Below are 114,225 nucleotides of genomic sequence, written 5' to 3'. Positions count from 1 at the left end.
TAATAAAAGGGTAATATAAAAAAATTCATATTGGTATTCAAAATTTACTTCTTCAACAATAGTAAATTCAAATCAAATGCGCATATATATATTAAAAAAAAATTCTCTCCATATACCATCAAGGTCCAATTTGAACTATAATTTTTTAATGTGTAAATATATAATTTTATCATTGTATATTTCAAAATTTTAAAAGGGTTAAATTAAAATTCTATTATTCAGGGGCTAAAGTGTAATTAAATCATAGTGTTAACTTGTACTCTCAATTTTTTTAGTGACTAAAATGAAAGTTTACTATTTTGGGGACTAAGACCCTTTTACCTGCCTCTTTGGCATTTCCCCTATAGAGCTTGATGAGACCTCCACATACGAGTGTGAAGCAGTCATCATTGTTTAACCATACTTTTGACATTTTAAAAGGATCTAAAATGAAATTTTACCATTTTGGCATGCAAGTTTGAATTAGTCACAAGTGACCATTGGCATGTTTAAGTTAAAATCCAAGGCATTTACATGCCAATGTGGATAGAAAAAAAAAGTTTAGTTCAAGGGCCAAAAACTAACGAAATAAAAGCATGATGATCTGAAAATATCATATTAGAACCTCAATTGCCTCCCAGTGACCTCAACTTCCTCAATACTACCAAAAATAATCTCCACCCATTGGACAAGAACCATTGACAAAATTTATGCCATGGCAATTCAGCAACAGCTTCTGATACAATTTGAACACATCACACCTACACTAAAGCAATGCCTAATATGCAGGGTTTCTATACCAAAATCCTTACAGCAGATGCTATAGCCTCGACCTCTGTTTCCCCAACTTCCTTCCAGATCCCATCCATCATAAGGTGCCTGCAGGTACCTGATGAAGAAACACCTTCACTACTCTGTTCATGTTTGTTCTCGACCGTTTCCTTTAGCTTCTTAGGGCTTGAGAAATTCATTAACTGGATATCATCGCTACCTTCTCTCTTGCCATTTCGTCGGTTAAGTTCCCGCTCGTTCTTCCCTTCCATTACTTCTGTATCCTTTTGGCAGTCACTACCGCAGTCAAGCAATGGAATACGACCAGAAGACCCAAGAGTACGAGGCAACATACCAAGTGGACATGGGTTCCATGATTTTGCCACAACCCATCTGTTCGAGTTTCTAACATCATCTGCTGTTTTCACAGCAGTGCTCTTCGTTCGACGAAGTTTTACAACTTCTAACTTCTTAGCTGCTTGATTAAGATATTCCTCTTCTTGACTAACAATTCCCCAAGTCTCATTTGAAGTATTTTCTTCAGTAACCTCTGTATTTGACAAACCTAAGGAACGAAATTTGTTGAGTTTCTCCATTAGAACACTGTTTCCAACCAACTGTGCAATATGAAGGGCAGAATCCATGAGATGGTTGTTACGTAAAGACGCCACCAACAGACATTTACGCAGTAGCTCCAGTAGAATTGCATTTGACACGCTTTTTCCTTTTAATTCTAAATGTCTAACTAGCCATGCAAACAAAGATGAGACATGTTCTACTTGGCAAGCCTCCGGTCTACCCTCTGAAGCTGTCGGATGGCCTTCTAAACAAGAATCGGAAAGTAAACCAAATTACGTAGAAAGTACGACATTCAAAAGGGACGTACAACCAAGTCAATATAAATTCGTGTTTACCTGTTTCGGATTTTGATGCCTCATTTGTCCCGATCATATAAAGAATCCTTTGAAGAAGGGCCAGAAGCAATTCTGGTTCCTTATTCGAAAATTTTCTTATCACAAGCTGCCAATCGTCCAATGCAGTATGTCTATCCAGGCCACTTTCAGAGTCTTCTGAAATGTCCATGGAGCTTGAAGAATCTAAAGCCTTTAGCAACAATTCCAATAACACAGACACTACTTCCGAGGATGAAGTAGAATATAAACTTACAAGACTTTTCAAGGTTTTACTAATCAGTTTCTTAGGACCTGAAAATACAGACACACCCATCAGGAAATGCATAATTTTATTATAGACATGAACATCGTCTTTTTGTACATTTTACACAATAATGGCTCAACCAGTTCCAATCAGAGCACACACAATATACCACTCAATTTCCTTAAGTCAATGGAACAATCATAAACAAATGCAACAGTAAATATCCCGATATTATTTCAGTTTAAATAATGAAGCAACAGGTTCTAAACAGGTCAACCGAAGAGTAGCATAATTAGTGTTGTCAAGGCATAAGCCTAGGCGCCTGCACCTTATCATTATACAGCAAAAATGCCTCAGACCCTTCCAGGTGAGGCCCATTTGAGCAGGCACGCACCTAGGCGCACTTTTCTGTAAGGCAATAGGCATAAAAGAAGCCCGCCTGATTGGTTTCTCTTTAATTTCTTTTATTTTTCTTTGTTTTCATTTGATATACCTTTACTATAAAGAAAGGGATACTATCAAACTCTATACTTCTCAGTATTTAAGCATTCAACAAAAAATATTGACTGTAAGGAAATCATGCATATTGAAATGTTTTCGAGATAAACTAGACCACACTTTAGAGTTCACCATATATCCTAAACTTTAATATTATATATATACACGCACAGACTTGCAAAAACTCACACATGTACATATTGCACTTTACTTCACTTGGGCTAACGCTTTTGTTGAGCCTTGCATCTGAGGCAAATATAAGGGTTCTAGCGCTTAGAATGCGCCTTGTGCACTTGACAACACTAAGCACAATTAAATTATTTGAATTCTGATGCTAAGCATCATAATTCTTCGTTCCAAGAAGCACATAACAGTAATCGATAAGGTAGGATATCCTACCACTAGATTGGGAAGAATTGACCTTCCCTGCCATAAGTGAGAAGAATTTACTACGGCCACAAAGGTGTTTGAATTGTCCGCCACCTGTAAGAAATAAATAATATAAACTACGGTGTATTTAGATGAACAATCCTAAAGGTTAGAAGGAAAATATTGGTAAAAGTGCCATGAAGGCCTCTATACTAGGAGTTAAATTGCATTTTGCCCCCTCCACTCAAAAAAAAGAGAAAATTAGTCCCTATACGTTAGATCAAAGAGCAAATTGGTCCTTCTATTAAAAATTTCATCCATTTCTCCTGTTAAAAACTGGTCACTATACATTAGCATAAGATACACGTGACACGCCACACGTCACTATGTGGTTATTAAGCCAGCCACGCCAGTTGTTAATGGTACAAATAGATCAAATTTTAATAGAAATGACCAATTTGCTTTTTGATGTACAATGACTAATTTGCCCAGTTTTGAGTGGAGGGAATGCAATCAGACTCCTAGTACAGGGACCTCCATGGTACTTCTACCAGAAAAAATTACAAAAAGGCACTAGATAATGCCATGCTATGTTTGATGCAGGACAGAAGAACAATCTGATAAAGAATCCATGGAAGAAATCACTTACACTTATATTAAGGAGGAAACAAAAATGTCAAAGTTTAGCATCAAAGTATTCAAATAATCGAAAGTAAAAGAAGAGACAAGCACCTTTTCCTCTGACGAGCAAAGATTTAAGTTCAGGATTCTTTTGGATTTTTATGCACAATGCCAATTCACGGAGTTTTGATTTGATCTCTCTTCTAAAATTAACAACTCCATCTCTTTGAAATGGAATTTGCTTCTTCTGAGGTTCCCAGTAATAGGATTTTAGCCAATTAAGTGCCTGAAATCAGCAAGGATCATAGAACATGTCACAATGAAAAAGCCTGTAAGATAAAGATGATAAAGAGAATACAAAAAAATGAAGCACCAACCACAACTGAGGAATCTCGAGCAATTGTGAGAGATGGAAGATCACGATGAGAACCCTCTGCCAACATCAAAAAACAAAGAAATCCAATCATTGTCTTTTTTCCTGTTGTAGCTAAATGTCACAAATAATTCGAACTATTAAAGCCAGTTACCATGGCGAACATCAATCAGTCTTCGTGGAATACCAATTGCATCAGCTGCATCAGCAATTGAAATCCCAGTTCTCTTACGAGTCTTCTCGATAACACAGTTAACAATCCTTCAACGTTTAATATAAAATAAATTACATATCAAAGCATAAAATTCGGAAAGTCACAAACTTTCCCTTGTAAACAAATTGCTTTACATTTGCTACTCTTCACTTTAAACCCCAAGTATTTCCCAGTTCTCTTAGGTGCCTTCTCCATTACACAGTTAACAAGCCTTCAATGATTAATATATATATATATGAGATTAATATGAAACACATATCAAAGCATAAAACTATAGAAGCCACAAACTTTCCTTTGTAAACTAATTGCTTTACATTAGCTACTCGGTGTCATAAGTGACTTCTTGACAACACAGTTAACAAGCCCACAAAGATTAGTATAAAATAACAAATCAAAGCATAAAACTAGAGAAGGCACAAACTTTCCCTTGTAAACTAATTGCTTTACATTTGCTACTCTTCACTTTAGACCCCAACGTATTTCCCAGCTCTCTTATGTGCCTTCTCTATTACACAATTAACAAGCCTTCAAAGATTAATATATTATAAACTAACATATCAAAGCATAAAACTAGGAAAGACACAAACTTTCCTTTGTAAACCAGTTGCTTTACATTAGCTACACTTCGCTTTAGACCATAAGTATTTCCCAATTACTAAGAAAAAGACACAAGGGAAAACAAATTACCTCAAGATTGCCATGCAATACAACATAGCTAGCAATTGTTCTGAATGTGAATCATCTTTTGATTTATCCCCTCTACAAATAGAATGAAAAATATATATATATATATTACTCTCTTCCAAAAAAAAAGGAAAAAATTGAAGATTAAATTTTGCTATCAGTCCCTGTACTTTGCAAAAGTTGTAGATTTAGTCCTGTACTTTAATTTGGTCATCTTTAGTCCTTGTACTGGAATTTTAAAATTTGAGAAGTAGAGGACTAATATGACCAAATTAAAGTACAGGGACTAATAATAGAATTTAACCAAAACTTAATGGATAAATGGCTACCGGAAAAAAGGATCGGTCTGCTGAATTTCAACGATTGAAGCAGTGACATCAATGACAACCGGTAAACAACCTCTGCTCCGCCAAGTCGATATCTAAAAAAAAATTGGAAACTTTATGAGAAATCAACAAAGAAATGGAAAAAAATGGAAATAGAAGAGAAAGTGTAGGTACTCTTGAGAGAGCGGAGGAAATCTTGCGTGGAGAAGAGGAGAAGAGGGATTTTCTCACTGAATCCCACTCGGCCCAGTTCAACCAGGGCACCAATTTGTAAGCATTAGAAGGTATTGTTGAGGATGAAAAGTCTTGGTTATAAGCTTCAACCGTTTCTTCTTTGAACCCTAGCAGTGGTTCCATTTGGGGATTGGGGACTGAACTGAGAGACTTTGAGAAGAAATATGATGAAAAGGAAATAGAGATTAATGGGAGACGTGCTAAGGTTTTTGTTAAACCCTTTGATCTTAAAGGTGTTTATGATCGGGCAGGGCCGGGTCAGATTTTTTAAAAAAATTCAACCTTGAACCGAAGTTCGCTCGAGTCGTTTAAGTGCTTCCAAATGGTTGGTTTTCTTAAAATAATAAAAAATATATGTATTTAATTTAGTTATAAAAACAATAATTAACATTAATTTATAATTTAAATACTAAAAAGGGTTTGAATACTAAAAGTATTTATGGTTGGAATTAAGTATAGACATGATATTAATATATTTTATATTTGCTTAAGTTTGACCAGACTTGAAATTTTGACTTAAAATTTTGCTTATCTCACCCATATTACAAACTTAAAATAACAGGTCGAGCTAAATTAGGCTTTAAATATTTAAATCCGAACTTAAACCAATTTTTATTTTTTACTCAAACTCTTTTCTCGAACCTTTTGAACCAAATCGACTCAAAAAACTCATAACTCAAATTGGATGAGATTGATGATAAACGCTAGAGATGTTTGTGTTAATGTTTGTGTTAATGGATTGGGTTCTTCCAATTATGAACATTTAAACCCATTAGGCTGGTTTTCATTGTTGGGACCAAGACGATTTTTAACATCACTGTTATAGGCTTTAATTTTTTACAACATCATTTTCTCGTTCTATTCTAAAGCCAAATAAAAATAATAAACATTAACTAAAATATTCAGAAATATTTTTTAATAAAGGAGATTACATTCGTGAAGTTTATTTCCAAATCTTACTAATTAATGTTATTTAATAAACATGTTACTTGTTAGAAGTGTACAACATTACTTGGGTATTAACCGCAACCCGGTGTTAAATCCGACATAGATAGTTTCCGGCAGAGTCTCGTAGGCATAAACAAGAGCAAGCCACCACGTAATTGGGAAAGACAAGCTACCACAGACAGACTCGAGAAAAATGTGCCACTATCAACCCGAGAAAAACCAAGTCAACACCGACTGGAGAAAGACTTAAAATTTTAAAACAATAACCATCCAACTTTAAACTCAAAATCAATCCCAACGCATAGATAATAGAATAGAAAGGATCTAAAAAAGAACTGAAATAAATTTGATATCAATATGGACCCAATTACAACCCAATCAATCTCTCCCTAACCTAGTGGAAATCTAAAAATTACAACCCAATCAAAGGACTTTGTTTCTTAACCTAAACTACAAAGCACAGAACAAGTTATGTTGGCATATACATTCAATGAATATATATGTATAAAATAAGCAAATAATATACCAACAAAGTCACTAACCCAAATTTTCTACACTAAGGTTCTCCTACCAAAGACAGGAAAAACACCCCCCGGCCTGAGAACCGCACATCAATTCCACTGCACGTGCAATTTGCACAAAGAATATATAAATTTTGTCCTAACCTTTGGTTAATAATCTTCGCCTGCTGCTACTCCCTGATGAAGAAAATCAATCAATTTTCGGGTTTCGGTATTGTTAGAACTCCATTAGATTAGAGGGAATGAAGTTAGCGAAGTCGGAACTCCAATCAGTTTTTCTGCACATCTATTGTAAGTATAAACTTTCAATCCAGACTGCTTTCTGAACCTACATAAGTTGGCCCCCTTACTTTAATCCGTTTCGGACCATTCTCTAAGGGAGGAGGTTCCCTCGTGTACTTTCCCACCTCGTGCTTCAACTTGTCGTTTCTATGGTGCTCTCGTTGCCTAATCATTGCTTCCTCATTTCCCAATTTCTTGTACTTGATGGAAATGGGAAGGTTGCTTCTTCCATATCTGTCCTTCAAAGTGTTCTCTGGGGATTCTTTATAATTAGAAGCACGATTGGTGTTACGATTTGGTTCATCGTTTCTAGAGCAATCAGATGGCATTGATTGCCCACTTCTTTTTTCATGTTGGAGTTTCTTTAATCGCTTGAGCCCCTTTTGAAAAGAATGAAAAGGAAAAAGAAACAATTAGACGCGGAAATGTAATCAACAAACGTATCCTCTAACAAACCCACTTAAGGGCAAAAGCAAACGACTGATGAGATGCATATTGTAAACTAAACACTAAAAGTATTGTAAACACTTCCCAGAAAGGAAAATAATAGCCCCCAAAAACAATTATGAACAATAAATATTACCCTTCAAAATTCACATCGCATTTCTAAGTAAAATGTTCAAGCTTAAAGAAGAATCACACTAAGGTAGCGATTGAAAGCTTGGATTTCAAAATATGGGTTTACATTTCAATAATAGTGTAAGTCGTGTGCTAAAAGCATGTAAGTGCAATATTTTTAAGCTTATTTCTCAAATTCATGGATTTGTTGGATGCCAATCTAAATATCGAATGAAGTTCCTATACATATCATTTCTCTCAATTTCAATAGCTTCACTTTTTTATGATGAAATAAAAAAGGCAGTTTGAAAGTTAAGTTGGCCATTTTAAGATAAATTTAAGAAATTAACTTCAGAAAATGCTAAAATTATACCTGGTGTTCAGAGCTCTTTGATGCCATGGTGTGGTTGCCACTTCTTTTCTCAACCTTCAAAAAAGAACGCCGTTTAACCCTAAATATCTCTGAATCAGAACTATCACTGTCATGGTCGACTATAGACCTACTCACTGGTTCATGACCATTATGCTGATGGGTACCTGGACGATCTTCACGTGACAAACACAATACAGACGATTCATATGTGTTTTCTGGGACTTCTTCACAGAACCTTTTATCATTAGTGTTTCCGAGGTTAGCTAGCCCCTGAACCTGCTTTGAAATATATAAATACCAAACTTTCACTTAGAACAGGATCAGCAGCTGAAGTAGAGACGTAAACATAACAATACAAAATGTGGCGGCCTAACACTAAGATACTCAGCAGGTAGAGAGATGGATCTTACATTTTTTGCTGAGGATCCAACTTGCTCCACAAAAGAACAGAGAGTTGATGCGGCAAAAGAAGATAAAGCATCTGTCAGTTCAGGTCGAAAATTTCCAGTGTTATGGCTCAATGAATTATGTCCATATTCAACAGTTTGACCCGTAGCTGAAGTCATTGTAGCAATCTCAGGTTTCAAATCAACATTTATCTCACAGTATGGAAAGTATCCATCCTCTACATCATTCTGGAACTTATTTGATAGTGGATATGAATACATGTCATCACCATTTTCAGCTTGTCGCTCAACTGCTTTTGATATGGCATTGTCTTGCTCAAACTTCTTGGCAGCAGCTTCCATCTCTCCAACATCATCCCTCAAGAAAAGGCAATGATGACTCCCACAGGGGAAGTCAAGTGACTTAATATCTGCAAAAAAGCAGATGAAGTTCATCATAAAATGAAATTTCATACCAAAGAGAAATTAACTAAAATAGAGCAGGATCAGAGAAATGTTACCATGTCGCAGGCAAACATGATGAGAGTAACAGCTGCAGTTAACAAAAGCAATGTAACAGTCACGTTTGCATAAAGTGCAGACGACAGTTCTATGATAATTTAGAGATACACTGGTGCATGCCCTTGATTTCATAATGGACCAACGGGCCCGATGCAAGAAACGTATCAGCTTTACAAATGAAGCCTTAATGGAATGATGAGAGGCCAAATCTGCTGGCGAATAATCCAAATCTTCCAGTTCTAAACTTGAATTGAGAAGCATAGCTTCTTTGCACAAAAGTTCCTCGTGAGGAAGGAGAGGCACCCTGTTGAGATGTGCATAACGCAAGCATGCCACAGCACCCAAAGGAAACCAATCACCGATAGCAAAATTCACAGCCTCACCGCAGTTGAACCCTAAAAGATCACAATTAGAAACATATTCATCAAATTCTGTAAGAGCAGAGTAAGAACAGCTGCTTAAGAAGGCCTTACCATGACTGAACCCAGCATGATATGCTCTTGGAAAGGTAATTACAAACTCCCCAGGGTTCTGAACAGCCTTGTAGACAGGGACATCATGTTCCAACAAGATATTTGGAGGAAATAATGTTGTTTTACCCAAAAGCACATCAAAAGCTCCATCTTCACCATCCACGGATAGGACATCATTAGTGTACACATGTTCCTTGACAACCTTCTCAAATCTTAAAGCAGAGTGACCAGGTACACCATACCAAGTTTTTGAAGCACCACAATGATGATAATTAATGCTGCCACAAAAAAGGAAAAGGATTAATTACAGAATACTAAGAAAGTAAATAACTTAAAAGGAATTAAATGTTTGATAACATTTACCTATACAAATAATGATCCTCCACATGCCAAGCAAATATGCTAAATAGCATTCCTATGTAAAGCATGGGGTCGGTTACTCCCTGAAACAAATATCAGTTCAATACAACAGGACCATAGATGCGTGCAGATCAATAATATGTAAATATGGAGAGTTAAAATTGAGATTTGGATCATTTCAATACCGGAATTGCTGTTTCAAGAAGACGCAAAGTGGACTTTGGCAGCCGTGAGAGTTTCTGAAATCAACCGAAACAAAGTATATGAATTCCAACTGAACCATAATCAAGAACAGAGATAGAACCAATCATAAGAGTAGTAGTATCAAATTGCTTGCTCAGTTCACAACCTTGAAGTTATTAAAATTCAATTGGCGATCAAATAAACTAGATATTTTACTATTCTAAAATTTGATATCGTGGTAAAATTAAGCAAACAGACCACTAGAAAGAAAAATGAAATATATAGAGATGATAGTACTGAAGTCAAACACCTTCAAATTCCATTTGCTAGTTCCAAGCAGGTCACTGGGAGAAGAAGAAAAGGCACTACCCTCAACATCACAAGCATATTCAACACTTTCCATCTTCCCACAAGCAATTTCATGCCAAAATTCTTTTTCCATGTATGTTGCAGGAAGACAACCAGCACTATAATATCTACGAGAAAACACCTTGTTCGCCATTTTCTCGAAATCACGAAATGTATAATTTCTGAAAAGGCCATGCTCAAACTCAAAAACCAGAAAAATACACGACGCACAAAACAAAATTTGTATCAAGTAAGAGAGCTCACCTTCCGCTCATGAAAAAGGTGACCCTGTCATCAGTATCCCACTCAGCAAGACGAAGGGGCTGGACTCTTGTTGTGAACTTGAATCCTGCTTTCTCCTTCATCAATACAGCTCCAGCAGGAACGGTAGCACTTAAAGGGGAAATGATTTTGCATATTCCTGCAAATTACACAGCAAATATTAAAACTGCTTCAGCATTTATTTAATTAGAAGGGGGGAAAAAAACTAAAGAGGCATTTTTTACAAAATTTTCCCTCAAAATCCAAAGAAGCATATCCCTTCTTTTTGGTTTTTTTGGTGTGCCAAAGAAGTAACGATTTCTGTTACAGATCTTTAATCTTACTTTCATAAAAAAAAAAGGCATATAAAAACATAAAACGTAGATATGGACCATCATATGTCTCTATTTTCTATGTTTTTTCTAGATTGTATTTTCTAGTCATTCAACCAAGGCCGGGGAGCTGATTGGCGTTGGTGTTGGGACTTGGAGATGGAGATGGAAACTGATGAAATTATTAAAGACAGAATCTAAAAGCACAGGTCTTACCATATTTTGAAGCTTCAGGAGCTATCTTCTGGAAATAAACCAAAGGATCTTCAAACTCTTCCTTTGTAGGGCAGTATACAGGACATTCTGGGATTTTCTCAGTCCATTCTAGATCACTAGTGTAAAACTTATCAACCTTGCGCTTTGAAAAGACATCCTTCTCACATGAAGCAACATTTGACCTAGAAAACGATTCAGCATTCCCCTGCAACCTCACTCCACATGATGCGGGAGCTCTCAAAGCATCTCCCCCACTTCTAGACATCATATTTGTGACACCAGATGGCCCACAGACAGTTTCTGATTTTATTCGGTGAAGCCTTTTACGCTTCAATAACTCTAACTCATTTCTTACCTCTTTGGACAAACACACCCTTCCTTCCACCTACCAAAAGTAGATAAACAAATTTAAAGAAGCATATATCAGTACATAGAAAGAAAGACAGAAGCAAACTTGAGAAACATGTAATGACAACACAAAATCAGCCTCAACATTTACGAGGTTAAATAGTTTAACTTTCAAACAAATCAGCACCTAACTGCTATCTAACTGACCTCCATACTTGCATGCAGCTACAACAATCATAACACACTAAATGCACACAGGCAACACCATTAGTTTAAAAGTTTTTCAGCAAGTTATAGTTAAATATTAGTTCAACCTCTGCTGCAATTAACTACTATCACCTAGACTGTTAAACAAACAAAAAAAAAAAAACCTACTATCACCTAGACTGATAGAAAGTAGAAGTTTTTCAACATAGCTCTTTAACAGAATAAATTTTCAACAATCCCAGTATTTTGCTTGCATCAGCCTCTGCCAAAATAAATGGAAAATAAAAACCATATTCTAGTGTAACAGTCAAAGATCATTTCAGATCAGAGTACTAAATCAGGTAGCAAAATTTTGAAGCATTTACGCCCATGTTTCAATCACCATCACTAGACTAGACAATATCCATCCAGAAATAATTAAGAGAAGAACAAGGTTCATTCTGAAATGATACAGTCAAAAGGATAAATTGGGGAACATGCATAACCATTTGTAGCCAAGATTAAATGTGAAACCAAAAAGCCGACACCATCAGAACCGGGATAATTTCTAAAGCATACAGAAGACAGATGGTTGACTGAGTCTAAATCAACTCAATGACCCAATTAAGTTAAAATTACACCCAAAACTTTCCATTAAAAACGTGAGTCAAAGGTTTACGACAAGTTGAATTCATCGTACATAACATATATATGTCATAAATATAAAGTAAAAAAAGGAGCAACAACAGAAACCCATGTTAAATCTTCAGTCAAAAACCAGACAATTTCAACAATAATACACGGTATTACGAGAACAAATTTTTAATTAAAATGAAATACATTAAATAACTTTAACCTTATCCACAAAATGTAAAACGTAGTCAAAATAAACTCTAGCTCAAGAATGAAATTCAACAAGCAGACACGTAATTTAATTTATTAATAGAAAATGAAGCATCCATCATCACAAACAAAACTATTTATTAATAGAAATAAAGGAAACTCTGTAAAATTTAAGTAGTAATTCTAAAATGAATGATTAAAAAAAGAAGGAAAACTGTTAAAGCAAAATCCGTCTGCTCCAAGAAAACGTGAAGCACTATGTTAAGTCCATAAAGTTCTCATTAACGAATATCTTTCTAGATTTAAAAAAATTTTCTAGTTTCCGAAAAGATGTAGAACAAATCTAGGAAACCAGAAAAATTATGGAAATTTTAATAAACCGTTTCGGAATTAAAAATGCTTTGGATCCGTACAACAACAGAGTAAATAAAAAATAAAACCGTATAAAATCCATTAAAAATCTCAAAAAATTCAAAATTAAAAAGAAATCAACAGAAGAATTGACGCACCATCTCATTCCTCAATGCTTCTTTGCACGCCACCGTTTTGTCACAATTCACCGAACGAAACAAACCGAAATAAAACGAAAGAAAAAGCGCGCAAAATCCGCAAATACCAAACCCTAAATCATGATCTTCACCATTTGCAAGCAACAAACGCCGACCACACGCGCCACATTCTCAAAACGCGCCGCGTACTCCACCGGAAAGAGTCGAACTTGGAGATCCGTATCCGAATCACTCAAAAGAAATGCTTAAAAACATTACAGGAAATTATCAATACCAGAGAGATTAGAACTTTCCGGCGAACCGGAAGATTTTCTTAACAAGAGAACAAGCACCTTCCCGGCGGAGGGAGGCAATTTTCCGACGAGAGAGAAACAAAAGAGAGAAGGAAATGAAGGAAAAGGGAAGGCTTGGAAAAGTGGAAAAGAACAAGGGGAGGATAATTTATACGTTTTATACCCAAATTTTAATGCTTTAGATGAGCTTTAATTAATATTACTAATTAATTCAATAAGTTTATTAAATTAAAGGGGAAAAAAAAGAAGGAAAATTATTAAAGAGGAGTTGTGAAGGAAAGTGGTGGTTGTTCGGTGGTTTAACATAAACACCTTGCCGGCCAAAAACGCTTTTTTATTTTTATTATTTTTCCTTCTAGTTGTAAGGAACCTTCCGTGCTTATCCCTTTTTACATCATTACCCTTTTAACAAAATCTTAATTATAAATAAAATAAAAATATATGACTTATAATTTTTTTAATTTCATAACCAAGATTATTATATTAATTAAATTATCATGCATTTCATTTATTTATTTATTATTTCTAAATATTAATTAAGAGTACACTATAATCATTTAATATTAAAAGAATCAAATAAGATCATATTGAAAACGAGCTATCATATACAGTCTAAAAATGTCATTTATTGTTTAATAAAATTAATATTTTTAAAGTTTTATAGTTCTATAAATAAAAAATTTATATGAAAATGAACTATGATCGAAACAAATAATTTTCAAGCCATGTTTTATACAATAAATGTTAACTCTATTGCAATTTAAACTTATTTGATTCATTTTAATTTATAGAAACTAAATTGATCTATTTAATAATAGAGGACTAATTTGATTTAAACTTATAATGTAGGACTTCCAACGTACTTTAACACTTTTTAATGCCACTTGTAAAATTAAAATATTCTATCAATATCAAATAAAATTCAAATTCGTTTTAAACTTAAAATATTATAATTAAATTTTAAAGTATCAATTTTATATTAATATCATTTCATCCATATCTCTTAGTATGGACAGTAAATGTCAGCTCAAATATGACAAAGCGTATATTTAAATTAAATAGATTTAGTTGTAAATATGTATACTTACTACATGAACAATTTAGATTTGACGTGTTAAAAGATAGTTATATGTCAATAATGTGTTTTTAATTTTATTTCCGTATTTTAAATGCATTTCAAATTAATACTTTGATGATTCAATTAGCAATTTAGAATGTTTTGAGTTTATGGACTAATTTAAAGATTAAGAGATAGTTTTGGAGCGATTTGTGGAATTAACCCTTGATATTTTATGTTCTGTAAAGGGGGGCTCTCTTGTCAATTCACGTGGACGGTGTCGTCGAAGACTTCCGGTCCCTGTTTGGGTCAGAGAAAAGAAAGAGTCCAGAAAGATCATCACGTTATCACGTGTATCTGTAAATGTGCTTATCAATTAAATCTGATCGTCCATTGAACTTAATCAGGGATTTCAACGGTCAAGAAGTAACGAAACCTGTGGATTCGGCAATTCCTGATTGACATTGTTGGTTCAGACAGCTGAGCTGTACTGTAACAGCTCCACCTACCTTGTAATTAGTTAAGCCACCCTCGGAAAAGACAACACAGTCCTTATGTGCTTCGCCATTTTATGCACAAAAGCAAGGTTATCTTAGACCGTCTGTAATTACAAAGTTAATTCAATTTGTAACAAGATCAAATTATTTCACAATACTAAATTTTATGTCTAATGTTTTTATTTGCATTTTTAATTTAATTTACAAAAATGGAAATATTAGTTTTATTTTATCAAAATTTATTCTTTATATTTTTCAAAAATTAAAAAAATTAGCCCAATTACTCGAAAATACATGTTGCTTATAATTTATTGAATTGTTTATATTACTAATTTTTACATAAATGGGTGAATTTTAATAATATTATCCAATTTGACTAATTTCTTAATTTTAGTGCGGTAAAGTACGATAGTCAAATTATGAAATTAAAAAAATCATTATTCTCGTTTTTTTATAAAGTATATGTATGAATTGAAACACAATAATATTAAACTCATTCTTGAAGATAAAGTTTCAACAGACTTTGAAATAGATCGCAATCTTCTAAGTAAGGGAATATATATCCTTGGACAAAGGAGGGGATTTGGCTCACGAAATGTAATGCAAGGGAACATTAAGCTGTGATGGGGTGTTTGGTTCACGAAATATAATATTACCCTGGTAATTGGGTTACTGGAATGTAAGATCACTTAGAATAGTATCGGGTATGTTTCATTAGCCTATTTGGTTTATTCATAGATTACCTAAAAATATATTTTACTAAATTGTGCATAGTATTTTATCTTACTAAATTTGGGTAGGTGTAACACCCTTACTTGGTCTAGAGGCTTGCTTAGGTAGGGAACGTTAAATTCGTCACTAGAGCGACTCATGGAGTTTCAATTGATTAGAACATCAAAGAAGATAAATATGGGTATCAATTCCTTATTCAAGACCATTGGATGTATTAATATGATTACCTAAAGTTCAAGGGTTGATTTGAACCTTCATCGAACATTTCCAAGCCAAACTATACTTACAGGAAAAGAGGTATCGATACCAAAGGGTTGAAGGGGTATCAATATCTTCACATGGGCACTGTTCACTTTTAGGTTTGGTGTTTTGCAGTATTGATAGCAAAAGGTTGACTAGTATCGATACTAGGGCCAAGGGTATCATTACTGAAAATTGAGGATGCTTAATTTGGCTATGATGTTTGCAAGTATCGATACTAAAAGATCGGATATAGATACTTGCTCTTGAGATATCAATACCCAATCCTAGAATTTGAATTCTAAAATAAAATTTAGCATCCTTATAAGCTTAAGACACAAGTTAGAGAAACTTATCACACAAGCAATCCGTATAAACATATTTCAATCATCACTTTCTCAACATTCAACCTAACAAACTCATCCAATGACTACATGATTTCAAAACATGTGCTTGAGAACATTGTGACTCTTGCATCTAATGCAACTTCTCGACCACTTCATAAAACCTCAAATCAACAACTTATGTGCAAAAAACATAAAAATCGAACACTGAACTTTCATTATAGTTAGTGGTTGACCACTTTGATAGCACGACACCAATTGTATTGACTTGAATCCTTCTTAGCTCCCTTTCAATGTTCAGTGATGGAAGCGTGATCCAAGTGTTGGATCTTTCTGGATTACCCTCTCATAGGGGCGAATGTAAGAGGGGCAGATAAGGGTGTTGACCCTAAAAACAAAAAAATAACAAAAAACAAAAATTAATCCTTTCACAGTGATGAAATTAAAATTTTATATATGGTAAAATTATATTTTGCCCCTCAAATGAAAAAATCTCTACCCAGTCCTTTAAAAATCAATAGAATTATAAATTAACATATGATAAAATTATACTTTAATTGTTATTTATAATTCAATTCCAAACCTTTAAAAGATTTTCTAAATTCACTCATGTGGACACAAGCCTACTATTAAAACCTTGTTTTATATTAGTCGGAACAACTTCTGAAATTCTTAAATTGATTCGCTAATTCGAAATCATAGTTTTTTTCTTCTTTAAATTAGAACCATGAAAAGTAAATTAACATAAAAAGAACAATGTACTAAAATAATATTAGAGTAGTTGTATTGTATTCACACCGTTAAGGAAAGTCAAAGCCTTTCTTATACATTTTTTTCTTTTTTTTATTTTACATTTTCAGTGGGAAAAAGCAGTTATATTAATTTGGTAGGAACTGACAAAACATGCCTTTTTTTTTTAATTATATAAAGTAACAGCCACAATAAAAGTAGTGTCTTTACGGAATCAAACCATAGTTAAGGCTCCTCCAACCACTCTGCTGCACCTGATTTTTTCTGATTAAATTATTTTTTGGTCTAAATTTCACAATTATTCTATTTGAATTTTTTTTTGTCAAAATTAGATTTTAAATTAGAGCCTTAATTTTTTTTATCCAAGTTAGCTTTTAATTTTTTTTGAAAACTCTAAAGTTCAGGCCATAATGTGAGAATAATTGTTAAGTTCAACCCTTAATATAAAAACAATTGTCAAGTTAGGTGATCAATTTGGTTAGAAAATTGTTCAAGCCCCAATATAAAAATAGTTGCATTGTTCAAGGCCTAATTAGGTTAAAAAAAAGGTTCAGGCCCTATTGTGTGAATAATTGTTAAGTTCAATCCCTAAGTAATGATTTAATCATTTTTTTTGTTAAAATATATCATAAATCTATGCACTCTTCGTAATTTTAGAACTTAGTCATTGTATTTTTATTTTTAGGAATTTAGTCTCTCTACTTTTCGGATTTCGAAATTATTGTCCGACTGTTAATACTGTTAAAATTGTTTTATTAATTTCAGGTTCATTACCACACCAATTTTTAGTGCATTGCTACTAAGTGATTTTTTAATTTCAAAATATCACATTGAAAAATTTAACAAAAGAATAGTGTTAACAATTGGATCTAGATTTTGAAATTTGTAAATTAAAAGACTAAATTCTCGGAGATAGAAGTAGAAAGACTAAAGTTCAAAATTACAAATAGCACAATAACTTATGACATGTTTTAACATTCTTTTTAATATTTGAAAATCATATTAAGTTTCAACTAAATTATGAATCGGATGAATCATGTGGTAAAATTCTTTAGGCTATAATTTTCATGGTTAAAATATGCTTTTATATTTTGTATTTTTTTGAATTTAGTTCTTTATTTTTATTTTGAAGAATTCAATTCCTCCAATTTTTAATTAAAAATGTAAGTTCAATTGTTAGCACAATAGAATTTTTATTATTAATGTCTTTTTCGGTTACATGAATGCCACGTGAGTGTTTTTATAATGAGTAAACTACAAAAAATAGATAGTCACTCAACTTTATTTTTCTTTTACCACTCAGCTATCACATGTTACATTTCAGTTACTAACGTTATCGGATTATGACATTTTGATAACTTATATGCTAATTGTCGATGCAACCTTAACAATAAAATATCTAATTATTTAACAAAAGTTTTAAAATTTTAAAATTTGAAAATACGAAAAATCTTTTAAAAAATAAAAATTATAAGTGGAGTTTTATACTTCACAAGTAGGGTTAAGGGATAACAATTGTCTTATAGGAGTATAGTAGAATATATATATATATATATATATATATATATAAAGACAGATGATGAGTTTTAAGACTACTTGTGGAATAAAATGTATACTATGAGTATATCAAATATCAATTCTATTTTTATAATATTAAAATATGATATCTATATAGTATTTATACAAAATAAACCGTATAAATTTTATAATATAGTTTTAGAATACAATATTTATACAATTTTAAAATATATATACCATATTTATAGGATGCAAATTTAGTATTGATTATTGTATTTATATTGTTTTAACTACGGATAATTATTTGATATACAAACTGTAGAGTGTTTTAACTTCACAAGCAGGGTTAAGAAGAGGTTGACGAATGTCCTTAATTGATATTTTAAATAATTAAAAACATATAAATGAGACACGTGATAGTCGCGTAACCCGCTTATGGAATTAATAAACTTTACCGCCTATGTATCAAATAACTACCTATGTATCAAATAACTATCCTTTAAATATTTAAAAAAAAAAGTCAGTATTTGGTACGCTGGCAATGTACCTTTTTTATTCCAGAAGCAGTCTTAAAAAATTGTAGCATATCTATTTTTTAATATTTTATTATACTCTTATAAGACACTTGTCAATCTTTTGACCCTTCTTATGGAGTTTAAAAACTCCACTAATAGTGAACAAAATATTTTCTCTTAAAAAGAGCGTAGAACTAGTTTAGCATTACATTTTATTAAAATATTACCTAAATTGTGTATAAAAATTAATTTTTCAAAATTATTATAATTTATTTAAATAAAATAAAGAACTTTTATAAGCATAAAATTTATAAAGAACAAATAAAACTGATTATAATTAATTTAAAATAAAAATATTTAAAAATTGAAAAATTTAATTTAAAATAAAATGTTATTTAAAAGAAGACATTTTTATGAAATAATGTATTTAAATTTATTTCTCGTCTCTTTAATTAAAATTATAATAATATATTTTTAATATTTTAATTGATGCATATATCAATAAAAATTAGTATATATATTCCTAAATTTTCTTTTATAAGGTAAAAAATGGACATAATCCAAATCTTTTTCGTACAAATTTGTACGAACTGACATTTTGGTACTTTTGGAGGAGTAGCTAAGTTAAGATATTGGAAAATTTATTGAATCCCTTTCTTTTTTGCCAAAAAAGGGAAAAAAAAACCTTTGATGATTGCTTCATTCAGTGAATAAATTCATAATAAATCCATGGCTTTGGAAAATTCGTACACCCAATGTATTAGAAAGGAAAAAAGGTTGATATCCACAGCCTACTACCATCAAGGAAGGGACCCATGCCAGTGCATTAGTTAAAGTTGGATGAGACCATACTATTCGAGATTCAATTTCTATATTTATACTTTATTTAGGTAAACGTATTAGTAGTTACTTAATTATTAGTTTTTTTTAATAAAATTATTAATAATTGAGCGAGTAACTGAAAATATTTTTTTAATTTCTCTAATATACCCATTAGAACGAGTCTAGTGACTAATCTTTCGTGCTTTATAGGCCCATTAAGGCGGTAGATGTTGACCACTAATTTTAAAGTTGCTCCATACCCAGAATGAGAATTGGACCATCAACCAATAGTTAAGTTAGGAAAGACTTTTGCCATCTCACCTAACCTCGTGGTTCAAATTTTAATTTTTTTAACTTATTAAATTTAAATATTAAAAGGATGATTTAACTAATTTGAATTTGAAAAAGTCATACTTGAATTTAATATAAAATAACAAATAAATTAAAATTATTATTTGAAGTTTGAATCCAACAACAATTTTTATGTTGGGGTTAAATTTTTTTAGTTCAAATTAGTCTCTAAACTTGATAATTATTTCATATTGGGGCCTGACCTATGCAACTATTCCCACGTTAGGGATTGATTTTTTTGTCCAATTTAATTCTATTATTTGGCAATTATTCTCACATTGGACTTAAACTTTAGGGTTTTCGAGAAAATATAATAGACTAACTTGGACAAAAAGAAATTCAACTTTAATGTGAGAATAATTGTCAAGTTTAATAATTAAATTAGACAAAAAAATCCAGGTCCAACATAAAAATAATTACTAAAGTTAAAACTTAACTTAATAATAAAAATTAAACCCTAATACGAGAATAATTATCGAATTTAGTTCAAAAATCAATTTAACCTAAAAGAAACGAATTTCCTCTTACAATCTGTAGTCCTAGATTAAAAAATGTGCATATTCCAAAAGGGTCCAAAATTGGAATTGACTTCAACAGGAAATTAAGTCCAAGTGTAAGTGGTCAATAATAAAATTGGTGAGAAGTCTTATCATGTATGACTAAAATAAATGCAAATTTGTACCTTTTATACTATATTTTGTCATTTTAAAAGAAAATTTCTCACATCACTAGCAAGAAAACTTTATTTTAAATGGGAAAAAGTGGAAAGTAAAAATAAGATTTTTTAAAAATTTTACTTTACTTCTTATATAAAATACGGAATATAGATTTGAATTAAGGTAAAAGATTTGATATTTAAAAATCATTTAAATTATACATAAAATTTAATCCGTGTAATATAATACACAATTATGATCTTGGTATAAATTTACATATGAAATTTCGATTTGATTCAATTTTCGAAAACGCTAACATACATAACACATTTTATTTTTACATATCATATATACAAATAATTATATTTATACAATATAAAAATAGATTACGACTGAATTAAAATAAAATTATCATACTACAGTCAAAATTTCACGTATATATAATTACGTCAAAATAAATTTATACATATCATATTATAAATTAAATTAAAATTTAACCCAATATAAAACTTGTCTTGAAATGCAATCAAAGGGTCTTGCTTAGAAAGATTTACTCCAAAGCCAACTGTGGTTTTCTTGCTTATAAAGATTTGCTCAATTGCTCCCTCTCTCACAGTTCTTATTTATTTAAAGAAATCTTATTTAAAGAGGCAATGCCATTAAGCCCACAACAATAATGTATTAATTAATTCAACCATGCAACCATGTACATCACCTTTTTTTTTCTATCCACAACATTTTAAAAATATTATATCTGAAATTGAAAACCGAAGGTCCAATCAGTTTAACCAATTTTGTATAATTAAAATTATTACCGATAAAAATATTTTTAAAATTTGTTAAATTTTTAACTAATTAAACCGAGAGCTAGAAGTCCAGTTAATTTATCTTTCGATTCAGTTCTTATAGCATTGACTCTGCGCTTAATTATAATTATAATTAATATTAATCGACGTCATTTTTATTTTTTCATAATTTTATATTATATTTCGTATAATTATAACTTAAAAAGGGATATATAATAAAATAGGGACAAAATAATTGAAAGGAATCCAAATGAGAGATTAGGTATCTTAAGGATAAAATTCAACCCTCTTTGGAAGGATTAACTAATCTTATACTACAAAAAGGTGAGCCCCAATATCCCTCCACCAATGATTAAAAGCATTAAAAATTTGAAATGAGAAAAAAAAAGGGGGGGGGGGGGAGGGGGGCTTAGCTAACATCCAAATCATTATCAATGTTACATCATTAAATTTGAATTAGTGGTGTCTTAATCAGCTAAAGATTTGCGCGTCGACGGTCGCGTCCTTTGGGCACGGACAAGGTCGTCTTACAACAATGGTTGATGACAGTTGTGGAAATGGTATGTGCTAGGTGAAATAAAATAAAATAAAACTTAGGCAAGAAGGAAAAATATTTGATTTCAATTAGGAGAAGTAATTCATAGACTTGTAAATTAAAAGTTTTAGGTTGGAATCTTATAAACGAAGAAAATAATTTTGAGAAAATTTTGCTTTGTTTATAGATTAATTTAACTTAATTTTGGATTTAGTCGAAATTTAATATAGCTATTAGATATTGAATATTGTTGATGGGGTTAACTTATCCGGAAAAATATTGTTGAAGATTGTTGATTAGTTCCCAATAATTAAAGGTATTATCTCACATGCTTTGCTAAGAGCTAGCGTGCTGTGAGAGGATGCTCGGTGGCGGAGGGCCTAGTTCACAAAGCCAAGAGTGCCTCGGTTGGTAGACTTACAAGACTTGAGGGAGATGCGTCAATATATGGCGTGTAATAATTATGAAGCCCAGTTGCATATAGAGGGACTCAAACCAATAACTTGAGGCTTATAGGAGATAATACTAGAGCGGAGCAAAAAATTTGAGAAAGTCGGAAAAACTATTCGAACCGGTATTTTGGTTTGGTTCAGTTCAATTCGTTTTAGGGTTGATGTTATCACCCAAATCGCACAATTCGGTTCGGGTTTGATTCTTCCACATGGAGCCCGTTTTATCCAAATCAAACCGAATGAAAAAAATCCATATTTAAAGGAGTAGTTCTAATAGAATAAAAAATTTTAATATCTATATAGACTAATTCATTTAATTGTATTATTATTGTTGTTATTATTATTATTACTATTAAAAATTAGATATGATCATACAAAAAGTTAAAGTTATAAAAATATTCCATAAAAAGATTACGAAAGTAATCGATTGCATTAGAATAAGTGAATAATTATAATTATAAATTTAGAAAAATAATTTATTAAACTTTATAATATTTTATTTATAAAAAAACTACACACAAGTTGTTAATTAAAACTAATTATAAAATATTATAAAATTATTTTTACTATTTTAAATATAAAAAATTATATTTATATTAAAAAATAAAACTAATCATAAATTCAATAAAATTCAAAATTCGATGAAAAAGAAACTTCCAAACATCACCGATTCAATCGATTTTCAATTTATGGATATTTTTCTCGCCTTCATTTATGCTATAGGGACTTGATTTAAACTCTGTTTACATTTTTGTCACCATGCTAGAAAATAACTTCAATTTTCTCCATCAAATTTTCCAATAAGCTACTTCGTGGCAAATCTCAAATCAATTGGGAATTTAATTTCAACGAAAATCAGTCACCGACGGGGTGTTATAATCCAAATCTTTTAAAATTACAAAAATTGACCGATTTAAATAGGGTTAAATTTACCGGATAATGATTCAAATTTTAAATTGTTTAGATTACATCCTCAAAATATCAGTGTATAATCAATTAGCTTTTTTCATCAGTTTAGCCATCAATTTGATTGTTAAATGTTATATTGAATCTGATATGGAGCATGTTTAAGATATTGTATTAAATTTCAAGCACGGTATACTTATATATGTGTTTTTTTCTTTTCTTTTCTTTTATTCAAAATTTAAATAGTGCTTTATATGTACATTTTAGCGGATCAAATTCAATTTATTCTTATAGTAGATACACTAGTGTTTAAATTTTGATTCACACATCTTAAATACATTCCACATCTGATCCAAGTTAGCATTTAATGTCCAGGTTGGTAGTTGCAACGGTAGAAGAACCCAATTGATACAATACTAATACTTTATAGAACTCAATTGGAATGTTCTGAAGTTATAAGATCAATTTGAAATTTTGATAAATTTTTAAAGATATTTAGTGCAATCGACCTTTTTTTATAGAGTTTACAAGTACTAATATTGTGAAATAATTCGAGCAACTACAAGTAGAATTAAATCAATACAAAGCACAAACACATGAAAACCTAGAATATAACTGAATAAAACCCATACATGACAACAGTAAATAGGGAGACTTAAGACCCGTACGTGACAATTATACATGGTAGGACTTGAATCTTGATACTAAAAAACCTAGAACCTCAATATTTGTCAACAAGGCTAATGCCTCGTTGACATCATTATCTTATTTAATTATAAAAAGAAAGTGCGATAAAAACCGGTAAATGTACTTAAATAGGGACTTGATCAAATTATTCCCTATACTCTTAAATGGATCAATTTAGTGCTTGTATTGTTAAAAGGAATCAAATTAATAAAAGCAAGTGGAATAGATTTAACATTTATTGTTTACCAAAGTTAAATGAAATCTTTTAATAGTATAAAGACTAAATTGATTTATTTAACAATAAAGGGACTAGTTTGATTTAATCCTTATAATACAGGGACTTCCTAGATATAAAAATTTAGGCCATCAAAAGAAGAGGAAGTAGAGATTTGAAAGGAAACATTAGAGTTAGAACCAATTATAGTGTCTCTATGTAGTTTGTGAAAACATAATGAGGAATTATATGTTAGCTCATCTTTTGATGAATAAATTATAATTTGGTCAAATGCATATGATTTCAAGGCAAAGTGAAAGATGCTACAAGCTGAGTACCATTTTTTTTTTCACATTAAATAAAGAGTTATGAAAGATGCAAGAATCCTTATCCATTATATTTCAAATAAGTCCCAAAATATATTATATTATATTATATGAAATTCATCATTAATGGGGGAATTGACAGATTCTTCCATGTGCCTACATTGATAACAATGTTTAAAATGGGAAAAACTTGGGATCCTCTTGCATCAAGTTTAGAATAATTACACCATGACCTTAAACAAAAGAAAGTGGACATATAATGTAGTGACACCATGTGCTTTTGTTGTATAAAACAAATTCTAATGGTTAAATTATCGTTTTGGTCCTTTTATTATGTTTATACTTTAGTCTGATTCATCGTTTATTTTATAATTTTATTAGGTAGTCCAAACCGTACTGGATAGGGTTAACTATTTGAGTTAAAATATTGATGTGTCATATAAAAATAAAAGTTTGCATGACGATCGAGTTGGAAGGATTTTTAAAAGAAATCCACATCAATATTTTAACAGAATAGCTACTGGTGTTATTTAGTTGGATTAATTAATGATATTATAAAATAGTTATCAATTATAACAAATTAAAGTACAATAATTAAATCATAAATTTGAATATAATAAAGGGACCAAAACCATAATTTGACATGTTATAACTTATTTACAATTGATAATGACAAAAGGAAAAAAGGGTCTGAGAAACCAAAATTGTACTAGGAAAAGCAATTTGGTAAACGATTTAATTATTGAAGTCTAATTTTAGGGTTTTCAAAAAGAATAAAAAAACCATGAAGAGAATGGGTTTCTTCTATTTTGTGCTTGACCAAGTCTATTTTAACTCAAATTATATAATTATTACACGTGGAAAAAGTAAAAAGAAAACATTGAATTTAACATGTCCGATTGATTCGTCTCATTTAATTCAACAAGTTATTAAAAATAGAAAAATTAAATTTGATTGTCGATTTAATTGGTTCATAAGTTTGACCCATTATTTTGAATCGATATCCCGATTGATTCTTAATCTGATCTCTTAAGGATGTGAATGATACCTTAGCTTAATAATAATAAAATGACTTGAAGAATTTTGAGATTTAACATCAATCTCGAGACAACTTCTACCTCTGCTATTACTAAAATGATTACATATTTTCATTATTGAACCGATTAATTTAACTGAATTCTAATATATACTAACATATTTATCATATATAATATATAGATTTTAAACTAAGATTCAAACATTTGACTTCTACGTAGGAGCGATAGTGGAGAGAGGGAGTTGATAGGAGCCTCGGTCTCTTTAAAATAAAATAAAAAAATCATTTTTGGTCGTTTAAAATTTTATAGTATATGAAAGAATTACTTTTTAATCCTAAAAATAATAAAATTTTGATTTAATCTTTTAAAAATATAAACTATTAAATTAATAAAATTATATTTTAATTCACGTCAAAATATATAATTTAATTTCTACGTCAAACTTCAATCCTACTATTATTCACGCTTTACTTTTTAAACTAAAAAAAACGATTGAGACAACTTAAGTGATTGATATTAAAATTGATTCAATTTTTTATTTTATTTTTTAAATGGAATGAAAGCAAGACTAAAAACGATGCCGCCATGCAATCATAGCCGACACGTCTTAACTAAATCCCACGTCGCGACCCTTAATTTGCTCAGTGTTTATGGAACAATGAAAAGGAGAAGCTTTTCTAGCTTTGAAAAGGTCAAAAGCTTAGCCCACCGTTTTGATTTCACACAATGCATCTACCAAATTCTAATACGAAACATCATAAATTTTACTCTCTATTTTATTATTTCAACTCAAACAATAGTAAAATTATTATAAAACTCCTTATATTAAAATTTAAATTATAGTAACAGGTCTTTTATATTAAAAATTCATCCATTTTTTACGGCTAAAAACTAGTGAAGTTGACTGAATTATCACACAGTTACATATGACGTGTCATGTGTATTTCATGTATACGTATAAAAATCAATTTACACGTTAATTTATAAATAAGATAAAATACAATCCGACTTTTAATATAAAAATTTTTACGACAAATGATTCAAAGCCTCTACTTTAACCAACATTGCCACTTTTGAATTTTAAATATATTTTTAATTAAAAAATAGACCCCTTAAATGTTATACTACATCTACTACTATTTTTGACCATATGACTTCTAACTTTCAAATTTTTTATTTTTATATCCTTTTCCCCCCCTCAATCTCAGCTCATGGGTCAATGTTTTCTCCTCCCTAATCAAAAGTTCAATTTGGGTAAGTGACTAAAATCAATGTAACACGCAAAAAAAGGAACAAAAATGTGTATGGCAAAGGAAAGTTCCACGTTGCTGTCCTCCCAATACCTAAAAGTAGAAAAAAGCAAAAGCCATGGTTTATTTTGGTTATAATCCTTTTACTATGTTAGAAATTCTAGATTTAATCTATTTATCTAAATTTAATGTAATTAGATCTTCTCTACTTTTATAATTTACGCATAATGATAAATTTGGTCCTCAAAATTTATAATTTTATCTATTTGGCCCTTAATTTTTTTAGCTAAATTTGACCCTTAACCATTAAAAAAAATCATTTTTCTTTTTTTAACGGAAATGTTGGCTAAAACATTAATTTTTAACATTGTTGTTGGTGTCACAACTCGCATAACAATCCATGTGCACATCATGTTAACATAATACCATTGTTTTATATGCTATGTAAACAAATAATGATCATGAAGTACACGTGGATTGCTATCCAGGTTGTCAAGTTTAATATTTTAGTTAGTACTTTTCATTAAAAAATTCATTTCGACTCATTTTCAAAAGGTTAATGGTTAAATTTGACTATTTTTAAAAAGTTGAGAGCCAAATTTAGCTAAAAAAATCAATTTGGCAAAAAATCAATCATTAAGGACCAATTTTAACATTATACCATAATTTTATTAGTAGATCCATATTGATACCACGATCTTCATAGACAAGTTTAAAAGTGTAGTGCAAGATAGACTCTCGAGGTTTTAAGTTCGTGAGATTAAGAGTTTGTCTCCCGTGCCGTATCACTTTAATGGTAGCAACTAATTATATAATCAAAGATTGAAAAAAAAAAAGAGAAAAAGAAACATCAATTTATCGTTAATCATGCCACGTATTATTTGCATTAAGAAACATGAGTTTATTTTTTAACCAATTTAACTCATTTCAAGATCAAAGCAGTGAAATTAATTTTAAGAGAAAAACAACTTATTCAATAATCAAATTAACAAATTTTAAGTCATTGACACAACTTCTTAGTTTCAGACATAGCTTGATCAAACGACTATAGTCTCATCATTTCTATCTTTTAAGCACAAACATTGATTTAAAAAGGGTCTCACGGCATTTTACTATAATAAGATTTCACTTTAGACGTTATCTAGCAGAACAACATTTTCAATTTCAATACAATAGAGGGACTAAATCCACAAGTATACCTTTTAATTTTTTAAAATTTATTTATAGTTTTCACATTTGGATGTGGGTGCCACCATGTTTTCACATCTGACAAAGTAAAGGGAGGGGCCTCTCACCAAATTCTATTTTGTTTATTTATCTATATTTTATGAGCTACCTGCTTTAGTGATAAGGCACAAAATGAGAGGCCAATTTTGGGTTTAGGGCACCATAGAATATGAAGATTCTCCATTTTTGTCACTTTGTCAGCTCTACCTTTTGGTTTTTATTTTAATTTTCCTGACAACTGTTTCTCAAGTATTCTTTTCTTATTGTACTTTTTAGCTAATTTCTTAGAATAATTAATTTAATTTCTTTATTTTATTTTATTTATTTATAAATATATTAAAATTGGATTATTAGAATCTTTTAAATTCCCCACCTCAGCAATGACAGCCTTTCCTTTCCCCAAAAACACCTTATCTATGGAATTTATGGACAAAACTTTAGGTGGAACCATGATGTCATGATTCACCCAAACATGAATAAATGTTAGGGAATACATGCCCATATACAAATTTCCTATATTGTTTCAAATAATTTTCAGGAAAATGAAAAGAAAAACCCCACTAGGATGTATTTTTCAACTTAATAGAAAGATACTAATCTATGCTGATAGTTTTTTTTAATAATTATTATTTTTATGATAAAATATATTATTAAACCAAAATTCCTCATGTGCTATCCTTTGATTGGTATAAAATTTTATATTATTAAACCAAAAATGGAAACTATTAAGGGATATAAATAATTTTTTAATTAATGACAATGACTTAATTAAGTACAACTTTAACCTATAAAACTTACGTATATTCTCGTTTAGAGTTAGGGTTTGCTGCAAATCTTAAAAGAGAAAAATAAGTTAATGGTGACATTTACAGTCACTAGAACAGTTAATGAACAAAGATTTAAGTAAATAATTTTATCAAAACTCTTATCTGATCACTTAAATCTGTTTTTAATGGTAGGACTTTTATTGTTTTTCATTTTGATAATTAATATTTCAAAAGAGTTTAAATATTTTTTAATAAAATGTTAATTAAAATATCAATTTTTAAAAGATGTTGACATGACAATCCGCATTGCAATCCACATGTATTTTATGCCAACATATAACTGTCACTTTTATATGTCATGTCAAAAATAATTTAAAATTTTAAAATATTCGAAATAAAAAGAATTAAAAACTCAAAAAAGTTCATAAAATTTTAAAAATTGAATGAAGTATTCGTGGATTGCCATGTAGGTTGTTGTGTTTAAAATTTAACATTTTAGTCAGTATTTTTCTAAAAAAACAAATTTACTATTTCTGAAATGTTAATAGTTAAATTCAATGCTTTTAAAGGATAAGGATCAAATTTAACTAAAAAAGAAGAAGAAATAAAGGTCAAATTGAAAAAAATAAAAACACTAAGGGCTAAATTTATTATTATGCATCTATAATACTCGGTAGATGAATATATTACACACCAAAATCTACTCCAACTTAGGTGATTCAAAACTTTCCTAACTAACATTGATATCAAATCAACTAAAATGGAGGATCTAATTGCTGTATTATTTGATGTTCTATCTTTCCTAATTTTCGTATCATTTGTTGGGTCCATTTTGCTGAAAGGACTAGACATAACTCAAATGATTTTTCAAACCCCCAACAAGAAAAATAATAACCCTATGGTCTAATGCCATGCATCTCTCAATTCCTTTGAAGGGTTTTTGATTGCATGAAACAGCAAAGATTTTGAGGAAAGTTGTCAATGTATAAACATACATCTCATTCTCAGCTTATTTATATCAACAAAATAAAAGAAATTAAAATTTTAAAAACTTTAAAATTAAGTTAATTGAAAATAATGGAATTTAAAAATTTCCTTTACCATTACCGATTGAGCAGCAGAAATGTGCTTGTCGTCGAAACAAATAAAAGAACTTGTCATTCATGAAAATTTAATTGAAATGAATAATCTATGAATTACAAATGCATTGGAAAATTTCGAACAAATCTTAAAAAATTGGGAGAATTGAGAGTTTAGAGAGAACAGAGAGAGTTGGATTTTAGTGAAAAAAAATGAAAAATGGATTGGTATTCATAGAAAATTAAGGTTACCGTTGGACTGTTTAAAAAATTTACTATTGAAGCGTTTGAATTTGTACTGTTGGAGAAAAGCATACGTGCTTTGACACACACTCTCTCTAAAATCGACTTATTTATTTAAATCTTCAAAAACAACAACATAAATGTCCAATTAAAAGAAAGATATTTGGCCTATTTAACCGTTCGCCTCACTTTATAATAATAATAATAATTCAGCAAAAGTTTGGTGGTTTGGATGAATAAAAAACACAAATATTTAAAGAATAAAATAAAAATAATTCATCTATACAAAAGCTTAACTTCAGCTATGGACCTTTATTATTTATCCATTAATATTTAAATAAAATAAGAAAAAAATTTAAAAAATCCTCACATAATAAAATGAATATGTAAGCTGACAGTGGTGTTTCCTAGATGATAAAAAGGGAAAAGAATGAAGATCTAAAATATTAGTAGAAAACTATTTAACTATCAACAATCATTAACAGCATGATCGTGTATTTGATCATCACCTTGATTGACTCGGACGAGTAGTGTCTCATTTTCTTCGCCAAAGATGACTTCCTTCGGAGGAACCCCCTCCGATGCTTGCATTCTCCACCAGCATCATCTTCCGAACGACGGGTTGGGGAGCTGGTGCCGATGATTCGGGTGCCTTGTTCCACAACCCTCGCCGGTTCCTCTTCATTCTCTTCGGCAAGTAAATGCGGAGGAGGGCAGTGCGAATCATCATCGTCTTCCCACTTTTCGATATCCAAACCCCATTCATTATAATCAACACCTGCCATTGCTAAAGCTTCAATTGACACCGTCATGATTAATTCATCAACTTCTGCTATGTCTATGAGTTTTTTTCCCTCTAATTTCACAACCGAAACTCCTATTTATATCCCAACAAAATTGAGTTCGACAAATAATTTTCTTGCTTTAATTTGGGTTCACGGATGCAGCATACAAATCAATGGAAGTTTTCTCTTCTGACGGACTTCGAAGGTTGAAAAATGAATGAGAACATATAAGAAATGACATTACATTAAATTGAGGTCTTAAGACTTTTGATTCTCAAACTAATCGAAACCTATTCAGAACTATAAGTTTTTAATCCAATTTATTTAATCAGTCGGTCCAATCCGATTTCAATTATAATATGTTTATGTAACTACACTTAACTCTAAAATTCATATTTCGATATCAACAATCCCTTTCGTTTATTTTAACCAAATTTCAAGTTTAACTGTCATCATTATGAAAAGAAAGATTAAAATATGTTTGTTACTCCTATATGATATTTTTAAATTTTAAAATTCAATTCTCGAATTTTTCAATTTAAAAATTTTAATTTAATTATTATCATCGTAAATATTTTCTATCAAAATTTATCAACTTTAAATATAACTTAATTAAAATTGTAAATCAATAAAATTTAACAAAAAAAAATACGTACAATTTTAATACGAATGGGGTGGGGGAATGTTTGGATCAGCACACAATGCTAACCAATTTCACTCACAAACACCCAACCTAACCAAATTTCGAGCTTGTCTGTCATTGTTATGAAAATAAAAAAAGATAAAAAAAATCTATTTAGTCCTTTTATAAATGATAACAATAATAAATTAATATATAATCAAATCTATTTGACATTTAAAGAAATTATAATTCAATTTTAACACCTTAAAAGAATTTTAGATTCACCTTTGTTCTAAAATGTAACTAAAAAAACTAAATTAACAAAAAATATAAACATTAAAAATTTCCTATATTGTTTCAAATAATTTTCTAAAAATTTAAAAATATAGGTAAAGAAAATGAAAAAGAAAAACCCTATGCTGATATTTTTTAATAATTTTTTATTTTATATTATTAAACCAAAATTCATCATGTGCTATCATTTGATTGGTATAAAATTTTATATTATTAAACCAAAAATGGAAACTATTAAGGGTATAATTAATTTTTTAATTAATGACAAGGACTTAATTAAGTACGAATTTTATATAATGACTCAATAAAAAACAACTTTAACTTATAAAACTTACGTATACTCTCGTTTAGAGTTAGGGTATGTTGCAAATCTTAAAAGAGAAAAAGAAGTTAATAGTGACATTTACAGGTCACTAGAACAGTTAATAAACAAAGATTAAGTAAATAATTTTATATTAGATAGAAGTCAAAATATAATTTTACCAAAAACTTTTATCTGATTTTAATGGTAGGATTTTAACTTTGATTCTTACTTAAATGTTAGTGAAAAATTATGGCCTAACCAATACCCATTGACTAAGTTTGCTAGCTATTTTTCCAAGTATTTGAGCAATTTTGCCATATTTGTTGTCTAGAAGGTTTGATCTGCTCAAAGATGTCAACAAGTGGGCTACTATTAATGTTGATTTCTTCTTTCTTAAAAAATTTGACTTAGTAAATACAAAATGATTGTCTTAAGCAAAGACGCATAGCTTTAACAAAGTACTGACTTGGGTAGTTGGGTTTTTCTTTTTTCTTTTTTCTTTTTTTGAGGATTTTTTAATATATTTATTAATTTACTCTTAATTTTTAAACTCTTAACTTATGATTAGTTTTTAATGTGCAAATCTTTTATTAAATTGACTTTTATTGTTTTTCAAAAGTTAAATTTTAATATTTCAAAAGAGTTTAAATAATTTTTTAATAACAGTGTTAATTAAAATATTAATTTTTAAATGATGTTGACATGACAATCCGCATTGCAATCCACGTGTATTTTATGCTAACGTATAACTGTTTGCCTTATATGTCACGTCAAAAATAATTTAAAATTTTAAAATATTCAGAAATAAAAGAATTTAAAACTCAAAAAAGTTCATAAAATTTTTAAAAATTGAATGAAGTATTCGGTCCTGTTAAAAATTTAACATTTTAGTCAATATTTTTACTAAAAAAGTAATTTTACTATTTCTGAAATGTTAATGGTTAAATTCAACGCTTTTTAAAAGGGCTAAAGATGAATATATTACACACCTAAATCTACGTGATTCAAAACTTTCCTAACTAACATTGATATCAAATCAACTAAAATGGAGGATCTAATTGCTTTATAATTTGATGTGCTATCTTTCCTAATTTTCGAATCATTTGTTGGGTCCATTTTGCTAAAAGGACTAGACATAACTCACATGATTTTTCAAACCTCCAACAAGAAAAATAATAACCCTATGGTCCAATGCCATGCATCTCTCAAATTCTTTTGAAGGGTTTATGATTGCATGAAACAGCAAGGATTTTGAGGAAAGGTGTCAATGTTTTTGTTGAAAGGGCCATGTTTGTGGGACATAATTACTATTTACTTCACAAACCCCAAATTCATGACATGATTAACTTCAATAGGTTTTCCTTTTTGTCTTAAAATTTAGAAAACAACTGTGTTTGAAATTAACATAAAAGTGAGGTAAATAACCGACACCTCTTTTAACCAAAGAATGGTTAATTGAAGTTTGGCTCGATTTGCATTATAGATTTTAAATTTTATTTAAATTTTTCTATAAATGTGAAGTTCGAACAAGATTCTGATTAAATTCGAGATTATGTTATATATTTTTATGGGAGTTAAAGAAAATTACCATTATATCAGCTTATACTTTTATAGTTTTAGGACTAAATTGAAAATTGAATATTTGCGTGAAAACTATAAATTTATAAAAGTTATGGGGTTTAAAACAAAAAATTTCAATTGATGCAGAGCCCTTGCCTGCCTCCTCCTTTCACCCCTTTTCATCCATTTTTTTTTATATAGCTAATCTAACTAAGTATTTGCTTTAAGTAATTAAAGAGGAAGAAAAAGTTAAATTCTAAGTTAAATGGGCTTTAAAACAAGCCTTGCTCTTCCATTTCAAATTCAACCTTAGACCCAACACTTATAATTACAGTTATTTTTCTCCTCATCATATAAAAAAAGGTCTTGCATTTTTTAATTGGTCAAAATTAATTACAGTATATTCTAATTATATATTTCATATACACCTTTTTCATAAAAAATACTAAATATAATAAGAAAAATAAAATATTATAGACAATTAGATTTATGGCACACCACAATAGATGAGAAAAAGTTTATACAACAATTATACTTAATTTTTATATGACAGTGTCTTTCGTTATTGATTTATGAAAAAATATGAAAAATACAAAAATGCTCACATATGGATTTTTTTGGTAATTTCATAACTGAGTTAAAATATGGTTAATAGTGATACCAACCTAGTAAAAAATAGTCCTTTTTAGGTTCGTTATTTTTGGTTATTCTTCTTAACAATGTTGTCTTTAAGGTTCGGATCTAAGTTGTCCTCTTGAGACTGCAAAATAATTTGCAAAACTTAATAATTAAAGAAATAGTGATTAAATGGCTTAAATGGTAAATAAGGAGGACTTAAAAAGTAAGTTAGTCTAAAGGAAATGGCTGAGGCGGCATAAGCATAAAAAAATTAATAAAATGATGTGATTCAAGGGCAAACTTGGAAATAAATGAAATTTAAACATCGAATTGAAAATCTAAAAGTTTCTAGACCATTTCTTCTCCAATTTTCTGTCCAAAAACACCATTTAAGATCTCTTAAGGTAGGTTTTCATATTTTGGCTTCATGTAAGTTTAATGCTTGCCATTTTCTTGAAATTTTGGTGTTTTTGAGACTTTTACAATTAGGTCCAACTATCTATTTCATTAGTTTTTGATTTTATTGGAGATTTTGAAAGTTACCATTGAGGAATACTGAATTTTTTTGATGAATTAATATGAATTTAGAGCTTTAATTTTGTTATATGATGATTTTATAAAGTGAGTTTGATAGATGTTGATTTTAGGACTAAATTGTGATATTAGGGTTTGGTATTAAATTATATTTATAAAGGGCTGTATGATGGCCTAGAATATTTAGATAAATTGTCAATTGAGAAAAATCAGCTCATTTGATAGACTACTTAGTGAGGGACTAAATTGTAAAAATTGTAAAAGTTGGGGTAATTGTGTCATTTAGAAAATTGAGGGTATTAATTGTGAAGTGAATTGAAACTGAAATATATGCTAATGAATGGATAATTTTATATTTTAGATCAAGAGCCTGTAGACATTCGTGAAAAAGGAAAATTAGTAGAATAGTCGTTAAACTATTACAAATTTTACAATTAAATCCAGGTAAGTTCGTATGGTTAAACTTCAATGTTTATATATTAAATTGATGAATGGTATTATGTATTTATTCATATCTATTGTTGAAAATAAAAATTATTGTTAAAATTATGAAATTGAATTGAATATTCAAAACGAGTGGAACGCGGGATTGAGTACAATCGTTCTGTGGCGAAAGACAGTAAAGGAAGAATTGATGGAAAATTACCCAAGTAAACCAAAGTTCAGCATTTGTTGCGAACTTTTGTGTTTACTTTCCGTTTAGCTCTTTTGAGCTTCTGTTTAACCCTTATGGGTTTTCGTTCAGCTCCTATGAGCTTCCGTTCAACCCTTATGGGTTTCTGTTAGCACTTATGTGCTTTTGTGCAGCCATTGGGCTTCTGAATACGATGTACTCATATCCGTAAATCGTTCTCTGATTTGGTAAGGATTGGTAAGTGAAATTATGAAATTACTATTGGAAGGCTTAGCGTTATTAGTGGAATTGTTATGAATTAAATACATTCATCAATTGAAGTTGTGATTGACAAGGAAAGTACATTGAATGAATTTATTTTAGATGATGTGTTATAGTAGGTTCGGTAAGTTTTATATTTAAGCCGTCAAACTTACTAAGCTTTTTTAAGCTTACTTGTATTGTTAAATATTCTTCTAGGTTAATGTGAGGCCGGGAGATCGGATCAACACATAAAGCCACACTATCCAACTTATTCCGGTAGTTTTTGCAACATATATTATGGTTTATATGTTGGATTGGTTTGTGCAAATGTTAAGAATTGCATTTTCTTATATTCCCAATCAACTTATTTATGTATGGTTTAATTATGTTTGATATATCTAACACCCCCAACCCGTATCCCTCGCCGGAATCGGGTTACGAAGCATTACCGGAGATTACAGATCAAATAGACAGAAATCTCAAACATTTTATATCATCAAAACAAGTCATCAAAGCATCATTTTAATCCAAATTATAAACTCTCCAAAATAGATTTTATAACTTCATTTACAATCAAACCACAAAATAACTAATATTTAGACACTCTAGGTACATGCCGACACAAAGAAATAAACATCACCATATTTGAGTTCGGGATTGTTGTTGGATGCTGAATCAGCGATCAAACTTAAGTACTTAACATGGGCATGGAAATAAAACCGTACGCTAAGTAAAAACTCAGTGGTATTTCTATAATTCGAATATTTAAAAAAAAACAATAAAATATGTATAATAAAATGTTAAGCACAATTGAACATTTAAAATCACACAATACTCGATTTTCATCACTTGCTATATATAATACATTTCCATAATTTATTCACGTATCATTTAAACAATGGCACAATCCATTCCACAATCAATTTATGAGTATATAACTCGCGTATTCCATGTATTTACAACATATTTCACATTCTATTTTCAGTTTACTATCTCATATTCTTATTCTTAGCCCAAAGTAGATTTTATAGAACACACCGGATATACGAAACAAATACAGAGGTGCATTATCATGCACTAATGAACAGAGAGCACTAAAGTGCTATACAGAGAGCACAAATGTGCTAAACAGAGAGCACTGACGTGCTAGTAATCAGAGAGCACTAACGTGCTAATAATCAGAGAGCACTGATGTGCTAATAATCACAGAGCGCGCTAAAGTTCCTTAATGGCATGCCATTAATATCCCAGTAGTTCTAAATTCCGTCTACTTGGGCATTAAAACTGAATTTTATACATATAAAAAATAATTCAATTATCATATTTGCATAATTTCACATTTACACACATATATATATTCATAATATATATATTTCAATTCAATTCAACCAATATAATTTCATCAAATATCAAGACAATCCATTTCAATTGTAAAATACAATAATTCTCACCTCAATCACTTACTATAACATTTAATCAAAATACAACAATTAATAATTAGATTCGGATTATAGAAATACAAACCGGGAATTCCGAGCTATTCGATGTCGACTATATTTTCCCCTTTTTAGTCGAGAGTTCTGGTACGACGCTAGCTACGTAATTAAAATAATTAAAAATCATCAATACAACACCATTCAATCTCACATTAAATATTCAATTTTTACTCAATATTTGCCTAAATTCTAATTTAGTCCCTAAACCGAGACTAACTTTTATTCTCAAAACTAATTTCATATTTTCATTCCATTCCCAATTTAAACTAATTTAATTCTCTAATTTCACCATAAATCTCTAATTTTGAAATTCTCTCAATTTAGTCCCTATTAATTCAAAACCTATAATTTATTTTACAATTTAATCCATTTTCTATTCTAACTTGAAATTTTATCAATTTAATCCCTAATTCTTCAATTAATTCAACATGAACAACATCTAAAATTTACTAACTTTCAAAATTTCAACTTAAATTAAGTAGTATTTTGTTCTAGGATTCCAAAACATCAAAATTATAAGAATAGGGACTAAATTAACTTACCAATCAAACCTTGAACCTTGAAATCCCAAATTTTCTTTCTTTCCTTCCCTTTTATTTTTCTTTCCTTTCTCCCCTGTTTTCGTTTTGCTATTCTGTTTCTATTCTCTTTTCTATCTTTTATTTCTTTTATTTAATTAATAATAATATAATAAATAAATATCTTTTACTTAATTAATAAGTATGTACATATATTAATTACAAATTTATACATATATTTATTACACATTTATTTATAATTACCACACACTTGTCACTTTTTATGGTTTAATTATTAGTTTAGTCCTTTCACCTATTTCTATTTTATAATTAACTTTCACACTTAATTTAATTTAGTCCTAATACTCAATTAAATTTAATTTAACTAAATTCACTTAACTAAAATCCAATTGGTGATATAACTAATTCTATAAATATTTTTAATAATTATTTTACGAGTCCGTTTTACCAAGACGGAGACCCGATAATTCACTAATTCAAAAATATTTTTAAAATCAAGCTTAACTTATAATTATTAATTAATAAAATTTTCTAACTTTTTCATCGGATTTAGTGATCTCAGATCACTGTTCTGACACTACTGAAAATTGGGCTGTTACAATATATGTGTTTAGAGTAGTTAAGTGATGGTTAACTTATAGATATATAAGTGAATTGACTAAGGTGATAAATTAGAATGTTAGGATATGTGGTAATATGACAATACTAGAACTAAAAATTTGGTTGTTTTGAAGGTATTGTTATAGCGTATGAGCATGAAATTTGAGATGTGTAGGTTAAAATCAAGAATGAGTGAGAAAAGTGACCTTATAATGGCTTATTTTCGTCCACACGGGCAAAGACACGGGCATGTGTTTCAGCCGTGTGTGACACATGGCCTAGCACATGGGTGTGTGGTATTGCCGTGTGTCCCCTGTATCTTTAAAATTGAGAAACAAAATACATAGGTTTTTGCACACGACTTAGCACATGGGCGTGTGGCTTGACCAGGTAACCCAAGTCAGAGAGTTACACGGCCTAAGACACGGGCATGTCTCTTGGCCGTGTGAATTACATGACCTGGTTACACGGGCGTATGTCCCCTACACCTAGGAGGAAATTTTTGAAATTTTGTGAAAATTTTTTGCGTTTTGGTTTAAACTCGATTTACTTCTAATGTGTATTTTGGGCGTCGAGAGCTCTTACAAGAAACAATATGAGTGATTTCTGATTAGTTTCTGATATGTATATTAAATGTTAAAAAAAATTCGTATATAATCTAAAAAGTCTGGTAATGCTTCGTAAGCTTATTCCGGTGACGGATAAGGGTTAGGGGTGTTACACAACCTACCTTGTTTTCCTATTTTTGCTTCGATGTTTGGATGCCTCAAGACATGGAGTTCCTGTCTTGAGACCTAGAGCAGAGAAATACCTATTTAGCTTTGATGTACTTTGTCTCAAGAGAAATGTCACTTGTCTCAAGACCATATGATATATCTCGAGACCTTAGGGTTTTGAATGCAAAAATCAAGTGGATTTTTGTTCTAATGGTCTCGAGACATGTTCTTGCTATCTTGAGACTTAGTGACTAATAGTCAAAATCTTACACTTTTAAGTGTCAAAGTCTTAATCAAATAAACCTAAACATCTCTAAAACATACCACAAATCATATTCATCCAATTAATCTATCTTAACATATAAAAACATTACCAAATCATAACCTTCAATACATCATTACTAAACCAACCAATTTGCACATTCAAACTCATGAAAATCAAGCATAATCAACTAGTAATCAAAAGATAAAATTCAACCCCAATAACATTATAGGTCACTTACCAAAAGTGCCACAACTAACTTAGGTAACAACTCAACCAACCTAATTACATGCTATATGAACTTAAAACATGTATGTATACATACAAAATAAGATCGTAATAAATTCTGAGCTGAGTTGGAATTGGATGCTTCACCACGAAACATCTAAAACTTGTATCTAAAACTTGCACATGGAAACAAACAAATATATACATTGAGTGAAGTATACTCAACAGTGCTAACATAATTTAAATTCAAATATAAACATAAGTAAATCATATAAACATCTATATATCAAACACAACATATTAATCAATAACTAAAATTGATACCAATTTCATTAGCACGCATATACCATGAAATCAAATAATTCTTTATTTGATTTTATTCATTTCATTTAGATGCTCGTTCATATAATGAGATTCTCCATGCACCCTTAGGATATTTGCATTTGAATAATCATATTACAATAATATTTCATACTAGCATTAATATCTCAATTCAAATACATATGTGTTGAAATACGATATTGTACATGGTCACGACATACCAAAGTCGCAATCTCAAGCCTAGACACCAAAGTGAGGAAGCTAAGTCACATGAGTGCCAAGTAGCGACACCAGAAGATCATGGCCATGGCATTGAAGCTCCCAAACAACCCTCGAAGCCAACTGACAAGGGGGTCGAGAAACCGGAGCTTGACGGGTGAAAAACTGCAAAGACAATTTTTTGTCCAAACTAACTTAAGTTACTTTTAATTTAAGGGCATAATTGTCAATGTTAGGTTAAAACAGTAGGTGCGGTTATTAACCGAGTTAGATATAAGAACGGATGCTCGGATCAATCCACCATTACACCAAATACACATCGAAGTGCTAGTCAGGCATAAAGCATCGATCCCACCAACCACACTAGTATAATATGCATATGGTAATTGAATGTAACACGCGTAAGGCGCTAAATATGCGACGCGTAAAGCGCTGAAACTCCCACCTATCAAATGGACCCTACGGCATGCCAATTACACCAGTAACTTTATCCGACAATGTTAATAGGGAAAATTTCGTTACTAATTTTTGTATATCCTCAAACAAGCATTTATACATACAAATCATATGCCTATGATCACAAATCACTTAATCCAGTAAATATGTACCTTTCAAACATAATCATCTTGATAGTTTACTATTTTTGATCACTTAACAAGTCAAACAAATACATTTAGATATTTAATGAACTCAAACTTTGAGAGCACAAACCAAATTAGCTATTCTTTGACAACTTTAGCTTTCCCTTTGCTTTTCGACATCCTGGCTTCATCTTTAGTTACTTACGGAAAATTTAGATGCACAAATTCATTAGTTTCTACAATTTGAACATAAAAACATTCTAATTAAACATAAATGTATCTTATTCAATTTTGTCCCTGTAAACCCCAAATATACAAAATACTTGTTTCTCACAATTTTCCCGGTCAAATTTAAATCTTGCTTAATAAATATACTACAGGCCTCCTACTATCGTTATTCATTACCAATCCTCAAAGTTTTTATTCTTTACAAATTAGTCCCTACTTAAGCTTAATTTAACTATATAATCTAAGCTTGATTCAAGCTTAATTTAACACATTTTACAACAATTTCAACATATTCTATTATAATCTAATCTATTATAAACATGTATGAATTTTAATCTCTAACCTTTAATTTTTCCCAAGCTTTCATCAATGGAAATTTCATATAAATACTTACTAATTCACTAGACTAACTACTAACAAAAATCCTATTGAAATTTTAAGGAAAAGAACTCACTAATACTTGATGCAAGGTGCGACAATGGTGGCTTGATGAAGGAATATTTTCTTTCTTTCTATTGTTTGTTGTCTTAGCTGAACAAGGAAGAAGAGAATTGAATTTCTCTTTCATCCTACTACTTTCATATTTACATGCATGATTAGCCTAATGTTTAACTTAATTATTTCACTAATCAATGGTTAATTAAAGCATAAGATTAGTTAATGGAAAATGATGACAATATTGATAATTAATCATGTGTCATAATTTAAAAATGGTTTATTTGCTAATATAACTTTTTTAATTACTCAATTTATTAACTCAATTCAGATGACTTGAGTTATAGAATCTCCAAGGAGATCCCAAAGTCATTAACTCTATAAACATTCTGCCAATGGATTATGCTACTTGCTCCTCTATGTTAGTATTTATTAAGTTACATCGAAAAATAAAGTTAAATCCCAACATATATTTTTTAAAAAATTCACTAATACAAATATAAATACCTTTACTATATTAGAATTTATAGGATAACATGTATATATCAATGGATATTTATGGTTGCTATAGGATCCTGCAGACCAACGGATATCTTCTATTAGTATATGACAGTTTTATTGATAATCTAAACTTCAGCATAATAAAAGGACTAAAATCATAATAGGACCAGCACAAATGATTAAGTCAAATACTTAGGTTTATTATAACTATATATAAAAATTAACAAAAAAAGGGCAAGAAAGCTGAAGTCAATACCCGAACCACCCACCCTTGCTAATTGGTGGCCTTTACCATTAAAAGCAAAGGGTCACAATTGGTGCGCTCTTGACTTCACCTATACCCCCCCAAGTTTTCAAATTTAACCCTCCATCATCATTACACTCTTTATTTACCACATTAAAATTACTACAAATCCCAGTGCACGATTTTCAGTACAATTACCAATAACTTCCTCAATTAGTTAACAAAATTAAGGATGTTATGGGTAATTCACGAATCACCAACACCCTATTTTTCTTTACCATTGTCACCTTCATTGCAAGACCCGATGCAATTGCTACTCAAAGCACTACTGATTTGTTGAACGGTGGTGCATAAATGATTGTTAATGGCTGCAATGCTCGACAGATTGATCTTTGCCGATGGTATTGTGCTGGCTAGAACTTGAAGTCCAACGGTGAGTAAACTCCCTGCTGTAATATTATGCCCATTTGCTTCGTCCTTACACCCACCATCATTCACCAGTTCCATTGGGGTTATAAAAAAGCCTAACGGAAGCAATGGGATACACGACGGGTCCTCGCCGCTCATCGCCAGCTGAACGGAATCGACGTCTACGGTTGAGTACACGACGAGGCTGCCGGATTTGTTGGTGCAGCTCTCTTGTAGCATTAGGTCTACGTGTTGTGATGAGTTGCTGGAAACCTGTGCATTTCAAGCTTATAGGGTTTTAGTTCCATGTCGAAAAAAGGGGGGGGGATTGTAGAAAATTGAAGTGAATTACGTTGATTCTAAGGAGTGAAATGCAATTTCCAGGATGGGAACCATTAGCAATATGAGCCACTTCATGTAAGGCATTCCCATTTGATAGCACCTCCAGCTGCATCATAGTATATTACCAAGTTTAGCATCATAATATAACATACCAAAACACCTATAATTATAGAAAATATATGAAGTAAAATGGGTGTTTTAATCTTTTATTTTTTTTACATCATCTTAAATGGAACACATTTACTAGCAAGTATTATCAGTTTGATTTTAATAGATAATATAAAAGCATAGAGTGAAATTTAAAGTATAGGGGTTAAATTTGGAAAATGAGTATTGTAGAACAAAATTAAACCATAGAAAAAGTAAATGGAACCTGAGCTCGGCGGCGTTCATCCCTCAAAAGATCGAAGACATCGTGGTGAGGATAAGGCAGCCAAGTGGTGGACACAGCACAAAGAATGAGACCATTGGGTTGACCTGCTTCACTCACTTTCCTTGTGGTGATTCTAACAGTATCATCCGTGGAATCAGGAACAGCTGTCCAAACCTGACCACTGCAACTGCTGATGTTCACACAGAATGTTCTTATCATCCTTTGGGACAGTCTCATTAGATTTTTCCTTGCTTCTGGTGATGGTATCACTGTTTGTGACAACAATATTTGTGTAATGTGAATCTCATGGTATTGACAAAAAAAATAAAAAAGACATGACAATATGTTAAGAACCTCCAATATCGGGGATATTAGTGGCCATGAGACTAGCAACCCTTTCGCATTGTCTCTCTAAAACAGCTAACCAACGATTTGCTCCAAATGCCATCCCACTGTGTACGAAGTGGCTGAATATTTGATGGATTGGTTTCTCTTCTATCTCTGCATGTTCTACCCACGTTACCTGCATATTTTCAGTATGCAAAAGTTATTCAATTTTAAAAAAATCTAAACTTAAAAGTTCTAAAAATCGAATGGACGCACCCTTGAGTAGCCATTAGGCATGTCTAGAATCAAACAACCAGAAGGCCTTCTTTTGTATAAGGGAAATGATGTCTGCAAACTGTTATGAAAGCCATCGAGTGGGAAATCAACGATTGCCCAATACGTTTCATCTTCCACATTTTGTTGTTGGCAATATCGTAGGAAATATGCCTCTCGCGTGGGCACCAATGGTGACAGCATATGCAATTCAGCATACATCTGCACACATAAAACAATATTACGTCGGATTATTACAAATAAAATTGAATTAACCTTCTGATACGAGTTGATACCAATTGAAGGCAACCGTTGGTTCCCGAAACACCTTGTGATATAACTTGAACACATTTGGCTCTAGCTACTATCGAAGGAAACAGCTCCATCCATTTGTGCTACAATAAGGAGAACACACACATTTTAAAACGATATTGTTGTAATTAACTATAGTATTATATGAAATTATAAGGAAATGGGAAGCTTACGGCATCCACAAATGCATCTACCAAAGTGATGCTATTCATTATAACCACTGAACTATCACGGCTAGCTTCGGTCCTGAATTCACTTGAGCGTTGCTTCAGATTTAGTGGCCAGTGGAACATTCGGGAATGTTCGTCGAGGTTAAGCACTTCCTTCCCAGTTTCGTTGTTACGAACCCAAAGGGGTTCGTTTGTTCGACACATCTTCACGAGTTCATCCGTGGCGGACATAGCGAGTTCCATTGCAATAGTTTTCTCCTCTTCCATTAAGATGAGGTTGTTATTGTCGAGATAAGAGGGTGTTTCGGACAAGATAGGAGGAGGCATAGGTTCAAGGAATTGTCTTGGATATATGTTCATGTCCAATTCCAATGAAGGTGGCATCAATTCACCCATTGTTTGAATTGGCCGACCGATGTAGCGTGAAGCTATGGCGCACACACGTTCCAACTGTCCAAACATATATTATATTGAGGGATAATACATATGATGGTAAAAGTATTATGACACTCTTATAGATTTTACTTATTCTATTAAAGAAAATGGACAAATTAGTCCATAAGATGAAAGAACAAATTAGACTTTTATGTTGAACAATAGAAATGAATTAAAAATTTTAACAAAAGGAGTAGTTTATTTTCTTATTTAATGTATATGGACTAATTTTCTTATTTTTTCAAGTATTGAGAGTAAAATGCTGACTCTTACTACTACATAGTATACATAGAGAAAAGTAGAAATTTTGATGAAATAACCTCTTCACCAAGCCGAGCATTCTCAATACGAAGTTCATCGAAAGAAACCCCACCAGGCACTGGTGGACCACCACAATTTGGACAAACGAGTTTACTGAGTTCAGCTTGTAGCCTGTAAAACTCACTCTTCAAAGAATCATTCTCAGCTCTAAGTATCACATTCTCCGATCTATCTTGTTGAGCCTAAGCATTGAAAAACCAAAAGAGTGATAATGTGTTTAAGGGGTGGAATGAATGAATTTAGACATTAAGTGTAGTGAGAAGCACATGAGCAGGTAAAGGAGTTTAATGATGAAACCCCAGTAGTCCATATTAATGAATTACAGACTGTATAGTTTACAGATATACAAAGACTAACACAGCAGTGGAGTGGCCCCAAATTAAATAACATCCTTCCTTTTCTGATCCTACCATTTTTCTCTAATAAAAGGGTATAGCTGTTTAGGGTTTTAGCTGGTTTTCATGCAAATGCCATCAATGCTTTTTCCTCGGGACTCGTTTTTTCTGTTTTGTGTTAAATAAAGATTAATTATGACGTGCTTACCATTTAAAACAGCAACGCTAAACAAAACACGGTTTTACCTTCATCTGAGTACGCCGGTTTTGAAACCAGAACTTGACTTGTCGTGGTTTCAGGCCAAGTTCTTGACTCAGTTTCATCCTTTGTTTGTCATCTGGATGAGGACAGTCCTTAAAAACACTGCAAAAAACACCAACACCAACCTTCTTCTTTAAAAACACAAAGATTTCTTAGAATTTGATATATATTTTTAAAACAGAAATGAATTTACGCTTCCAGTTCTTGGATCTGATGAGCAGTGTGTCGATGGTAACGTTTTTTCTTCAATGGCTGCTCAGTGGTTTCTTGTAGTTCACTTTCGGAACCACTTTTCATCTCCTCTTTTCCTCTCAACAATGACCCATTTTCTTCTTTCTATTAAAAAATATATAATAAAAACATAAAACAAATGGTTTTTTTCCCTGAGTGTGTGAAATAACATGAAATAACAAAAAAAAACTTACAGTGATCATAGGAGGTAAAGGCTCCAAAGGCAAGTAAGTGAAATTAGGGTTTTGAAATGTTGATGTAAATAAAGTTTCTGAAGACACCACCATGTTCCCTCCCATTGATGAAATAGCTTCACAATCTCCATACATTTTTCTCCCTCTTTTTGTTGCTCTCACAGTCTTTGCTTCACTTGAAACACATTAAATATAAGCAAATATGTATCTCTCCATATACATATATAAACAAAGAATTATTGGGAAGAAGACAGTAACATATAAGAAAAGAGCAAATTATATAGTCTAAAATTAAGTGCTAAATAAGGTAAATGATGTGATCTTTTCCAAAATGAAAAAGACCACTGCTTCAGCTTCAAAAAAAAAAAAACACCAAAAATATAAATTAAATTACAGAAAAAAACAACCCAAAAAAAGTTGAATGAAGGTGGCTTTACAATATACATTAATGAAAACCCACCATGAACCAAAGCTTGAGAAATTAAACCAAGCAGAAGAAAAAAAATGAAAAGTAAAATAGTAAATAATAAAAAATAAAAATGTAGGAGTAAATACCACAACTAATGTTGTCGGTGTTTTCTTTTGCAGAAGAAGATGAAGAAAAAAAGAAATCTCTCCCTCTATTTCTTTTCTTTTCTTTGCTTTTTTACTTTGATTTGTATACCTAAAATAGACACTCACAGCTATGTCCCCTCCTTCTCTCTCTCTTTCTTCTCTCTTTTGCTTCTTCAAATCATATTTTGTTCTTAATTGCATTGCACATCCTTTATTTTACTGTCCAAATTTTGATTTTATCTTAGAATTCCAAAAAATAAGTAATTAAGTCCTTAAAATATGAGTATCCTATTAATTCTGTCATCAGCTCATTAGCCTAGTTGTTGGCTTGGATTGGACGTGAAACTGAAACTAAAAAAATCATAGTGGAGCATGTTCAAAATATGTGGATCAAATTGTAAAGACTTTGGAGGTCCCTCTATTAATCCATTAGATCAAAGAATAAACTAGTCCTTTCTGTTAAAATTCCATCAATTTCTACTATTAAAAACTAGCTTAGTTAATGGAATAATCAGGCAGTTACACGTGACGTGCCATGTATACCTCATAGTGATATACAGAGACTAGTTTTTAACGGTAGAAATAAGTGAACTTTTAAACCAAAAGAACCAGCTTGCTCTTTGATATAACGTCTATGGACTAATTTTCCCATTTTATGACTAAAAGAAACAAATTGCAATCTAACTCACAGTGATATTGTTATTATACTTGTGGCATGGGGTAACCGGGATATTTTAACTTCAACTCCAAACTGCAATTTGAAACCTAAATTGATAGATAAACTGAAAAAAAGGACTTAATTGATATAAAACATAAAACTTAGAAAACTGAATTGAAATATTTAAAATCTAAAGTACAAATTAGAAGACATTTAATGCAATTAAATACAAATTTTAATACAAGGATATTGTAACTGCGGTTTCAAATAAATCCAAATTTTATTACAGTCTGGTCCTCTCTTCCATACGTTTCCCAAAATGAAAAAAAAAAGGTAATAGAAAGTCAAACAATTTTAAAATTGATGTTTTCCTTAATCCACGCACATGCCAATATCGTGAAGTTAAAGTTCCTCTGATTTTGATTCCTTATTTACTTTCACGCTCTCTTTTCGCGGACGTTATTTTTGCTGTTGTAGTGTTTTTTTACTTGGGTTAAAAACACAGTCAAAAAGAAAAATTTAGGAAGTAAAAAGTCAATGTTGTCAAATGATCGTAGCCGTCCATTAGGAATTGTGGCTAGAAAATGTCAAACGTAAAAGGATCAAAGCCGTCCGTTTCTTTTAGAAGTGGACCCCCAAAAGAAATCTCAAAGTTAGTGCATAATATTAAATATTATTAACGAGTTAATAAATTTAAAAATTATTAAAATAAATAGAATAAATTACACTCAAGGTCACTAAGCTATCAATATGTTTACTTTTGATAATTCAATTTCAAAATGTTATAAAATGGCCATTGAACTACTCGAAAATGTTCATTTAAATCACTAGGATGTTAAAATCGTCGTTGTACAACCTTCTCTGTTTACATCACATGCACCAATCAAAAGCTTTCCTTTCCCTTTTCTTCTACACTTTAGTTTTTTTTTTTATAAAACTTTTGAATTTCACAAATCTGTAAACTAAAATCCAAATAATTTTTTTCTTCGATCTCTGATACTAACCATTAGATCGACTTGGATCTAAGGTATGTTCTTTTACTTGTCATTAGGTACTAATCCACTATCCCAATCGTCATTTGGAGCTCGCTAGCCAAACTTCTTAAAAAAAAAAGTAACAACTTAGTGACTTGAATAAAAGAACCTTTAAATAGTTCATGTCTTAAATGAAAACTTTCGAATTGTTTAGTGACCATTTTGTAACTTTTTGAACTTGAATGACTAAAACATATACTTACTAATAATTTAATGACCTTAAGTGTAGTTTACGAGAAAAATATATAACTATTATATTTTACTAGGTGATATCTTGTGGTTTATTGATAGCTTATAAATTTATACATGGTTAGTGCATCAAATATGAAAGCGGTGAAGTATTATTGAAAATGAAGTCTTTTTGTCAAATTTTGTTATTAGTTCCTTTGAGGGTTTAGTTTTTGTGCTCTAATTTAGTTATTATATTTTTTGAATTTCGAAATTCCAATCTTGACCAAATAGTTGTTGAATTTGTTCTCTCTAGAATCTTACGTGACAAACATATCACATGTATAATGTCACTCCAGCTTGCTATATTTGTTTATGAATTTAATCACTTGTGACGTTTATAGTGTGACATACCTAAATCCTGAGTGGATGGCAGACTATGTATGTGTAACTCATACACTTTGATGTAAGTGAAAGTCTGAGTTCGAATAGAAAAGGAATCGAAAGCCAGTGTGTTTGGTGTATGACTTCTATAGTATTTAGCATCATTCACAACAGTGGAATTCATAGCTCAAGATAAGGGTAAATGATATATTGCTATAAAATAACGGAGCAGTTCGTGGAACAAGAATAACAGAGAAGACCGTTTGGTTGAAAGTTGAGAACAACGAACGTCTGCTAAGCTGAAAACACATGTATGAATTCGGTTAGGGTTTCTTGCTATAAAATATCACAAATCAGTTTTCAAAATTTTAATTTTTCGTTGTGCAAGAAAACCGTTTTCAGACCGAAATTTTTTCCAATAGTTTTCTGATGAATTGATTAGAGATGTAGTTGATGTTAAACTAACAGAGAGCATGAAAAATTCCCTAGTTTAGCTTATAAATCGAGAGGAGATTAAAGCTTCAATTTTTTTGATGAATATTGGTGGTAAGGCTCCTAGGCCAGATGGGTTTTCAACAAAATTTTATGCCTGGTGATGAATGTATTATTTGGATTATTGAACTTGACAGGTCTTCATGGAGTGTTTGGCTATCATCCTATGTGTCAGAAGCTATATTTAACTCAATTTTGTTGATGACCTTTTGGTATTCACTAAGGGCAACTCAGAATTTATCTTGCCAATTGGAAATGCATTGGATTTGTTCTATAAAATACCAGGGGTTTCAGGTGAATTTTTTCAAAAGTAAGTTATATAGTGGAGGGGTTGGCTCAGATGAGTTGCTTTCAATTGTGGAAATTACTGGGATAAAGATTGGAACACTCTTAGTGCATTATCTTAGGGTTTCACTTCTTACACAAAACTTGAACAGTGGGAATTGTGATTCTTTAGTGGAAAAGATTACTAAACACATTCAAAGTTGGGCTTCTCAATGCTTATCTTATGTTGATAGACTCCAACTTATTTAATATGTTTTGTTTAGTATGCAAAAATTTTGGTGTCGTATTTTTCTTTTTCCCTCTAAAGTTATTAAAAAGGTGAATAAGTTGTGTAATTCCTTTATTTGGAAAGGGCATGAGCTTTTTGCTAAAGGTGCCAAAGTTAGTTGGGATAAGGTATATTATCCGAAGGTGGTCTCGGTTTTAAGAAACTTCCAATTTGGAACAGAGATTTCATTATGAGATGTTTGTGGCTTATCCTAATCAAGGTTGGTTCTCTTTGGGTGGCTTGGTCTAAGCTATATGTTCTCAAGAGTCCAAATATTTGGCAAGTGCAGTCTCTACCTAAGCCTATAGAATTTAAAGCTTAAGGATGTTACGTTGAATTTATGGGATCTACCAGAGCCATACAAAGCTAATAGAATTTAGGAAAGAACTAGACAACAACTTGACAAAAGTTCTTGGCATATAGTGGTATAAGGGAGCCCTACAATTCCATGACATGCATTCATCATATGGTTATATAGACCTTTGGAGAACCACATGCCAAAAGCTAGCTATTGATGTTAGAGAGCCTAAGTCCATATAAATCCCACTAGGAAATCCCTTTTTTTCTTATGTGGGATCCAAGTCTCATTCCTTGCAATTGGCATATAACAATCCACCACGCTTCGCAGCCTCGTCACCCACACGAACTAGCTTTATGCTAGCTAGCCTCAAGTGAACACGGTAACTTCGTCGTCACCACTCACACCACACGATTGTAACTGAGAAACATGATGACTGACTCTGATACCAAGTGATATAAACCTTTGAAGAACCGCACCCCAAAAGCTACCTATTGTGGTTTAAGAGCCTAGGTCAATATAAACCCCACTAGGAAATCCTTTATTTTCCTATATGGGATCCATGTCTCATTCCTTGCAATTGACACCTAGCATAGTCCAAGACAAGTTACACAGTCAAATTGATACTTTATGTTGTTTGTGTGACATTGAGGATGAGTCGAGCAATCATTTATTTGCGTCTTATTTGTTTTCTAACTTGCTTTAGGTGAGAATTTTGCTAGAATGTGGGGAGTTTTTGTGGCATGAATCTTGTGCTAATATGTTGAACTGGGTTTTGGAGTATGGGAAAAGGAAGTCCCTAGAAGCCACTATTATAAAGGTTTCTTGGAATGCTTTCATTTACTATGTTTGGCAAGAGAGGAATGGAAGATTGCATGGAAAGTCATCAAGGCAAATTCAAACTCTTTTTAATTAGATTAAAATTTATGTAGGGTTTGAGGGCTAGTGGTGTGCTTTATTTTACCTATTATATAAAACTTTGCTATTTTTTCATGGTTGAATTGAAATGTTCACTTATCCAAAAAAATAAAAAAAAATATTGTGATGAATCCAAATTTAACAAAATAATTTTAACAAGGTTAACAATTGGACTTGAAATTTGAAATCTGAAATGTAATGGACTAAATTTCTAAAAATGAAAGTACAAAGACTATGTTTTAAATTTGTAAAGAATACATAAACTTATAACGTATTTTAACCAACTAGAAGTCATAGTGTTAAGAAGTGATGGGCTTTGACCCTAGAGTATATGGTCAATCCCAAGCGACCATTTATATTGATCCAAGGCTTTGAATCATATATTATACATAAAATTGGGTGTTGTCCCAACTAACCAAGAAAATTATTGTCATGCAAATAGGTTGGTCTCTAGCTTGCTGAGGTAATGACTAGATAAAGATAATCCATAATTGTAGGAGTATTAGAGTAATAGTAATTATTGAACAGAAAAAGAAAAGAAAAGAGTAGCAGTACCTGATTTGAATAAATACACAAAGGGTGAAAGTGGAGTGGGTGAGAAATGCTGTACCAAAGTAAATGTTAGGGGTGGCGAGGGGGAACTGTAATTGAATATATAGGTGCTTGTTGGAACCAAAAGTCAGCAAAAAGCAACAGCCCATGAAATGTCACAGTTGTGGGCCATTTCATCACCCCCATTTGCCATCATATGTATTTGATATTTTTCATGTCGGTTTTATAGTTTAATTTAATGGTTTATGATCAGTACTCCCGTGATGTCCTCTCGTTATGAAAACAATGCACATTGCTATTGCACTCAACACTTGTTATTAATAAAAAGATAAAAACTTATGAAGACAATGTACATTACTATTGCACCCAAGGGGCAACACAAGTTTGAATATTAAAGACGATATTTTTAGGAGGAGTAGTTACGAACCCTGAACGTAAAAAAGTGAGGTTAGAGGGTGGCACCCTCTACTCCCCTTACATTGAGTGCATTAATTTTAGGGTATAACTACACAGTTTGCTACTCATTTATTGCAGTTATATATGATACGATAAGGTATAAGTTGGATATGTTAATTAAGTGAATCTCATTCATAGTTTGTTTATGTTGTACAAGCAAATATAAGATATAGTTTTGTATCAGAATATATTATATAGTAATTAATTAGACACCACCATAATTGTCCACTTAGAAAATAATAAATTAATTTGTGTCCAACACTCCACATTTCTCATTCTCAGGTCATATGATATCATCAATGCCATTAATTAATTTAATACATGCATTAGCATTGAATATATAATCAATTACCTCCTCTATTATTATATAATAATAGCAACACACGTACACATCCACCCCCCAAGTGTTAACAGTAAATATGGTCTCAATGTACTTTCCAACATTTGAAGCTTTAAATTCATATTTATATCCGAATTTTTTAACATTTTTTTTATTTGAGTTGAATTATTGATTAAAAGTGGTACGTGAAGCTCTACTTAATATAAAATTTGAGATTTCTGGGTAATTGTGGGTTTGGGTATTTTTTTGTGAAAGTCATTTTGAGCTTAACCTATTTGAGTCTAGTAATCTTTTCAACTTCAAATCATTGATATTTTGATGGTCAAGTTTATTCATAAAAGGAACCATGTTTGTCTTTTAACACCCAAGGTGGTATTACCATTTCCTCATTTGGTTTTGAGCTTCATAACTCTCATCATTTAAATCCAACATCCTTTTCATCAAAAAAAAATGACAGTAATTACAAAAATGTTACGTGTAATCAACAATCTAATACATGAAAGCAATTATTCATTTGCCCAACTTTTGAATCAAAAGTATTAATTAAAATGTCTAATGTTGGATTTTATAAATGAAAAAATCTTTCATTAAGGAATTTGATTCGAATTAATTTCGATTTTAAATAAAATCCAATATGATTACTAGATACCTAAAAAGAAAAAAAGTGTAGTAGCTATTGCTTTAATGAAGTTGTTTAGTAAATTCAATGTAAGAAAGAGGTGGTCCTTGTGATGAAGACACCCTTGGATTTTAGCACAAATGGTCAAAACCCCATTTATGTCTTCACATTTATGCCAAAGTCTCCCTTCCCTTTAGATTTAATAATTTGTGTATATACTTGTGATGTATAAATATGATGATTATTATATCTTAGAGGTAGAATATAATTTTTGAACCTTCAATTTACAAAATTACTTCTATTTGGGTATTTCTATCTTTTATTCACTTTGATATTCAAAATTTGACAATTATATTTATTTTGGTCCCTAAATTTGAAAAATATAAAAAGTTTAATGATGTGACACTACGAGATTATATCACACCATCACTTAAAAATTAAAAAAATTACATAATTTTTCAGGTGATGACATGGTACAACCTTAGAGTGTCACATATGGTTTTCTAATAGTCGGATTAGTGGTTGAACCGATCAGACCATTGCTTATTGATTTAGTCAGTTTGATTGATTCGAAAGTTATATCAATAATGATTAAATAAAAAAAATCATTTTTTTAAATATTAACATAGTTCAGCTTGTTCAATTATTGTTTTTTGTCTCAGTTTTCGATTTAGTAGGTTCTCAGTCTAATCAGTTCAACTAACCAATCAAGTCATGTTCCAAGAATACTGGTTACATCATCAAAGCTTGATGAAATCCAAGTTTATGGACAAAAATGGATCTAGTTGTCAAGTTCATGTACCAAAATGGACCTAATAAAAAGTTTCAAGGGACAAAAATTAGATTATCCCTAAAAATAAATAAAGCTTTAGTTAAATTGGTAAAATTAAACCTTTAGAAAAAAAAAATGATGATTTATGTTCAAATCTTTCTTTATATTGATTTAACTTATATTTTATGTAAATTTATATATATATATATAAACCACCTCAAAATAATATTTATTACTTTATAAATTATTTTAATAATTTCTTAATTAAATTGAGATATATTTTATATAGCATATATATTAAATGTGTTGTTATATATATATATAATATTAATGCATTACTTAAAACATTCCTTAAAATTTTGCTAAAAAACTATCAAACTATTAATTAATACTTGTAAGGAGGAGTACATTACTCACCTAAATCTACTCAAGTTTGTATCCTTTAAGATTCTTCACTGACATTTTGATGTCTTAAATATGTTTATATTTAATAAACTAATAAGACATAAATTATTGATTTATCTTATTCTCTCTATATTTTAAATTTTGGGTTTTCGATTAAATCTATTAAGTCAAATTCTGCTATTAATTTCTATTATATATAACTTGTGGTTTTAGTTATTATTTTCAATTTAATCCTTCTTAACTTACGTACTTTTTAAAATTTGAAATTTCAGTCATATTTAAACTATAGTTATTAAATCAATTAATTAAATTGATTTTTAAATATATATATGAAAATAATAAAATTTTAAAAATATCACACACTTCAATATTTCTTCTGGGAGGCCCACTTCTAATAGAAACGGACGGCTTTGATCCATTTAGCGTTTGACATTTTCAGCCAGCAATTCCTAATGGAAATTTGAAAGTTTTCATTTAAGCTATTGAGTGGTTGAAATTGTTGTTGTATGACATTTTTTATTCGCATTGTCTACCCCAATTGAAATGTCTTATTCCTCATCTTTTTTACAATTTATTTTTTTCATGAAAAAACTTTGAATGTCATGAATTAACAAACTAAAATCTAAACAGTTTTCATCTCCAATCTCGACACTGATCAAATTGTAAACATGTACTTATACTTTTAAAAAAAACTTAATAGAACAGTGACTAAATTAACAAATTTTGAATAGTTTAATGACTTACATGAAATTTTTGAATAGTTCAATGATTATTTTATAATATTTTAAAGTTAATAACTAAAATATAAACATACTAATAGTTTAGTGAGTTAGGGTGGAATTTGACAAAACATTTACCATAGCAAAAATAACGCACGCGAAAAGAGAGCGTGAAAGTAAGGAATCAAAATCAGAGGAACTTTAAACTCACGATATTGGCATGCGCGTGTATTAAGGAAATTTAAATTTAAAAAATGTTTTGACTTTCTATTACCTTTTTTTTTTTTCATTTTGGGAAACGTATGGAAGAGAGGACCAGACTGTAATAAAATTTGGATTTATTTGAAACCGCAGTTACAATATCCTTGTATTAAAATTTGTATTTAATTGCATTAAATGTCTTCTAATTTGTACTTTAGATTTTAAATATTTCAATTCAGTTTTCTAAGTTTTATGTTTTATATCAATTAAGTCCTTCTCACAGTTTAGCTATCAATTTAGGTTTTAAATTGCAGTTTGGAGTTGAAGTTAAAATACCATGAAGGCCTTTGTACTATGAGTTATATGCAATTTGCTCTTTTTACTCATAAAATGGGCAAAGTAGTCCATAGACGTTAAATTAAAGAGTAAATTGGTGCTTTTGGTTTAAAAATTCACTTATTTCTACCGTTAAAAACTGATCCCTATATATCAGCATGAGGTACACATAGCACGCCTAATGTAACTGCTTGATTATTCCATCAACTAAGCTTGTTTTTAAGAGTAGAAATGGATGTAATTTTAACATAAAGGACCGTTTTACTTTTTAATCTAGTATAAGAACTTCCAGAATCTTTACAATTTGATCCACATGTTTTCAACATACTCCACTATCATGTTTTTAGTTTCAGTTTAACATCCAATCCAAGCCAACAACAAGGCTTATGAGCTGATGATAGAATTACTGCGATCTTAATTAATTATTTTTTGGAATTCTAAGATAAAATCAAAATATGGAGAGTAAAATAAAGGATGTGCATTGCAATTAAGAACAAAATATGATTTGAAGAAGCAAGAGAGAGAGAGAGAGAGAGAGAGAGAGAGAGAGGGGGGGGGGACAGAGCTGTGAGTGTCTATTTTAGGTATACAAATCAAAGTAAAAAAGCAAAGAAAAGAAAAGAAATAGAGGGAGAGATTTCTTTTTCTCTTCTTCACCTTCTTCTGCAGAAGAAAACACCGACAACATTAGTTGTGGTATTTATTATTTTACTCTTCATTTTTTTTCTTGTGTTTGGTTTAATTTCTCAAGCTTTGGTTCATGGTGGGTTTTCATTGTATATTGTAAAGCCACCTTCATTCGACTTTTTTTGGGTTGTTTTTTCTTTAATTTAATTTATATTTTTGGTGTTTTTTTTTTGAAGCTGAAGCAGTGGTCTTTTTCATTTTGGAAAAGATCACATCATTTACCTTTTTTTGCACTTAATTTTAGACTATATAATTTGCTCTTTTATTATATGTTACTGTCTTCTTCTTCCCAATAATTCTTTGTTTATATATATATATATATATGGAGCAATACATATATTCTTATATGTAATGTGTTTCAAGTGAAGCAAAGACTGTGAGAGAAACAAAAAGAGGGAGAAAAATGTATGGAGATTGTGAAGCTATTTCATCAATGGGAGGGAATATGGTGGTGTCTTCAGAAACTTTATTTACATCAACATTTCAAAACCCTAATTTCACTTACTTGCCTTTGGAGCCTTTACCTCCTATGATCCCTGTAAGTTTTTTTTTTTTTTTGTTATTTCATGTTATTTCACACACACAGAAACAAAAAACCATTTATTTTATGTTTTTATTATATATTATTGAATAGAAAGAAGAAAATGGGTCATTGTTGAGAGGAAAAGAGGAGATGAAAAGTGGTTCCGAAAGTGAATTACAAGAAACCACTGAGCAGCCGTTGAAGAAGAAACGTTACCATCGACACACTGCTCATCAGATCCAAGAACTGGAAGCGTAAATTCATTTTTGTTTAAAAAATATATATCAAATTCTAAGAAATCTTTGTGTTTTTAAAGAAGAATGTTGGTGTTGGTGTTTTTTGCAGTGTTTTTAAGGAATGTCCTCATCCAGATGACAAACAAAGGATGAAACTAAGTCAAGAACTTGGCCTGAAACCACGACAAGTCAAGTTCTGGTTTCAAAACCGGCGTACTCAGATGAAGGTAAAACCGTGTTTTGTTTAGCGTTGCTGTTTTAAATGGTAAGCACATCATAATTAATCTTTATTTAACACAAAACAGAAAAAAACGAGTCCCGAGGAAAAAGCATTGATGGCATTTGCATGAAAACCAGTTAAAACCCTAAACAGCTATACCCTTTTATTAGAGAAAAATGGTAGGAGCAGAAAAGGAAGGATGTTATTTAATTTGGGGCCACTCCAGTACTGCTGTGTTAGTCTTTGTATATCTGTAAACTATACAGTCTGTAATCCATTAATATGGACTACTGGGATTTCATCATTAAACTCCTTTACCTGCTAATGTGCTTCTCACTGCAGTTAATGCCTAAATTCATTCAATCAACCTCTTAACCATATTATCACTCTTTTGGTTTTTCAATGCTTAGGCTCAACAAGATAGATCGGAGAATGTGATACTTAGAGCTGAAAATGAGTCTTTGAAGAGCGAGTTTTACAGGCTACAAGCTGAACTCAGTAAACTCGTTTGTCCTAATTGTGGTGGTCCACCTGTGCCTGGTGGGGTTTCTTTTGATGAACTTCGTATTGAGAATGCTCGGCTCGGTGAAGAGGTTATTTCATCAACATTTCTACTTTTCTCTTTTTTATGTACATAAAAGTTGGATTGCGTTTTGCTCCCGCTAGTTGAAAAATGAGAAAATTAGTCCATATATATTAGATTAAAAAATAAATTAACTCTTTTGTTAAAAATTTCATTCATTTCTACTATTAAAAACTGGTCAGCATGAAGCATGTGCTTTCATTATTCCGTTAATATAATATATGTTTATCTAATGTACCAGGATTAATTTGTCTATTTTTTAAATAGAGTGAATAAAATAGAATAGAACTCCTACTATAAGGGTGTCCTTGAAACTTTTACTATTATACATATTATCCCTCAATATAATATATGTTTGGACAGTTGGAACGTGTGTGTGCCATAGCTTCTCGTTACATTGGTCGGCCAATTCAAACAATGGGTGCATTGATGCCACCTTCATTAGAATTGGACATGAACATATATCCAAGACAATTCCTTGAACCTATGCCTCCTACCTTGTCCGAAACACCCTCTTATCCCGACAATAACAACCTCATCTTAATGGAAGAGGAGAAAACTATTGCAATGGAACTCGCTATGTCCGCCACCGATGAAGTCGCGAAGATGTGTCGAACGAACGAACCCCTTTGGGTTCGTAACAACGAAACCGGGAAGGAAGTGCTTAACCTCGACGAACATTCCCGAATGTTCCACTGGCCACTAAATCTGAAGCAACGCTCAAGTGAATTCAGGACCGAAGCTAGCCGTGATAGTTCAGTGGTTATAATGAATAGCATTACTTTGGTAGACGCATTTGTGGATGCCGTAAGCTTCCCATTTCCTTATAATTTCATATAATACTATGGTTAATTGCAACAATATCGCTTTAAAATGTGTGTTTTCTCCTTGTAGAACAAATGGATGGAGCTGTTTCCTTCAATAGTAGCTAGAGCCAAATGTGTTCAAGTTATATCACAAGGTGTTTCGGGAACCAACGGTTGCCTTCAATTGGTATCAACTCGTATCAGAAGGTTAATTCAATTTTATTTGTAATAATCCGTCTTAATATTGTTTTATTTGTGCAGATGTATGCTGAATTGCATGTGCTGTCGCCATTGGTGCCCACGCGAGAGGCATATTTCCTACGATATTGCCAACAACAAAATGTGGAAGATGAAACATATTGGGCAATCGTTGATTTCCCACTCGATGGCTTTCATAACAGTTTACAAACATCATTTCCTTTATACAAAAGAAGGCCTTCTGGTTGTTTGATTCAAGACATGCCTAATGGCTACTCAAGGTGCGTCCATTCAATTTTTAAAACTTGAATTACTTTTGCATACTGAAAATAATAATAAAAAAGTGCAGGTGACGTGGGTAGAACATGCAGAGATAGAAGAGAAACCAATCCATCAAATATTCAGTCACTTCGTACACAGTGGGATGGCATTTGGAGCAAATCGTTGGTTAGCTGTTTTAGAGAGACAATGCGAAAGGATTGCTAGTCTCATGGCCACTAATATCCCCGACATTGGAGGTTCTTAATAAATTGTCATGTCTTTTTTTTTTTTGGGTTTCCAATACCATGAGATTCACATTACACCCATTTTATTGTCACAAACAGTGATACCATCACCAGAGGCAAGGAAGAATCTAATGAGACTGTCCCAAAGGATGATAAGAACATTCTGTGTGAACATCAGCAGTTGCAGTGGTCAGGTTTGGACAGCTGTTCCTGATTCCTCCGATGATACTGTTAGAATCACCACAAGGAAAGTGAGTGAAGCAGGTCAACCCAATGGTCTCATTCTTTGTGCTGTTTCCACCACTTGGCTGCCTTATCCTCACCACCATGTCTTCGATCTTTTGAGGGATGAACGCCGCCGTGCTCAGGTTCCATTTACTTTTTCTATGGTTTAATTTTGCTCTACAATACTCATTTTCCAAATTTAAATTTCACTCTATGCATTTATATTATTTATTAAAATAAAACTGATAACACTTCCTAGTAAATGTGTTCCATTTAAGATGATGTAAAAAAATAAAAGATTAAAACACCCATTTTACTTCATATATATTTTTATAAATATAGGTGTTTTGGTATGTTATATTATGATGCTAAACTTGGTAGTATACTATGATGCAGCTGGAGGTGCTATCAAATGGGAATGCCTTACATGAAGTGGCTCATATTGCTAATGGTTCCCATCCTGAAATTGCATTTCACTCCTTAGAATCAACGTAATTCACTTCAATTTTCTACAATCCCCCTTTTCGACATGGAATTAAAACCCTATAAGCTTCAAATGCACAGGTTGCCAGCAACTCATCACAACACGTAGACCTAATGCTACAAGAGAGCTGCACCGACAAATCCGGCAGCCTTGTCGTGTACTCAACCGTAGACGTCGATTCCGTTCAGCTGGCGATGAGTGGCGAGGACCCGTCGTGTATCCCATTGCTTCCCTTAGGCTTCTTTATAACCCCAATGGAACTGATGAATGATGGTGGGTGTAAAGACGAAGCAAATGGGCATAATATTACAACAGGAAGTTTACTCACCGTTGGACTTCAAGTTCTAGCCAGCACAATACCATCGGCAAAGATCAATTTGTCGAGCATTGCAGCCATTAACAATCATTTATGCACCACCGTTCAACAAATCAGCAGTGCTTTGAGTAGCAACTGCATCGGGTATTGCAATGATGGTGACAATGGTAAAGAAAAATAGTGTGTTGGTGATTGGTGAATTACCCATAACATCCTTAATTTTGTTAACTAATTGAGGAAGTTATTGGTAATTTTACTGAAAATCATGCACTGGGATTTGTAGTAATTTTAATGTGGTAAATAAAGAGTGTAATGATGATGGAGGGTTAAATTTGAAAACTTGTGGGGAGTATAGGTGAAGTCAAGAGCGCACCAATTGTGACCCTTTGCTTTTAATGGTAAAGGCCACCAATTAGCGAGGGTGGGTGGTTCGGGTATTGACTTCAGCTTTCTTGCCCTTTTTTGTTAAATTTTTTAGCTATAATGAACCTAAGTATTTGACTTAATCATTTGTGCATGTCTAATTATGGTTTTAGATCATAGTCTTTATCAGTTTTATTTAAAGTTAATTGTACTAAACATTTCTAAATTATATCGTCCTTAAATTTTAAAATATTTTAATTCTAAATTCAAATTATCAATCTTATATCAATAAAGTTTTTTTCTTTTACTAATATACCTCTATGTGTCCTCCCACGTGTCATAATCCACAAGCTCAACGTGCCCATAATAACGAATCTCCTAATCAAGTGAACTTGGAGAATCTTGAACCATCGCAACATGTTGAACACTTATGGATCAGTTCACCATCGCTAGATGCACATGGGATCTCAAACTTATTGATAACCCAGTTGTTTTAAGAAGTCATATCCTAGAACATTACTTCATCGCCACTGTGACGGAATAAGCTATAACTCCACTGCCAGTGAGCTCGAGGCACGTGAACATCTTTATTTCTTATATAGAAGCCCACCATAACATATGAGAACAAGCGTAACAACGAAACCAGGAAGGAAGTGCTTAACCTCGACGAACATTCCTGAATGTTCCACTGGCCACTAAATCTGAAGCAACGCTCAAGTGAATTCAGGACCGAAGCTAGCCGTGATAGTTCAGTGGTTATAATGAATAGCATTACTTTGGTAGACGCATTTGTGGATGCCGTAAGCTTCCCATTTCCTTATAATTTCATATAATACTATGGTTAATTGCAACAATATCGCTTTAAAATGTGTGTTTTCTCCTTGTAGAACAAATGGATGGAGCTGTTTCCTTCAATAGTAGCTAGAGCCAAATGTGTTCAAGTTATATCACAAGGTGTTTCGGGAACCAACGGTTGCCTTCAATTGGTATCAACTCGTATCAGAAGGTTAATTCAATTTTATTTGTAATAATCCGTCTTAATATTGTTTTATTTGTGCAGATGTATGCTGAATTGCATGTGCTGTCGCCATTGGTGCCCACGCGAGAGGCATATTTCCTACGATATTGCCAACAACAAAATGTGGAAGATGAAACATATTGGGCAATCGTTGATTTCCCACTCGATGGCTTTCATAACAGTTTACAAACATCATTTCCTTTATACAAAAGAAGGCCTTCTGGTTGTTTGATTCAAGACATGCCTAATGGCTACTCAAGGGTGCGTCCATTCAATTTTTAAAACTTGAATTACTTTTGCATACTGAAAATAATAATAAAAAAGTGCAGGTGACGTGGGTAGAACATGCAGAGATAGAAGAGAAACCAATCCATCAAATATTCAGTCACTTCGTACACAGTGGGATGGCATTTGGAGCAAATCGTTGGTTAGCTGTTTTAGAGAGACAATGCGAAAGGATTGCTAGTCTCATGGCCACTAATATCCCCGACATTGGAGGTTCTTAATAAATTGTCATGTCTTTTTTTTTGGGTTTCCAATACCATGAGATTCACATTACACCCATTTTATTGTCACAAACAGTGATACCATCACCAGAGGCAAGGAAGAATCTAATGAGACTGTCCCAAAGGATGATAAGAACATTCTGTGTGAACATCAGCAGTTGCAGTGGTCAGGTTTGGACAGCTGTTCCTGATTCCTCCGATGATACTGTTAGAATCACCACAAGGAAAGTGAGTGAAGCAGGTCAACCCAATGGTCTCATTCTTTGTGCTGTTTCCACCACTTGGCTGCCTTATCCTCACCACCATGTCTTCGATCTTTTGAGGGATGAACGCCGCCGTGCTCAGGTTCCATTTACTTTTTCTATGGTTTAATTTTGCTCTACAATACTCATTTTCCAAATTTAAATTTCACTCTATGCATTTATATTATTTATTAAAATAAAACTGATAACACTTCCTAGTAAATGTGTTCCATTTAAGATGATGTAAAAAAATAAAAGATTAAAACACCCATTTTACTTCATATATATTTTTATAAATATAGGTGTTTTGGTATGTTATATTATGATGCTAAACTTGGTAGTATACTATGATGCAGCTGGAGGTGCTATCAAATGGGAATGCCTTACATGAAGTGGCTCATATTGCTAATGGTTCCCATCCTGGAAATTGCATTTCACTCCTTAGAATCAACGTAATTCACTTCAATTTTCTACAATCCCCCCCCCCCCCCTTTTCGACATGGAATTAAAACCCTATAAGCTTCAAATGCACAGGTTGCCAGCAACTCATCACAACACGTAGACCTAATGCTACAAGAGAGCTGCACCGACAAATCCGGCAGCCTTGTCGTGTACTCAACCGTAGACGTCGATTCCGTTCAGCTGGCGATGAGTGGCGAGGACCCGTCGTGTATCCCATTGCTTCCCTTAGGCTTCTTTATAACCCCAATGGAACTGATGAATGATGGTGGGTGTAAAGACGAAGCAAATGGGCATAATATTACAACAGGAAGTTTACTCACCGTTGGACTTCAAGTTCTAGCCAGCACAATACCATCGGCAAAGATCAATTTGTCGAGCATTGCAGCCATTAACAATCATTTATGCACCACCGTTCAACAAATCAGCAGTGCTTTGAGTAGCAACTGCATCGGGTATTGCAATGATGGTGACAATGGTAAAGAAAAATAGTGTGTTGGTGATTGGTGAATTACCCATAACATCCTTAATTTTGTTAACTAATTGAGGAAGTTATTGGTAATTTTACTGAAAATCATGCACTGGGATTTGTAGTAATTTTAATGTGGTAAATAAAGAGTGTAATGATGATGGAGGGTTAAATTTGAAAACTTGTGGGGAGTATAGGTGAAGTCAAGAGCGCACCAATTGTGACCCTTTGCTTTTAATGGTAAAGGCCACCAATTAGCGAGGGTGGGTGGTTCGGGTATTGACTTCAGCTTTCTTGCCCTTTTTTGTTAAATTTTTTAGCTATAATGAACCTAAGTATTTGACTTAATCATTTGTGCATGTCTAATTATGGTTTTAGATCATAGTCTTTATCAGTTTTATTTAAAGTTAATTGTACTAAACATTTCTAAATTATATCGTCCTTAAATTTTAAAATATTTTAATTCTAAATTCAAATTATCAATCTTATATCAATAAAGTTTTTTTCTTTTACTAATATACCTCTATGTGTCCTCCCACGTGTCATAATCCACAAGCTCAACGTGCCCATAATAACGAATCTCCTAATCAAGTGAACTTGGAGAATCTTGAACCATCGCAACATGTTGAACACTTATGGATCAGTTCACCATCGCTAGATGCACATGGGATCTCAAACTTATTGATAACCCAGTTGTTTTAAGAAGTCATATCCTAGAACATTACTTCATCGCCACTGTGACGGAATAAGCTATAACTCCACTGCCAGTGAGCTCAGGGCACGTGAACATCTTTATTTCTTATATAGAAGCCCACCATAACATATGAGAACAAGCCAAGAGAGAGAAATCACCTTTCCCTCCCCCTCGTTCTCCTCCTATTAAGACCAATCTCCTAGGACATTTTATCACCATCCAATGGCTCTTCGCCCAATCGAGGGTGAACCACGGCCACGGCATCCAACTCCTCCTCCTTGTAAATCTCAATGGTTAATAATTACTAAAATCGTTACAAAAATTATCATTCACTCTCCTTTTTTCAATTTTACTTTATCTTTAATTTTTAATTTTAAAATTTATGTGGGAATATTTTACTTTTCTTTAAAATATTAATTTCAAATTATGTTACATAATATTTTTACGTATTATTTAATAGTTATGTGGGAACATTTTACTTTTCTTTAAAATTTTAATTTCAAATTATGTTACGAATATTTTAAAATTTGAGAACCAATTTAAGATAAAGATCATAATTTAGGGATATCTTGTGTCTTATTTATATAAAGTTATCAGTAGGTTCAAACCGATAAAGTCTTTAGTAAAAAATTATTAATTGAATTTTTACAATATTGCTACTATCAATTTGGACCATTGTACAACAAAAATTAAAATTGTACTTCAAAATATATCAATCCCTTATATCGATATTTAATTAGTATGGTTTTACACACTTCAATAATATTTTTACGAATTTTATTTTAATAATTTAGTCATCTTATTTTTTTGTTCTATTTATATACATCATGCATGTCAAGTTTAGAGTAAAGAATAAAAATGAACTATTTGTTTAATGTAAAAACCTTTAATCGTTAAATGTACATTAATATAAACAGTATTTTAGATCGACATAATTGAGATATTAAACCAAATCAAAATTTTATATGAATGACAAGTACAATTATTTTGATAAATTCAACGATTGGTTTATTAAAATATTAATAGCAGAAAATGTAACGGAAATATTTAAAACAATATTAGTTTTAAGTGAACTCGATCGTAACGATTTTATATATGAAATTTTGATTTGATGCAATTTTCACAAATCATTTTACATTAGTTCATTTATTTAAATGTGTGCAGTTGAATCGAAATCAAAGTTTTATATATACAAATGAACTGCAATTGAGTTTCATATATATAATAGCACCAAATCGAAGTTCATGTATTAAATTGCACAATATTGAATCAAAATTCATATATGAAGTTAATATTTATCCCTAATTTTACACGGGAGTAAGTGAATCTATGTCTCAAACTATTTCTTACATAATTAATCTACAAGAAAATAAATTCTATGTTGTATAAAAAATTCAATTGAAAGTTAGAGAAAAGCACTATTTTCCCCAAAGACCCTGCTTAGGTTTACAGAAAAAAACTATGGAATCTAAAAGGACCTAAATTCAAAATATACAAAATTAGAAGCAATCAAACCTGTTGAATTCACAAATCTAAAGGAGAATGAATATAGATACATGATTTTTCATCCAAAATAAATTTCGAGATTGTAAGGTTTTTCAGTACTGGAAAAAAAGTCTAGTCTTTTTCCAAACGTCATAGAAATGATTGAAATGGTAGGCACCGTCATCTCTGATGATCCATTTGCAATCATGGCATTGCAAGAACACCGTGAACGCCCAGAAAGCGCCATAGGTTTCTTCGTCGATGTGAACGTAACACCAGCGGAGCGGGAAAATTAACTCCACAAACGACCACGTTATGCTGTCCCCTGGTTCCATCTTTTGCAATCCCTTGTATTCCCCGCCTTCGTCGAATCCACACTTTAGGTAAACGCTGTGGCTGGCTTCGTTTATTAAGGTCACAGTCACCGTGGGGAAAATACTATCAAGGAACGCCGATGATCGGATTGAAAATGACAAAAGTTGAAAGGTAATTAAGAATGTGAAACCTATGAATTTATGGTTACCGACCAACATGGTTATGGAATTTGTTTTTCAAGTGCTTCACCTCAATACAAGGACAAATATATGTGATTTTTAAGGAAGGAATTTAGGGCTGTAGAGAAATTTAAAGAAATGTGGTATTTTTACACATCCTTGTAGTTGTAATTTCATTTGTGATATGTGGTTGTCATATACTGACGAAAGAGATTAATCATTATAAGCTTCCAAATTTATTGATATAAAGGCTAAATGCCAACAATACTAATGGTCAAAAGGGTTGCTCCGACAAAAAATGGATCATTGCCTAATGGGGTTAGTCAGCATGATTCTATAGCAACGATCAATAATCATTGGTTGTTTATACATGTTAATCTAACTCAATTTGTTTCTGACACGTAATGTAACTTGTCATGTTTATTTGGCATTTTTTTATCGAAAAACATCGGAGTCTTTAAGCAAATCTTTGAAGACTTTATTGAAGTCAAAATGTGATGGAAATAGAGTCAAGCAAGATCTTTTGAAGACTCTCAATTAGAGTTGTCTATGGACTGGGTTGATTTGAGTTGGGTTAAGCAAAAAATTTACACTTGGATTTGATCAGAAAAATGGGTTTAAAATTTTGTATAAACCCGACCTAGATGAAAATGCTAAAACTTGAACACGGTTCGGCCCACCCGTATTAAATTTTTGTATATTATTTTTTATATAAAAATAAATTTAAAAATATAATGCATCAAATACACTAAAAACATTAAAATAAATATTTCTCAATAAATGAAAAAAATAAAAAAATATACTTAAATAACTAATATAAATGCAACTTAACAAGCAAATACATCTAAAATAATAGTAAAATAAATAACAAAACAAGATTTATACAATATTCAAATAATAACAAAAAATAGTAACAATATAATAGCAAAATTATAACAAAACAATGAAAAAAAAAAGGCAAAACAGTAAAAAAATAGCAACATTTTTTTTTACAAATTCGGGCCAACCTTGGGCCAAAAAGCTTACTCGAGGTCTGACCCATTTAGAAAATAGGCCTTATTTATTTGTCTAAGCTCATTTTTCAAGCCTATATTTTTGCCCAAACCCTCCCACTTTTTGGGCGAGCCTTCAGGCCGGACCACTCGACTCAGCCTCTAGACAAATCTACTCTCAATGTGGTCAAAGTTTTTTTTTTTTATTTGAAGAGATTTATTTCCTTAAGAATTAATATTACTTAGAGAACATCTCTACTAATTCTTTTCTATATTGAATGCTTTATTGAGCTAAATTTAAAGAGATAACATTCACATTGATTGTAATTTTGCAAGTCACTATATGCTTATTTAAGATAATGCGAGTGAGGACTTATTTTAGTACAAAATGTTGTAAACAACCTATCATCATTATCATTATTCACTTTGTAAATAAGCTTTTGCATTGCGTTGCCAAACTTTTAGGCTCATTCATTACTCGGTAAAATTGAAAAATGAGAGGAAAAAAAAAAAGAATAATTTTGAACTCACTTATGTCCCTCTCTCATTTTGTTTGATATTATTAAGCATGAATGTGGCATTATAAGAGAAAAGATCGATTGAGTCTTAATTCGATTGGTATGGGCAATGTAGGAGGATGAGGGTTCGAGTATGTTGAAGCGCATTATGCTCCTATTTATGGATTGGGGAGAGGCCATGGATATCAAAAAGAGCAGATATGATCAAAACCTATAATAAAATTATTCACAGAAAAAAATTAGTGAGTTATAGAATAAATACAAAAGTTAATTTAAAATATATAAAATTTAAAGGGAGGGACTCACTTACATTGTTTTACATCTTTTCATATATTTTTGTATGATTTATATTTTAACGATCTAACCATTGAATCTATCCTTTGTAATTGTTATGTATGTAAATTTTTGAACCGGTTCGATATCTCTATCATATCGATTTAAGATATTGCATATATTGGTATTTATTAGATGGTTGGATTTTTTAAATTTACGTCAAATTTGACATATATATATATATATATATATATATGAATGGAACAGAGCATTAAAATATTACACATATAAAAATATACTAAAGGTTTTACCTATATGAAATATTAAAATTTATAAACTAAACCAAAATAATTAAATAATATAAACATTTTAATTCTTAAATATTGTTGTGGTTAGATCATCTTTGAATAAAAATTCAACCATGGAGAGCAATTATCGTAAGTAAGGTAGTGAAATCAAATCATGCTAATTAAAATCAATTGATAAAAATGATTATAACAAAATCAACTCAGAATTGAGATTTGAATACTTTAGGGATTAAAGTGTGAAATAAGCCAAAAGTGAAAGCAAATAATTTAATGAAGGCAGGCCAACGAAACATGCCACCACCGTCCTTACTTTAATTAAACCAAAACCACTCTCTGTTACCAAATGCCATCATCTCTGCCCATAACCCATTCAACACTTATTTAAGAGTATAAGACTTTGGGTGAATTCAGAAATCTACAAGGGTTCGAAATTAAATCTTATATTTTTATAATTTTTAAATGATTAAATCATATTTTTACTATTTTTAAGGGGTTACTTTTACTATTTTAAAATTTTAAAATTTTCTAAAGGGCCTAAATAGATAATTTTCTATTTTAAGGGGTCATACGCCACTGGATGTGGGCTTGAGTGAGCTGAAGTACATTATCTTCCTATTTGTGGGTTACGAATGGCAATATAAGAAGATGTGGGTTCAAGTGCGTTGAAGCACATTATCTTCTTATTTATGGGTTCAAGTGACAACGTATCATTTGGTACTCGAGTTTGATATTTTTTAATATAAAATTTATATTATTTTTTGGTACAACTTGACATCTGTATTTAACAAAAATTATATATTTTAAAATCTAAAAATAACAATATTAATATTTTAGTGATTAATTTGGGTTTTAGGATTGATTTGATAAAAGATAATTAACAATATTAATCAATTAATTTAAAAAAATTACAAATTAATCCCTTAATTACTCAAAATTTTTATTTAAATCACTAAATTATTTCCATCTTTCTTTTTCCGAAAAACACTGCTGGGCTTGGATAACGCCGTAACGGTTGATGATAATATTCTTAAGGCAGCAAGAATTACGTGCACCAATCACGGAATTGCTCCAATTTTCAGGTAATTTTTTCTCTCTCTCCAAATTTTCTACTACAAATTGAAAATCAAAGGCTTTAGGAGGATGATTTCAATTATCAATTTTTTTATAATTAATATTTTGTCTCCACGGTGTGGTGTGTGGACTTTTTCATCCTTCTTCTAAAGGGTCAAATTATGATTTCAGTCCTTTTATTATACTCAAATTTCAAAATTGAATGTCTATGTTATTTTTCTCATTTTATTATATTCGAATTTGAAATTAAAATTGAAAATCTATATTGTTAAATCTTCTCGTGACTTTAAGATTTAGGAGTGTACTCGAGTCGAGTCCGAATACTGACAAGTTTGAGCTAATTAAGCTCATACGTATTCAAGCTCGAGATAGACTCAATACTTAAGCTTAAAGTTAATAATATTTTAAGGGAAATAATGTAATTTAATAATATAAAATAGGGGAAACTACAAGTTTAGTCACTTATGTATGGTTCAAATTACGTTTTGGTTATTGAACTTTAAAAAGTTATGATATGGTCACTAACGTTATTGATTTGTTACATCTTGATAACTGAGTTGTTACCGCCTGTTACGATGATTAGGGTAAAGAAGGAAGGAATTTGTGAATATTTTGATGATTGAAGCTGATAAAGGTTGAGGGTTATTGATGAAATGATTATATCGTAACTTTTTAAAGTTCAATGACCAAAATGTAATCTAAACCATACATAAGTGACTAAATATGTAGTTTACCCTATAAAATATTTAAAATATATATTAAAAATGAAAAGTTCGATAAGGTTCACCAGTCGTTCAAGCTGAGTATCACTAAACTCAAATTCGACTAAATCAATAGCTAAAGCTCGACTCAATAATTACTGAATCAAGTTCGAGTTTTTTCAAGTCAAACTCAAATAACTTACAAGTACCGATGTCTCATTTTCACCCTAACAAGATTCAAGAATGAGTAAACAGAATATATATACTTTAATTTCGCATAGTTTCGATCTACTTTTATAATTTTATTAATTAGTTGAAATAAGTAATATAGTTAACTATTCTAAATAAAATATTAAAGTAGATTTTTCCTAAATAATCTCATTTGGCTTATAAAAAGAGTACTTAACTGCACTACGAATCATCAAACTATTACCCTCATTTTAAATTAGTCCTTAAATTTCAAAACATTCGATTTACATCATCAAATTATTGAAGTAATGTCAATCGGGTTCTTTCATTATTAAAATCGTTAATTTAATCATTAATAGAATATAAAAATTTTTAGTCATGCTCTCTTTTTAATTTTAGTGTTTATTTTTAAAAGTTATGCAAAAGAGTTTTAAATTTTTTAAAAATTCATTTTAAATTATACAATATAAAATTTGACATGTCATTGAACGTTCAAAAACAAATTTAAAAACAAAATGACATGATTAATATAACATCGATAATTTAAGGATGTAATTAGAATATTCTAAAATTTAGAGAACAATTTAAAATAAGATCTTATTTTGAGGATGTTTGGTAGAATTATCTCAAAATTTTAATAATAATAAAAAAATAAAGATTGACCTAGAAAGGCTTTTCCATTTATTCCAATAATTTTTCTGTTAGTTTTATTATGATCCGGTATTTGGGTTAGTCACCGGTGAGCAAAGTAAAAGCAGATCCATCAAAAATGGAGGAACAACATTAATATCGATTTTCAAAAACCAATCTTCAATTCTCTTACAACACTCTTTCATGTTCTTCCACCTAGTTTGACTTTCTTTGTTCTTGTTTTCTTTTAAGGTTTTTAGAACATGAGCGACAAGGAAGAACCAACCAAGCTAAACGACGAACAAATCGGTGAACTACGTGAAATCTTCCGTTCATTTGATCGAAACAACGACGGTAGTTTAACTCAACTCGAACTCGGTTCACTCTTACGATCTTTGGGTCTAAACCCGAGTTCCGATCAAGTTGAAGCGTTAATACACAAAGCCGATACGAACAATAATGGGTTAGTTGAATTCTCGGAGTTTGTTTCACTGATGGCGCCGGAACTGTTATCGGAGAAATCGCCTTACAGTGAAGAACAATTGAAACAATTGTTTAAGATGTTCGATAGGGATGGTAATGGATATATCACCGCCGCTGAGTTGGCTCATTCGATGGCGAAGTTGGGACATGCGTTGACGGCGGAGGAATTGACGGGGATGATTAAGGAAGCCGATACCGATGGGGATGGGATGATTAGCTTTGAAGAATTCTCGAATGCGATTACTTCAGCTGCTTTTGATAATTCTTGGGGTTGATTGATGGTGAAAAAAATATAGAGTTATTTTTGTTATGTTCGGCTTCGTTTTATGGTTTTTTTTTTTTTTTGGTTATTTTGTGTAGTTTAATAATGGAGAATTTTTAATTTTATTTTTGGTGTTTATTATAGTGTTTTTTCAGATAATAGATGAACTTGTATGCATGATAATCATAGATCTTGCATAGTAGTATCGGTTTGTTGGATTAAGATCTCCGGAGGCATCTCCTGTTATACGATTTACGGTGGGTACCTTTTTTAGTGTTGTATAAATATTTTGTTTCTCTCACATTTTGCAATCTTTAAAAGCCAATAGCCGTCAGCCCTACTCTCCTTTCTCCTATCTCCCTCTCTTCCCTTTACCCTTTACTCTCTCCTTCTCCCATCTTCCTCTCAATCCTCTTCCTTTCCTTTTCCTCTTTTTCGACAAAATAACCTGGTCTCTCCCTCTTCCACTCGGCTTTCAGCCTCCAGAAAGGTGGAGGAGAGACCCTCAACTTCCCTGTGGTCTTTCCATGGCTCTCTTCCAAGAGCCTGTCTCCCTTTATCTAGTCGGTAGCTTTCTCGATGTCGTTTTTGTTTGTTTTGGCAAGAAGACTATGCGGGGTTGAGCACCATTGACCTTTTGTCTTGAAGGCTTGTGCATGGTGATGTCGATTGAGCTGCTCTGGATCTGTGTGTTTCGAATGCTGATGTCCTCTCAAAGGCTTAGGATTTACAGTATTCGGTGGCCCCGACGTGCTCTACGGTGTCAATGGTGATCCTCGTTAGTAGACTTGTACGTCGAGAGTACGACAGCTTCACCGAGATTGTGGTCCCCGTTTGCATACGGTGACAGATTGGAAGTGGTGAGACTAAGGTTTGTCTCCTCTCGTGTTGGGTTTGGTCATTTCAACTCTTGTACTTCATGTTTTATTTTCTAGACTTTTGGACCCTTGTAATCTTTGGATGTCGATACTCATATCCTTTTTTCTTTTTTATTTGTGCTTTACCCCTTACGAGTTGGATGATCCTTAAGTAATGTTTTGAATGCATATAGGGTAAAGTATGATGTTAGTGGTTGTATTTGTATAGAATTTGGTATTTGGTTCTTTTATTTTAAAACTTAAACATTTAATTCTTTTATTTTTTTATTTAAAATCTTTAATTTAATCATTATGTAGTTTCTATCAGGATTTGTTAATCTGTTAATTTTTTCAATCATATGGAAGCAACATAATTAAAATTTACGTTGACAAATTTTGATAAAAATATTTATGATTTTAATGATTAGATTAAAATTTTCAAATAAAAAATGAAACTTAAAATTTAAATTTTAAAGCATAAAATTATATCTCAAATTTGATCAAGAATTAACAACTAATTCATATATCATTCATCCATTTATTAACAACAAATTATGTAAAATTGTTTCAAAGGTTGAGATGGTTCCAATTAGCAATGATTTCGAATGTCAATGTTACATATGAGAAAGTAGTGCTGCATTAAAATAAGAGCCTTACAACAATGATTCACATGTATTAAAATCATTATATAAATTATTAATAATTCAAAATATGAATATATATATATATATATATATATAACACCTTACACTAACTCGACACGAAAATAATGACATAATTATGACCAAAAACATGGATTATTATCCTAAGTAAACCCAGTTTAGTGGTTCTCAGGAAAGTTTCATATTTTTGGAACTCCATAAATGCAAACAGATGAGGTCTTTCATCTTCACTTGCGCACCATCCATTGCATTATGTCCTTTCTAACAACTCCCTGGTCTCTCGTGTAGTTCAGCCTCGATGCGTCGGGTCCGTTAATGCTCAAATGCCGGCACCGAGTCATGTTTCCGGTAGCAGTTGGTGGTTGCATCATCATTGCAATGGTAGTAGGGAAGGACTTAGACCATGTACTTGTTAATGAACTAAAAAGATGTCTACCAGCATCATGGTTTCGAGGTGACTGGTTGCTTCGTGGAGTTTTCGGTGAAGATGTGTTTGTCACTTGCTTTGGCATGTTCATGTTTGCTTTGCCAGTACCGTGGTTGGGCTCTTGATGAGGCGGAGGACCTCGGATTTGAGCTGAAGGTTTTATTTTATGGAGCCAGCGGAGGATACAATCACCAAGGTTTCGACCAACTTCTAAGTCTCTATGCTGTATGTTCCTGTGAACCTTGAGTGCTATGTCGAATACAACACGCGTTCTTCTGGTTGCGGAAATAGGTAACAGTTTCCGAAAGAAAACAAGAGTTAGCGAATGTCGTTTCGAGTCCTAATCTTTTGCAACGTTAACCAAACATATGATATTCAAGACCATGGTTTCCCCTGGAAATGAAGCTCACTACAAATCGGTTTACGTAGTAAGAAAGGTTCTACCTTAGTAGCTTCGAGTAAGTAGCAAGGCAAGGCTGATGCCCCCGTATAAAACGGGCGAGAATTGGATCGAATAAAAACATGGAGGAACAACAAGATGACAAAATTAAAGTTCCTGCAACACAACACCGATGGAAATCTAGGAAATGATCCAAAAGTAAATTAACAAGATCACTACAGATCGGTGAATCAACTACTAACGGTTACATAGTAAGAAGGGTTCTACCTTAATAGCTTCGAGTAAGTAGCTAGGCAAGGCTGATTCCCCCGTATAAAACGGGCAAGAATTCAATCGAATAAAAAGCATGGAGGAACAACAAGATCACAGAATAAACGATCCTGCAACACAATACGGAAGGAAAATATGGGAATGAATCATACATTACAACGAGTTCATGTGTTTCACACTCGAGTAACATAACTGTACCTAACTGGAAAGGCAAAAGAAAGGGGGGGGGGGGTTGATTTATGTACAGATATGATAGGCTTCTTTTCCTCTCATACTTCAGCAACTTAAAGAAAAACTTAGATAGTTATGGAACTGTGACTTCATGTAGCACATTCATACGGTCCTGCTCGGACTCTTCAGTTTTATTGAAGTACCCGTGTCCAACATATGAATATGAGAATATGACCTCTAAGGATCTTTCAAATGCATAGGAAAACTTAGCGTTCATATGCTTGGTTAAAACGCAAGACATGTGTGCTGGGTGAAGTTATGCTAAACAGAACTAAGAATACAGAGTGTTCACATAATTACCCCAAACTGAAACCACCTTTGCTTGCTCATTTAACAGTTGAAAACCAAATACATCTATGATCTAACTCATAAGAAATGTTCAAAACTAAATTCATACTATATCACAGAAAAGGAATCAAATACAAGTAACCTTCGGCCAAGTCAAATATGACAGTTGATTCGGTGGTTAAAATAGGTGAAGTAGATCGATTATCAGTTAAAAATTTTCATAATAATATATAAAATTTTAATCAAAACTCACCAATAGAAAAAGAAAAAGTAGATTGATAGACTTGACCGATTGAACCGACTAATGTTAAGTGAGTTAAAGTATTAGATTAATCAATTAAGTCAACTTTTAGTTTTTTTTAACTGAACCAATGAATTAGACCAATTACTCTCCCCTGTTGAAAGTACTAACAACTCTTACTACTACGCATAACCCTGAACCTTTAAATTTGAGAACAATATGCATTTGCTCGAATTTATATCCTCCTGATTGTTGCAATAAGCAACAATACTACTTGACTTAAGATCCAATCAGTACCAAGTCCTAATTTACTCACAATGACGGTTAATTACTGATGAATGTACTTGAGAGATCCCTCTATTATAGGGACCTACTTAAATTAGTCTCTCATTATTAAATGGATCAATTTAGTCGTTCTATTAAAAAGAATCAAATAAAACCAAATTAGAATATAGTTAACATTTATTGTTTTTAAGATATTTTTTAAACCATAAATATTAACCATATATGTTACATTTGAACTTATTTGATTTATATAAAATTAAATTAACCTATTTAATAACAGATGGACTAATTTAATCTAATTTCTACAAGACGTTGGAGGTTAAAGTTATTTGATTCAGTATAAAAATTAATTTAATAATAAATGAACTAATTTAATCCGAGTTAGTTTATCAAGTGTGATATCTTCCCTGAATTTCATTGAATGCTCAGAAAACGAAAGATTCTTCAAGGTGCCTCATCACAGCCTAATACCTACTCAACCTCAAACGCTCATTAACAAACAGAGAACTAACAGTATTTCACGGTTAAGTACTTCCAAAAATTAATCAAAGCAGATTCTTCTTCATACAATGCAAAATCAATCAATGCCAGAAATATATAAACCAAACAGAAATTAAAAAAGAAGAAGTAAAAATCAATAAACAAATAAAAAAGCGAGAAATCTCTGCACCTTTGAACAAATTGTTGAAGCCGTGGCTGGTTACGACTAATAATCCGTCGCTGAATCTTCAAAGCAAGCTTGTAACTTCGTTTAAGCCCCAAGAAATAAGCCGTTCCCAATGCGATCTCCCACAGCACCATTTTTGCTTCTTTTTTTACCCCTCAAAAATCAAAATCTCTGTTTATCAACAGCTTTATTCTTTATAAATCTTCGTCAATGGAAATTATTTTTTTATTTTTTGCTTTTGCCGCAAGTTTGAAATTTGTTCGTTTTCTGGTATTAGGAGCCGCCAGAATCTTCGATCTCGCACTGACGACGGTTTCTTTTTATTATTATTAGGTTAAATTCTGCTCTTAGTCCCTAATTTGCGTAAGTTATGGATTTAGTCCTTATACTCTAATTTGATATTTTTAATCCCTGCATTTTTCAATTTTTGAAATATCAGTCCTGGCCAAATCAAATTGTAGCAGTTAAATATTAAGTTAAATTCTAGGTATAAATATCAAATTTATACATGAACTTTAATTTCATGCAATTATACACTCGAAACTTGATTTGTGGTTCATATGTGTACATATAACTTTGTTTTCTATTCAATTTTACATACTTAAAAAATGGATATAGACATTTAGTTTCATATTGGATTAATATAATTATTTGTGTATGCAGATATTATGGTAAAACGGTGCTAATTCGATAATGTTGTTAGTAATTTGTGAAATTTGAATAAAATCAATTTTTCATTTATACAATTGCGAAAACCAAAGTTTATGTATGACATTACATATTGGATCAAAGTTCGTGTATAGTTTTAATTTTTATCCCTAAATTCTATCATTTATAAAAGGTTAAATCCTGCTATTAGTCCATTTACTTTGAATGTTGTGAATTTAATCTATATACTTTAATTTGGTCATTTTAGTCTTTGTACTTTTCAAATATTGAAATTTCAGTATTGGCTAAATTGTAGTTGTTAAATGTTAAGTTGAATTCTATTATTTATAAAAGGCTAAATTACGTTATTAGTCCATATATTTTTGGAAAATTGTGGGTTTAATCCTGTACTTTAAATTGGTCATTTTAGTCTCTATGTTTTTAAATTTTAAATTTTAATCCTCGCTAAACGATAACCGATAAATTCATTAAGTTCTATTATTTCCAAAATCGATGCGATTTGATTGCTACTTTTAGGTAAGCACTAAAATTTCAAAATTCAAAAGTAAAATGACTAAAATTGATTGGTTCAAAAGTACAATGACTAAAATTGATCAAATTAAAGTATATGGATTAGATCCATAACTTTCAAAAAGTATAAGGACTAATAGCATAATTTAACTTTTATAAAATCATATGTAACAAACATATCAACACATGTGTAATACCACGTTTGCTTGCTATTTCCAAACAATATTCATATAAATATCATTTTATTTTAGTTAATAGATTTAATGACCTATCTTATAATTAAAATTTCAAATTTTCGAAAAGTATAAGGACTAAATATGACCAAATTGAAAACAAAGACTAAATTGATAATTTATTCATAATATAGAGACTAATAACAGAATTTAACCTTATCCTTATTTTTGTTAATTGTTTGAGTTGAGCTCACTGCTAACATCACCGAAACACCGATCACGGCCGTTGACAATATTTGACTTTTTTGGCCAAATTTTAGAGTTTCTTTTTAATCTTTTCTGAAATCCTTCCTGTAGACACGACAATCTGTTAATAAATAGCTAGGAGCTTATTTGGGTGGCGCCAATAGTATTGATAGACATAAATCTGAGTTTACGAAGTAAACCAACTGGTTTCGGTGTAGTCATCCTTCTACTTTAGTTTGATTTGGTTTGTTTTTTTGCCAGTTTTATTTTATTGGAATTCATGTTTTACTTAAAAAAATAAAAAATTTAACGTAAAATTTAATAAAAAAATTTAAAAAAAAATTTTGAAGTTAGGATCATAATTAGTAATTAAGCTTTACAGTGAATTCTCATTTATCCATAATTTTTATTTGGCCTTTAACTTTATAAAAAAAAGTTATTTTATCCCTCATCTAATTTTTTGCTTTTTTAGCTATTAAACTTGTAATTTTGTCAAATCACTCCAAAATGAATGTAAAAGTTAACTTGTTTTAACTTTGCTGGTCTTGCATACACGTGGATAACACATTAGCATTTAATTAATTTTTAAATTTAAAATTTTAAAAATATATAACTATTTTGAAATTTAAAATTATTAAAATTATTAAAAATTAAAAAATATTTTGTAATATTTTTAAATTTATAAAAGTAATTAAACGTTGATGTGTCATCTACGTGACAATTCATATATGCCACATTACAAAGTGAACAAACATTAACTTTTTCATCTATTTTGGGGTGATTTGAGAAAAATACAAGTTTAAAGACTAAAAGAGGCAAAAAATTAAATAGAAAGTTAAAATTATTTTTTGTAAAATTGAAGGGTCAAAAAGTTATATGCTTTTTATTTATTCTGAACAATACAAAATATTTTTTTAATTATTTTGTGGATAATATTCTGAGCGTCTTTTCAAGATTGTGACGTGTCTATAAATGATTAGCATGAAACACAATAATTTGTAAAAAAGAAAAACAAAAAGTATATGGGTAAAAGTATCATGGAGGCCCTATACTAAGAGTCTGATTGGATTTTACCCTACTCGAAAAAATGAGCAAATTAGTCCATATACGTTAGATTAAAGAGCAAATTGACCCTTCTGTTAAAAATTCCATCAATTTCTATAGTTAAAAACTGACCCCTATATATCAATATGAGATACATGTGGCATGTCATATGTCACTATATAGTTATTTTGTCAACCATGCCAATTTTTAACGGTACTAATGGATGAATTTCTTAACAGAAATGACCAATTCGCTCTTTAATCTAACGTAAATGGACTAATTTGTCTATTTTTTGTTAGAGGAGGCAAAATGTAATATGACTTCTAATATAAGGATCCCGATGGTAATTTTACCAAAGTATATGATATTAATTCAATAGTGCCAAAATTTCTTAATCCTTAAGATTTAAACTTACGTTTCTATGACATGAACATTTAATATTAATTTATAAACAAAGCAGTGAAGAAAAAGAAAAAGAAAAAGAAAAAGAAAAAAGAGATCACTTATGATTAGATGTGCGCATGGGTCGAGCCGGGCTGGGCTCAACTAAAAATTTATACACGTTTGTTAGGCTTGAGCCTGGCCTGGTTCGAAAAATGGGCCTAAAATTTTACCCAAGCCCGACCCAGATAAAAATGTTAAAACTCATGCCCAATCCGGTCCGCTCATATTAATTTTTGTATTATTTTAAAATATATATAATACATCAAAAATACTAAAAATATCAAAATAAATATTTCTCAACAAATTGAAAATAAATTTTAAATATATATATACTTAAATAACACTAAGATAGATGCAACTTAACTAGCAAATGCCTCTAAAATAATAACAAATTTAACAAATGTCTTTAAAATAATAATAAAATTAACAATAAAATAAGTTTTATGCAATATCCAAACAATAACAACAAAATAATAGCAACATAATAGTAAAATAGTAGCAAAATAGAGAGAAAACAATAAGAAAATAATATTAAGAAAAACATATTTTTTTTGTCCTTTAGTGAATTCAGGTCGGGCGGACTCGGGCCAAAAATGCCTTAAACGGGCCTTAATGTTTTTGTCCAAGCCCATTTTTCGGGCTTATATTTTTGCCCAAACCTCTCACATTTCGGGCCAGGCCAGGCCGGGTGGCCCGAGCCATAAACAGGTCTACTCATTATCTAATTCATTTACATATTATTGGTTAAAATATGTTATTAGTCCTTAAATTTTGAAAATTTTAAGATTCAGTTTATATTAAAAAAATTTTACAATTTAAATTTTATTAATTTTATTAATTTAAAAACTAAGTTTCTAACAATTAAGTTCTGAAGATGATACAATTACACGAGCAATTGATGACAAATCTTGACAAAGAAAAAACTATCTATGTCGAAAATAAAAATTCAACTTTTTACTCTATTAGTGATGAATGCACTACTTTAGAAACTGTAAATTAATTAAATCATTAATTCTCGATTCAATTAACTCGATAATAATTAAGTAAATAATTAAAATTTTATAGAATTAAAAAATTATAAATTGGCTCAACTGGTTCAATAGACAATTTTATGTCTAGATTTTCGTCTTTTATCAATTTTGAATGATTCACTCAAAAGTTGATTCAATCATTTTATCTAAACCAATATATCAACCAATATCTAATTCAAACTGCCTAAGAGGAAAAGTGGGTTTAAATGCACTTGAATCGACATCCTCTTAATTGCTGCAATAGCAGCAGTGCTAGTTAAACTAAGACTTAGTCAACTTGAAACTTTATTTTTGAATTATTATCCTATTCATGTATTAATTTTCTTTATTCAACAATTCTGTCCATGTGCCCCAAATTATGGTAAAACTAACCTAAAGGCCCGTATACTATTAGTTAAATTTCATTTTGTTCTCTTTACTCAAAATAATTGTAAATTAGTATCTATACATTAGATTGAAGGACAAAGCAATTTGATCTTTTTGTTAAAAAATTTCATCTATTTTTGCTATTAAAAACTGATCCTTATGCATTAACATGAGGTACATATGACATGCCATGTGTCACTATCTTGTTATTCCGTCAACGACGCTAATTCTTAACAATACAAATTGATGAAATTTTTAATAGAAATGACCAAATTGCTCTTTAATCTAATGTACATGACTAATTTGCTCATTTTTTAAGTAAATAAGATAAAATGCAATCTGACTTATAATACAGGGACCTTCACGATAGTTTTACAATAATTTATATATTTTTGGAAACATGTATGCCCAATATTTTAGCATATCCTTCGTCCTTACAATCTTTTAAAAATAAATAAAATTGATTCTATATTATTAATTAGTATCTTTATTTTGATTTATTAATTAATTTTAGAATTATTCTTTCCTTTTTTCCTTAAAATACCCGATAATTAATCAATTAATGCTTAATTAAGCTAATACACTCTTTGCTAAACAACGACGGCTTAAGAAAAAACCTAAATTATTAAAGCCGACTGTCACACATAGTCATTTTCCTTCAAGAAAATACTCAAAATATACATCCTTTGTATCGCTTCACCTCTTTCAATTATTTTTTCTCTCACACTGAGAACATGCAAAGACAATCCTTAGGCTCGCCTACCTCTAAGCTCCATAGCCATGGAGGAGAAGAGATTACCGGAGCAATCGTCGACGACGATGACCGCCGCAAAGACAGCAAGTCTCGCCGATTGACGTTTTCGGCTTCTTCTTCTTCGTCGTCGCCGTTGTTGTTGCCGTCGTCTCCTAAGTCTGAGAAGCTCATTCATCTCATTCCTGTTCTTACTCTCCTTTGCTTCCTCATACTTTACTTAAATTCTCACAGTCCTTCGCAATCTGGTACGTTCTTTTCGGTTCTCAAGATTAGGACTCGAGGTTACTCGATTAATCTTCGTCGTTCGTTTATTTTATTTTGTTTATGTTTCAGATTTGGCAGCTTTTAATGGATTCAAGCATTCCTCAAAGCATTTAGGTATAATGCAGCTTCAAATCGCTTTTTTTTTTCTTGAAATTTTCGGTTTAATCTTCATCGTTTTCTCCAGATTCACGTGAAATCGGCGAGGTAAGCCGATTTATGGAGTTCCGGAGAGGCGATGTTTTGGCGATTCGAAGCCAAAGGAACTTGCAAGAACTCGATAAGTACATCGTCAAGTCTCGGCCACACCGGAAAGTCGCCGATTTCTAAGCGGCGTACCGTCGGTTCATCTCTCTCTCTCTTTCCGCCGTTGTTTCGTTTCATGCTCTAGCTAACTATAAGTCCACACGTGCCGGTCATACTTGCACGTGCGAGGCATTTTTTTGTTTGCACATGTAAATTTAAATTGCATGTTAATTTGTTAGCTTGTGTGAGGCAAATATCTTAGCTGGCGCTACGTGTGTGGGGCTTGATCATCCTTGTTCACATAAAAACATATAATTTATATATTTTTGTATATAAATTAATAAAAAATAAAAATAAAAATAAAATGGAAGAAACTTTTGAAATAAAATACTTCAAATTAAAAATTTCAAATCGGCTAATGTGCGCCTCTTGGGAGTGGTGGGCATAAGTTAGTGAAGGAGCATAGGGTGGAATCCAGCTGGAAAATTCAGACCGTTATTACTCCTCGTGTTTCGGTTGGGATGCCAGCTAGAAAGTTGTACTAATCGCAGGAACCTATTAACTGCTCTAACGAGGATAATCCTACTATTTGATTCAGTGATTTTTTGGGTCTAATTTAATTTTTAGTCCTTTCATTATGCTGAAATTTAAGATTTAATCCCCTCACTTTAATTTAATATAATTTGATCTTCTTTTATATTGTTATCATGAGGTTTTGTTGTCAATAGCTATTGTTAATTTAATATGGAATCTTTTAAATAATTGTTGAATGGTTCATTGAATTTTCTAATAATACAAAATTAGATTAAAAAAGCTCTCCGTCCCTTTTTTCTTTTTGTTTTGATATTAACTAAATTGGACATTCTAAAAGATCACGATGTTATTGTTTTTGTCTATTGTACATAATTTTAATTGGTATAATATCATATTTAGCCACTGATGTTTATATATAGAATGTATAATTTTGTGGTCAAAATTTGTTAAATTAAAATTAAATTAATAGAATTTGTAAGCTTTGAGGGTTAAATTTATTATTATACAAATTAAAATCATGTACAATTACGAAAAATATAAACATTGTGATTAACATTATCGAAATTGATAGAAATTAAAATACTCTAATTTTTTTTCATTGGAAAACATCACTTTAATATTTATTTTTCAAAATTGACAAAAGTTAAATTACTTTGAATTTATAGAGAAATTAAATTGTTGAATATCGAAATCCTGTAAAAAAAATTGCTTTAATATCTGCAATTATTGTTATTATTAATTTACCAGCTCTAAGTATAGTTAAAGTGTGTTTAGGGTTTAAAATATTTAAAAACTTTGGAGTTGGTGGGGGGGTTTATTGATAAATTTTAGGCTGCTTTATGAGTGATGGAGAAAGCAATGGTGGTATGGATTAGAACGATAGGGGTTACACATGTCAAAAGTAGAGTCATGATGTTACGTCAACAACAAGCCACAAAAATTGTCGGTGGTTACCCAAGAATCCAATTGGTTCAAATTACCTTGTATTCCTTGCTTTCGCTATTGACTTTACGGTTTGGTAAAAAGAAACATAATTAGTTTTAACAGTGAAAATGGGTTTCTTTTTTTTTCTTTTCACACTTCGATATTCCGTAAATTAACGTCTTCGGATCCCATAGTTTCTCTTTTTTTTTTGTTCTTTTCTTTTTGTGTTTGTCGTGAAAATGAAACGAAAAGTAAGTTAGAAATGCAATGCTTTGTATGGTTTTATTTATACGTGTCTGCCATGCAATGCAGGGTTGATACGAAATGGTGATTACTTTCTGGGGTTTTGATCAGCATGTTTGAATTTTTTAATGTTTAAATTTAAAATTAGTGTTAATTAAAAGCTTGATATTATTAGTTTTGTTATTACGTCTTTGGTTTGGTTGATTTTTGGGTAATATTTAAAGTTTCTTGTTTTATAAAATTTATAAATTTTTAAATCCATAATTGGAGATGTTTATGCATATTCGAAATCACGTTTTTCATATTATTGCAATAATAATATTGTTGAGCTAATATTTAAAATTAATTTTTAAGAAAAATCGTGTAATCCAAATTCAAAATCAAAAGAGCAATTATCACCTAGTGATCGATAGGCGAGACTCCATTGACTAACTTAGAATCATAATTAAAAGGAAAAAAATGTCAACTAATACAATGCATGGGCGTCTCCAAAGACTTCATACAATCATATGTCTAAAGTTTGACTATTAAGCTTAGAAATAGGAGTACAACAGTGGTTCTCAATAATTGAGGTGACGAAAATTATGGTCTACATCCACATATGCCTCGGTAGAAAGAGGATTAAAGACTCGAGACAGAAGACGAGCACAACCATGCCGTCGGAGTCGCGCACGATTACCCCGCACGCTCCTTTCCTCTCGGTTGTCCTCCAAACAACATCTAAGTCTAAGCTTGAGCACATCTCCACTATGTGCTTCCCGTTTTGCAATAATGGGCTAGATGGGCAGCATCGGCACATACAACAATATGTGCACCCTAAAGTCCTTGTGCAACATTTGTTGTCATAATCAGTACAAAGTTTATTAGTTTTGGATGTTTTTAATTGAGTTTAATTATTGAGGCAATGATTACAAAACTTGAGAGGCAACCTATTGTAATCTAACACCCAAATTGTAGCAGCCCACACCTTGTGGATTTGATCCTCATTTTCTTAACCTTTCTTTTCAATGACTTAAATATAGATAATGTTGTGCGTTTGGTAGGTTGCTAGTGGACCCCGCCGTCACGATTGTCCTCAAAGACACTGTCTCCATATAGTAATATTTACGGTATATCAAATATGGTATTATATTTTGGTATCTAATGATAACCGTGTTAATGTTTTAGTGTTTAATTCGGGTTTTAGAGTTGATCGATAAAATTCATAATCAACTAATAATATTTGCAATTAACTTTCATCAAATCTACCCTAAAATCCAAATTAAATCATATTCATAGGACTGTATTTGACAATTTAAACTTAAAGTTAAACAAAGTCACAACTAATACTAAATTTATTTTATTAAAAAATATGAAAATTAAAGCTAATAATATTAGCAAGTAACTTTCATCAAATCAACTCTAAAGCTTAAATTAAACACTAAAAGTTAGTACCGTTACTTTTAAGTATCAAAATGTATAACTTTTGTTAAAAAACGGTACCAAATTGAACCAAAAACAACATAAATATCACATTAAAAAAATATCAAACTTAAGTACAAAATGATATATTAAACTTATTATTATTGTCAAAGGCGAAAACCGCAATTTATTCTTGGGGCTAAAATAAAAGTTTAAAAGTTTGACTGCCTGATTATGCTCGTATCATTAGCATTCTTTTGTAACTAAATTTTAATCCGAATCTGAAATTTTGATTTGATTAAGTTAAACCCAAATTCTAATTAGGGACACTTTCAATTTTTAGTTTCATTTTCTTGGTTTAAATTTGTTAAGCTCAATGTCTGAAATATATAGGTTAAAATAAACAAGATTTTACTCTTTCTATTAGGTTAAAAATCTCATTCAAATCATACTAAATTTAAGTAGAGGGACTGAATGTCAGATTTTAGCATAGTAGAGGGACTAAAAATAGAATTAGACCAACAAACAAACATAGTTTATAAGGGATATTAGCAAGGGAACACACAAACATGTTCTTCAATTGCCAGAAGCACATAAGGTAAGTTATGGCCAAATCAGCGTATTACCACATTCCGCATGAGCGGAACATGTAGTTGCTTCGTCGACGACAGCGACATTGGTGACCACCGTCGGATTGACATTATTGCTACCGCGAAAACAAAGTGCGAGGGGACAAGGACATGCTTGCAATAAAACTCTGCCTGAACTAAAGTACCTGCACTCAAAAAACCATACCACATGTGCAATTGATCACTCAATTCAATTAACTCATTCTAATGTCAGAAGATTAGGGTTTAAAAAATATGATTTTTGTTAAGAGAAAGTTGGACTTGCTTTGGGAGAAGTCTTTGAAGTGTCGTCCAGGGAGTCGATAGACCCCTCAACGGTGAAGGTATTGTGCCCAGGGTGTCTATGCTCGGTTTTATCCCCGGATTTTATCTCCCAACTCCGTAGAGAACCCTTGATGGGGCTTGAACCGTTGCCTTTATATGGCATTAGTGGGTAAGAATGGTACCATACCCGAAGATAAAATCGAGCATAGACACCTTGAGCACAATACATCCATTGTTGAGGGGTCAATCGGCACAATACCTCCACGGCTCCACTGTTAAACTACACTTGTAGGGCAACTTTTTAGGATCATAATAATCAAACCTAAATATTACCGATCATTAATCAGTTTAATTATGCCCTCAATCCTTGTATGTTACACCTTATATTTTTCAAAGTTTTGAAATTTAATTTTTTATTTTATTTTCAAGAATGTAATCCCTCTATTTAATTTGATAATATTTAAAAGTCCAATTGATAACATTATTAATGGAATTTTATTTAAAATTTTAATATGTGATATTTTAATATTAAAAGTTTTGTATTTAAAATTAAAGTACAATTGAAAATACATATTCAAATTTAATAAAAGTGGGTTAATATTTTTTTAACAAAAGAACAGATTAAATTTTAAAAATTAGAAGAGTAGAGGAACCAATGGCACAATTAGACCATATTAATTAGTAAATTTAAGCTTTTGAATGAAGATTCCTCCACCAACCCCAAAGTATGGGCTTTTCCTTTTTTCTTTTTTGGTTTTATTTACCTATTGCATCTTATATTATTTGTTATCATATGTGTTGCATATATGCAAAGCTATCGATTTAGGTCAGATAAATAATTTAAAATTTTCGAATTATTTTAGATTTAAATTGATTTTGATTAGAGAAGTAGTCATATATCATTATCTTGACTAATGCTTTCTTTTAGACCTATTAATTTTAAATGGAATTTAAAAATTTGAATATTGTAAACCCGAAATGATCTAAATATCAACAAAACAACTCAAATTCCAACCCAAAATGACCCAAAACCTGCATGAGTGTAACATGTAAGCTTGGCACCAGCGACAACATTGGTGGCCACCGTCAAAGCGTAGATAAAGGCCAGGCCTTGGGTCAAGGGCATAGCTAGAGGGCAGGCATCGGCTCCATTGGCTCAATAAGAAAATTGCTTTATAACCCTTCCCTAAAATTAAAAGATTCAATTCAGTCCTTTTAACCTTTAATTAAATGAAAAAAAGTTTATTTAAGCACTTTTAAAAATTAATAATTTAATTTAAACATTTTTAATACAAAATTTTTAACTTCACCCCTGACTACTGTCGGATTGCTGTTATTACAAGAGCAAGCTAAATAAGTGCCAAACTCCGTCGTTCAACTCAAACCCGAAATGACCTAAACCGACCCAAAACCAAAGCTTCAAACTCAAAAAGACCATAAAAATAAACTAGAGAGAAGACTAAGAAACAGAAGAGACAATCTCCAAATCAATATCAATGGACACTACATCTATCATGAACCTTCAATAATTTTATAATAAAGTACACATTTAAAATTTAAACACCAATTTCAAGTACCTTATAAATAGACCCTAAATCATCGTTTCTAAGAACTACAGTTCAATTGGAAGTGCTTACCTGAGTAAATGGAATAAAAACAACAAATTCAAAGGGGCATATAATGCAAAAGGATTTCACTTTTTGCAAAATTTCAATCCTCAAGTCACTCCATTGCAATGCTTGGTCCTCCACTGGTATTAAAAAGCTACAAAGGGACATTAACAATGATAAAGATGAGAGCATTGATTTTAAGCTCACTCAATGCCCAGTTCAAAAAGCGGAGGTAAATATTATTAATACTAGGCTTTCCAAAATCCGAATCCGAGTCCTTATTTCTTCCTTTGTTGGTCCGAAACTCTAGCTCCCATAATCTTACAAACTGGCTCGTCTTTCGACCGAAGAAACTTTAGAGCAGGATGAACCTTGAGGTCTCCTACTAATAACTTCTGACCACCATCCAACTCGCTTAAATCAACATCAATATATGGAGGAATAATGTCTGGCGGGCATAGGAACTTAACGGTTCTCTTGATAGTATTCAAGAACAACCCTGAAAAATATTTAAAATATATGCATGAAAGAAATATATTAGTTACAACAATATGGGAATGCAACAAATAAGATGGTAAAAGTACTATAGAGGCTCCTGTACTAGGAGTCAGATTGCATATTGTTCTCTTTAGTCAAAAAATTGGTCCATGTACGTTAGCATGAGGTACACGTAATTGTCTAGTTTTTAATAGTATAAATGGATATAAATTTTCACAAAAAGGATCAATTTGCTCTTTAATCTAATGTGTAGGGACCAATTTGTCCATTTTTTATTAAAGCGGGCAAAATACAATCTGACTCCTAGTACAAGGGCCTCCATGATAATTTTACCAAAATAAGATTCATATGGACAAAGTAAATTATCTGAAACATATTAACCTTTGAAGTAAGGATTTACTTAAAGGCAACCTAAGATTTTGAGACAAATATTTAATGGTACATCAAACAAAATGCTTCACTCGCTCGTTCCATCTAAAACTACTAACCACAATAGTGTGAGCACTGAGCACACCACTAAAGAGCGAGGCAACGTTTCTCGTACATACTAGCAAGTTATCGCATTGAACAATCTCCGAATGTCTAACCGAACATCCTTACATAGGATGATCAGAATTAACATGAACGTTACTCATACGTACTAGGGGAAGTTTACAATTTAATATACCTATACATTATCATAAAGGGCTAATAGAAACCCGAGATAATATGAAAAACTAACACCTAAGCCCTTCGATCTCGCCACTCATAGTTCGCACTTGGACATACACTTAAATCCAAACTTTTAGCAATTGAAGTAAAATTGGTCGATAGAGGCGAAAACAAATACCAAAAAAAATGCAATTAACATTTCACATTTACAGTCCACATAATCGAAACATTTAAGATTCAAGTATCTAATCCAATGAAGTTCATTGCAATATTTTTACCTTTCCTTATTCCAGGGCATACATCTTCTCCTCTAAACACAAGAGGAATATCCACTTTCAGCAAAGCATTGGAAGGTGCCCGTATGAAGGTTACATTAAGAGGTGCATCAGTCCCCGCATGCAAATGAAGCTGAAACATCGATTCAAAGTTATATATACATTCAAATTCAATGGAAAATACAGCCGGTTAAAGAAGGGGAAAAAACCCAAAAATCCCAATGAAGCTGAAAAGGCGATTCAAAGTTATATATACATATTCAAATTCAATGGAAAATACAGCCGATTAAAGAAGAAAAAGAACCCAAAAATCCCAATGAAGCTAAAAAATCGATTCGAAGTTATATATACATATTCAAATTCAATGGAAAACACAGCCGATTAAAGAAGAAAATAAAAAAAACCCAAAAATGCCATTACCATTCTAGGAAGAACCCGAACTTTTTCAATCAAATCACCAGTCCCAAACTCCGATCGAACTTCAAGATCAAAAAGCCTAGAGAGAAAAAACGATTGACCCAGATGCTTAACCAGTTTTCTGATCTGATTAGTTTGAACAGATATGAGTCTCTTATTGCCTCCATGTTGACCATCTTCTTGTTCGAAAACGATGCTTGGGACTCGACCCACTTTCCTTTCTTTGGCAGAGATGTTTTTGCCGGAGGTAGAACGTGGAATGGCGAGAATAGTCTCGGCGTATTTAGGGTCAGGTTTGGGGAACCCTTCAAGGTAGGTTAATGGAGATGGTGAAGATGATTGGTCTAAAGCAAGAGCGGCTTGAGAGAAGAAACGGAGATGAAGGGTTTTGTGGGAATGGGATAGTGTACGGTGGATTAACGTAGCCATAACCGGTGACTGCAAAAAGAGGGGCCGAGTTTAGGGTGTGGGGGGGTTAAGGGAGGTTTTCGTGTTCGATGGCTGAAAATTTTGGGGGTTTAAGGAAAATGGGCCGAAAATGTTAAGGTTCGGCCTTAGTTTTCTTTCGGTTAAATTCTGCCATTAGTCACTATACTTTGAGAAAGTTATGGATTTAGTCCCTATACTTTAATTTGATCATTTTTAATGCTTATATTTTTCAAATTCTAAAATTTCAGTCCTCTCCAAATAATAATTATTAACTTCATTAAGTTAAGTTCTACTATTTCTAAATTTTTTTCCAGAAACATATTATCATATATGTAATGTCATGTCATCTTTGTTATTTCCACATATTACTCATTAAAAATTCGATTAGTAGGTTAACGAAAATCATTTGTGTCAAGACCAAAATTTCAAATTTCAAACAATATAGGGACTTAAAGTTATCCAATTGGAGAATATTGACTAAATCTACAATCGTATGCATAGTACATAACTAGTAATTGAATTTAACCAAACGAATTTAAATGCTATTATTGGGGTTAGGAGTGAAATTTCAACATTTGAAAAGTACATGGACTAAATCCACAATTTTTGAAAAGTACAAGGATAAAAACTAGAATTTAACCTATTATATGCGACTTGATTTGAACAACGTGGAACCAAATCGATCAGAACATCAATTTTCGGTTCGACCGATCTAATTAATTCAAGTGGTTCAAAGGAAACAAATTATCAAAAATAAAAATATTTTAAAAATTATATATATATAAAGGTTCAACAACAGTTCAATAGGTTTTTTTAGCTTTGTCCATATTGGTTTGCGGCTCAATCAATTCTACGCCTCTCACTTGTTCGGTAAGTCGATTGATTCCTAGTCCAACTAATTCAGTATGATTCAAACGACACTAATTTAAGTATTAAAAGACATGAACTTGAATATATTTAATCTAAACACTAAACTAAATTGGATTGATATGATTTAAACTCGAAAAAGCATTTCAAAATAATTCAAGCTCAAATAATCAAAACATGAAATTATTTCACCTAATAAATAGACCCCTAACCTTAAATTATTTTGTTAAATTTAAATCCATTACAACACAATTTTTTTAATTACATAACTACTAAATGGGAATTTTTTTATTTTAAAATATCACATTAACAAATTTAACCAAAAAAGTGGCTACTAACATTTTATTTTTCTTTGAAATAAAAATATTATATTTTAAGAAATTTTACTATTAAATGTTTCACTTTCGAAAATTCGAAAAGTACAAGGACTTATAGCATATTTTAACCGAACAAATAAACATTAAACCTAATAACAAACTCAACTCAAACTAACTTGCCTACACGTAATCCAAACGAATACAAATATTCATACAATGTGACATTATATAAATCCAATCAAAAGGTGAAAATTTGCCATAATAAAAACAAAACAAATCCCAAAAACCAAAAAATAAAAGGAAAACATCAACAACAATGTGATGCCAAGAAGATAAGTAAATATATGAAATGCTAAGGTATAGAATTTGGCCTCCACAACTATTTACTGAAGCAGCAAATCAAAGGATCAAACCTTGTGCAGGTGCAGGCTTAGATGGTTGTTTACTCGAGGCAGAATCTTTCGGGGACTCGGATAAATGAATCTGCGCAAAGTCATCAACCACTTTCCGTTTTCGTTCTTCTTCAGCTGCTCCCACTTTTTCTTTTGTCTTCTGGCCAACGTCTCCCGCTGCTTTTGCAACCTTATTGAAAGCATCCGTTACCCATGTAGCTCCGGCGGATATGTACTTGTTCTTCATAATGGCGGATCCTGCACCGCTGACCTTTTGCTCAGCAGTGGCAAATGCGGATTTTGTTTTCTCCGAAACGAGGAACTTTTGATCCATTTCTTTTACTTTGTCGGTAATAACGGTAGTGCCAGCCTGTATCTTCTCGGTGAACCCAATTTTCTTGTCGAAAGATGCAACTTTTGCTGAGGCTGTTGATGTTAATTGGTGCTTCTCGTCAAAGGTTTTTGCCTTGTTGATTGTATCTTTGCCTAAGATGAAGCCCTTAGCAAGCATGCCGGTAACAACATCCTCGGCTTTTCTAATAGTCGAATCAGCAGTTTTATTTTGTGTTGCCTGTGGAGAAAAATGTTTTAAGGTTTTGGTTCGGCATTTGAACTATTAATAGAGCATGATACTTACAGGGGGCGGTGCGAAAGCGGCCGGAGGCAGCTTGTAATCTGGAGATAAAGAAATGCTAACAGATAGACCAACTATCGTTGCTCCCTGAAACACAAGTACTTAAATCACTTACCTAACTCGTGTAGTATAGAGAAAAAGTTGGCAAGACAATCAACACAAGAATACAAATGAAAGTACCTAGCAAGTCCCTCTATTATAAGGAACGAATTAGATTAGTCCCTCTATCATTAAATGAATCAATTTAGTCTCAGTACTGTAAAAAAAGAATCAAATAAGACCAATTTCAACAAAGCTTTTATGGATCTATAAATTGAATCTTTTGTTTGGAGAAGAACTACAAATGGAAAATATAATTTTCATGTCATTTTTAAACTGTATATGTTAACTCTATTATAACTTGGCCTTTTTGATTCCTTTTATAATACAAGGACTAAATTGATCTATTTAATAGTAAAGGGACTAATTTGATCCTATCTATATAATAGAAGGACTTAGCAAATACGTCCACCCATGAATTCATGTCAGTCAAGCAATCATTTATAACTTAATACCATTGCATGGTAAAAATTCTATACTTCAGAGTAACGTAACAATACTACTATTTCCCTCGAAATCGATATCCGGCTTAGCTGTTGACTTGGTATAGTTTTAGGAGAAACCTACTGCAGCACATTTTTAGAGTTTCGATGCTTTTTCTCGTAAGTTTTGTGGGTTCTGCGGTACCAAATGGTAAAAATATGACTCCAAAAAGGAAAGTCTGCTATTCGATATAAAAAATACAAGCTATAAATAGATTGATCGTTGTTAAATATTTGCACAAGAGTCACACTGCATATTGTCTTACGTTATGAATATCCATAAAGAAACCAAAGGCAATCATTTCCAAACAATCAAACAAGAAACAAGATGGGCTATATTGGAATAATTGATAGTATGAAGTTGAATTACCGAAAGAAGAACAGCGGTCTCTGCTCCTTGCAAATCCTTGAAAGTAATATATGCAATTTGAGACACTTCATCACCTCTGCATAAGCATATAATAAGCTTTATACCCATAGAACGGTAATTTACGAAAAAAGATGATAGGAACTAAAAGAGCAAACCAACCTCTGCATTTCAACATATTCAATATCACCAGAAAAGGAAAAGAACTCTTTGATGTCTCGCTCGGTTGCTTCTAAAGAAATATTGCTGACTTTAATGGTCTTAATCTGCAATGACAAAAGAAAACATTGACTTATTGAATCCTGATAATAACTAGGCTAAGAGAAATAACAGTTATCAACCTAAATTAATCAATTACTAACAAAACTCGAACCCAAAAACCTGATCTGATAATCAGTCCTAAACCCAACTTGATCACACAAACCCAAAGACTTGAACCAAAACTGACATGAACCCAAAATAACATGAATTTGAAAGGATCCAAACTTGTAATGACCCGAATTGGAAACCTCGAGTCTCAAACTTGAATGACCCTAAACCCAAAATTTACCTGAATAGAAATGTGTTGAGGGGAGGTCGGACTCACAATGGGTGAAGTCTTTGAACCCCATCAAGGCCAAATGCTCACATTTCCTTGGTGGGGTGAACCCGTCGAGGGCTCTCCACGGAATTGAGAGACAAACCCAAGAATAAAACCGAGCACAGACACTCCGGTCACAATACCTCCACCATTGAGAGGTTTGTCAGCTCTCAACGGACAACACTTCGAAGACTTCTCCAAATGCGAGTCCGACCTCCAGGCAACAAAATGAATTGAAAATTTTAAAATTCCAAACTAATTCAACCCAAAACCAACCTAAACAGCCCAATTGACATGTCTATCTCCAAGTATGAAATCCATTGCTATATAAAGTACAATTCAACCTCAACAAGCTTACTTGTAGAATACAATGGAGCAATCACATGCACATAAACTAAAAATAAGTATAAAGAAATTAAGTGGGCAAATCTAGAATGATTCAACTGATGCTATGGTGAACAAGAAATCACCAATTTCTTACTGCCAGAACCAGGGACGAAGACACAAGGGGCGGGCAGTGGATTTAGCCTCCCCACCCCCCCCCCCCAAAAAAAATGGTAGATTTGTCATTTAACCCCTTAAATTATTATAAAATTACAAGTTAATATAATGGTAAATTTGCATTTTGGCCCCCCAATCATTTACAATTCATCTCTGGCCCCTCTAAAGCAAATTTTTGGCTTCGTATCCAGAACACTTAAGCTTCCTTAAATCACTCTTTTAGCTATACAATAATACAAGTGCATTCAACAAGCTGGCTTACTATCAAAATCCTAGAAGGATTAAAAGCTATAATTGCTAATTTGCTATTAATGTTGGCAAACTACAATCAATCTTCTTGGTTTTTGTTCCCATAAATTCAAGTCTCCATTCTTTATCAAACATCTAACAGTCAATTTTTTCAGCAGTATTAGCTCATTAATAAAAAAAAATCCATCACTAATTAAGTACTTCCCAAGGATCCAATTAACCTCAGCCTTAGATTAAGCAGAAAGTTACACCAATTGTTGGATCAACAAAGAAATGAAGAAAAACCCAAAGTTTGGAACAAAAGAAACAGCAGAAACTATGAACAAAAATCATATTGCAAATGGATAAATCAATTAAAAAAATAAAGGAAAAGAAAAAGAAGAACTAACCGAGGCCATGGTCAAAGAAAAATGATAAAGTTGGGTCAATGAATGAAGTCTGTCTTAAGAATGGAAAAAATGAGGGATTTTTACTTTAAGGCATAAGCCATAGGGGGGAAAGCAGATTGGGAGGCAAGGGGGGTTTGGGGCACGTGACAGGGCGTGGGAGAGAAAACAATGGCTAAATGGGAGGGAAAGGAAATGCCAATGCATTGCTTGCCCGCCGGAAAATGGTTGCACGTGCCCGAGAGAAAAAGAAACAAGCTAAATTCCATTAGTACTCACTTAATTATTAGTAATTTTTTTTAATTATTTAATTATAAAAAGTCACAAAAATATCACATTATTAGTTAGTTGAAGATAGCAACATTTAAAATTGACATAATAGTAACTTTAACCCTCAAAATTTATAAATTATATCAATGTAGTCTTGATTCTAAAAAAATAACCCTCAACATTTACATCTTGTATAACTTGTTTTATTTTTTAATTTTGCTTTTATTTACGACATTGAGGGTTAATTTTAAAAGACTGAAAAAGATTAAAATTATTATCTTAGGTTTTTGGGTGTTTCTCTTTTTGTCTATTTTCAATCAAATTTAGTTAATAATTTTAATTTTTTAGCTTTTTAAGTGAAAGTATTATAAAGAAAAGTAAAACTGAAACAAAACACAATATTGAGGATTAGATTTTTTAGATTCAAGACTAAATTGACATAATATATAAATATTGAGGGTTAAAGTTACTATTACGTCAATTTTAAAATTTGTCCCTCTTAGTGATAAAAAGACAAAACTAACTTTTATAATTGAAAATTTTTTAAATAAATAGTAATAATTGAGTAACTATTTTATAATTTTCCATAGTGATAAAAAAATTAACTAATAATTTAGTAACCACCAAAAATAGGAGAAATTGCTTTTGGTTACTAATGTTAAAAATCTGAGTCCAAAGTAAAGTTTGAACCCTTTGCAAATATTTAGTACTTAGATTTAGTAATTTTTTATTCACATTTGTTTGTGAATTTTGCAAGGTTTTTCTAATTTGGTCTTTGCACTCGGAATTTATTAATATTGGAATTTTTAAATAAATATATATTATATATTTTAAAAAAAAATTAAGTGATAATATGGTATAATCTAGAGTATCATAATGTTATTACTTTTGAATGGAATCCAAATTTAGAGATTAAATGGATTTATCTCTTCTCAAAATGAGCAAGGTTTGAGATAAAAAAAAAAAAACCAATGACCCGAATACCATTCGCCATCCAAAGTGGATTTCATGATTCACCTATCATCATTCCTAGCTTAAAGTGGAAAAACAACCTAAAAAGGAATCAAACACTAGACCTGTTCATTGTTTTTCGGTTCGGTCCGAAAACTCAATTGAAAAGTGAGAGGATTTTGGTTAAATTATAGGCCCAAAAATAGGCTTTGACCAAAAAGTAATGCCCGTTTAGAAAACGGGCTAGGTCTTGGTAAGGCTTTTGGCCCAAGCCTGGTTCGACCCTACCTAAATATGAAATAAAACCCTGCTTTTTTATTATTTTCTTACTATTCTCTTCTTCTTTTTTTCCTATTTTGTTACCATTTCACAATTATGTTGCTACTATTTTATTATTATTATTTGGATATTGTATAACTCTCGTTTTATTGTTAATTTTGTTATTATCCTTCGCATTTGCTTGTTAAGTTACATTTATCTTAGTATTATTTAAGTATATATATATTTTTAATTTATTTTCAGTTTGTTGGGAGATATTTATTTGAATGTTTTTAACATTTTTGATATATTATATATTTTTAAAATATATATAAATTAATACGGACGGATTGGACTCGGGTTTTGATATTTTTATCTAGGTCAGGCTTGGACAAACTTTTAGGCCCATTTCGGGTCATGCCTAACAAATGGGCCTAAACTTTTTGTTGGATCGAATCTGGCCCGACCCATGGACACTTCTATCCAACACTATAAACTAGTGTCTTGGATAAGAGAACCATAAGTGCCTAATCTTGATATTAAATTTTGGAGGATTGAGGGTTTTAAAATTTTTTTATAAACCTAACAAAATTTTTTAAAAAAAAGTGTGTACAACTCAAATTTTTAAAAATTTTGAAAGGTTTAATACGATTTTCTAAATATATTAGACGATTTAATTAAAAGTTTCAAAAAAATTTAAGAGTATAATCAAAATTTTTAAAAATTCGCCTCAATGACCATCCGCTTATTAAGATGAACTTGGTTCAAGTCAACTTCAAGTTTTTAAGACAAAATTGGTGATCAAACTTGTCAAACCATCAATTCTCATTTTGATCGATTTGTCTAATTTAAATGAATAAATATAACCGATCAACCAAACTAATCTCTTATTTTAAACTGATATGCGAATAAATTCCTAATCAAATCCTTTGAATCGAATCAATAAAGCAACAACATTGACTCATTTTATCTATATCACCCATGTGTCACTGCCCCTCCAAATTTCACCATATGATTTTCATGTTACATTTATTCTTTTTCACCTAATCATATATCATATATATAGATTGATAGATAAATAGATAGATAAAATATAACAAACTACATAGGCTATATATGCGACAAGTGACACTCTCTCATTTTTTTTTCATTTAATTTTTTAATAATAGACAATAATAATTAAATAAATGCTTGATTTGCATGAGTATGCAATTTAAAATAAATATTAATTTAAAATTATTTAATTTTTATAAATAAAAACTCAATTTTCTCATATAAAATATTTTCTTATAATACATAATACATAATAATTAAAATTATTATTTATTTTTTTATAAACAAATATTCATTTTTTTAGTTAAACATATTCATTATAAAATCCGATTTTTAAGCTTCTTGACTGTAAACTTTTATTCTCTCTGGTATGTATCTTTATTTTCTATTGGGGAATATTCTAGATCGGTTTGTGACTATCAGCTGAACAAAAATTTGTTACTTTTAAATACATATACCACTTAAGTAACAAAAACAAATATAAAATTATTACATATTTCTAAAATAATTTTAAATAAAATATCTATTACCCATTTTAGAATATTTTAATAAAAATATTATTTTCACAAAATAAAAAAATTATTATTTAAAAATACATGGTAAGGTAAATATATAACTAATATTTTTACAAAGTTAAAAATAAATAATGTTTTCTAACATTCATTTGGTGTAATTTATTGGAAAAGATTAAAATATATTGAAAAATAATAAATTAAAATAGCAAATAAATAAAAATTTGATTTCATCATAATTCATCCTAAATGAATTTTTATTCCAATTTTATTCCATTTTATGATTTTTTATTAATATATATTTTTAATTACTTATATTAAATATATATTTTTAAAAGTTAAAATGTGAAACAAATTTTAAAAATTAATGTTTATTATGTAATACTTTATGCTAATTAGAAATTTTTAATTATAAGGATTTTTATGTTAATTGGATTTTATTATAATAAAGATTATTTATAGGTTTGGAATTTTAGAAAATAAAAAATATTTTTTTAAAACTTAAAACATTTATTATAAATGGAATTTATAAATAACAAATTAATGTATTCCAAAATCACTTTTTCATCTATATTTAATTTAGGAAATAAAATGGTTTAAAACATTATTTTTATTTACAAAATATATAAAAGAAAATTTACAATGATTAAAATTTATTTATAATATCAATAAAATAATTTAATATATTTTAATTCATACATAAACTCAGCTAAGAAATTAGTATATATGTAGTCTTCTTTTTTTTCTTTAACAGCCTTCTCGCCGTGTTTGTTATTTTCCCACCCTCTTTCCCGAAAAAAATTAATCTCAAAATTTTCTCGGGAAAGCGAGGGTTTATTACAAACACAGCTATATAGTGGAGCAGTAATCATGAGCTTTCGAGATCTGGAAGCCAGACGGCCATTGGTGTCGAGGCAAAACCTGATCAACGGCAAGCAAGACGCCACGCAAGCAGTGGCCTCTGGCATTTTCCAGATCAACACAGCAGTCTCCACCTTTCAGCGGCTCGTCAACGCTCTCGGTACTCCTAAGGATACGCCTGAGCTCCGAGAAAAGCTGTGAGTTCTTGCCGAATTCAATTGCCATTGCAATTTTTAAGTGATCACATGATTTCAATCTTCATAGTCTTCTGATTTTGATTCAGAATACACGAAATTTTAGTTTAATTTTGTTCAATTGCACTTAGCTTAGCTTCGATCTTCTATTTGAAAGATTCAATTACGGATGATTCACTTGTTTTTTTATATATACTGCCAGTTAGCAGACTACTTCCTTGTATTGCGTGGGCAAGTAGTTCTTTCTTTCGAATTTCTTAAGTGATTTTTTACTATATGCTAATTAGATTATCAGTGTTCAGTGTAGCTGATATGGTTAACTTGGCAGGCATAAAACAAGGCTACATATTGGGCAATTAGTGAAGGACACTTCGGCTAAACTTAAACAAGCTAGTGAAACAGATCACAGTGCCGGAATTAGTGTAAGTTCAGGATGATAAACTTGGTGTTTTCCATTCATATACACACATACATATATATATTCATTCTATTATGTTTGTGGCAATTCATGCATAGATTAATGAACTTATTGCCTAAATCGCTTGATCAGGGTCAAAACCAAAAAAAATTTTGGATTGAAATTAAGTTATTATATTTTATGAGAGCTAAAATCCAATTTTACCATTGTATTAGCTTATATCTTTATAAACTTTAGGATTTTCGGGGGGCCAAAATGTAATTTTATCATGTATTAACTTATAATCTTATAGATTTTGTAGTGTTTGCAAGTGCAAATTTTCCATTTTAGAGGGGGCCAGGGACCCTGCCTGCCCCTCTTTTCTCTCCCTCCCATTTCTCTTGAGGAAGTGCTTGATGCCTTTTAATTCCTTTAATTAATTATAGGCCAGCAAGAAGGTAGCAGATGCTAAACTTGCAAAAGATTTTCAAGCAGTTTTGAAAGAGTTTCAGAAGGCTCAACGACTTGCAGCTGAAAGGGAAACATCATACGCTCCATCTGTTCCCAAGGCAGTTCTTCCTTCAAGGTATCTAAATGTAGGAAGGTTTATCCGTAAATAGATGGATTGTAGTGCATTCAATGTTTGGTGTTCATGGCATACATGAACAAATAAAGTCATTTTTAACAAATTACTTATAAAACATCCATATTTATTATTGATTTTCTGCAATTTAACGGTTGCAAATACAAAGGATATGGTGGTCACTTTTGTGTTACACTTTAATCATGATTTAAGCGTTTGCATGTTATTCTTATGCTCGATGTTTGTTCCCGTTATACACAGTTACTCGGCTGATGAGGTAGATGTAGGTTCAGATGGAGGGGCTGTACAGCAAGCCTTTCTTCTGGAATCAAGAAGGTAAGTTCTCTTTATAAATTCTTGTGAATCATCCTTTACATATATCATGCAGACTTTATCTTTTTTCTGGAATCTGGAGATGGATTTTCTTGTTTTTTTGTTCCTATTTGTTGTTCATAGTCATTAAGCAGTTTGGTTCAGTTTTTTATATAGATTCTGGACTTATATGAATCCTCCATAGTCCAGGCCAGTTATTTTTCCGGGTATGTGTTTGTTTGTGTACGTGCACTTTTTTCCTGTTTGTTATCTATATATGCATGTATTAGATTAGAGCATCATAATCAATATAGAAGGGCAATACAATGAAGGATTCTAAATACTTAGGAAGGGCAATTTCTCATATTCATTCCTTCAAGCCATTTATAGATTCAATACAGGTTTCCTATGATTTGTTCCCTGATTTTTGGAAAAACTTTATGTGATCCACCGTGCTATTTGTTTGTAGACCGTTTATCTGTTTTGTTATCATAGTATTTATTTTTATGAATGTATTATCACACCATGGCCTTAGTTTTGAAAATCTTCTTCTTGCAGACAGAAGGTTTTGCTGTTGGATAATGAGATCACATTTAATGAGGCTGTCATTGAAGAAAGAGAACAAGGAATTCAAGAAATTCAGCAGCAAATTGGTGAGGTGAATGAGATCTTCAAAGATCTCGCAGTGCTAGTACATGAGCAAGGAACTATGATTGGTAAAGCATTTCAGTTTTTGCATTAGATCACGATGAATTTTCTGACCATTTAGGTTATGTTTTTAAAAGTAGTGAAACTCAATCTATTCTGCAGATGACATTGGGACTCATATCGAGAATTCACGGGCTGCCACTGTACAGGCTAAATCCCAACTTGCGAAAGCTGCAAAGACTCAGAGATCAAATTCTTCCCTGGTAACATGCAATGCTCTGATTTTTATGTTTTATTGGATTCTAAAATTTTGCACAATATGTAAAGCACCATCATGACTAACATACCCACTTTGTTTGTCCCCCTTTTATTGGGGGCCATTGGACATAGTGTGCGGTCGACTTGTGATCTCAACCAAAAAGTTTCAACCTTGATTTACCCAAATTCAAGCTCGATTCAATATGATTTGACTCAAACCCGAAATAGCTTGAATCTGAAACAAATGATCCAAACCCGAAATGACTTTTCAAGTAAACCAAAATGACATGAAGTCAAGATGATCTAACCCGAAAAACTCAAGTGGCCTTCTTGAATGATCTTAACTTGAAATGGTTTGAACATGAAACAACCTGAATGCGAAATGACCTGAAAATTTTAAAATTCCCAATTGTTCCAAACTAAGATTAACCAATCCACAACCAATCTGATGGATCTAGTCTATGGCTTCTTTCCTTTGGTGGGCATGTGAATCCCTATTGATTGCACACCTGAGTTGTCTAGTAAACTGCCGATGGGTAAAAGTATCATGGAGGCTCATGTAGTAGGAGTTAAATTATATTTTGTCCCTTCAAATAAAAAAAATGGGAAAATTAATTCCTGTACATTAAATCAATGAGTAAATCGATCATTTTTATTAAAAATTTCATCAATTTACACTGTTAAAAACTAATGTTGTTAACAGAATAATCAAATAGTGACATGGTGTACCACGTGTATCTTACGATAATGTACAAAGACTAGTTTTTAACAGTAGAAATGAATGGAATTTTTAGCCGAAGGATTAATTTGCTTTTTGATCCGATGTATAAAGACTAATTTATCTATTTTCTGAGTAGAGGGAGAAAAATGCAATCTGAATTCTAGTACATGGGGCTCAATAGTACTTTTACGTTGGTTTCATCATCGAAAGCTCCCATAATCAAATCCATCCAAGAACTTAATTCGTTACTCGTTTTTTTGGGCAGACCTGCTTGCTTATGGTGATATTTGGAATCGTGATTCTGATTGTGGTCATACTACTAGTAGTCTAATCGGAAGCTAAAGATCATCTCAGCAACGAGACGGTGATCTCTTCGCCTATGTATTTGATTATGTTGTTCTATGAGAAATGATGGCCAACAGGAGTTCACTCCTAGTCTTAGTATACTATATTGCGGGTAGCTGTATCATCCATTATCATCATGTGTTTGTTCTTTGGGATGGCAGTGTGTCTCTTTTCTGAAAGTTGGTGTTTGGGTTTGTAGACTTTTTGTGTATTTTACCCTTTTGTTTTACACTTCTTCTGATATTTACCGTGGTAAGAGTTTTAATTCTTGGTTTTCATGTCAATATGCATACATACATATATGCATTTGCATAGTGTCTTATTTCCATGAAATTGTGATTGTGCTACCTTTTTTTATATTTCTTAACTTAATGATACCTAGAGAACAATTTTATCAAGTAGAAATTGACATCATGTTTATTTACTTTTGGGTCACCTTGAGACATAGGGTGAGCAAAAGTTGGTTCAAACCGGTTTAACCCGTGGTTTTTGGTTAAGTCGGTTCAGTCAGTTACGATAGTTAAAGATAATCTTTTATGTAAGTCAGTTATCAGTCATGAATTTTTATAATTGAATTGATAGACTTAACCAATTTCAAATAAATATGTAATTTAGGTAAAAAGATCTTTCCAGTCCCTATCAATTTCGATATTGAGCAAATCAGTTCCTCTTAAAAAATCTAAGCAATTCAGTCCCTGTCAATTTCAAAAGTAAGTAGTTAAGGATAATTAATCACATCGTTAATATTTTTCATAATGTTTTTGTAAATGCGAGATTAAATTTATTAATTTTTTAAAACTAAGACTAAATTAACAAAATATATAAACATCGAAAACCAAAGTGAAAAAATATTTTTTATGAAAATATATAAGCCACCATGTGGCATTCTCTAATTTGTTGGAAATTTCTTTTAACGTCAATTAACTTTTAGACTAACCATCATAATAGAAGAATATTTTAAGTATCAAATTGGGATAAAAAAGCTTAGGTATCAAAGTGAAAAATAAATATACTTGGGAAGTCAAATCACAAATTAAGCCAAATTAAAAATTCTGTTAAACCCTAGTAAAATCATAAAAAAAAAAGTTAAGCTAACCATCTCAAAGTTCTTTCACTTTAACTGCTATATTAGTTGTCACATCATCAAAATTTTAAAAAGTCAACTGTCATGATTGATGTACTGTTTAATTAAAAGCTCAATTGATTTTTAAATTATTTTGATAATTTTTTTAATATTGTATTTCAATTTATTTAATTGAAACAAACAGATTGATAGTCAAATAATTTGAATAAAAAACTTTGATTTTAACTTTTCTACAATATATCTCTTCTTTGTTAGTGCTCAACTAAAACCTATTTAGGTGTAATTTATTTCTCCAAGTAAAAAAGTTAAATACAGGGTTTAGATTTGCAGTCACAAATGCAAATTAGTGCTCTTAATTTTCGATGCAAATTGAAAAAACTTGTTAATTTGAAAACCCCCAAAATAAGCCTCTGATCAAACGATTGGAGAAACCCTAAAACTACAAAAAAAAGGCCCTCAAAATGGACGAATCCTTCACCGCAATTCAAAAGTGCCATTCACAAAAGGGTGATGAAGAAGCTCATCCACTGTCCCTCTGTTTCTCCAATCTTTCTCCAGACACCTTCTTACAAAGCTCCTAAAATATGGCGAAACCGTTTCCGGCATCTGCGGCCTTTCTCCGAAGCATATAGCGCACATCAATGCTGCCCAGTCGGGTTTTTCTCCGAGACCAATTAACGGATAACGACCGACACAACATTCCAACACCACCACGCCTAGCGACCAAATATCGCCAACGAAACCATCAGCATTACCCCCATTCCACCTCTCAGGATCGACCCTTTCAGGGCTCATGTAAGCGCATGTTCCCATGAACGTATCGTAGGCGTTCCGTGTGCCTACGACAATCTTACTCACTCCAAAATCTGCAATCTTCACTTCTCCTTTCCCATTTATCAATAGGTTCGATGGTTTTATATCACCATGCACGATTTGCATTCCGTGTAGGTATTGTAACCCTCGCAAGACACTTCGGGCTATCCCCGAAATTACATCTTCAGGCAAATTTGCCCTCACCCGAAGTTCGTCGTATAACGATCCTCTTTCCATATGTTCCATTACGAAACAAAGCTCTCCTCCAATAGTATCGAACACCGCGAAGCATTTCACAACAAATTGCGAATCAACCCTTTTCAAGATTTCAGCTTCGCATGCCGCTTGATGTCTTATGGCGGTGTTTTGATCAAAACGAAGCACTTTCAACGCGTAAACAGATGAGCTTTTACGGTTCCGGACTTTGTAAACAGTGCCACCATTGCCATGGCCGATGACCGAGAGCCTTTCAAGGTCAGAGAGGCTTTCGATGTCTGGAGATGTTGGACCAATGGCAGATAGCAATGCCGTGTAATGAGACTGTTGCAGGAAATCGGCTGCCGGCAATGGTGGTAGAGATAATCGGAGTCCCTGTTGGTGCCTTCTCTCCCTAACTAGTGCCATTTTCACACTTGTAAGAAACAATAATGAATGATAGATCAAAATCAATCTAAGAAGTATAAATACAAGAGATGTTATGCTGGGCAGTGATAACTCCATGATCCATGGAACTGTATGTTATGTGAACCTTTGTTAGTTCTGGTACTAACACGTGTCTTTTTATCTTTTTTTGGGGTTTTTTTTGTAAGATATAAATGTATTCTCTCTCTAGTAACAAGATGCCAATTTTCATGGATAATCGTTAAACAGTAAACATGTGCTTCTAAAATTAAGATCTCAAATGAAAAATAAGGGGAAGAGATTTTTATTTCAGCAAATAATGATAATAATAATAATAATTAGACAAGAGGTCCCTAAACTATAATCTAGATTGTAAGTAGGTCCTCCATTGACCTAGCTGTTAGCTTAGACATTACATGCTAGTTCGAAACATTTAAAATAAAAGGATCAAATTCAAGACATATATATACGTACGCATGGATAGCTTAAATCTATCATATTAAAAAAATAACCCTCCTAAATTTTAATACAATATCTATTTTTTTAACATACTAGACACAAGTTGTCCAGGTATAAACATGTTTAAACTTTGATCCACATATTCTAAATATGCACCATGATACAATAGGCTAATAGAAAGACTTGATTGATACACTACCAATATACGTTTGGCATTTGAGAAATAAATTAAAATCGAAAGCATAGTTCGGGGACATCTAATGTAATTAACCAAAAGAAAAAACTTTAACCACACAAGGGATGTAAGCAAATATTAGTAGTAAGGTAAGGTGAGAGAGTTAATAGGATCACAACGCGAAATGGAAGGCCAAACCATGTAGCAGTCCTTATTCCCCATTAACAACTATAACAAAAGCTTGCTAAATAAATCAAACTTCAAAAAGTTACGAATATAAGACAATCAAGTATCAACTTCATGCAATAGTCCTACTATCTAAAAGCCTTTCATTGCCTGCCCCAAAGAATAATTACAAATGTATATGCAGTGTAATATTGCATAATGTGCCCCTTTTAAACTACATTTTTTGTGTCTAAAAATATATTTTTTAAAATTTTTAAAAAAAGAAAAAAGAAAAAAAAAAGAAGAGGAAATGAGGGTCTTGTGCAATGTCTAATTTTCTACAGATTTCATGCTTGATACAATCATATTCTAATCATTTACAAAAATAATCCAACATTGTAACAGTTAAACTGATAGGAACACTCATGGAACAAGCCACAAACAGAAACCCATGCCAGGCTATATATACATAAAAGGTAAAAGTATCATGGAGGCACTTGAATTAAGAGCCAAATTGCATTTTACTCCTTTACTCAAAAATTGAACAAATTAGTCTCTATACATTAAATTAGAGAGCAAATTGGTCCTTTCTATTAAAAATTTCATCCATTTCTATTAAAAATTTTACTCAAAAACTGACATGACTGACAAAATAATCAAATAACACCACGTCTACCTCATTCTAACACACAGGGACCAATTTTTAACAGTAAAAAGAGATAAAAAGAGATAATGAAGGCATTAGTCATTTTCTGACACCTAAAATAAGAGGATCATGTGATTATAAAAGTAAACAAATATAACTTTCGCGTTTACCTAAAATAAATGAAAGGTAATGTACATTTTGGTACAAAGGCTTATGACCTGTTGTTATCAGATCCAAGAAGACCCATTTGTTCTGTAAGATTATCCATATACTGAGATTCGTCCCATCCTTTGTCCATTGGCTGCCCTTCATTTCCCTCGCCTTTACTATCCATTGGCGTTGATTCAATATCCTCAGGCCCTGGACTTGGCACAAGAAGGTCTTCCCAAAAGGCATCTATGTCAGGAAGGTCATCAAGTTGTAAGGGAATTGAGCCATTTACAACTAATGTAGAGGGATCGATAAATCCACCATTCCCAGTTTCAGATTCCACGTAATTTTCTGCTGGCATATCAACAATGCTTTCTTGGACCATTTCTGGCATTTCAGAAACCTCAGGCATACTTATATCTGTCTGAGGAATGGACATGGCTGCTGGCTTTTGTGCTCCAACAAGTGCACTCATATCTGGAAATCGCGATGTTGTAATTTCTTCGGAGGATGTTGTACACGGGGAAGGTTGTATTTCAGATATTGCAGCTGAGGGACTATGCCCTGGAATCCATGAAGTAGCTGGCACATACGTTGAACACCCTGAAGTTGGTGGGACCTCTTTAAGAGTCACCCCTGAAACACGGCTTGCAGAGTTACCACCATCCAATCCACTGGATGCTGATGCATCATCACCGATCAGGAAATTTTCATGATTGTTGTTAAAGGAGTCCAGCCTGGGAGAGGAATCCCCTTTCATAATCTGCCTCAGCATTTCTTTCGCCTCATTCAAAGGTTGATATTTAATAATCTGTCCATCAGATGCAGCAGAAGTATCATTACCATCCTGCTTGAGCCTCCTTTTCTTGTTGGCTTCACTTATGCGCCTATTGCTCTCATTTTGTTGCTGGACAAATTGAGCCAAAAAGCCAGGGCTCTGCATAGCCTTTGCTAAGAATGACATCATCTGCTGCTGACGCTGCTCCATCCCCTGAAGACGTTGCACCATGACCTGCAGCTGGTTATCAGTAGCCTGTTGCTGCTGCCTCAACCTAACAAGTTCCTGCATAAGCACATTCTTGTCTCTCTTAAGCCTCTCAACCTCTTCCTCAAGCCCGAATTTCCCAACCTCAACACAGGCATCCACAGATGAACTCTGTCCATGTGATTGCTGTGTCTGCTGATGACCGTGGCCATGAGCTGGCTTTCGCCGGCTAATGTTTCGAAGTAGGTGTTTCTGACCTCTTAAAAATCCCTCATTTGCAAATTCCCAACGGTCTGGATCAACTTTTCGAAAACCCTGTAAAAACACAGGGACAAGAACAAAATAATTTGGGGAAAAGCAGATCACTCAGAATAATTGTTACTAAAACATGACACTAAGTAACTACAGTAGGTATGAAGCAAATGTCATTGCCAATTAGAAGAATAGATTTCATGTCCATCATATGATTCCATTCTCCCTTAAAATGCCAAAGCTTTCAAGGCAATACCATTCAACAATAAATCACACTTGGTTTCAGAATTCAGCAGCTGCAAGCAACTTGTCTCAGCTTCTGAGTAATGGTGCAAGTATCAGACAATTAACACCATTTTATATACATTTTCACCAAAACTTTGTAAGTGAAAAAAACATTTCCCATCTCCCACGGACAATCACTTGTTGGATGCCACAGATTTCCCATCTCCATTCCAGCAAAATGATTAAACTATCAATCAGGATCAGTATTCACTGTTTATATTAAGAAAACATGCATTTGATGTGGCACCTACATTTGGAACATCATAAACAAAGAAACATATAACTCAACTCAAAAGGAAATCAGTGCAGGATCATGTCATAAACACAACACAGTGCCCATGGTATAAAAATATTACACCGCCAAGAAAACCATTGGTTTTACTGTATTAAAGAGATGGCAGTGGATAAGCTGATACTTATAGAAGAATCATGCAATTAACAGATTACTTTATCTTCAATTTTGTTGCTAGCCAAATGCAGGTAGTAGAACTTAGTCAACACTCAACACAAGCGGTAAAAGTGTACATAATGATATAAGCAGTAGCTGTATTGTCGCATTATGGGTGTACAGGTGCGAAAACGAATTAAAAGTAGAAACAACAATTTGTTTCCCACTAAATCTAAATATCTTTCTCATCTCTTCCTTTCTTCTTCTTCTAAATCATTCTTCATTGATACATCTTCTTTAGTTTTCCGGAATTTCTTCATTTCCGTTATCTCTGATATTGTCAATCAAGCTGAGTTTCCATCGTATAAAGTTCAGTAAAAGTAATGCATAAAAAGCAAAAAAAAAAAAAACCTTAAATCAGTAATCCTCTAATGTTATCCTTTTCCTAAATCTTCTCAGCAGTCTTATAGATGAGTCGATCAAATCCAAACAATTAACACGATTTGGAACAATTTCACATACGCAATAAATCCTAAGGAAGACGAGGGAAAACAGAAAAAACTTCACAAATCAAACTAAAAGAAACAAAATCAATTAAGATTTTCTATTTTTTTTGTAATAAAGTCAAGTTCAGATAGTAAGTAAAACTGAGTTCAAATATAAGCGAAAGGTAAAAGAGATAAAAGAAAATAAAAATGGCGTACGTAAGTGTTTAGTTGCCTGACGAAGCTTGAGAAGTTGTTATGCTTGAAATACTTAGGCAAAAGATCCCGTGCGAACTCCGGCGGGTTCCAAACAACGAAGCTATTGTTAGATGGGCTCCAAGAAACTATAGCATCGGTAGCAGGATCATCCACCATATCGTAAGTCTTACTCAGGAAAGGAGGTGGAGTGTTAACACTTTGCACCGGCACCGGTTTTGGCGCCGTTTGAGGTTGCGCCGTCGTTTGAGATTCTCCGCCGCTCGTCGACGCATCGTTTTGGCTGTTTCCACTGCTACTCACTCCATCCATTCGACTTTACCGGCTTTTTTATAATTAAAAGAAGTGAAAATCAGGAAAAAAAAAAACCAGAGAAAGGGTCTAGGGTTTTAAGAGATTGTTAAGTTGGGCCATTGGAGGAGACTAGGGAATTTTTTAGGGATTTTGAAAAATGTGAGACTGAAAGATAGTGGTGGGGAGCAGAGAAAACAGACAGGTGGCTGTACGGACAAGACTGATATGGCGTTTTAAGGGGAAGATGACAAACCGGCACGGGGCGGTTTTTTTTTCTTTTTTTGGGCTTTTAAGTCACGAAATCTAATTAAATCATATAAGGACAAAATTAATAGCTAATTAGTTCATTTTCTACCTTGTTTAGGGTGGGTTTGGATGGTCGATTGGTGCGGTGCGTTTAATTTATTTTTTGTCTCAAGCTGCAGTATCACTACAGTATATAATCTTACCGTCACCGTTATTTTTACACTAACTGTAAGTAAACGCACTGCCCATCCAAACTCACCCTTAGAGATATAGATCGTTTTTATTAAGTAATTAACAAGGTAAAAGCGTGCTCTATAAAATACGTTTTTTAAAAAGCATTTTATACAAAATGTGCTAATTTCAATAATTAAATCCATTCATTCACTTAAGATTTTTAATTTTCCTTATTTTAATATTTATTGTTTTTATTTTTAATTAACGTTTGTTAATTTTTTATTTTAATTAACAAACGTATTGCTTTTAAGTTTTTATTTTATTTTAATTAATAATTTATTTATATAGAGTAGAAAATAAAGATTTGACATATAAAATTATATATAAAGAAAATATATTAAAAAATAATTGAGATTTTTTAAAAATAAAATAAATTTTCACCTACATTGTATAAATAAAGAAATTATTTATTAAAAATACAAAATAAAAACTTGCAAACAACATGTTTGTTAATTAAAGCTTTATTTTTAAAAAAATATTGAAAGCAAGAAAAACAAATAAAGTCTAAAAGATGATTTGAACTTAGATTATTATTCGTAACGCGTTTTTTCTCGTAAATTATCTCATCAACAAAAATATTTAAATATCTTTGTCAATGGTGAAAGACATAATTTGCATGCCACTCATGTTTAAAATTATTTTTATCTTTCTTTTATTTATACATTTTAAGAAAAATAATTAAGTAATTTGATTTTTTTTTTCAATACGATACTTCTATTTTACAAAAGTTATACATTTTTGTACGTAGAGGTAACAATGTTAATTTTTTAGTATTTAATTCAGGTTTTATAATTGATTTGATGAAAATTTATAATTAGCTAATAATATTATCTAGTGGCGAAGCCAAAGGGGCTGGCAGGGGCACCGGCCCCCCTAAATTAGACTTTTTTTTTATTTAAGTCATTTATAATTTATAAAATTTTTAATTATTAATGGTAAAATTACACTTTAGCCCCCCAAAATAATAAAAAAATAATTTAAATTTAAACTATAAAGATATAGATTATTAAAATAGTGAGATTGTATTTTTACTATCATAAAATATACAATTTAATTTTGACCTCCCAAAAATTTTTTGGCTCCATACTGATTTTAACAATTAATTTTCATCAAATCAACTTTAAATACAAAGTTAAATAAACTAACAATAAACACTAAATTTATTCTATTAAAATCATGAAAAAATCAAAATCAATAATATTAGCAATCAAATTTCACCAAATCAACCCTATAATCCGAATTAAATACTAAAAATTTAACGTTATTACCTTTTGATATCAAAATATATATAACTTTTTATCAAATATGTGTACCTTATTGAATAGAAAAATAAACAGATACCACATTAGAAAAGAAATGTCAAACTCGGATACCAAATAACATGTTTAGCTTTAAAGAAATTTTTAAAAGTTATGCTTTCAGATAATCTTATATTCATCAACTAAACAATAAAATCTTTACCTTTTCATTTGAACGAAACCAAAGTTATAAATAATATTACATTTTGATAATTCTATTATCGAATGTAATTTTTTTCTTTTGTAAATTAAAACACGTCTTGATTTATCTTTACGAGTTTGACCATTTTAAATATTTTCATTTCAAATATTTATTAATTAGATTGAATAATTTAAAATGTTAAATTTTTTATGTTGAAATGAATAAAAATGGTAGGTGTAAATGACATAATTGTCATCATGTCATGAACATTGTAGAATATTATGCTTCCTGGTTAGGCGGCTCTTTTATACAATAACATTGGCAATAATATTCCATGTTTTTTCATAATATAAGGCTTCAATGTCATTCTCCTTTTAAATCAAACTATATAAAAATTACTTCATAAAAGTTAATAATTTTTATATTTTCACCCCTCAATTTCAAAAAATTTTAAAATAACTAAGAGTATACAAAAGCCAAGTCAAACCGACTAAATCGATTGAACCGATTGATTTCGATTTTACCGGTTAGTTTATTTTGTTGCAATTTTAGGTCTGTTGCAAAGGTCAAGTAAAATGATTTAGTTGGTTCCGTTTTTTATTTTTGTTAACCAAATTTAACCGACTTTAAAAATTCTATTGTTTTAAAATATCTAAATCCAACCCATATTCATATATATATTACCTGAGCCCAACCCCCCCCAAAAAAAAATAGAAGTGGCCATGGGCCGGTTCGGGTTGGGTCTAAGCATGATATTAACATGCTTTATGTTTTTCCAAGTTTGGCTCGGGCTGAAATATGAGTTTAAAACCCGCCTATATTTGCAAAAGATTAACTTAAGCCCATTGATATTATTTTTAAAAAATATATATATTATTTTATTTTAATATTTGATAATTTTATACCTTTTTTATTTATTGAAAATTTTTATATAATAATCTTAACATTATTTTAATATTTACAATATAGTAGTATTATTTATTTAGTATAAGTTTATTTTTTAATGTGTTCTAAATTACATAATATATAAAAATTACATAATATAAAATATTATAAACTTATAAATTGGTCAAGTTGGGTTGGGCTTGGGCTTTGAATGTTCAAGCCCAAGCCCAACCCATATTTTAAACGGGCATAAAATTTTTGCTTAGGTCCATTTTTCGAGCCTAATATTTTTATCCAAATCCTCCCAAATTTCAAATGAGCCTGAGTGGATAGCCTGACCCATGAGTCTCCCAAGCCCATGAACATGTCTAAAATAAAGTACACCTAATTATATCATGTAAACTCAAACCCAACTAAAAAATTAAACCAAAAAAAAAAAAAATTCATGGTGATCTCGGTTAACTGAACAATAAAAGCCAGTTCGGTGTATTTGGCTTTATTAATAAAGCTAGTTGATTTTGGTTTCTAGAAAAATGAAGTCGATTAAGTCGGTTTCTAAATTTTTTGAATCGAACCGATAGATTGTTTATCCTTAAAAATGATTATTGAACTATTTAAAAGTATTCATTTAAGTTACTTTAACTATTCAAAATTTTTTATTTAAGTTATTTGGCTATTAAGATTTTTTTCTTTTTAAAAAGTTTCGCTAGCGAGATCCAATTAATGATTCGACGATCGATAGGTGGATCAGTACCCATCGACAAGCAGAATAACATACTTTAGATCCAAGTTGATCTGACGATCAATGTTGGAGATCGGAGAAGAAAACTTTTGGATTTTGAATCGCAAGTTCGAGACGTTCAAAGTTGTTTCATGAAAAAACTGAATTGTAGAAGAGAAGTGCAGACGATGTGATCAAAGAAGGTCATACAACAACGATTTTAACAACTTAACACCTTAAATAAATTTTTTTGAATAGTTCAGTGACCACTTTGTAACTTTTTGAAGTTGAATCATATTTTAATGATCTTGGGTGTATTTTACCCATAAATAAATAAAATCCTTAACTTTCTTTTTGAAGTATAGTAAGTAAATTAAAATTAAATTACAAATAGAAATATATATTCGAGTAATCACAAGTATTAAATTATTACAAATAAATTATCCAGAAAATAAAATTAAACCATTACAACATAAATAGATTAAGAATCAGTACAATCTCAACTAAAACTAACAAATTAAATTAAAACTTACACATAATAATTGCATATAATAAAATTCAAAAACTTATATATATAATTACACACGAAAATAAATATTGCTTTTCCCAAATGAGCCATAGCCAATAATTTCTCTAGCAAGCCATTGCACTTAGACCTGTCCATGGGGCGAGTGGCCCGGCCTGACCCGAAGGCCCGTCCGAAATATGGGAGGGTTCGGGTAAAAATATAGGCCCGAAATATGGGTTTGTGCAAAAAAACGAGGCCGTTTAAAAAACGGGCCGGGCCTCGGGCACTACTTTTTGGCCCGGCCCGGCCCAGCCTGACCTGAATATAATAAATATATATTTTTATGTTTTAATTTTAAAATACTTTTAAAATATTTTTTTTATTTTTTATTTTTAATGTTTATTAAAAAATAGGCCGGACCGGGTCGGGCTTGGACTTATGATAATTTTCTCAGGCCGAGCCTAAAAAAAATTTCAGGCCCATATTTCGAGCCGGGCCGGCCTAAGAGGCGGGCTAAAAATTTTTTCGGGCCCGGCCCGGCCCATGGACAAGTCTAATTGCACTTAGTGACTTCGATGAAACATGAAAAGAATCACATGTACAGTGTAGGTGTCAGATAAACAACATTAATTGATTGCATGAACCCACAACTGTCCCTTGGACCCAACTAGGGTTTAAATTGATAGCAATGTTTTCGGATTGATTTTAAATTAGACAAGTTATTTTGAGTTTAAATTATGTTCAATTAAAATTATTTTATATTTGAATCATTAATTTAATTTAATAATTAAATTATTTTACATTCAAAATTTTCATATTTAATTATTTAATTTTAATTCAACATACAGATTATTTTGAATTGAAATAAGAAAGTCGATAGGGTTCAATTAATTTCAAATGTTAGAGTGTTACATGTGATTTTATATTTTATTTTTAATTTATTGAATAATATGTTTTACAGTCTCAAAAATAAGTATTTTTTATTAATTAAATAAGATTGTATAATTTATAATAAAGATAAATTAATTTTGAAAAATAATTAAACGATTAAAATAACAAATTTAAAGTAATGAAAATAAAAAAATAGAAACAATCGATAGTCAGAATAATTTGTCATCCGAATATGAGTCAAAATTTTATCTATAAAGCGACAATGATATCAAGGGGTAGGTAGAGGCCTTGGCACCATGTGCCCCTCAAATAAAAAATTATCATTTTAGTCCCTTGATATTTTTAAAATTACAAGTTAATTCAATGGTAAAAATACACTTTAACCTCTCCTATAGATGAAATTTTTTAGTTTAATCCCTTTAAAATTCTAAAATAACAAACATATAAAAGATAAAATTGTACTTTAACCCTTTAAAATTTTATAATTTAATTTTGATCCCTACAAATAAACTTTTGGCTTCATCCTTGCTATAAAGAATACTTATTTTAATGTTATATTGCTTTTCACAT

The 114,225-nt window shown here is 31.4% G+C and overlaps 12 protein-coding genes and 1 pseudogene across 25 annotated transcripts; 5 read left to right on the top strand and 8 right to left on the bottom strand.

The window, feature by feature from the left end:
* Positions 1–560: 560 nt before the first annotated feature.
* On the bottom strand, positions 561–5,463 carry LOC105789382 (uncharacterized). Of its 2 annotated transcripts, none has more exons than XM_012616755.2 (9): positions 5,168–5,463; positions 4,997–5,088; positions 4,671–4,742; positions 3,924–4,030; positions 3,774–3,829; positions 3,508–3,682; positions 2,806–2,889; positions 1,665–1,955; positions 561–1,570 (listed from the first exon to the last, which is right to left on the bottom strand). In XM_012616755.2, exons 1-9 carry the CDS (start codon positions 5,348–5,350, stop codon positions 774–776), a joined length of 1,857 nt encoding a protein of 618 aa, XP_012472209.1. In that variant the 5' UTR covers positions 5,351–5,463; the 3' UTR covers positions 561–773. The 2 variants fall into 2 exon arrangements, with proteins under 2 accessions (XP_012472209.1, XP_012472208.1); XM_012616754.2 differs by having other exon boundaries at positions 561–1,573; positions 5,168–5,462.
* A 1,037-nt stretch (positions 5,464–6,500) lies between these two features.
* Positions 6,501–13,473, bottom strand: LOC105789380 (lysine-specific demethylase JMJ13). 5 transcript variants are annotated; one of them, XM_052627751.1, is made up of 12 exons: positions 12,877–13,470; positions 10,991–11,375; positions 10,446–10,602; positions 10,144–10,363; positions 9,836–9,889; positions 9,654–9,733; positions 9,291–9,568; positions 8,817–9,212; positions 8,320–8,726; positions 8,045–8,188; positions 7,910–7,963; positions 6,501–7,358 (listed from the first exon to the last, which is right to left on the bottom strand). In XM_052627751.1, exons 1-12 carry the CDS (start codon positions 12,877–12,879, stop codon positions 7,002–7,004), a joined length of 2,535 nt encoding a protein of 844 aa, XP_052483711.1. In that variant the 5' UTR covers positions 12,880–13,470; the 3' UTR covers positions 6,501–7,001. The 5 variants fall into 5 exon arrangements, with proteins under 5 accessions (XP_052483711.1, XP_012472204.1, XP_012472205.1 ...); XM_012616752.2 differs by having other exon boundaries at positions 7,266–7,358; positions 8,074–8,188; positions 12,877–13,473; XM_012616753.2 differs by having other exon boundaries at positions 7,266–7,358; positions 8,074–8,185; positions 12,877–13,472.
* A 28,606-nt stretch (positions 13,474–42,079) lies between these two features.
* On the bottom strand, positions 42,080–46,835 carry LOC105789379 (homeobox-leucine zipper protein HDG5). Of its 4 annotated transcripts, none has more exons than XM_012616749.2 (12): positions 46,683–46,835; positions 46,128–46,292; positions 45,896–46,038; positions 45,687–45,804; positions 45,105–45,287; positions 44,353–44,799; positions 44,164–44,262; positions 43,871–44,089; positions 43,622–43,790; positions 43,268–43,536; positions 42,905–43,000; positions 42,080–42,825 (listed from the first exon to the last, which is right to left on the bottom strand). In XM_012616749.2, exons 2-12 carry the CDS (start codon positions 46,260–46,262, stop codon positions 42,409–42,411), a joined length of 2,295 nt encoding a protein of 764 aa, XP_012472203.1. In that variant the 5' UTR covers positions 46,263–46,292; positions 46,683–46,835; the 3' UTR covers positions 42,080–42,408. The 4 variants fall into 4 exon arrangements, with proteins under 4 accessions (XP_012472203.1, XP_012472201.1, XP_012472202.1 ...); XM_012616747.2 differs by having other exon boundaries at positions 46,128–46,302; positions 46,683–46,826; XM_012616748.2 differs by having other exon boundaries at positions 46,128–46,297; positions 46,683–46,823.
* Positions 46,836–56,141: 9,306 nt separating this feature from the next.
* On the top strand, positions 56,142–63,776 carry LOC128039279 (homeobox-leucine zipper protein HDG5-like). Of its 4 annotated transcripts, none has more exons than XM_052627749.1 (12): positions 56,142–56,283; positions 56,648–56,812; positions 56,909–57,051; positions 57,143–57,260; positions 57,664–57,846; positions 58,200–58,643; positions 58,731–58,829; positions 61,795–62,013; positions 62,082–62,250; positions 62,335–62,603; positions 62,857–62,952; positions 63,035–63,776. In XM_052627749.1, exons 2-12 carry the CDS (start codon positions 56,678–56,680, stop codon positions 63,449–63,451), a joined length of 2,292 nt encoding a protein of 763 aa, XP_052483709.1. In that variant the 5' UTR covers positions 56,142–56,283; positions 56,648–56,677; the 3' UTR covers positions 63,452–63,776. The 4 variants fall into 4 exon arrangements, with proteins under 4 accessions (XP_052483709.1, XP_052483707.1, XP_052483706.1 ...); XM_052627747.1 differs by lacking the exon at positions 58,731–58,829 and adding an exon at positions 61,622–61,720 and having other exon boundaries at positions 56,638–56,812; XM_052627746.1 differs by having other exon boundaries at positions 56,638–56,812.
* On the top strand, positions 58,959–60,877 carry LOC128039280 (homeobox-leucine zipper protein HDG5-like; annotated as a pseudogene).
* A 7,078-nt stretch (positions 63,777–70,854) lies between the features above and the next one.
* Positions 70,855–72,616, top strand: LOC105789376 (probable calcium-binding protein CML18). Its single transcript, XM_052627745.1, has 2 exons — positions 70,855–71,785; positions 72,177–72,616. Exon 1 carries the CDS (start codon positions 71,047–71,049, stop codon positions 71,539–71,541), a length of 495 nt encoding a protein of 164 aa, XP_052483705.1. The 5' UTR covers positions 70,855–71,046; the 3' UTR covers positions 71,542–71,785; positions 72,177–72,616.
* Positions 72,617–73,041: 425 nt separating this feature from the next.
* Positions 73,042–76,071, bottom strand: LOC105789375 (uncharacterized). 2 transcript variants are annotated; one of them, XM_012616742.2, is made up of 2 exons: positions 75,860–76,071; positions 73,042–73,746 (listed from the first exon to the last, which is right to left on the bottom strand). In XM_012616742.2, exons 1-2 carry the CDS (start codon positions 75,988–75,990, stop codon positions 73,275–73,277), a joined length of 603 nt encoding a protein of 200 aa, XP_012472196.1. In that variant the 5' UTR covers positions 75,991–76,071; the 3' UTR covers positions 73,042–73,274. The 2 variants fall into 2 exon arrangements, with proteins under 2 accessions (XP_012472196.1, XP_012472195.1); XM_012616741.2 differs by having other exon boundaries at positions 73,042–73,749; positions 75,860–76,068.
* Positions 76,072–80,972: 4,901 nt separating this feature from the next.
* On the top strand, positions 80,973–81,838 carry LOC105789374 (uncharacterized). The gene is made up of 3 exons (XM_012616740.2): positions 80,973–81,338; positions 81,427–81,471; positions 81,542–81,838. The coding sequence occupies exons 1-3, from the start codon at positions 81,074–81,076 to the stop codon at positions 81,682–81,684; spliced, it is 453 nt and encodes a 150-aa protein (XP_012472194.1). The 5' UTR covers positions 80,973–81,073; the 3' UTR covers positions 81,685–81,838.
* Positions 81,839–87,105: 5,267 nt separating this feature from the next.
* On the bottom strand, positions 87,106–89,547 carry LOC105789373 (uncharacterized). Its single transcript, XM_012616739.2, has 3 exons — positions 89,050–89,547; positions 88,633–88,762; positions 87,106–87,704 (listed from the first exon to the last, which is right to left on the bottom strand). Exons 1-3 carry the CDS (start codon positions 89,473–89,475, stop codon positions 87,484–87,486), a joined length of 777 nt encoding a protein of 258 aa, XP_012472193.1. The 5' UTR covers positions 89,476–89,547; the 3' UTR covers positions 87,106–87,483.
* Positions 89,548–90,820: 1,273 nt separating this feature from the next.
* On the bottom strand, positions 90,821–94,561 carry LOC105789372 (binding partner of ACD11 1). Of its 2 annotated transcripts, none has more exons than XM_012616738.2 (5): positions 94,353–94,561; positions 92,796–92,899; positions 92,637–92,712; positions 91,689–91,772; positions 90,821–91,622 (listed from the first exon to the last, which is right to left on the bottom strand). In XM_012616738.2, the coding sequence occupies exons 1-5, from the start codon at positions 94,359–94,361 to the stop codon at positions 91,059–91,061; spliced, it is 837 nt and encodes a 278-aa protein (XP_012472192.1). In that variant the 5' UTR covers positions 94,362–94,561; the 3' UTR covers positions 90,821–91,058. The 2 variants fall into 2 exon arrangements, with proteins under 2 accessions (XP_012472192.1, XP_052483703.1); XM_052627743.1 differs by lacking the exon at positions 94,353–94,561 and adding an exon at positions 93,184–93,732.
* Positions 94,562–98,138: 3,577 nt separating this feature from the next.
* Positions 98,139–101,977, top strand: LOC105789371 (syntaxin-22). The gene is made up of 7 exons (XM_052627742.1): positions 98,139–98,451; positions 98,777–98,870; positions 99,292–99,431; positions 99,690–99,764; positions 100,299–100,456; positions 100,551–100,651; positions 101,633–101,977. Exons 1-7 carry the CDS (start codon positions 98,264–98,266, stop codon positions 101,696–101,698), a joined length of 822 nt encoding a protein of 273 aa, XP_052483702.1. The 5' UTR covers positions 98,139–98,263; the 3' UTR covers positions 101,699–101,977.
* Positions 101,978–103,054: 1,077 nt separating this feature from the next.
* On the bottom strand, positions 103,055–105,452 carry LOC105789370 (mitogen-activated protein kinase kinase 10). The gene has a single exon (XM_012616736.2). It carries the CDS (start codon positions 104,327–104,329, stop codon positions 103,271–103,273), a length of 1,059 nt encoding a protein of 352 aa, XP_012472190.1. The 5' UTR covers positions 104,330–105,452; the 3' UTR covers positions 103,055–103,270.
* Positions 105,453–105,747: 295 nt separating this feature from the next.
* On the bottom strand, positions 105,748–108,924 carry LOC105789369 (heat shock factor protein HSF8). Its single transcript, XM_012616734.2, has 2 exons — positions 108,440–108,924; positions 105,748–107,125 (listed from the first exon to the last, which is right to left on the bottom strand). Exons 1-2 carry the CDS (start codon positions 108,746–108,748, stop codon positions 105,887–105,889), a joined length of 1,548 nt encoding a protein of 515 aa, XP_012472188.1. The 5' UTR covers positions 108,749–108,924; the 3' UTR covers positions 105,748–105,886.
* Between the last annotated feature and the right edge of the window lie 5,301 nt (positions 108,925–114,225).

This window comes from Gossypium raimondii, chromosome 2, assembly GCF_025698545.1.
Source record: "Gossypium raimondii isolate GPD5lz chromosome 2, ASM2569854v1, whole genome shotgun sequence".
Classification (NCBI taxonomy): Eukaryota; Viridiplantae; Streptophyta; class Magnoliopsida; order Malvales; family Malvaceae; genus Gossypium; species Gossypium raimondii.
This window is presented reverse-complemented; position numbering and strand designations above follow the sequence as displayed.

What these genes read in the sequence shown, in the direction of transcription:
- LOC105789369 (XM_012616734.2), bottom strand. Translation starts at nt 108,748, where the DNA reads ATGGATGGAGTGAGTAGCAGTGGAAACAGCCAAAACGATGCGTCGACG. An exon ending in TCAGGCAACTAAACACTTAC is followed by an intron (nt 107,126 to 108,439) that starts GTACGCCATTTT and finishes GTGTTTTTACAG; the next exon opens with GGTTTTCGAAAAGTTGATCC.
- LOC105789370 (XM_012616736.2), bottom strand. Translation starts at nt 104,329, where the DNA reads ATGGAGTTATCACTGCCCAGCATAACATCTCTTGTATTTATACTTCTT.
- LOC105789376 (XM_052627745.1), top strand. Translation starts at nt 71,047, where the DNA reads ATGAGCGACAAGGAAGAACCAACCAAGCTAAACGACGAACAAATCGGT.
- LOC105789380 (XM_012616750.2), bottom strand. An exon ending in CTAGCAAATGGAATTTGAAG is followed by an intron (nt 9,890 to 10,143) that starts GTGTTTGACTTC and finishes GGTTGATTTCAG; the next exon opens with AAACTCTCACGGCTGCCAAA. An exon ending in CAAAGAGCTCTGAACACCAG is followed by an intron (nt 7,359 to 7,909) that starts GTATAATTTTAG and finishes TCTTTTCAAAAG; the next exon opens with GGGCTCAAGCGATTAAAGAA.
- LOC105789375 (XM_012616741.2), bottom strand. Translation starts at nt 75,990, where the DNA reads ATGGTGCTGTGGGAGATCGCATTGGGAACGGCTTATTTCTTGGGGCTT. An exon ending in CTTCAACAATTTGTTCAAAG is followed by an intron (nt 73,750 to 75,859) that starts GTGCAGAGATTT and finishes TTCCGCAACCAG; the next exon opens with AAGAACGCGTGTTGTATTCG.
- LOC105789373 (XM_012616739.2), bottom strand. Translation starts at nt 89,475, where the DNA reads ATGGCTACGTTAATCCACCGTACACTATCCCATTCCCACAAAACCCTT. An exon ending in TTCGGGTTCTTCCTAGAATG is followed by an intron (nt 88,763 to 89,049) that starts GTAATGGCATTT and finishes TCGATGTTTCAG; the next exon opens with CTTCATTTGCATGCGGGGAC. An exon ending in ATGCCCTGGAATAAGGAAAG is followed by an intron (nt 87,705 to 88,632) that starts GTAAAAATATTG and finishes AATATTTTTCAG; the next exon opens with GGTTGTTCTTGAATACTATC.
- LOC105789372 (XM_012616738.2), bottom strand. An exon ending in AGACCGCTGTTCTTCTTTCG is followed by an intron (nt 91,773 to 92,636) that starts GTAATTCAACTT and finishes CTTGTGTTTCAG; the next exon opens with GGAGCAACGATAGTTGGTCT. An exon ending in CCGCTTTCGCACCGCCCCCT is followed by an intron (nt 91,623 to 91,688) that starts GTAAGTATCATG and finishes TTTTCTCCACAG; the next exon opens with GCAACACAAAATAAAACTGC.
- LOC105789371 (XM_052627742.1), top strand. Translation starts at nt 98,264, where the DNA reads ATGAGCTTTCGAGATCTGGAAGCCAGACGGCCATTGGTGTCGAGGCAA. An exon ending in ATCACAGTGCCGGAATTAGT is followed by an intron (nt 98,871 to 99,291) that starts GTAAGTTCAGGA and finishes AATTAATTATAG; the next exon opens with GCCAGCAAGAAGGTAGCAGA. An exon ending in AGAGATCAAATTCTTCCCTG is followed by an intron (nt 100,652 to 101,632) that starts GTAACATGCAAT and finishes TTTTTTGGGCAG; the next exon opens with ACCTGCTTGCTTATGGTGAT.
- LOC105789374 (XM_012616740.2), top strand. Translation starts at nt 81,074, where the DNA reads ATGCAAAGACAATCCTTAGGCTCGCCTACCTCTAAGCTCCATAGCCAT. An exon ending in TCACAGTCCTTCGCAATCTG is followed by an intron (nt 81,339 to 81,426) that starts GTACGTTCTTTT and finishes TTTATGTTTCAG; the next exon opens with ATTTGGCAGCTTTTAATGGA. An exon ending in GCATTCCTCAAAGCATTTAG is followed by an intron (nt 81,472 to 81,541) that starts GTATAATGCAGC and finishes CGTTTTCTCCAG; the next exon opens with ATTCACGTGAAATCGGCGAG.
- LOC105789382 (XM_012616754.2), bottom strand. Translation starts at nt 5,350, where the DNA reads ATGGAACCACTGCTAGGGTTCAAAGAAGAAACGGTTGAAGCTTATAAC. An exon ending in TTTGCTCGTCAGAGGAAAAG is followed by an intron (nt 2,890 to 3,507) that starts GTGCTTGTCTCT and finishes TATTTCTTACAG; the next exon opens with GTGGCGGACAATTCAAACAC. An exon ending in GGCATCAAAATCCGAAACAG is followed by an intron (nt 1,574 to 1,664) that starts GTAAACACGAAT and finishes ATTCTTGTTTAG; the next exon opens with AAGGCCATCCGACAGCTTCA.
- LOC128039279 (XM_052627749.1), top strand. Translation starts at nt 56,678, where the DNA reads ATGTATGGAGATTGTGAAGCTATTTCATCAATGGGAGGGAATATGGTG. An exon ending in ACCGGCGTACTCAGATGAAG is followed by an intron (nt 57,261 to 57,663) that starts GTAAAACCGTGT and finishes TTCAATGCTTAG; the next exon opens with GCTCAACAAGATAGATCGGA. An exon ending in TGCCTAATGGCTACTCAAGG is followed by an intron (nt 62,014 to 62,081) that starts GTGCGTCCATTC and finishes AAAAAAGTGCAG; the next exon opens with GTGACGTGGGTAGAACATGC.
- LOC105789379 (XM_012616749.2), bottom strand. Translation starts at nt 46,262, where the DNA reads ATGTATGGAGATTGTGAAGCTATTTCATCAATGGGAGGGAACATGGTG. An exon ending in ATGAACGCCGCCGAGCTCAG is followed by an intron (nt 43,001 to 43,267) that starts GTTCCATTTACT and finishes ACTATGATGCAG; the next exon opens with CTGGAGGTGCTATCAAATGG. An exon ending in TTTCACTCCTTAGAATCAAC is followed by an intron (nt 42,826 to 42,904) that starts GTAATTCACTTC and finishes TGAAATGCACAG; the next exon opens with GTTTCCAGCAACTCATCACA.